The sequence below is a fragment of the Chrysemys picta genome, chromosome 14, assembly GCF_011386835.1.
Source record: "Chrysemys picta bellii isolate R12L10 chromosome 14, ASM1138683v2, whole genome shotgun sequence".
NCBI classification, from domain to species: Eukaryota; Metazoa; Chordata; order Testudines; family Emydidae; genus Chrysemys; species Chrysemys picta.
The window spans coordinates 29,587,118-29,731,296 of NC_088804.1; positions in this window are offsets into that span (position 1 = coordinate 29,587,118).

Below are 144,179 nucleotides of genomic sequence, written 5' to 3' on the forward strand. Positions count from 1 at the left end.
TTCAGAGGTAGCTGTTCACATGATGCTATCTCCTAAATATTTTAAAAATTAATGTGTTTGATCAGGAAGGACTATATGTGTGTGTGTATTCACTGTATACTCATCCTACACATATGCTTATATGTCTGTGTTGAATATCTGCCTTATGTCATTGTGGTTGGCTTTTAATTGGTTCAATAGAAGGTTAACTTTTTCCCCCCATTTAAAATAAGCTTAATTGTTTCCACAGACAAGTCCAAACCAATTTGAACATCCTCAGATTTTATGGCATTTAAATCCAACTACAGACCTAAACATAATTGTGTAGGCCTCTTTTTTAACTATTTTCAGTGACAGATAAAACAACAGGACTGTTGTAAAAACTTGTTTGTAGCGTTAAGATAATAGACAGCTTTTGAGACATAATTCCTCCATTGCTCCAAGAGGTGTAGTAATAATAATTACAACAGCAAATTGTGATATGCCCCCATGACAGCTTAGCTGCACTGGCCAATGAGTACTGGGGGTCTCCTGTATACATTGAGGTGGCATTCTTGAGAAGGACGATGGATACCAAAATGACTTATACCGGGGAATTTTTCCCCATAAGAAATAATGGAATAAGGGGGAGATGCGTTCACAACTTCACCACACTTGCCTATAACAATGCTTTTTTTGCCTAACAGTGTACCTTTTTACAATGACAGGCTATACAGTACACATTTTACACATAAAACATTGAATAACATAATGTAGGACCCTACTAACACCTTTCAAACACATAGAACATTTTAATGCAGTACTATAAAACAGTGTCAATTACGCTTAACTTGGGTAGGTTTTCTTGGGCTGACTTTTCCGTGGCTGGCTTTTTGGTTGCAGAAGTCTTATAAAAGGATTTGATCAATGTCTGCTCTCCTGCATGAAACTTTGAATGATAGATCTCCCTGTAGCAAGCAACTGCATCATTGAGAACCCTGGAGACTTTGGCAGACTGTTCATGAAAAGGATCACCACTCTGTATGATTTCCGTCATCTCATCCAGCAATCCAAAGAAATGGGAGAGATTCTTTGTCATCAGACTCCTGGCTTCCTGCCCTACGTCATCGTCATCATCATCCTTGCTTTCTTCAGATATCCATTGTTGGTCCAGCTCAATCAGTTCCTCATTTGTCAGTTGCTCTGTGTGAGACACCAACAACTCCTGTACATCCTCCTCCTCCACCTCCTTGACGCTGACATCCTTCACCAATTTGACAATCTCTTGCTCAAGAGCAGGAACAGCATCAAATCCCATGAAGCTGTGGACAGCATCTGGCTATGCATGGTGCCAAATGCTGTTCATACATTGCGAAGTGACCTCTTCCCACCATGTGTCAATGTTTTCCACGCCATTCAAGATGTTGTAGGACTTCCAAAACTCCTTTACACTGTGCTCTCCTTCACCTGCCGTCTCCTTACTCAGCATGGAGAACATCCTCCCTAGGTAATAAGCCTGGAACATGGCCGGTGGAAGCAAGTACAGTACTGTACTGTACAATAGGGGAACGTGTTCCAATTCACGTCGTTCCCAATACATGCAAACAACGGATATGCGGATCAGGACCAATGTAAATTGGAACACGTTCCCCTATTGATGAGTAATGTATATCTGAAACAATGGATAAGGGGGCAATGTATACCAGATACCTCCTGTAGATGGAGTAGTGCCAAGGGTCAGCCCTTTCTGCATCTATTCCCCACCACTTCCTTTGCCACTGGCTCTCGAAAGGGAATGAACAGATGCACAGCAGCTGCACTCCTGTATAATAGGACCCCAGGTCTGGATAGCCAGGGTAGGAAGAGAAGAGGTTCTTACTCCCCTGCATATGTCAGTAGTCCAACTCACCATCTAACCCTGAATACTTATAATTTCTGCTTTTCATACACAAGCATTAGAGCTAGATATTATTTTTGTAGTAGAGTAAAGGGTGATAGGGAAGTTTTTCCTTTTATAAGACACTCAAATAATATTTTAATTTAAAATCACTTCCTTTTCTTTAATACTTTCCAACAATTCCCAAAGATCAATTTCAAACAATGCTTAGACACTGCCTAATTAGCAATTACTTTTAGAGTTTAGACCTTGGTCACAATACTGTGAACTTTGTTTCAGTTTATATTCTTCTTCCTTCCAGCTAAGCTTACATTTAAATGTCACCATTTTCCCCAGTCTTTCCCCACTTGGATAAAGCACATTCATCCTATTATTATAGTCCTGATCCACTACTTGCCATATTGGGTTATTGCTATTAAACAGTCTGATCTTTAGAAAAGCAGAACTTTTAATTTCACTTCAGGTGTATCTAGATTACGTTTTAAGAATGTCAAGAGTGTCAAGAATATCCATGTTGAGCAAAAAAGTGTTCTAGTGGGTTAGTAAATGGAAGTTGAGTGACCTGCAATGTCTTTCTTTTTCCTTAGAGCAGTGTTTCCCAAACTTGGGATGCCGCTTGTGTAGGGAAAGCCCTTGGTGGGCCGGGCCAGTTTATTTACCTGCTGTGTCCGCAGGTCTGGCCGATCGTGGCTCCCACTGGCCATGGTTCACCGCTCCAGGCCAATGGGAGCTGCTGGAAGCGGCGGCCAGTAAGTCCCTCGGCCCGCACCGCTTCCAGCAGCTCCCATTGGCCTGGAGAAGTGAACCACGGCCAGTGGGAGCCGCAATCAGCCGGACCTGCAGATGTGGCAGGTAAACAAACTGGCCCGGCCCTCCAGGGGCTTTCCCTACACAAGCGGCATCCCAAGTTTGGGAAACACTGCCTTAGAGGTACACACTGCTTTCTCCAGAGGCTCTTTTAACTATGTAGTATTCATTTCTTTAAGACATATCAATGTCTCTGTGCATCACAAGAATAAAATGTGTGCAACCTAGAAGCATTTCTTTCAACCCTTTGCTTTTCATACATATCCAGCTTTCAAATCTAGGACACTTAAATTAGATATCTGGGGTTCATTGTATTTTCTTTTTTAATATCCACTAGTCTATTCTCTATCATTTTTCTTCTACAGGTACAAAAGGAAATTAGGTAAGTGTATTAATAAAGCTTTACTATATATATCCTCCGCTATGACCTTAAGATAGAAATTGCTATGGGCAGTTTCCTCCATCAGAAATCTACAGCATGTCAGTCTTGCAAGTAAAGGGGATAAGAAAGGAAATAAGAGGAAGATAAGAAATTCAAGTAAAGACTTGCCTGGGAAATTGAATTTAACTTGGAAATAATGACATCACCCCTACACTTTACAAAGAATAATTTGGCATGCCCAGGGATGGGAAATAGAAATCTGACAATCAAGTGAGATGTAAAGATAGAACACAAGATTTAAAAGCCTGTAACTTCTATGCAAAGTTATTTTCCAAAAGCAGGGCCAGGACTGCTAGCTAGTTCAGTACACACAGTACATCCACACAGGTCAGCCTGTGGGATCTCTGTTCTTTCAACAGCTCCTCCCAGAATATAACTCCAAGCTCTCCCGACTGCTGTGACTACACTACACCTTTGGAAAAACAGACTTTGGAAACAAAACATCCACAGTCAACATGATGAGAAGTGCTTCTGTGATATTAGGACTGGATTCTTCTGTGGACCCATCCTGTCAGCAGGCTGCAAAACCCTGCAGAGAAATGTTAATTGAGCCCTGCTGACTCACTGTGTCATCTTGGAGCTTCTTAACTCCATTTTGGATATATGGAAGCATCCCTATAGGGCGAGGAAGCAGGTATTTGCTCAGTTCACTACACATATCATTACACACTTTTGTGGGCACAATCACTTTGGAAAAGTAGGCCACACTGTGCATCAGTGAGAAATGTGGAGCATTCAGTAAATTTGGATTACCACTCTAGTAACGCTGTTAGAAGGTTTCAGAATACAGAACTGCATGGATGAATGCAGGAAGTGAACAAGGGCAATGACATGCTGCATTATCTAGCCATAGACATACAAAGTCACTCTCAGATTTCTACCTTTGGAATCTATATAATGTCCATTCTGGAAATAGTTGTAAGGCCTAATTTTGTGCAGTGCTCAGAGCCATCGACCTCCATTAAAGTCGAGAGAATTGAGAATACTTAAGACGTCCCATGAGATGATCAGCTTTTTGCAAAATTGAGCATGTTTATGTGGGGAAAATTCTGGCATGCATATGTACACTGTGTGTGGTAACATTTAATTAAGGTTGATGTATATATTTTGACTATGTATCCCCTGCCTAGCTCACTTATGCATTCAAAATAAATATTCACCCACAAAACATTTGGAGACTTTAAATAATTCCTTGCTGGCAGAGTGCACTAATGAGACAGATTAAAGAAGATTGACCTTAGTACTAATTGGGCTTCAAAATGAAGCTTTTTACATATTTTCTTTGAAAGCTCACTATGACTAATTCTAGTTCAAAGCTTGCTAAGCAATACATACTAACAATTACCAGCGGCAAAGATTACATTAAATGGATAACTGCTGGTTTAACCATCAGTTATTAAAATCTGGTAGTGTTGCATTTAGAGAAGTGATACTAGCTGGCATGGATTGTTTCAAGAAGCAACTTTATTCTACAAACTCCACATGCAGCAAAGTCCAAAAGAAAGTAAAACTCTGTCGCAGTATTGTTTCTTATTTGCACAAACCAGCCCAGATTCCCATCTCTTCCCAATTAGCTGTGGGTGTCACACAACCCTTGTAGAGCTCCTCTAGCTGGACACTCCCCAAGCTGCTGTGTTTGGGGCCCAATATGCTAGACTCAAATGCTCTTAAGTTAGGCTGCAGCACTGTCTCTTTCCTTGGCCTCTCTGGCACACTTCCTGAGTGCACGCTCTGTCTGTGACTCCTTAATGGAAATGGGACCCCAGAGCACAGCTGCCCTAGGCCTCCACGGCCAGTGCTAACTCCCCAGAATCTTAATCACACCCTTTCCTGGAGTTCCAATCTCCTGGGGACTCTGGATAGCAGTTCACTTCTTCAGGGACACATCATGAAAGCAAACAGAGGCTATGAAAGAGTTTAAAAAAAAATCACACTTTCCTTAGCTAGCACAAGAAATATGTAGATCTAGAGAAAACAATAATGCATCTATCTGCATTTCCCTGTCTCGGTTTCCTCATTACTCCCAGGATTCCTTCGACTGAGGTCATAGACTTCTCCCTCTCACCCCCTGAAGTCAGTGCCCTTCCCTAAGCTCTCTCTAAAAATGGGAAGTGAAAGACCCACTCTCTTATAGTCTCCAGTTCTCTTTGTGGGGTAGCCCCCAATCAGCCTCAAGAGATGAGTAGAGTTTCCCCTCTTAGGTGGGTGCCTGAACCGCTACACTACAGAATCATTCTCACACTGGTCCAGTGACTGGATAAATAGTTAAGTAGTCACTGGGCCAGCATGAGAATGATTCTGTAAGCTAGTGATTAGGGCATCCACCTAGGAAGTGGCTCCATGCCCCTGCTCCAATCACACTTTCATTATTTATCAACATTGAAACAGCTTGAATAGGGGAGAGTTGTAGCCCCCACCACAGAATATCCCACAGCTCAGTGGTTAGGGCACTCTCCTAAGAGGTGGGAGACCTCTGTTCAAATCCTTTCTACCTCTCCTATGGCTCTTTGGTTGGAGGGAGGTACCTTGCTCATTCCCACAAAAAGCGACTTAGAGACCTAAGCCACCTGACTTCAGGCAGTTAGTTCCTGTTCATGGATCACAAGCAGTGATAGATGCTTGCCTGCCAGCTGGCCTTAGGCACCTATTTCCATGAAAGGGGCAGGATTTAGCCCACGCCCCTCTTGTTTGCATCTCTCATTGGCTAGCACAGGTGGTGCCACACTTTCAGGCTGGCTCTTGGGGAATGCATTCTAAGGCTCCTCTCTCTCCTCATTCATTGCATAGGGAGCCTAGGTGCTTTAACTTAGCTTTGTAGATTACAGTGTTCTTCCTGGGACTTTTCTAGGTGCCTAAACTGAGAGTCAGCATTGCAACACCTAAATCCTTTCCTGGATTCTGCCCCTTCTTCCCAGAGTTAGGAAGTGAGGCACACATGCTCCAAATTTAAAATGGAGTTTGCAGTCTGACAGAGACAGAGCCCCCCACTATCTACCAGAATTCATACACTGTGCATACATACATTACCCAAATGATTGCACCCGCCTGTTCCCATTAAGTAGTAGGTGCACCTTAGAGAAGGAGCCATTTAGGAGTTGTCTGTGGCTTCAGGCCTAATTATGGTCTAAACCGGCTAGTTAATTAGATCTCATAAGAGATCATTAGAGTAGAGCTCTAACCATACCCTCTGTAGTGGCACAGGAAGTAATTATGGCATAAAGCCAACTACTCTATCTCTCTTCTCTCACCAACACCTGGGAGAGTGTCCAGCTCACTGATTAACCAGAGCATGGTCTAAGGCTCTAACCTAGTATATTTATGGACTTCACAAATATTCTTTCCTTGTAGCGATATACAAATGTTTGTGTGTTTTGTTTAAGTCATTTGGCTTTTGTTTTAGTTTACATGTGTCCCCACTTGGGTTGTGCAATCAATCCCCAGAGAGTTCAGTTCATATGGATCATATGAACTACAGGGTGATGGGTTTACTCACAGTGACTAGCTGTCAGCCAGCTCCCTCAAATTAGAGTTTCACACAGATGCAAAATTCCCTCTTAACTGTCTCCACCACAGCCCTCCACTCCTGCCCTTACCACGTCACCTTCAGGAGGGAAGTCTATACACCTGGGGCTGAACGTCTTCTCCATTTCTCAGAGGGTTATTGGGTGGCACTGAGTTGATGCTCCCTCTATTAGGATCTTTCCTGGGATGCTCACTCCCCGTTTACAAGTTTTGAGGGGACATATGCCTGCCTTCTCAATAGGCAGCTAAGGGAGGAAAAACTCCAGCCCTACTGCCATATTGTACTAAACTAGTAGAACAAATGCTCCATATTCCCTAACATGGAAGCCAGAGACAGTGTAGGGATCACTCATAAAGGCAAGGAATTATATGAATTCTCTCCACTGTGCAATTACTAAGGAGCCCAGGGTATTTCTTGATACCTATTTACTAGCTTCCCTACATCCACTACCCTCTGTGACAGGCACTACTTGCTCCCACTGACAACCTCTGTAAGATTTTGCAGAGAAGTGCAACCTTAATGGGTGACATGCTCTGCTGGTATTGGGGTTGAACTCCTGGTTAAGGGTGTCAACTTATTTGTAACTAACCTTCAATAATAAGCATGTATTGGAGGGGTCACAAAACAATTTCTGATTTTTACATATAATATACCTGCAGTTACTGGACAAAATGAAGTGCACTGAACCCTTCAAAGCCAAGTGGCAAGTTAGCTGAGAACACTAATTCACTTAATAGGGTACATTGAATTAACTCATCACTGCTCACCTAACAGTTAAATTCAAGTCAGGAAGTAGGTGTCCAAGAGGCAGATCCATCACTACAGTTGATAAGGCACTCCACCTTGTTGCACATATACTTACTGGACCACCTCCTGGGCTTAAATAGGGGATCTAGGTCACAAGGGAAGCTGTCAGCCCTGCCTTCTAAGGTGATACTTCCTGTGGTGTTTATCTCCAGAGGGTCTATGTGATAATGTCCACATCCCTATGATGGTTACCAGATAGCAGGGGTGGGTGGTCTGTATGGGGTATGTCTGAGTTCTAGCCTTTGCAGAGCTACATACATACTAAGTTTTATTAAAACCAAAAGGAGTTGAATTGGCCACTCTTTGTGCTCCCATAGGATGGGTCTCTGGGAGGCCTGCTTTGGATCTTGCTTACACCAGGCAGATAGCTATATCGACTTTTTGCTTGAACTCACCCTGTTGTGAACCAGACCACAGATCAATTTTTAAAACGATATTGTGTAGGAATGTTGTGCACACATGGCATCCCTTTCTGATGTGCTGGCCACTCACAATTCCAGTGACTTCCTGAGGAGCTGAAGATGCTCAGCACCTCCAGAAATCAGGCACATACTGCTCTAAACTCCTAAATGGAGGATATGTCTTACATGACTTTACAGTGCATTTGTTGTGCAACTAAGGAGCAGCAGTGATAGGCTCTGAAGATTGATGGCATCCTCTAGTCCTCCTTAATCTCACACAGGCCCATAAGATTGGGTGGTGTTAAGCTTCCAGGTTCAGATAATCTCTCCCACCACTTGAGAACCTCTTTTAAGGCTAGATCTTGCAACTGGATCGGCCTGGGCACACTCCTACCTTGGTTGAGCCTCTTGGACATTTATGGGGCTCTGAGTGGGCTCAGAGGTCTGCCTGTGAGTTGTAATTTATATGTTCACAGCCTTTGTTGTCAACACAGTTGTGCACTTCTGGTTTTATGCAAAAAGTATGGTGATGTGTGTACAAATTAGCCAGGCAATCATCATTCACATCTGCAGAGTGAATTCCCAGTAAACAAAAAACCAACAACAACAACAACAACAAAAAGGTAGTTTTTCAGTGCTCACTGGTATATTTGGGTGAGTATAAACTAGAACTTTGCATAAATAAATAAATGATAGCTGAAACCAGGCACAACTAATCTGGTTGCCATGCTCCCTGAAGGATAGGGGCTTTTATTGAGCTTTCAGTGAAACTGGGCTGATGCATGGTTTTGCATTGAAGTCATGGAAATTACAGTGCTTTTTAGGCATTTGTTAAACAAGATAAAGTCAGAGCAAAGACAGAGGTGGAATCCTGTAACAAGACAGTGAGGTTTCCACGTACCCCTGCAAACTGAAACTGACCAGTTTAACAGAGGTCTGCATGAATGGGTCTTTGCAATACTATTCTCTAGCTCCTTCAGCTCACAGAATGTACAGCAGGGGTAGGGATGCCAATCCCACTCAAGATGAGAAGGGATGGGGAAAGGTGTTCCTATCTGATGGTGTAGAATCTGCCGAAAGAGTCCTAGACACCATCAGATCCTCCCCTTTCCAGTGTTTAAGTACAGAGATGCAACAGAGTCCTTGTTTCTGTTTGGTGGTTGTTAGAGCTGAAATCACTGATGAGCAGGTCCAGGGGCTAAGCCTACGACCTGGTATGGGGACAATGTTGTAGACAATGAAGAGGTAGTAGCAGAAGTTCCCCACTACCCAGTGAAATGAGAATCATAGAATATCAGGGTTGGAAGGGACCTCAGGAGGTCATCTAGTCCAACACCCTGCTCAAAGCAGGACCAACCCCCAACTAAATCATCCCAGCCAGGGCTTTGTCAAGCCTGACCTTAAAAACCTCTAAGGAAGGAGATTCCACCACCTCCCTAGGTAATCAATTCTGTTGCTTCACCACTCTCCTAGTGAAAAACTTTTTCCTAATATCCAACCTAAACCTCCCACATTGCAACTTGAGACCATTACTCCTTGTTCTGTCATCTGCTACCACTGAGAACAGTCTAGATCCATCCTCTTTGGAACCCCCTTTCAGGTAGTTGAAAGCAGCTATCAAATCCCCCCTCATTCTTCTCTTCTGCAGACTAAACAACCCCAGTTCCCTCAGCCTCTCCTCATACGTCATGTGCTCCAGCCCCCTAATCATTTTGGTTGACCTCTGCTGGACTCTTTCCAATTTTTCCACATCATTCTTGTAGTGTGGGGCCCAAAACTGGACACAGTACTCCAGATGAGGCCTCACCAATGCCAAATAGAGGGGAATGTTCACGTCCCTCAATCTGCTGGCAATGCTCCTACACGTACAGCCCAAAATGCCGTTAGCCTTCTTGGCAACAAGGGCACACTGTTGACTCATATCCAGCTCGTCCACTGTAACACCTAGGTCCTTTTCTGCAGAAGTGCTCCCTAGCCATTTGGTCCCTAGTCTGTAGCAGTGCATGGGATTCTTCCGTCTTAAGTGCAGGACTCTGCACTTGTCCTTGTTGAACCTCATCAGATTTCTTTTGGCCCAACCTCCAATTTATTTAGGTCCCTCTGTATCCTATCCCTACCCTCCAGCCTATATACCACTCCTCCCAGTTTAGTGTCATCTGCAAACTTCCTGAGGGTGCAGTCCACGCCATCCTCCAGATCATTAATGAAGATATTGAACAAAACCGGCCCCAGGACCGACCCTTGGGGCACTCCACTTGATACCGGCTGCCAACTAGACATGGAGACATTGATCACTACCCATTGAGCCCAACGATCTAGCCAACTTTCTATCCACTTTATAGTTCATTCATCTAGCCCAGGGGTCGGCAACGTTTGGCACGCAGCTCGCCAGGGTAAGCACCCTAGCGGGCCGGGCCAGTTTATTTACCTGCTGATGCGGCAGGTTCAGCCGATCGCAGCCCCCACTCACCGCGGTTCGCCATCCCGGGCCAATGGGGGCAGCAGGAAGCGGCGCGGGTGAGGGATGTGCTGGCCGCGGCTTCCCAATGCCCCCATTGGCCCAGGATGGCGAACCGCGGCCAGTGGGGGCAGCGATCGGCCGAACCTGCCCCGTCAGCTGGTAAATAAACTGGCCCGGCCCGCTAGGGTGCTTACCCTGGCGAGCCGCGTGCCAAACGTTGCCGACCCCTGATCTAGCCTCTATTTCTTTAACTTGCTGGCAAGAATACTGTGGGAGACCATATAAAAACTTTGCTAAAGTCAAGAAATAAGATGTCCACTGCTTTCCCCTCATCTACAGACCCAGTTATCTCATCATAGAAGGCAATTAGATTAGTCAGGCATGACTTGCCCTTGGTGAATGCATGTTGACTGTTCCTGATCACTTTCCTCTCCTCTAAGTGCTTCAGAATTGATTCTTGAGGACCTGCTCCATGATTTTTCCAGGGACTGAGGTGAGGCTGACTGGCCTGTAGTTCCCTGGATCCTCCTTCTTCCCTTTTTGAAAGATGGGCACTATATTAGCCTTTTTCCAGTCATCCGGGACCTCCCCCGATCGCCATGAGTTTTCATAATCGCTGAAATTGCTAAGAGCTGGGATAAGCAGCAGAACCTCAGAACATGGCATTGCAGAAGTGGCAGTGATAGCAGCAGATATGAGCAGTGGCAGAGATAACAATGGCAGCAGCCATGAGCTAATTGCAGATGCGGCGGCATTGGTCACCCTCTCCCCCGTTTTTCCTGTGTGGGAGGTGGACTAAGGACAGACAACTGTGAGTGCGCTGCAGTGGAGGGAAAGGGGAGTGGCGGGTTAAAGGGACATTTATTCATCAGACTTTCACACTGCAAAATTCAAAACCGAGGCAAAGCACACTTCCCAATGTACGGTGGGGTGGATGTTTGCTTATCATTACATGCTTTCAGTCATGGTTGTGGTGTTTTCCCAAACTAATGCCTGGTCCCCTCTGCCTTGTAATAAAAGTTTTCTTTTTTATTCACAGATTCAATGCTTGGGAGTGGGGAAGTATTGCTTCTTAGGGGAGCCGCGGGGTGGTGGTTAACTTTCCCAAATTACTAGGGGAGGGCTCCAGCTGGTTCTGCTTTGTATTGTTAAGAGGAACCCCTAGATATTGAACCCAGCCACTGTTGCTGCTGTCTCCACTGGCAGAAGTGTTACACAGGGAAGCTCCTCAGGATTCCACACATATGGGGCCTCCCACTCCATTGCCAGTAACATGGGAAGGGAGATGGGGATGAAGGAAAGTGGTTAGTTAGTTGCGAAGGCTAAATCAGAACCTCAAGGAGTCATTTTTCTTGTTAGTGTTTAAGGCTGGCCCTAGGAAAAGCCTTGATAAAATATGAAAGACTTCTCGAGAATGGAATAAAATGTCTCAGGTTAGCAAATTACCGTCATATATCTGCACAAAGCGGCAGCATACCCATTATCTAACCATAGTTATCCATTTTCTTTTCTTTATGAAAACAAAATTGCATGTCCAAACTTACGCATTTTTTACTCTGTATTGAGCTGGGTCCATCTGTAATGTAATGTGCATCCTATGTAATGTGTTGTATGCATTGCATACAGCCACCTATAAACAATCATGTTTCTTAGGCTTTTTAAAGACGTGGGTAGCGGATCACCTGTACTACCAGCAAGTACATTATGTTTATTATTGTGGATTAGTTGGTAGTTTAAAACCTCAAACTATCAATTTTGTATGCATCATGTGACAAGCCCTAAACATTTGTTATAATTTCTTGTTAAAGTTCCATTTGTTTGGAATGTTGCACTATAATCATTGAATGTTTTCAGACTCTATGATTAATCAATTATCTTCACCCTCAAATTTTACAAGGGCACAGATCTTTGGTTTGCATTGCAGAGTTCTGAGAAATTGTGTTGTGCTTTATTCAGAGGCTTTGCTTTCTTTATAATATAACAGAGTTATCTTAATTTAGGGCTTGATCTGAAGTTTGTGTCTCCCAAATCCCCAGTGAGTGCCCTTGCCACTGGGCTAAAAGTTAAAGAAGGCATCACCAGCTCCTCCTTTCATCCTTTTTCTGGTTTACAAATGCTGCCCATGTCCTGAAAAATTATTTGTAGCCAAAATTATTTGGCAAAATTGTGCGATATTCACAAATATTTTCAAGCCGACCAAAACTGAGGGGGTTTTGTGAATACACTATTCAACTGAAAAAGTTTTCCCTGCTCTACTTACTGCATTCTAATGCAGGGGTTCTCAAACTCGAGGTTGGGACCCCTCAGGAGGTCGTGAGGTTATTACATGGGGGCCGTGAGCTGTCAGCCTCCACGTCAAACCCTGCTTTGCCTCCAGCATTTATAATGGTCTTAAATATATAAAAAAGTGTTTTTAATTGATATGGGGGGGTCGCACTCAGAGGCTTGCTATGTGAAAGGGGTCACCAGTACAAAAGTTTGAGAACCAGTGCTTTAATGCATCTATTTACTGCATTCTAATGCATCTAGTTCAGAGATGGGAAGGCTCTGATATCACTTCAGCTCTCTCTGTTTCTTTCTTTTATGTTGTATTGGTGGCTGTGACTGTGGCAAAAGTTCACTTTGAGGACTGTGAACAGTCAGTCCAAAGCCTTTTAATTGTGAGCTTTGCTGAGGGGCAGATTGAAATTTTGAGCCTAAATGGCTTCGATATGTAAATCCCATTTACTGACAATTAGGCTCCTAAGTGCCTACAGCCCAGGAGCCTCACTTTCATTTTCAAAGGTGATTAAGGTACTTAGTAGTCTAAATCCCATAGACCGTTAATGGGATTTAAGTGCCTAAATCACCTTTGAAAATGAAATTGAGGCTCCTAACATCAGTTAGGCGGTGCAAGGCTGAGGGCTGCAACATCTAAATACCTTTAAAAATTGGAGCCTAAGTAACTTCTAAAAATGGGATTTAGCCATCTAAGTCACTTAGGGTCAGATTTTCAAAATCACTTAAGTGCCTAACTCCCATTGAAAAGTCTGGGGCCCTGCAACTCTCAGTGAGCAACATCTAAATACCTTTAAATATCTAGGCCTGTACCCATGATAAGTTTGATGTATTTAAGTAATTAACTTTTTCAATTATATCAGCATAAAAATAAAAATCTAAGATTTCATTACTTTAAATGCTGTGAATTTTTTAAAATTCAAAAGCACTGCATTTTTAAATGTTGCCCCCAAAGCTATTAAAATGGATACTCACAAAACTATTTCAGAGTATTCATCTTTGGGCAGAGAAACAAACATGATGAAATTGTAGGCCGAGCGTGATTTTGTTGGGAAGAGACGTGCATGAAAATGAAGGCCTGCAATGAATGTGCCTCCTCATTTGTAACTGTAGAGCCACAGCCACAATGCCGCAGTAATGGTTTGCAGTGTTCACTCATATCTTTCCCAGACATGCAAGACAAAAGTAATAGACAATGGCTATAAAGATTGCTGCAGTAATGCAGCATGTGCTATCTGACCTTTGTCAGCAATGCCAGAGGCTTTTTCATATGCTATTGCTAGTTGTCATTATTAACAGTGACCATGAATTTCTTCCTGTCATAGTAATCAGCCCACATGAGAGACGTTTCAGAGGGACTCCTACAGAGAAGGTCACTGGCTCTTGATCTCATCAAGCTGCTTTCTTAGTTATTGGAAAAGGCAGGGAAGATGATGAGTAAATGATACCCTCAAGATTTTTTGGAACATTGGAAACTAGGTATTATTGGGCTTTCAGACCAGGAAATCAAATACAGTATTGATCAGGAGGACAAGGGATCTTGAAAGAAGGTTATTTTGTTCTCCCTTCCCATCATCTGGACAAATTAAATTTTACAATGTCACACCAAATATTTTAAGTATTGATTTTTTTGAATCTTTGTTTGACAGTTGAGGTGACTGAAAAGATTCAGTATGAGGGTCAAATGAGGAGAAGGGTTAGGTAGGTAACATTGGACATAGTCTCTAACCGGCAATGCATTCATCATGTACAGATAGGCTACAAGCAAGATGGATATTAACACGTTTGTTTATTGGTATTTAGTAGTTTGCTTCAAATACGTTGCTTAACAGTTGCAGAGCACATCACAGGCACTGCTTTGTCATTACAAATGCAATGTGGCCTGTCCACTTAAGGTAAAAAAACAACAACACCCTTTTATATATATGTGGCAGGAGCTCCCTCTACTGAAAATGTTTCAGTCTACTGAGTCTTCTGGCTCTGGCAAATGTAATCTTATAGAGACACATTTGAAACTGGTACACATTTAAAATGGGCCCTTCCTGCATTTTCAGAGTAGCATACAAAGAAGTAATAATTAAAAGTGTATTACCTTAATTTATGTAATTTGCTATTAGCGCAATAGTCTAAATTGTAGACTTTTTTTTACCATTAGACCTTTCAGAAAACAAATATGATAGCTCGGAGAAATGGCTTTAAAAGTTATCAGTGTTTTTGTGTTTCAAATATTATTTTCTATTATGGAGGTCAAACTCTTACCTTAAATGCACACAACACAATGGGATCTGGGTAGGTATACAACTGGTCGAAATTCAGCCTTTCAGTAAAAAATACATCAGACACGCTAAGGATCCTTACGAAAGCTTATGCCCAAATAAATTTGTTAATCTCTAAGGTGCCACAAGGACTCCTCCTTGTTTTTGCAGATACAGGCTAACACGGCTACCACTCTGAAACCTGTGGATATTTGTTGTCATGAGTTTACTCACAGATTCCCTCTGCAGGTGGTTTAACATTGTTGCATGTTCTAGAAAAAGGATGCCTAATCTTACTTTGTAGTTATAGACTGTCCTTGTTTAATAATCGTTATTACAACTAGTTTTTGATAGGTTGTGATGTATTGGACATGGTTGCTATATCTAGGTTCACAAACCATGTTTTTAATTAAGGAGCAGCATCCCAACTTCATTTGTGTAGCTGAGGCTGGACTGGATGATGTTTAGACTTTTGTTACCTCAGCTCTCTCCAGTGAGATATTTAGTTCACCCATCATGAACTGAGAAAGGTGGTGTAGCTATGAATTGGACTGTAGGAGGTGATAGATTCCAAACTGTATTTGCTGAGTGTTTTCACCCTGTGTTAGAAATTGATGATGAGGCTACATTGGAGATACAACATCTCTATTGGAGAACAGGCTGCTGTTGTACCTTAGAGCTCCTAAACCACTTTTTAAGTTTTCTGGGTTGAGTTAGGATCCCATGGTGGCCATAAAGAGCACCGAGTTACTGCAAATAAATTATATTTATTTATGGAGGATTTAAGGTGTCTGTAAAGCACCTACATAGCACAATTAAGCAGATAAGATCCCTGCTACAATTAAGCAGATAAGATTAGGGATAGCCATAATCTTCAGAAATGTGACATGGGAACTTTAACATTCATAAACAGATACAGAATCTGAGGGTGAAAATTCTGGTTGCATTGAAGTCAATAGCATAACTCCCATTGACTTCAGTATGGTCAGGATTTTACCATTGGATTTTGAGAGTTTATTAGTTATATGAGAAGCTGATATAAAGATACTTGCTTTTGATTATCATGATCACGATGACGACAATATGTACATTAAAGGATGGGAAAGTGAAAATTACAACTCCCCACACTTTGGGCCTCTTCATTGCATCAGTGCTATCCCATTATCTTCAATGGAGTTGAAAAGGTGTGAAGGTAGAATTTGTCCTTCTATCTGCATACACTTTTCTTAAAGTATAGGTCAGCTAAACCACATGTATATAAATTTTAATGCTGTGTGCCTCTGGGTAGAACTCTGGGCTATAATCTAGGGATTGTGGGGGACGGGAGCCTAGTTAAATAGACTGACACTCCAGTGCTGATGGAGTAAGCTCGGGGCTTCCACACTATTCAAAAGAGGTCATAGTTTTCTTTCAAGAAAGCTGTCTCAAACAATCATATTTAAATATTAATTAAAATCAAGTCTTATTGCCTGTCTGCTCTATGCATTTCTAGATGCTTCATGGTTAAAATATAATATTTTTATTTTAAAATAATATGTAATTGAGGTAAAACTGGTATCAGCATCTTAGGAAACGTTTTACTAAATTGTGGCTATGTATATTGCAAAAGGAATGTCTTCAGGGATGGCTTATTCACAAGGAAATTGGACTAAATTTTTTTTTTAAATGAGATTACATTTTAATATTTACGCTCAAGCCTACTGTACAGCTTAACCACAGATTTCCTGCTCGAAATGCGGGAATTACTGAACTGTACTGTAATTACTGTAAAATATTACAGAGTGCCTAGATTACAGGATCTTAACAATTAATAAGCATTAATTCAGCCTCAAAACATCCCTGAGAGATAGGGTTTGATAAGAAGCATTAGTTCCACTCTTCACAGATAGCTGAAATACGAGACAGGGAAGTTACATTATTGGACCCAGCCCATGGAGCAAGTCACTGGCAAAACCAGGAATAGAATTTGGAATCCTGTGTCCTTACCATTAGACTACACTTTCCTTCATATTTCCCCCTATTGTAGCCAAAGGTATATTCAAGATAGAGAAGTCTGATATAAGGATTGATTAATGCTGTATCGCAAGGCCTGCAGGCCTTAGGCCTGTAAGATCTGTAGCTTAGCCAAACGAAGCCTCAGGCCTAAAGGTAGGCTGACCTGAGTAACTACTGGATGAGTGACCCTCTGTCACAAGAAGAAACAATTAAAGTAATAGATGTGTTAACTGCTGACATATTACTCAAAGGCTGGTTAGAGTATTTTGGGGATTTTTGCAGACATAGGGTGTCAGCAATGTGATAACTGCAAATTGTTATGGTGATTGAGTGATGTACATGTTAATGAATATAAGGGGAACTAACAAGTTAGCCTATGAAAAACGGGGCACCTCAAATTTAGTGACAGGTTTCAGAGTAGCAGCTGTGTTAGTCTTTATCCGCAAAAAGAACAGGAGTACTTGTGGCACCTTAGAGACTAACAAATTTATTTGAGCATAAGTTCAAATTTGTAGCCCATTAAAGCTTATGCTCAAATTTGTTAGTCTCTAAGGTGCCACAAGTACTCCTGTTCAAATGTAGTGGGATGTGGAAGTATAGATAAGGAAATGGGGGTTGAAATGGGCATCAGCACAACACATTATGAAAGCTGTATCCCAGCCTGAATGACTTTGAAGACACCAGGACGACACCTACTGGTGATTATGGTAACAGTGATGATGAGGAGGAAGATAATGACTGACACTCTGAGGTTCCCTAGCCAGAGATGTGAATGATGCCAGCCATAGGGCTAAACACTTTGTGCTATCTCCATATCTGCTGTTATATTTCTGTGTTTGTGGGATTGTTTATTTGCCTAGGAGATTTGTTAATAAAGGGACTTGTGATAAATTGCAGTTGTTTCTTGTGTGCTGCTGGGGTCTCTCATTCTAATGATACTGGCAATAATCTTTGTGATGCTGCAATTGCTCCGGGAATCCATTATCGACCCCACTGTGGTCTAAGAGATTAATCAGTTAATCTATAATCGATACACCGACCCATCAGTTAGGCAATACTATAATGTTGAATTCTGACCTCAGACATACATGCGTATCTTCCCTTGTATTTGACAGGAGTTGTGTGTGCTCATCTAAGAAAAAAAACATAGCCCGCTGTCAATAGTCTGAGACTTTTGTTTCAAAGAGGAAAACTACAGTGTAATGCTAAATCATTAGCCATTCACTTGGGAAACCTATCTTTTTTGAAATGTATCATTTTGTGGTTATTACACAACTGAGTACGTATCACCAGGTTACTATTTTATGTGCAGGGATTAATGGCCTGATTCTTCAACCCTTACTTACATTGGTGAGCAGTTACTCAGAAAAGTAATCCTGCTGAAGTCCCTGGGCCAACTCACAGGAGTAGCTGTTCACCATCTGAGTAAAGGTTGCATAATAAGTCTGTAAAACAGCAGACTACTGCAGAGGTTAACAGTTTTTAAAAGTAATGTGGATTAAAGTCAATTACATTCTTTAGCAATCCTGTTATTTCTGTCCCAAGGGTAAGCAATTACAGTCTCACAATGTATTGCCAATGTGCAATTCACACAAATGCTGGGGTGTACTTTTTCCAGAGCTGAACAGAAGAAATTCAGACAGTAGACTCAGTGCCCATCACAACAGAAAGGTCATACAAAAAGCTGGCTCTACTGGCTCTGGCTACTAGATTTTAACACTTGTGACAGACCCAGACCAGTGGGGTACAGGAGTCTGGTAGAGGGCAAATATACTGGTCACTGGATGAGTAGTTTTCTGTTCCCTGAGTGACCAGAGAAGGGGCTGCACTAGAGTAATCAGGAACCTGCTAGAACCAGTTAAGGCAGGCAGGCTAATTAGGATACCTGGAGCCAATTAAGAAGAAGCTGCTAGAATCAATTAAGGCAGGGTAATCAGGGCACCTGGGTTTTAAAAGGAGCTCACTTGAGTTTGTGGGGTGAGGAACTGGGAGCAAGAGGTGCAAGGAGCTGAGAGTCAGAGGGTGTGCTGCTGGAGGACTGAGGAGCACAAGCGTTATCAGACACCAGGAGGAAGGTCCTGTAGTGAGAATAAGGAAGGTGTCTGGAGGAGGCCATGGGGAAGTAGCCCAGGGAGTTGTAGCTGTCATGCAGCTGTTACAGGAGGCACTATAGACAGCTGCAGTTCACAGGGCCCTGGGTTGGAACCTGGAGTAGAGGGTGGGCCCGGGTTCCCCCCACACCTCCCAATTGACCTGAACTGTGGGTTCTTCCAGAGGGGAAGGTCTCTGGGCTGTTCCCCAACCCACATGGTGAATCTCTGAGGCAAGAAAATCCACCAATAAGCGCAGGACCCACCAAGGTAGAGGAGGAACTTTGTCACACGCTGCACAAAAGTAATAAATGATCAGATATTACTTCAGTGAAAAAGACATCAGTAATATGTACCCAATCACCTTTTGGATCCAGTAATCAAATGTTTCTGATAATTGTTTCAAAGATATGCTTAAAGAAACCATAACAGTGCCACCATTTCTTTCCTTTAGAACAATACTGTAACAGCATTAGTGATTTGTTAGGAGCATCCTTCTCATCTTCTTTCATTTTTCAAGGGTAATTTACCAGCCAAGAACAATGACAAACTTGTATTCCCTTTGCCAAAAGATTCTGAATAATCTTATTTACTCTGATACAGTATCTTCAAAAAATGCTGCAGTTGTTGGGATTTTTTTATAGAGTTTCAGTATGTTTTCTTTTGTCACTTCATCAAATAAGTTTTGTCAATTTATATCTCTAGCTCCCCTGCCTTTCGGTAGAGCTTTCATGTATTTTTGGGGTGATGTCAAGTACTCTGAACAGCAGGTAAGGAGTTCTCTAAACTGCCCAAATAATAAATGAGAGAACTTTATAATAACAGAACAAAACTGATTGAAATAGTGAAACTGATGATAGGCAAGGGGAATAAAAGGCCTGCATTGTGAGACTTCTCTCCTTTTAAAACTTGTCTACCCTAAGAATATTTGTGTTTGTTTTTTAGCCCTAGAACTTCAGCATCCATGCTATCAGTGCTGTAAACTCTAGTGTAGACTAGGCATAGGTGGTTTTTACCACCATTTCACCTGCTATAGTTTACATCTGTGAAAAATGTTAAGTTTTTCCAGTGTAGATGGACCTTTGAAGTGATGTCTCAGTCCATCATAATTGTCTTGAAATGCAGCTGCAGTGATCAATACCTGACAGACATGAAGTTCTTCATTCCGAGGGGAGTAGCATGTCCCCTGGAAACAGATCAGATGAAGAAGAGGAAGAGAAGATAAATTGTCATTAACTCATGCTGGAAGGAGTCTCTGGCTCTCCATATGAAAGTGAAGAGGACTCTATGCAGTAGCAGCTTCTCCGAATATGACTGCAGGCCAGTGCTAAAATGCTTCTTACTCCCGCTCCTTCTTACTCCCTATTTGAGGAGGAGTCCTGCAGCTAGATATATACGTAGACACAGAAGTGAAAAATAAGTGTTCCACCTCTCTCCTGATACTGACCTTCTTCTGGAGAGGTAAGAAGCTGTGAAATGGTCCTTGCAACTGCAGTGATTAAAAGAGAAGTCTTGACACTTCTTTCTGAGGTGAACAGAAGGGAACCACATTTGTCTGCTGCTCCATATTGGGGTAGGGGGGGTGGGCAGCACCAACAGAATGTTTGTTATTGAGCCCTTACCTAACACCTTTCTGAAGTGTCTTATATTGGGGACTGACAGGCTATTATATCCAAAGACCATCAATAAGATATTCCTGGCTCAGGATTGATAGTCATGGGGCAATATCCCTGAGAACTTTGCAAGGTGAAGGATTCTGTAGCAGAGTTTGTTTTTGGAGGATCAGGTCCAGATCCTCCTCTGGTATAATTCATTACATCACATCTCTAAAGTCAATGAAACTAAGCCAATTTACGTCAGATGGTAATCTGAACTTCCATTTTTCTAGACTCCTGTTTATGTAAGGTTTCATCTGATTTTTTTTTAATAAAACAATACCTACTAGGTAACAAATTACTCACATTAGTTATAGAGACTGTACAGCATGTCTAAAATACTAGTAATGCCATCTTTGAACATTAAGCTGTAACTGAAGTGCAACAAAAATTAAATGCTGCCAGATCTAAGCACACTGACATGTGATGTGAAACTGGCAAACTTTGCCAGTTTCAAGATCGGATTAAAAACAATTACTTTCCTCATTTTAGCCATTGAAAATGCTGTTTGCTTACTAAAAGTGAAACAATGGAATATCTCAGTACCTAATTTGTGGGTGCTATAATATGTTCAAGTGACAATTAGGCCCACAATATTATCAGTGCAGAAAAAGAGGTCTACTTAAGGCCAAGTTGAAAATCTGACTCTTAGATTTTAAGGCTATAAGTCGGGGTTCGGCAACATTTGGTGCACAGCTTGCCAGGGTGAGCACCCTGGCGGGCCGGGCCAGTTTATTTACCTGCTGACGCGGCAGGTTCGGCCGATCGTGGCCCCCACTCACCGCGGTTCGCTGTCCCGGGCCAATGGGGGCGGCAAGAAGCGGTGCGGCGAAGGATGTGCTGGCCGTGGCTTCCCACTGCCCCCATTGGCCCGGGACGATGAACCGCGGCCAGTGGGGCCGCGATTGGCTGAACCTGCCACGTCAGCAGGTAAATAAACTGGCCTGGCCCGCCAGGGTGCTCACCCTGGCAAGCTGCGTGCCAAACGTTATAAGTTCTTCAGGGCAGGGATCATATCATCTTCTGCATGTTGTATAATTCTGCCCATACTGTCAATAATTAAACACTAAACTATGATTCTGGCACATTTGCCAGCTTTTTTTTTCAGACGTCTTTGGCAGAGTTAGACTGAACTTTCTTATGAGAGATTTTAGAAATTTCTATACCATCCAATCCGATACCTGGCTCCAAGCACTGTTTCCAATGTTTGTAACTATGAATTTCCCCTTTCAAAATATTACCAAAACTTATAATTATTGTCCTGCATACAACATTCCAAATTGTGCAGCTAAACAATGGAATCCCCTCCAGCTTTGGCATTGGCAAGCATTTTCTCTTAGAAATATTATGTCATGCTATTTATTGGTTCAAGGATCTTTTGCAGAGAATAGTAAAACAAAAATGGTTAAAGTAGTGCAAGAAAATCATCAAAGCTTAGTCAAAAATGTTATCCAAATTCCATTTTCATTTTGTCAAATATCCCTACCTAGAACTGAACACATCTGCTATGCCTAATATATCATTAATGGCTTTTACTTGTCTTATTTTGCCCCTCCAAGGTACATTACGAAGCAAAGAGGGATCCCAGGTATTGGGGAGCAGTTGCCCAGATTCAGTACAAAGCAGCATGATTTGATGTGACTAAGGAAATATTTTTAAGAAATAACCATAGTGTTAGATATCAAAAGGAAGAAAACATTGTTTAGAAGTGACTAGGTCTACAAATAAAATGGCTGTTGAGCCTCTTGAGTACCTGCAATTTCATTTTGGGTTTATTTAATTTTTTTCCCTCACACAAAGTGGTTAATTTTGAGAAGTCCCTTTAGAAAGATCAATTAGGCATCCTTCAGAGTTCCCCTTAGAGAAACAATAAATGGTACAAAGGGAAACTACACTAGAAAGAGGAAAATTTGCATATAAGAGAACCAAGTATTCATGTACTAACCACAAAGTAGAAGGGAGAGATTGCTAGGACGGATCTATTAGTAATAAGCTTTTCAGAAGAAAGAATTAAGTATAGGAAAAATAAATCTAATGGACTTTTCTGTATTATAATGTTAACAACTACCACTAAATTAGTGCAGTATTTCCAGTGTTTTTAAGGATTATAATAATTTGGGAATAGCAATTTGACATGGTTTGAAAAGTGGCATACAGAATAAAGAGTGGTCTGCTTCTAAATTATATATGTTAAGCATGACAAACAAACCCATGAACCCTTTATGCAATTGTCTGTCTTAAAATTGTTATTTTGAAAATCGTCAGTCATTTGAATAATTGATCAAATGTGGAAAATTGCTTAGAAAGTATTCTTTGTGATAAGTACTTGTCCTGTAGAAATAAATAGATGCAAAATACTACCGTGAAGGGTGTGATAAAATGTAGATGCCTATTAATTTTAAGACTCCCATTGATTATCAGTTTGATTTGGATCAGAACCTAAGATTTATTTATATATAGATACACACATATACAGACAGCAAATTATTTTACATGTTGAATTTTGTAAGCAAATTCCTTGTCTAGTTGAATAGTTCTGGTTGCACTTTGGCCTCCTCAGACCCAATCAAAACAAACTAGATATGTGAATCAGAGGCAGGTCTGTTGAAAGAAAGGGGACATTTAAAAATGTCCAACCCCTAGAACTTTCTTATAAACTATTGAAATTCCACTGTCAGCCAGTAATGGATTCAGTATTTCTTGGATGCCACTTTAAACTCTGAAGAGTTGCTCCTCTACCCAATGAATAATGTCTCCTGTCCATCTTGAAATTGTTGTATTGCTGTATTGGATTCTATCAAAAATAAAATAAACTACACATTCTGACATGTTGAATACTGAATACAGATGCACATATACAGTCATTTAAGGTGAGATACCATTTCTTGTGTCCTCTTTCTTTAATTTATGAGGAAAAAAACCATGAAAAAAATGTTATTTTTGAGTGTTGTAGAATTAGCTGTTGAACAAACGTTTCAATCACTCCCTGTGTGTGAAATCAATGAGAAAGTAAATTAAGAGCTAAATCTGGATACATTGAGTTCTGTAAGCTTCTTAGACCATTGGCTTTCAAATTTTTCATTTGTTGAGAGTAAACTGTTCATGTAGTAATTACTGTAGTAGAATTTGAAAGGTATTTTGCACATTTTTGAATGAAATATAGATACTCAATTGACAACTTGAAAACCTACAACCCACGAATAAAAATAAAATAAACTTCATGTCATATTACAGTATTTGCAGTGCTGGATACAGCTATGTCAGATAGCCAGCTATATCTACCTAATTCAGTGGTCCCCAAACTTTTTCATCTGGCGGGTGCTAGATGACGAGCCACGGAGGACCATGGCGGTGGATGAGCATCCGCCGACAAGCGGCAACGTCAGTAGGCGTTGACACCAAAATGCCGCTGAAAATCGGTGGCATTTCAGTGTCGCAGCAGCTGGATGCTGCTGCTTCTCAGCGGCATTTCGGCGGATGCTCATCCACTTAGATGCCCGGGTGCCATGGCGCCCGCAGGCACCGTGTTGGGGACCCCTAACCTAATTGCTCACTACATTGTTATATCAGACCATTTACATGCAAAATGTATGTACTCTTATGTTCATTCTTCTATCTTTTGATTTGGGGTTTTTTGCAAAGAAAAAGATCCGTAGCTTACACATTTACTCACACTGCTTAGTTTTGTAAAGACCGTGCTTCTCTTACAGTTTTTATTTACTAAAGATCTTCACTAAATAGAAGAAATTACTTGAAGTTTAAAGTGTCAGAGTCTTAATCTCATATTGTGCCTTAGATATAATAGCATTTATGCTTCCGTATCTAAATTCAATAGTTTGCATTATAATTCTATGGTGAACTTTTACAAAGAATTGTTTTGATCTTATATATACAATCTATAAATGCGTGACCTGCTGGGACTTGAACTCTATCCTTATCTGTCTTCCCCATGAATTTTCTTTCATGGTAGCGCAGATCTTAGGTTTTGAACAAATGTTTGCTGTGGCATCTACATACCAGAGATGGGCGCCTTTACAAAAGTGTTAAATGGACAAAGTATATAGATGCAGATACAGGGTTGTTCTTACTCAGGTAAATTTCACAGTTACTTCCATTTCGAGGAATTTTGCCTGTGTAAAGAATGGCTCAGTAGTGATCACCTAGCCTTGGATAACAGCAAAAGGATGGTTTTCCATATGCTGCACTACATTAATACTTGAGAATTGGCTCTAATGTTGCTGGTGTCATTATTGGTGCTGCTACGGAAACACCTGCCATTTTCTTAGTTTCTTTTTCAGTTTCATGGGCAGCTTCATGGACACTTTCAGGTGTCAAGTATCAGCTGTGTTAGTATCCACAAAAACAACAAGGAGTCCGGTGGCACCTACTCCTTGTTACTTTCAGGTGTGTCACTTAAGTTATTACATTTATCACTTAATTTTCCAGTGGAAGTGGGAAAGAGGAGAAAGAGGGAAATTATAACTGGGCCTACAGAGCACATTTGTATGAGGTCCAGTTTGTGATTTGCCACGCTGCTTGCATGAGACACATGTATGATTTTAATTCTACAATTAAGGTGTGAGGCAAAGTTTGCCACCAGGTGTTAATTGCTAGGAGACGTATCACTTATTCTGCAGTCCACAGTTAGCAGTTGGCCTCAGTATAGCCTTTGGTTTCAAATTAACTTTGCATGTGTTCAATCATGACATGCATGCAGATATCAGACACATGGCAGCAGATAATTTAAACTTATTAGTTCTGACTTGCAAAATAACCATGTCAGACAGATGATGGATGACAACCAAATTGGCAATAGGCCATCAGTGAATGGAAGTGATGAACAAAAAATTAGCTTTATCAGTCTTGTATTTCCCAACGTTCTGGTGTACAGACAACTGCCATAGTTCCAGTATCTTCTTGAATATATTATATTTCCAAAAATAGCTCAAGCCTCTGCTTGATCTACAGTAAGTTTTTGGCAAGTTGTTTTGCTGTTGCTGCTGCTCAGGGCCTTTTCTGGATCTGCAGTGTTACGGAGTCTTCAAGCCTACCCTTTATGTGCCTGTTCCTGCCCCAGCCTTGATCAAGCCTTGTTCCATCCTGCTTCATCCCTGTCCATTCCCTCCTCCAACTTTGTTCCAGTCTTGTTACTGATGAGTTCCAGCCCTGCACCCATTTCCTGACCCCCCAGATCCTCAAACCTACTCCAGCCTATGGCCTTCATTTGCACTTTGACTATGATCCTGATTTGGCTTGTCTACAGACTCTGCCCTTGGTTCTTATGCACAGCCAGTCCCCAGACTTTGATTTCAGTGCTGCACTCAGCCTGGTCCTGACTCTATGAATGGTTTTGACCATGGGTGCCTGTTTGCGACCACAGATCCAACTACCAGGCCTGACCACCTAGAACCCAGAGCCCAATACATTAGACACATTAAATGAGGCCTTTATGGCAGCCAAGGATGGCTGGGGCACCATGATGCTCCACCCAGACTCCCTTTTCCCCAGCTATGTCTCCTATGGTGCTGTCTGGGATGCTGTAGGAGCCACTTCTTGGCTCTCATGAAATCTTCCACTAGCTAGACAAACATCAGGGCCACTGCTGGAACATACGGGAGAATGTGGACCAAAATTGTGGCATTGACAGAATATGCAGAAAGTATGCCTATAAAATTAATATATTTTATTTATTACATGAGCTATCAGTGCCCACAGAGGTATCTATAATTAAAATACTTTGCAGAAAATATTTACAGAAAACTATATTTACAGACAATATTGGCTCCTTTCAGTCATATCCAAAGGAATAGCTTATGGAAAGCAATAATAAATCAAAGAGGCTCAGATTACTACATAAAACTTCAGAGAGATGACAATCAGTAAAAACGGGTAAACCACCACAAGTTGGAGCGCTACCCAGCAATTTGGGTATGTTTTGTTTATGCTGAGCCATATTTGTATATAATGTTTTCCAGATGAGGACTTAGCCAAACCTTATCTAAACTATTCAATCCTCATGTGCAAAATTGGATTGAAACTTTCATAAAAATTAGGTTGCTTAGAAGTTTTCAGTTTTTTCTTTTTCTGTATGGGACAGAAATATCCTGCTGTAATTTACCATTTAGACATATAGTTAATCAGAAGCAGTAAGTGCAGGACCATGCCAAAAGCTATGGTTTGAGTTTGGAGCAAGGGTTTGGGTTGTGTCTCTATCTGAATAAATTTGCCTAAGCCTACCTGAACATTTAAAATAGATGTCTCTGAAAATCTGTTTGTTAGTATGTTTCAACACACTGTACATAACTTAACCATAAAATTTGGAGTGTATCATGTTTAATTATTAGTGCAGTGAACAAAATTCAGATATCCAGAATTTAACAATAGAAAATAAGAGTCAGGTATAGGTAATTATATTTTACATTGTAAGCACAATCCAAAATTCACTGAATACAGTAAAGCCATCTCCTTACTTACCACACACAATGCCTCCGCAATGACTTGTCTATATGCGTTGTAGATAAAGAACAAAGTGTGTACAGAACATAGATGATTTCTTCATAGCATAAAACACAGAGTATTTCATTAGAAAAGATTGTAGGTGTCAGATGCCTTTCTCTTAGTATTCTGATTGCTTAACATGCTCAAAAAGGGAATAATTCCCTGGTGGTATGGTTATTGGCATGCCCTAAATATCTGGATAGATAGCTAGATATGTTTTTGAATGTATACATAATTGACAGTTTTAGATATACGGGGAAAGTGCTGGGCTCCTTTTTTCCTAATATATTTTTACAGATACTCTTACTGGATCAAAACCTTTGTAGGCCCTATCTGTCAAAATAGCATTTGAGAATTTTAAAAGTATAATAAAATAAAAATCAACACCATAAAATACATTTTAGAAAGTCTAACAACTAATAAATAAAGCCCAAATTCATACTCTCATGCACCATACTAGCTACAGAATAAAAGTTTCCATAATTTTTTTTTCTAAGATTGGTTAGTGATCATGATGGTATTCCTCCAATAACAACCCATTATCCAAGAGATAGGGACTACAAACACATACTGTTAAAGGCTGAAATTCACCTGTGTGGAGGGGCAGAACAAGAACTATGACCCACTGAAGTTCAACTTAAGCTCTATTTAGTGTATCACAGAAAAGAAACTAATTAAGAGGATCTAGCAGTTGAGCGTAGAGTCCCAGTCTTACAAGGAGTTCTATGCATGTGGAACCAACTGGAGTCAATGGGAGCAGAGGTTGGCCCACATGGAACTCCTGGCAGAATCAAGGTCTAAGCCTGTAAAACTCTGAGGCCTGTGGCAGCAGCATTTCTGTTTTCAGAAAATTGTACTTCCTGTTCTTGGTAGCATGCACAAGGTAGGACCCTGGAGTTTTCCCCTGAGGTGCACTGGGAGCTACAGCAAAACACATTGAGATAACACACTGTGCAGAATTTCCCCTAAAGCAGGAGTAGAAGCTGGATTCACTGCAGAATTCAGTTTTTGATGTAAATTCCTCAGGGCTTTCTATATTCTTCTAGAGTTTACTGAATATTTATGGGAACCATGGACTCCTTTCATATCTGCACATGCATTGACCTCCTGTGGAAATACTAAACATTGTGTTTGCCCAAAATCTTTATATGTTTTAAATGCAAATGAAATTCACCCATCCCAGAATCTCATATATCCATAGGCTTTAGAAATCAAATGAACAAAAAGCAAGTGACACAGAACAGCCAAAAAATAAATTAGCTCTGAGCCAGATCCGCAGCGGGTGAAAATCCACATAGTTCCATTGACTTCAGTGAAACTATGCAAGCTTATGCTAGCAGAGGGTCTGGTCTATAAGACCAGTTTGTCCATCGAGGTTCAGACATGTCACCATTACCAAGGTATGCGTGCACCAGAGACTATTGTATCTGAGTCAGACAGATCAAAGTAGGAAGCTTTAGGTACTAAATCCCCTTGTGAAAACAACTTAAAATTGAAAAAAGATTTAAGGACATTAGCTTAGCTTTAATCTTGGTAATAGAATATTCACTTTATAATTGATCTACTTTAGCAAGTAAATTAAAATATCAGAAGCAGCTGTCATTTTTAAAATGTACCGTAAGCACATTACAGGTTCTGCAGTTTTCCTGTATGTACCCTAACAGATAACATTCTTCACCATTCCTCAAAGTAACACTCCGTACAGCCAGTGACTGAATTGTTAAAGCATTGGTCACCAACCAGTAGATCGTGATTGACTGGTCGATCGTGGAGCCTCTGACAGTGGATCTCAGTCTCTGTCACTCGATCACAAGAGGGTTGCCAACCCTCCTTCAGCAAAACTGGGAGGTCAGCCGCAAACAGTCTGGCGGCACAGCAGGGCTAAGAACAGAGCCTGCCTTAGCCCCGCTGTGTTGCCACCCAGGAGCCGCCTGAGGTAAGCGGCGCCCAGCCGGAGCCCGCACCCCGAACCTCTCCCACACCCCAACCCCCGTCCCAGCCCTGCACCCCCTCCTACACCCCAATCCCTGGCCCCAGCCCTGAGCCCCCTCCTGCACCCCAACCCCCTCCCAGAGCCCACACCCCAACCCCAACCCACTGCCTGAGCCCTGAAACCCCTCCTGGAGCCAGCACCCGCATTCCCTCCTGCCCCCCCAACCTCCTGCCCCAGCCCTGAGCCCCCTCCTGCACAGCTCATTATGATTTCTACGTGGTGGATGCTGGCCTACTGCTGCTTCTCCCTTCTCTCCCCCTCAGGATTCCATATATGCAAGGTGGGAGAAGAAAATCAGGCTTTTTATTACTGATGTATTCACTGAGAGTAGAAGTGGGGTATTTTCAATGCCGGACTCCCTGCTATTTAATTTGCTCACTACAGTTGTTCACCACAGGCTGAGTTTGCTGACATTTAGAATGCAGTGCAAGACACTGCTTCTTGGTCAAGCATTTGTTTGATGCTTTAGCTGTACTTAATTATTTATTATTGTTGCTTCAGATGATGCCAAAGCTGGGGATATTTATCCTGCCTGTTGTCATGTAATGGTTGATGCTGTAAATCTTTACTCAGCAGCTCTCCATTGAGGTGATGGCAACATAAAACAAACTCCGAAATAAACAATTATGAAGTGGGACGAACACCATGCTCTCATCAAAACCAAAACAAAGATAAAACCCAGCAACCACCACAACCCTGAATTTTTAGTGGTAGCACGTGGACATGGTTTTATTTGCCATCTGAAAGTCAACATCTTAGCAAGCACTGTGCTGCTAACACTTCGCTGACTTTAGAGAAGTATCCTGTTTACTGAGTCCCCACTACCACTTAGCTGCAGCAACTATCCAAGAAGTGACTTGGCTCAGCTTGCTTAGCCTGAAATTTGACAAGAACAAAGCCTGAGGGAGTGGGACTGTAGTACTCAAGTAGTACTGAAATCAGCCTCTCGTTTCAAATTAATCAACCAGCCCCCACGCACATACACCCCCCCCCCCACACACACATATTTAACACAATACAGAAACAATTGGAAACATACAATCAAAGAAAGAAAACATGAATATAGGACTGTAGAAGTTGCTAAACACTCACCAGGGAGAGCTAGGGATGAGAAAATGTTTGATATTAGAACTAAAACATGCTGACACCAAACTCTCTCATGTTCTTCTACAGTCAGTTTTGAGTACTCTGTACAAAATGTGTCTTTGGACTTGTCTTTCGTGTGCTTTTATTACTAACAATAGAATAATGGCATTGTCTTTGACACTGCCTAATCTGTACAATGATAATTTGAATGCCTTTATTTCCTCCCTATTGTCTTAGGTGACAGGTGACAGCCCCCACTCCTGACATACAGTGTCATATCCAGAGGCATATAATACAGCATTACATATTCATTCATCCTAATAACGATGAATTTTTGAGGGTGATAATTCTGTTCACTTGCTTTTGCATTTGTCAGAGATCCCCACTTTTCTACACTAGATTGCAGATCTTGATTTAGCACCTGCCATATTATTCATTTCAAAACTGGAGAGGACCTGGAAGCATTCAATCTTTAGACATCCTGGTTCAGGACAAGGAATGACAACAAGGGCATAGCCTGCATGCAAATGAGGCCTTCACCACCTAATCAAGCCTGATTTGTGTGTCTCTAAAATTGGTTGTCAACACAGCTGTAGAATTAATTTTTAACAACTCCGATTTAACTGACAGAGAGGCTTGCCTGTGAAGGCGAAGCAAATTCTATATATTGCATTTAAATATTTTTTTAAAAGGTAATCACATAGTTACTCTGCATTTAGCATGTCATCCTTTTATAAGAAGTAAATCTGGTATCTCTTTTGTTTTTTAAGTATTTCTATAAGGCTTTCCTAGATACTCTTTTGATACCGCTATTCAGCTCTGAACATGAATCACTCAATAATTGCCCTGTTCTGTTCATTCCCTCTGAAGCATCTGGCACTGGTCACTGTTGGAAAACAGGATACTGGGCTAGATGGACAATTAGTCTGACTCAATATGGCCATTCTTATGTTTTTCTCCTTTCTGTGCCATAACTATGTTATTAGACACATTGGGCCATATTATACTATTGATGGGAAGTTCTGCGTAAAGATTAATGGTACCACACGACCCTCTGAATTAACAGTTGTCATCACAATAAGGCTGTTGCTAAAGGGAGAGAATTGAACGAAAACAGGAGAATTCTGCGTCTCAAGATGTCATTGCAATGGAAGTTGGAAGGTGCAAACTGTAAATTAGGCTCCCCAGGTAGAACTCGAACCCTTGGAATTTCCGATTAGTGGAATCTTTAGTGAAGTTGTCCATATGAGATATGACAATATCCTGCGGGACTTACCTTACTGAATGAATTGAAACCTTATTGAATTAAATTTAAGTATCTTAGAAGATCATTGTATTAAAATTGAAAATGTATATTAGGGCTGTCAATTAATGGCAGTTAACTCATGTGATTAACTCAAAAAAATAATTGTGATTAATTGCAGCTTTAATCACACTGTTAAACAATAGAATACCAATTGAAATGTATTAAATATTTTGGATTTTTTATACATTTTCATATATATTGTATTCTGTGTTGTAACTGAAATCAAAGTGTATATTATTTTTGATTATAATTTTTACAATGCAAATATTTGTAAACAAAAGAAATAGTATTTTTCAATTCACCTCATACAAGTACTGTAGTGAAATCTCTTTGTTGTGAAAGTGCAACTTACAAATGTTGATTTTTTTTGTTACATAACTGCACTCAAAAACAAAACAATACAAAATTAAATATATGGTATAATGCGGGTCAAACAGAGCAGGGGACAGTTCTCCCCCAAGGAGTTCAGTCAAAAATTTAATTAACGCATTATTTTTTTAACAACGTCATCAGCATGGATGCATGTCCCCTGGAATGGTGGTTGAAGCATGAAGGGACATATGAATCTTTAGTGCATCTGGCACATAAATATTTTGCAATGACGGCTACAACAGTGTCATGTGAACACCTGTTCTCACTTTAAGATGACATTGTAAACAAGAAGCGGGCAGCATTATCTCCTGTAAATGTAAACAAACTTGTTTGTCTGAGCGATTGGCTGAACAAGAAGTAGGACTGAGTGGACTTGCAGGTTCTAAAGTTTTACTTTGTTTTATTTTTAATGCAGTTATTTTGTACATAATTCTACATTTGTAAGTTCAACTTTCATGATGAAGAGATTTCACTACAGTACTTGTATTAGGTGAATTGAAAAATACTATTTCTTTTGTTTTTTTAAAGGGCAAATACTTGTAATAAAAATAAATGTAAAGTGAGCACTGTACACTTTGTATTCTGTGTTGTAATTGAAATCAATATATTTTAAAATGTAGAAATTATCGAAAAATATTTAAATAAATGGTATTCTATTATTGTTTAACAGTGCAATTGATTGTGATTAATTTTTTTAATTGTGCGAGTAATCGTGCTTAATTTTTTAATCGCTTGACAGCCCTAATGTATATGTATTATTCTGGGATTGTATGTAATGTCTCTCAGGGGGAGACATGACTAATGTAAACCCTGGGAAGTGTTATGAGCTTTAAAGGAGTCTTTGAAAAAATATGAACTTTTAAAATTAAGGGGGTTTCCCAGGAAATCTCTAGGGGGAGATTTGCAAGAACTCAAATTATGCAAGAACTCAGCCCATTGGAGCTTAGCCATGAGGAAGGGACTCTTGTCTGCTGATCACCTGTTACATGAGGACAGATCAAAGACCCAAATTGTATAAAAGGAGTTAAATAATTATGGGGATGCTTGCTCCAAACCAGGGCAATTATGAACTTCTAACTACAAAAGAACTTCTTGGTGTGGTTTGAAGAACGGTTCACCTGTCAGAGCCCTTGTGGAGTGGGGGTGATCTCTGCTAAGCTTATTAGCATGTGTGTGGATTCTTCTGTTCTTTTAATATGTTTTTTCTGTAATGCTTTCACTTAAGAATAAATGTGCTTGCTTAGAAAGAGCTGTATGGTAACTTAACTGTGGGCAGGGATACTGTTTGTAGCCTTTGAGGAGAAGGCAAATCAGGCCTGCTTAGGTGAATTCACTTGCTGGGGTATTCATAGTGTAGACAGGGAAGTGTGCAGGCTAGAAATATCCCAGTCAGAAGGAAGAGAGGTGTGTCTCTGCCAAAGAGATTTTATGGCTTGGGAGTTGGAAGCCCAGGAATTAGTGCTCTAGGTGGACCATGAAGGGGAATACAGGTGCCGTTGCCCTAAACTGTGACAGTCAGTTCTATAATTAGCTTTCTTTGTCTAAATAGTACAAGTAAAACATTTTTTCACTCAAGGTTGAATTATATGCTCAAGGGTTTCCAAATGTAAACTCTCTGTTAAAATATTGGGGTGGAGGGAGGATCGGTCAGAATTAGAGCTAAAATTATGGCATCTGCTTTTGTACCATACAGATAATAAAAAGTTGCATGTAGGAAAATCAGCTTTCAGAATAAAAATGAATATATATATTTAGTCAATGAGTGAATAGACAGAAGGAAAGATACAGTAACTAATGGCACAGAGCCACAAACTTAATTAAAATGCAAATGGTGCTGCAGAACGCCAGGGAATATTTGGCTTACTGTAAGAAAACTAACCTTGAGAATTCAATTTCCTTTGTCCAAGAAACACCATCACTAATCTAATAGGGTAGTTCATGTGTAATTAGTGATCAATCAGGCAAATTTCCAAATTAATTAAGTAAAATTAGTGAATGTTTAAAGGGACCATTAAAATTTACAGATATATGCTGTTAATTTAGGCTTTGTACACTGGGACCCTTTCATGTGTGTTATTACTGAAAATGAGCCAATGTATGTCTCTAACTAATTTTGCCTTTAGAGATCTTAACACGTCATGTGAATGGTTTTTATTTATATACATTTATTCTTCCAGTTAGGAATGGGAAAAACCTTAAATTCTAACTACAGAAATAATCTGGAGTTTTAGAAGTATTAATGGTTCACACAAATATTAAAATATGTTCAAAAGAAATTAAAAATAAATCAGTTTACTACCATGGAAATTGATTAGATTACTTTGTATCTTGTGATATGAAAAAACTATACAACATATTGGCTAATCCACCTCCTTCGTTAGGTCAAGTGATCCTTCCAGTGTGATTTTTCTGTCATGGATGTCTCTCCTCAAGACTAGCTCATTTTCTCCTAAATCACTTTTTCTACTTCCAATGTTCCTTTCCTTTCTGCTGTATTGTGAGAACCAGGAACATTGTCACAGTAATGAGATAGCTAGAGATAGTCCTATATGTAGGTGTGACATATATCTTCTCTGATTTTCATCTGTATATAATTCTTCACTCCTTGATCTTTGGGCACTTTGAAGCTGATATTACAAGAGCCTTCCATATCCAAGATAGTAAAACAAAGGGCTAGGACTGTAACTTCAGGCCTAGCCCTGAACAAGGGGTGCTGTATAAGTTGCATCACCCAGGCTAATGCAGACACTCCTTAGAGGCAAAATTCCTACCCTGCTTCCTCTTTGCTGTAGAGTGGGGTGGGGTTGGGTGGTAATTTGCTGCTAATCCTATAAATTGCCTAATCCTTATTTATTACTTTCAGTTCCTGTGAAGCCAGACAGAACAGAAAGAAATAGAAATTATGTGTGTGGGTTGCTATCTACTAATGGGATTTATTTATGTGCACGTCAAGAGGAGAGCACAAAGGATTCACCCTAAGGCCCCCGATCATGTAAACAATGAAGTATGTGCATAACTTTAACCACAACTTGTCTCATTGTCTTCAGCAGGACTATTGATGTGAGTGAAGTTTCAGATGTGCTTAAGTGATACAGAATTGAGGCTTTCGTTATGGAAGTAGATAGCATTTGTATAATACTTATACTCCTATCAACCTGTCATCGAAAACTTAATTATCTTCTACCTGTTCTATTTATTTTCTGTCTTGGTATAGTTGACTCACTCCCAAATTTGTAAGAACAAGTATATTTTATTCTAATTATACTTCATATACATAGCCATCAAATTAAGCCTTCAGAAATATAGGTATACTATGTATAAGCTGTTTTACAACCCTCCCAAATAGTACAAAAAAAAAACCACAAAGAAAGGTAGAAATTGCTTGAGGATGCCAAATGCTCACTGTCTCAGAAGGTGAAATTAGAGGTTACCCAGGGAGTTATTTTGCTATTGAAAATTTTGTTCCACCAGTATTTTTTTTTTTAATCTTCTGGCTTAAAAGTACAAGTTTTAAAATATGTTCGGACTATTCATTAATAAAACCCCAAATTATATTTTTAAAAGAACTATAAGTCTTTTATAAATACAGAGTGCAGTTTGATTGTGTTTAACAATAATAACTTCTATCCACAGTGAAAGCAGTTAAGGAATAACGAAATATTTTGGATGTGTTTTTTTCTTTGTAATTTTAACCCAATGGGAGTTTTATGTAACTGCTCATCTAAGAATGAAGGAGAAGAACAAAGAAAGGTCAGTCAGAACTCTTATCAACAGTAGTATATATTTATTTATATAAAATACTTTCCTAAAAATAAAGGAACACTAACCAAGCAGTAGCTCTATACTATAATTACATATATGGTTTAAAGATAAATATTGACAGTAATAAAAAAATAGTGTCTTATCAATGGACCTGATCCCGCAAGTTTATACATATGCTTAATATTACAGACACCATTAATCCCACTGAATCAAGAGAATTCATTTGCATAAAGTTAAACCCATACCAAAGTGTTTGCAGGACTGAAGGCAATATCTCCAGGCCTGCCATTTCATGCTGTGGTCTTGCTAAATGTTTCAAATTTAACTGAGTGAGGATGGGTTAATATGTATTCAGTATTGCCATTGCCAAGTATACAAAACTCATGAGGCAAGGCATCCCAAAATACCTAGATTAGCTCAGAAATCATGAGATTTTAAATATTACTTAATTTGGGGTTCTTTTTATTTGTCTTTTGGGTTTTAAGCTACAAAGATACACATTTTCAAACTTTTTTATGAAATCATAAGAAATATATTTCTTTTACAATGAAAGCTGAGATTGTCTCATAATCAAATGAATTCAGGAGCTGGAGCTTTAGGAAAATACCCTTTGTATAAGAAAAAATCACTTAGAATCAGGAGTCTTGTGATTCTATCATGAGAGTTGGCCACTCTTATTATTGACTATTTGTATTGCAGTAACTCTTGGGACCTCAATCAAAGAGCAGGGCCTCACTGTACTAGGCATTGTATGGATAAATTAAAAAGACAGTCCGTGTTCCAGAGAGCTGACATGTCAGATGGACTGCAACAGACAAACAGGGTGTGGGTAGTTTGAAAATCAGAGATAACAACCAAGTGAACAGAGTTTAGCAGAAGTCACTTTCTGATTCAATAAGTGATACATTACCAATATCCAGCCCTCATTTTATTTTAAGCATCAAAAGAACGGTTTAAACATTAAGGGATAGACTCTGATTGACCTTTGTGCAGGTGAGAGAAGGCCCAAGGAGTCTTTATCCCTTTTCACATTTCACACAAAAGCCAATGACAATCAAAGTCGCTGAGTTGGAAAGGAGTGCAGGAATTAGATTCTGCAGGTGTGCCTTGGGGTTCAGACCAACCAACCCAAAGACACGATAAACTTGGAGGATGAAATCCTTGACCCCGTAGAAATAAACAGGAAATTTGTCATTGATTTCAATGGAGTGCTGATCATTTGGACAGGGTTGTTTTATTTTTTTTGGCGATAGCTGGGAACCCACCATTAAGCTAAGCAGTCTTCCCTTCTCTCTCTGACCTATGAAATGTATGTATCATATTTGTAATGGGTAACACAATGTAATGACATATATAACCTACAGTACTCAGGAACTGTTGTGAAAAGCAGGTTGACATGTTTAATAATCATAAGTGACAGGGGGTTGCAGTTTCTTTTAGGCATTTCACAACTGAGTGGAGAGATTACACATATCTTGCATTAAATGTGTGCATTTTAGGAAGGCCTTTAGTTTGGGGAGAATTACACCTTTAGATAAGTATATGCAGTGGAACCTGCATAGGGATTGATACAAAGCTCACTGATTTCAACGGGAATCTTTACGTGATTTTAACGAGCTTTAAATCTGGCTTCTAGGGCCTAAAGCAGGGCCACTGAAGTCAACTGAAATATCCCATGGACTTCAAAGGGCATTAGATCAGGCCTCTGGAGAACACTTATTATGAAACTCAGTTTCTAGTGAAATTAAAAAAAAGTCCTAAATTTTTTCAGTGCAATGCAATGTGTAAACTGCAGTTCTTGTCACAGTGGTTTACTTGGTGGGATTAAAAATAGAGAAAACAATTTCACTATTAAAAGTTTTTACTGTGCCTATCTTTTTACTGGAATGATCCTGCTTAACTTCTCAGCTCAGGCATATAGTGGTCTAGTTAATTATACTGTAATTTGTTAATACTTAAGTAGGTTCTATAGTACAAGCGTTGATGCATGATCTTCGTTGTGCTTTGTGATTCTTCATATGGCAGTGGTTGCTGTGAATGTCACACATTTTTTTTTTATACATGTATAATTGTTTGTGGTACTGGTTTAAAAGTGACATTCTAATACTGCTTTTGATACTGGATTCAAATAGAAATCGGACAATCAAATGCATGTGGCCCAAACCTGTATATGATGGAACGTGCTAATTTACAGAAGTGTCATTGCTGACGTAGTGTAAAAATAGATCCTCTACCTCACAGAGCCATGAGTGAGTGGAGTCACAAAGAGCCACCAAAGTGGCAGAGTCACTTCATGGTTGTCCATTGTGATGATTAGGTCATGCCATTACATCTTCAAAAACCACATACCAACATGTGTTGATGCAGTATTATGAAGCAAGCATTGGAGTGTCAAATCCTCAGTCAATAAAGCTATACCAGCTTACAGTGGCTGAGGCTCTTGCACCAAGAAATTATGCTAAGACTATTTTGTGTCTCTCTCTGAGACTCCATTTGACACTATCATCCTCCATTGTTGTGATCTTGAGAGGAAATGTTGGGTTCACCCTTTTTCTGCCCCTCATCAGCTGTCCGGTTGCTTACAGGGAAAGGAGACAGCCTTAAGATGTAAACTCCACTACGATGGTGCCTGGATGCTTTGTAATCGGACACCATACTGGTGGGCACAGAATACATACTTTGAGGAATAAAAAAGATTAGATAGAATGTGGTGCTTCAAAGACACACTGATGGCTGGAGAACTCCGGGCTGAGGATCACTACATTACAGCCTCTGAAAATATTTGTCACTCAGCCGATGCCATGATGTGAAGCTTTCTAGAGATGGTGCAGACAGAAGTGATATAAAAGATTATCAGATGGTTAGACCATACACAGATAACATGGGGGATTGAAAGATTTTATTTATGTATGTATGTTACTATGGCTCATTTTTAGGCCATAGCATGTTCATGCCTCATTCTTTGGAATACGTTTGGATACTATTATATTATTATCCCAAATTCAAGCAAATATTCAGTGTGCTCTTTCCTTTAGAGATTACAACATTTTTCTTCATTACTTTTTTTTCATATCTTTTCACTTCAACTCCTCACACGGAGGAACTTGCAGCATTGAGGCCATAGTTAGTATTCTTAACTCATACCTAATTTGGAGTGTTCCTCTCTCTGCCAGACACAAACTGACCAGCTACAAGAGTAAGGGGCTTCAACTCATTTAAAAGACAGACATCTGCCATCTTACCCCACTGAAAGTACATTTTTTGGAAGAGACTGGAGCCCAGTGTGCGGGAAGAGAAATCCGCTATAAATGAGCAGTTGGTTACGTTACCAGGCAGCTCATTCCTATATTATCCAGCATTTTTGCAGTTGGAAGAGATTTGTTAACAATGCCACTTTGTTTGGCTATTTAATATTTTATTTAGTTTTGCTCTCTCTGTTTTATGGTTAGCTGTATTGTATTTTAATTGCTTGTTCAGCATGCTGAACATCTCAGTGGGAGTGTATGGGGAGCTTTATAACATTTTAAATAATTAATAATAATTAATAGACTACTTTAAATCAAGCTTCTTACAACTTTCTCCATATCTTCTGCTTATGACAAAGCTTTCACAAGCTATTTCATCTTTTATAAGGTTTCAAACCATTTATTTTCTCTGAATATAATGTGGACTACTTGAAAACCTTTTGTTTTGTAACGAGCTGTCCCCTGCACTCCAAAAAAAGGAACAAATACATTGGAGAGGTTTTGTCATGAAACTGATGCAATGAACAAAATGATGTGCTATAATTTGATAGGGCCAAGTTTTCTCACCCTCAAGCTAGCAAAATGCCCATTGACATCAATGGGGGCTATGAAGGCTTAACACCTCTGAAAGTCAGGTCATTTTCATTTTGGTGCCTGAATATGGATGTAGGAGGTTAGCCTTTGGCATGCATGTTTGAAAATATTGGCTATAATTACAACATTACAGAACCTGATCATAAGTCATGGAAGTCAATGGGGATCTTTTGATTAACTTGATGGCCGTTTGATTAGACCTGTAGAGAGAAATCATAGTTTAAGGCACAAGAAGAAGATGACAGCATTAAGGTAGAACTTTAAATATTTTCCTGACTAATGAATGCTTAATTTCTCATCCTTACAGTTTCAAGTCTCTAAAGGTGGCACATAGAGCCATGACCTTGTTTTCAAAATATCACAGTAGAGAAAGACTCAGCAAGATCCTGAAAATGTAGATATACATACACTCCTAGTGGGAGGAAGAGCAGGAGATATATTGGGTCTCCAGTTGACTTTGTACCTGAGCAAGGCAGTTAATTTGCAGTAGTTGAGAACTCATATAAAAAGATTGTATTCATAAAGATTTCTGGCTTATTTTAATTGTTAAATGATATAGCTTTAACATCACAGCAATCATATTACTGTAATTTCTCCCTGAGAGTGAGATACACAAGCATCAGCAGCATCTACTGAAACATGTTCACTTCCAATTAGTTTGATCAGCAGCTATAATTTTCCAGTCATCTGTGTCAATACTGAAAATATCTTTAAAGTATTATTTCTCCCGCCTTGTGACTGAACAGTCAGAGATGCAGTGTTTGCAAGTGAAAGAAAAAAAAACAAAACCCTGCTACAATCATGGTTATCTGAATGGGTTACCAACAGTTGATTGAGAACAGACCCATGAGAAGAAGTAATCACAAATAGACACTCTGTCCATAAATGAATAAAACATTCAGGTGACCAAATCTTTACATCAGCAATAATATTTAACACACCTGCTCCACTACACACCACATTTGTTTGATCTGTGGCCAATCAGTCACAAAGCAGCTGAATAATGAAGAATGGACTCATATATCATCATCCACCTTTGGAGTTACACCTCTACCCCGATATAACGCTGTCCTCGGGAGCCAAAAAATCTTACTGCATTATAGGTGAAACCGCGTTATATCGAACTTGCTTTGATCCGCCAGAGTGTGCAGCCCCGCCCCACCGGAGCGCTGCTTTACCGTGTTATATCTGAATTCATGTTATATCGGGTCGAATTATATCGGGGTAGAGGTGTATTAAGAAACATCCAGGAACATCATTACTAAAACATTTTTGAAATTAAAAGGTGTTGTGAGACATAACAATGACATTGTGAAGTGCTGTTATGTATGGGACATATAAGAGATTCTAAGTAGCCCAGAGTCACAGGCAAAAAATGCAAGTCTAATTGAATGCCTAATTTGTGTATGCAGTTACAATATTTCTGTTCACAAATCAGGTATGGGAGCATGCAAATACCCAATTAGACATCCATCTGGGATGCCCAAATATCCAATTTAGATGTGCAGCTCTGGATACTAATTAGACACATGAGCACACATTTATTTTAGAATGTGAAGGGTGAACATCACAACTTTTGAAAAATCTAGCCCTAAAGATCCGAGGTCATTTTTTGTAAGACTGTGGGTATTAACTCAGGTAATTACATTCTGCTCTTCCTATATACTCTCTGTAATTTTGGCTGGATATGACATTCTTCACTTTCTGACTTAGGTCTTTATACAGCTCTTAACTTAAAACATGTTCAGTTTTAAGGACATGAGAAGTCTGACTGAAGTCAGTGCAATATAAAGTTGTGCATGTACTCCAGAGGTAGCTGCATTTTTTAGTTGAATGAAGTGATCCTTTATCTCACATGCCTGCTTTGTGACTTTATTCATGTTTCTAAAATGTTTTGAGATACTCAGTCGAGACATTGATTATAAGTGTGAATTTGTATTATGTTTTATTTAAGATGGGTGAAAAAAGACTGCGTAGGTTTGTTAAAGAAGCAAGGGGAAGGGAATGATTTTAAATGACAGCTTTCTGCAGGCAGAGAAAACAAAATGAATATGATATTTTGCTAAAAATTATGTTCATAACCACAGTAAATCCTCTGCCTGTCCAACAAGACCTTCAGTTCTTTTAAAACATGTCCATACTAGCTTGAATCTATAAGAAGGCAAATTATTTGCTAGTATCTAAACTTCTACGTGACTTGCAGCTAAGGTACCTTTGCTGCTGCAGATGTTATTTGCTTTTCTGCCACAAAGCTTCTCTTTCATTTCGATTTATTTATAATAATCTACAATGTGTTTCTTTGATGTTTCAACTAGCTAGCAATTTTTTTCCCCCTTTAACAAAAATTACCAGTTGCAGGTCTCCTAATATTTTGTGAAACCTCCATAGTCTTTCTTACTTTTTTACTATTTATTATTCCTCATATTTCTGGAAGCCTGCAGACAAGTATGCTAGAGACCGAAAGACATCATTATTCCATGTGTCAGGGTTTCTCTTTTGTCTTCCTTTTCCTCATCATTCATTAATGACATACAGAGAGTTGTCTTCTGAGTCTTTTATATTTCTTTATTCTTCATATTTTATGATACATAGAGCTGTTTTACAGACCCATCAAAGTCTTCAGTATTCCACACTTACCTGTGTCTGCATTAAAAGATCTTTGTCATTTATTAATATTTAAATAAGCCTTTTTGCATCTTGAAACATTCTTCATTATTCCAGTTACCTCTGTCTCACACCTCACAGATTTTTTTTCTGTTAAAATCCATAGCAAAATACGAAGGATGTAAATCATCATAACTCCATTGAATTCAGAGGTACACACTGTAGACTAAATGGAGTAATGCTGATTTATACCAACTGAGGATGTGGCTTGATTATTCTAAAGTTATCTAGCTCATCAAAATCAAAATTCATAAAGGGATTCCTTTTTATATCTTATGTACCTTGACCTTCATTTACAACCATTTATATGATAGCCTTCTTTCTAGCCCTTTAATAGGTGGTAGGACCCTTATTTCTGGTTCTACCATAAAAGCTGTTGCAACCAAAATCTTCTTATATTCTGAGTGAAACATGCATTCACAGATTCAAAACATTCCTTCTATTTCTATCACTTTTGTGTACTCTCACATATCTAGAATATAACATTTATATTGCACATTAAAATGGAGTGAAAATAGCACAGATATGAGGCTTATGCATTCTACCAGTTAGGAATGCCAGTGACACTGAATACATAAATAAGCCCACTTGCAAAAATAAAAGCCTGGATTGAAGCCATTATGAAAACTCGTCATGAACTACTGTATTTCATTTTCTTATTCCTCTTTGTTTTCGGACACATGAGCAAATCACATTTTGAAATGCTTATCTCTTAGAAGAACTATATCACCCACATCCACTCTCAGTTTTGAAGACCTGTGATTCTTTCCATCATCATTAACTGAACAATGCTTGTCTTCTGTACATTAGTCTAAATAAATAAATACATTTTAAAACTGCAGTATCTATAATCTGGCTGTATTGTCTTTCAAGTTATCTAGTAGTCCTGCTTTCATAATGGTGATTGAGGAAATTGTCTCTCATCCCACCATTTCTACTTGACATTTCTCATTTGACACATCTTCTACACAAGCAAGTATCAGCACTGTCAACATCTATATAGCATTCTAATCAGAGACATTGTTTATGTATTGTAAATGCTACTAAATAAGAGTCAAGATACCCGACATAAACAGTTTGCAATCTACAGACGTGGGACCAAATTCTCTGCTGACCCAAGAGGCCTCATTCACTTCTGTCAGCAGAAACCACAGGTGTGGAAACTTTTTCTTTGGTGGAGCCACAGTGTATAGTGCACCTAGAAATCTTTTCATCGGGTACATTTCTTAAAGTGGGTAAAGAAAACCAGGGAATATAAAGTGAGAGTGAACCCAAGAAATGAACTGATTTTAAGATTGTTGCTCTGTAAAAAGAAGCCCTGAGAGAGTCCCTAGATGGGGGCTCAAGGCCACCAAAAGCTACAACGCAGTTACGTAACAATGGTAGGAGGACTTTATATGGTGAACTTTATGAAGGAAGCCCATTTTCAGAAGTCATTTGAAGGAAAGAGAGCCAACTTGATGAGGTGCACATTAGGTGAAAGGCCGTTAAAGCATATGGGAGTCATGAAATCAGCTGTATATTAGGAAGTGAAAGAAGAAAAGGGAAAATATTGTGCACTTCTGATTAACATCTAGAGATGCAACCAAGAAGAACTGTTTAAACTACCAATCAGGAAGCCTTTATGTATATGTAACTTTTAGCTAGGGACATACTATCCACACCACTACAAAAGTACATTGATGGGTGTTGACATGTTTTTCATATCCCTGAAAATACCATATCTCAAAAAGCATTCCATATCTTTAGGTTTTTAATGGAGGGAATGTGGACTTGTTCCCCCTGTATATTTTACTTATTGTACCATGCTTCCTATTATTCTTGGATACTGATCATCAGCATATGTGCTGGAACTGGGGATGCGGCTACACCCCTTGTTTTGAAGTGGTTTCCATCATATACAGGGTTTACAGTTTGGTTCAATGGCTCTCAGCATCCCCCTATACAAATTGTTCCAGCACCCCCGATCATCAGTAGTGTGGTGGGCTTTTTTTGTGTTTAAGAACAAAGGAGTAGTACTCTACTAGCCTCACGGAAGTCAATGTGAGTTTTGCCATTGACTTCAGTGGGATGAGGGTTTTGCCCAAGGTTTCTATTTTTTGGCAGTGCTGATATAGACTGAATTTTATGAGAGTCTGAATGGGGAGTGGAGTGTCTGTTTTAAACTACACCTCTGCCCCGATATAACGCTGTCCTTGGGAGCCGCGTTATAGGAGAAACCGCGTTATATCGAACTTGCTTTGATCCGCCGGACTGCGCAGTCCCCCCCTCCCTCCGAGCACTGCTTTACTGCGTTATATCCAAATTCGTCTTATATCGGGTCGCGTTATATCGGGGTAGAGGTGTATTATAATTTTAATGGTTTTATTGGAAATGGGGTAATCCATATAAATTATGAGCTCTTTTACTGCTATCAAACCTTTGGAAGTTGTGCTTGTGGTTACGGAAGTAGTTCATAGCAGCTATCAGAGAAACTAATACCTATCACCCAGTTTAAATTGATCAAGTAAAACAACACAGAGAAAACTGAGACTCATGATAGCTTCCTGCATTTCTGGTTGCCGTTCAATATAACTGGAAAAAGAGAAAAAAAACTGGCATCTGAAGTTATGGAAAGAGTGAATTAACTGTTTGAACACTGACACCTTCAGTTAGACAGTCAGCTGGAGGCTTAGGAAGATAGATATTTAGACTGCAGTCTCCGAAAGATTAGAAAGATAAACAATGCAGAAAGGCAGGAGAATAAGTCTACATTTTCGATGGCGAGACATATTTGGTGTTGTGCTTTACAGGATCTGGTCCAGATCCAAATTTATCAAATGGAAGCCTGTCCATTAACTTCAGCATGCTTTGGATCAGGCCCATAACTCTGCAAAAGCTTAAAAAAAAATACAACAAATGTGTAAGTTTACAATGTTATTATTATCAGGACTTAAGATGGGTATATCTATGGTTCTGATCACATATACTCTGTGTCTCTTACAAAAAGAGAAACTATTGTTTATATAAGTAATTAAGTTGATAGATCTAGTAACTACAGCAGACTGCGAAGCACTAGAAATTGTAAGTTATCCAACTAGAGAAGGAAGCAAAGTGGTAAAGGAAAAGGGGGAAAGAATAAAAAGGGTAAGCATGGTACCAGTGAGAGGTGAGTTGTATTAATACATACTTGGGAAAGAAAGATAAAAGCAAACATCTACAAAATGTTGGTGAATATCCAAGTGAGTAAAGAATTGGATTCACTTCACTTTATGCATTTTTTGTTCACTTTTTTCATAAATATTCTAGAGAACAAGCTTACTGCACCTGTTTATATCACAGTAGCACCCACATTGTTCAAACAAGGAGTGCCCCCACCTTGTGCTGATTAGCACCTTGCTCCATAAGTAGTCCTATTGGGACTTTTTGCAGAGTGGTGCTACTCCACGAGTAAGGCTAGCAGACCTCTGGACTATAGTAAGAGGTAGTTTCATAGCCCAAAGAGCTTCCAATCTAGGGGCTAAGATTCTGATACCCTTACTGACACCGAATAGTACCTTATTCCATGGGTAGTCCAAATGAAGTCAGAGAACAGAGATGTGATAGAACCAATGTAGCGCATGACAGAGATCCTGTGATAGAGCAAGGAATTGAATACGTATCATCTAAAACTCAGTCCATTACCTTAAGCATAAGACCATCCTTCCTGGCAGAAATGTTCATAGAAATAGTGAATTTGATAAACTATTTGCAGAAAAGAACATTTTGAACTGAAACGTGAGTACTCAGGTTGAAATCTATAGTCTAAGGATTATGCTCAGGAATCAGTCAGGAAACAGAAGTATGCCCGATGTCCTATTTGTTCAAATCACATCCAACTAAAACAAATCAAATTTGCTACTAAATTGTTCCCTAACAATCTATGGACCAAGAGTCACTCATCAATATTATTTATCGAATAATTTCAACTAACAGATATATTTGAGAAAACTATAAAATGCTTGCGGACAGCTGACCAACATAAAAGACTAATTTTGTTGACTAACTTATTCACCATGGACAAGACTGTGTCTTTAAGCAAAAGCCCTGAACGAAGCGTGGTGTGGAAGGTGCTTCACCACTGGGGGAATTGTGACTCTTTCACTTCTTCCTTGTTCTGGGGGAGTAATTTGCCTCCAGCCTATACCAGCCAGTGTCAGGATGCAAAAGAGACTCCTTCCCCCTTTCATGGGTGCATAGCCCACTTGTTTGTTCAGTTATGCTGTCAAAAAGAGGAAAAAAACAATAATTATATACTTGTGAGATTTTTCTCAGACTACACTATTAAAGTATTGTCATTTTTATTAGTTTATAATTCTAAATTTAGCTGCTGCTCTTACATAGATCCTTTCACTTGGTGTTACTAACATGCAAAGAGAGTAAGAGCCAGCTATCTAATCACAATGCAAAAACCTAGAAAAAAGTCAAAGTTCTGGAGCAAGCCCTCGTAATTCATACAAAACAAAAGGCATTATAATTCCAATACTTCATTCCTTTGACAAACATTATACCAAGGACAGAAAATGCCCAGAAATTAATCCATCATTCTGACACAGTTTTTAATGAGAGGGAAATGCCAAAAAAAAAAAAAAAAGATCCATTATCATTGCTATTCAAAAACTGTAATATCATGGACCAGCTTAAACTGCTAGCTAAATAATGTCTTAGATATAGCTTTCATACCTGTAAGATTGCCACTCATTAAACTTTTTAAAAACATATATTAAAATTTATTTTGTCCAGATTATTTATAAATGAGATAGGCATGGATTTATTTTATTTTATTTTTTGTATTTTAAAGCATGAACAAGACAAAGATACTTCTCTTTAACTGTTTTTGAAATGGTCTTCATTTGACTAAAATACAAGGTAACAGTGTCCCCCAGTGGACAAAGGGATTTATAGGAGATACATTCACTTTATAGAAGTCAGCTTCTATAACAGTCAATAAATTGGGAGCTATAGATTCAGGGTATTGCATAAACCCTCAACTTCATTCCCACCTGAAGCTATTCCATAAACAAACAAGTTCCAAGCACAGAGGCTTGCAAACTACAGCATGGACATAACCTCAGACAAAAGTTGTATTTAGGCAAAATGGCCTAGTGTCCAGCACACTGGACTGGAATTCAGGATGCGTCTGTTCTAATCCTGCCTTTACCATTGGCTTCCTGAGTCACCTATGGCAAGTCACTTTACCTATGTGTCTTGGTTTCCCTATCTGTATAATGGGGATATTGATATCTACTTTGAGATTTACTGGTAAGAGCTAGATATAATTATTATTTAAAACCAGGTAGTGAGAACAAGAGCCCTTGCCATCCATATATCAGCTTCTTGTTACAGCATTCACTGCTACTGGAGGATAGGTCCATCAAAGGCTTTAAGCCAAGATATTCAGGGATGCAACCTCATGCTCTGGGTGTCCCTAAACCTCTGACTCCCAGACAGTGGGACTGGATGATTATTGCCCTGTTCTGTTCACTGGCCATTGTCAGAAGACAGGCAGGGGTGGCAGGTTTGTAGTAATTTTGGTGGTGCCCAGAACCTGCCCCCCAAACTCTGCCCCCCCCAACTCTGTCCCCCACCTGCCTAAGCCTCTGGGAGGGAGTTTGGGTGGTGGGAGGAGGTTTGGGGTGCAGGCCCTGGGCTGGGACAGGGGATTGAGGTGCAGAATGGGTAAGAGGTTGGGCTCTGGGAGGGAGTCTGGGTGGGGGAGGGGATCTGGGGTGCAGCCTCTGGGATGGAGTTTGGATGCAGGCTGGGGGTGGGGGTGCAGGCTCTGGGAGGGGGTGGAAGGCTGCAGCACTTACCTGGGGCTCCTAAGCAGGGCAGGCCGGGAGTCTCCATGTGCTGCTACCCCCAGGCACTGCCCCTGCAGCTTCCCATGCAGGGGCACTTGGGGCGGGACACAGACCCACCCCACCCAGGGGCTGCAGGGGGTGGGGCCGGCAGCCACGTGGAGCGAGCAGGGAGGAAGCCACTCAGCTCCGCTGCGCTGCCAGTGGTGAGTGGGGACACCAGGCTGTTTTAAATCGCCTGGGGAATGCTGGGAGGAGGGGCGGGAGGAAGCAGGACCAAGGGAGAGACCCGGCCCCAAACATTGCTGGAGACAGGAATATTCCTGGTGCACCTCAGGCCCATAGGACTCGCCACCCATGAAGACAGGATACTGGGCTAGAGGGCCCATGGCTCTGGACCAGTATGACCATTCTTATGTTCTTTCTTTCCTTTTTTGTTAGATTGGAAATTAACATTTTGAAGTGATCAGCATGAGTGCATTAAGCAGTCATCTCAGCCAGTACTTAAATGCAAATCATTTGAAATGTTGAGATGATTCAAGAGCAAAATATCTTTAAACGTTTGGCATAAATTTAGTGCTTGTGAATTTGAGGAGCTAAAGGCACAGACTTGAGCCAGGTACAGTGTAAGTAGGCACGGTGACAACCTTCCATGCATCTCTTTCTGGCTTACATAATTAAGGCACATTAGCAATTATTCTTCTGAGTGGAGATTGTCAGTAATGTGGAGGTTTTCCTACTTCTGAAAAATGGATATTAAAATCACAGTTCCCACATGCAACCTAAGAGCCTGAAAAATAGTGTACTCAACTTGTATGCTACTTAATAGCACAAGCCATTGGGGATATACTATTACTATGAGTGAGCTGCATTCCTTTTTGGAGCTTCTTAAAGAACTGAATGTCACATCTGTAACTACTAAATTTTCTGAGCTGGGTTTGGTTTTTTTTGGAAGCCCACCTTTTATGAGGGTTTCCTTGAGAATTTAAAACCAAATATGTCATAAACCTGATATCCCATGGGGTCTTTCTCCATTGACTTTGGTTAACGACTATCCTCTGCAAAATAATTGTAGTATGGACCTTAATGATTTTCTGGCTGAGGAAAAACAAAGTTTACACAATTATGGCACCACTGATTATGACGATATATTTGGATTTCAACAGGAAACACTAGCTATAACTATTAAGGCCTTTTCAAGTTCCTTGGATTCTCAGGCAGAAAGAGATGGCCTTCTGATCAAGGTGTTGGGCTCAGCAAAACTTGCCAGGTTTGTCACAGACTGCCTGTGTGCCCTTAGGCAAGTCACTTAGGTTATTTCTACATAGCCTGTGGTGAACAAACTTGGGTTCGCGGGGCTTGTGCTAGCGCAATCTGTATTGACATTGCTTTGAAGTTGTCGCTTGGGCTAGAGCTTGGGGCTGTGAAGCCGAGGAAGCCCGAGCTACAACTTCAAAGAATGCTATTTTTAGAGTGCTAGTGTAAGCCCCTGTAGGCTGGGAGGCTCACCGCTCCATGCTGTGTAGACATACACTATGTGCCAGATTTTTAAAGGGGTCTAGTGGAATTTTCAAAAGGCCCACACTCAGGTGCTTTTGAAAAACCCCTTAGGCACCTAAATGCCTTTAAAAATCTGTCCCTTAATCATTCTGTGCCTCAATTCCCATCTGCAAAATGGGGATAATACTTCCTTGTCTGCCTTATTTATTTAGATTGCCAATTTCTTGAGGAAGGGCCTTTCTCCCTGTGTGCATGTACAGCATCTAATACAATGGAACCTGAAGGTGTGGCAAATAATAAATTATAAACATTTTGTTATGCTTGCTTTATTACTTTGATTCCACCACTGCCATCCATTATAAAAATATATATAAAAGGTTTCACTGGGGCTGTAGGATAGGTGTTTTTGTTTGTTTGTTTGTTTGTTTGGTAAATCACAAACATCTATGAATTGTATCCTCTGTTTTGCAATGCAACCAATTTAAAATGTATAAATGATGTATTGCATTGCTTTTGCATCTTACAACACTACAGTCAAAATAAACTATTTATAAAATAGGTTTTAGTGATTAAAAACTGAATTCTGTTAAACAATATAAAGCTAATATAGCAAAGAAAATAATAATTTTATTAAAAAGATAATTGAAGTGCGTGAAGCCAAGATTGGAACTATGGTTTTGTATTTAAGTATATGTCTGCACTACATAAATTTTGTTCTTTAGAGAGAAAATCTATTTTTGATTGTAAAATATCATTACATAGGAGGACACAGGTCTCAGCAGTGAACAGAGAAGAAACGTACTGTTGTCTCTCTTTGTCCCAAGCAGCTAGTCAAAGTTGGAGTTGTTCCAGTTGGAAGTAGAACTTGATGGAGTCTGGTATTTTCTTGGATACAATTTTGTTTATTTAAAAGAAATATACAAAATCCCGCTTCTCCAAATTCAAGAGGAACCAAGAGCAAAAGGAGCAGTTTCTTAGCGTACAACCCCAAGCCTCTAGTCAGACCCAAAAGCTCTCTCTCTAGCTTTTTCCAGGTGTGTTCATCTCCTTGCTTGGCTTTATTGCCTCTTTCTTTCTCTCTGTCCTATCTGTTCTGAGTGTCTGTGTGTTCCACATTACACACACACACACAAATCCAAAATACAAACAATACTCAGCAAAACCCCTCTATCCACTCAGTCTAAACTCCTGGGTAGCTTTACAATCCCCTTTTGTTTTAGGTCTGAGACTTCTAATTAACTCACCTTGATACCTAGATGAAGGGTGCATTCACACTCAATCTAAAAGAGATTTGTGACCAGTGAGGTCACCAGTACCTATAAGCATAACAGTATGAGTAACTGGTCTTTCTGTTGCTAGTAAATTGCCTTACAAGCAACTGGAGTTCATGTTTAGAGATTGGCCATGTCAGTGAAATACCTGCTGGGTGGCAATAACCCTGCAATAAGTTACACCCAGCCTGAACTTATTCTTGACACAGAAAACCTTCACAACCCCCTTCATTAAGGAAGCCCAGCCAGCCGTTCTGTGTCGCAGAAAGACTCTTGATCGGTCTGACCAAAGACACCCAGCTCAGCATAACCCCAAATCTTTCACAAGTAGCTAGCTAGCTCAGGAAGGATCAAAGTACAAATATGAATGAGTGTCTCTGCACAGCATGACATGTATCCTGTATCTCTAGCACAAAGCATGGTACAGTTACATTATAATGCAACAGCATGAATCTCTTTTCTAAGGGCTGCACATGTTGCTGCAGATGCTAATGCTGCACCAGACCTGGCCCCTTTGTGAACATTAGAGAGCCCTGTTAATTGCAGTATTGTCATTAGCTGCATTCTGCATCTTTAAAGTAATTCTTTTCATATTTGCATATCTGAAAAATTGCCTCCTCCAAGGACGTGTAAGTGGGGTATGTAAACGTATCAGGGTGGAGAGGGGAAGAGTAAAGTACTGAGGGAAGTAACCTGACTTCAGAGGAAAACTATCCCAGTGCTGCAGCAGCAACAGCATAAGGGTTTGTTTTAGTTATTATTAGAAATCTATTCTGGCCCTTTAATATGTATGAGCAACAGCTGCTACATAACAGCAAGTGTCTGGTCTTGATTCTAGACTATTCCCCAAATCAGTGCTTCTATGACATTGTCAAATACGTTAACATTCCCTCTTCTCCCTCCCCTCCCCCACCAACCATGACAAGCTCAGCAGCTTCTTTAAACAGGAAACCACAATTTTTAAATGTTTTAAGATTCCTACATTTGTTAGGATCTCAAGACTGAAGGTATCCCTAGTACAATTTAGTATTTCCCCCTGATTTCTAAGAAACAATGAAGAGTCCGGTGGCACATTAAAGACTAACAGATTTATTTGGGCATAAACCCACGAAAGCTTATGCCCAAAACAATCTGGGAGCCTTTAAGGTGCCACTGGACTCCTCGTTGTTTTTGTGGTAACACAGCTACCCCTCTGATACCTGATTTTTAAGGATATCCTACCTTATATTTTGTTCTTATTTCCCATAGGAGACCTAGTTTTTAATGACTATTTAGTAAAATAATTAGTATTACCTATTTCAAAGCACTTCACAATCATTAATGACAACCCTTTGTGCAGCAGTTTTTCTACAGCAGAGGCAGAACTATGGCTGTGCTCTCAGTTACAACTTTGTGCTGTGACATTGGCCATTCCCCTTTATAACTTGTTCTTCTACCTCTTTCAGAAAGTTAGTATTTTGTTTATACACGTAACATGCTAAATAGAAAGAAGATTCGGAATCATGTTTTTTACACCAAACTGATTTTCCTTAAGCGTAATGAACAGTCAAAAAAAAAATCTCTTTCTAAAAGGTTTGTTGGAGAGAAAAGAGGAAAAAATCATTATTTTCCAGCAAAAATATTCAATATTTTACAGCTTTTGTCCATCTCTATCATTAGTTGAAAAATATTTTATGATATTTTATGGTATTTTAGGAGAATTGTTGTGATTTCCCTGTTGTTCTTTAATTTCAAATTTTTGTCAATTTCAACATTTGAAAGATGTTGACCAGCTTTACTATCTGGGAGGATTTGCAATCCAAATAGGAAAGTTACACATTTTTTTTTTTGGAAGGGGTGGGAGCAATACTGGTGTCTACATTCAAGGAAGCTGCTCTTTGGGCCTGTCCTCACTACCGCACTACATCGGCACCACTGCATCAATGTAGCACGTCTGGTGAAGATGCGCTATGTTGACATGGGAGCGCTCTCCTGTTGATGTAATTACTCTACCTCAATAAGAGGCGGAAGCTATGTTAGCAGGAGAGCACCCCCCACTGACATAGCACGATGTAAATACCACTCTAAGTTGATGTTACTTACATCGTTCACAGGGGTGTTTTTTTCACATTCCTGAGAGACATAAATTACATTGACTTAAATGGTAGTGTGGACACCAGTATCCACTGAAAGAAAGATTTTCATTTACCTCAGTTGGCACCGGACCAAGAGCTTAATGCCTTTGTCATTCTTATTCCCCTGCTTTCCCGAGGTGGGTAGGGCCTATTCATGAAATATCTGCTAAATTTGATCCTGGAATTTTCCCCCAATTCCTCAGTGTATTCTATGAGTCAGTCAACCTTCATTTGTCACTCTTACTGCAGGATAAATCCTGGCCCTGCTAAAATCAGTGCAAAACACCCGTTGACTTCAATGGGGCCAGAATTTTACCCATTCTCTTTCATAGTACTTAAATCTCATTTTTTGTCTCCCTTATCTCTGCTCCCTTCTTTCATCTGGTGCAGTTTCACTTTGAATGACATTTCCTGAGGCGAATAATCAACCTAGGTAACATAGGACAGATCTCTAATGTCTCCATCCTTTGCTGCTTCTCATTGTTGAGCATTGTTGACCAGCAAAGTCACTTAATGCATTCTGCATGGGAAATTACTTATCATGGCAGGGGGACATAGTTGTTCCCCAAAAAGCTCTCCAGAGTACAGAGGTTGTTAAATGAGCCAGATAAACATGGCTACGCCCTCTTTAGTACACCTAGACACAATTACTGGGTGTCAGTGACAGTGGAGGAGAGAGAAAATTACAGATCAGTACATGAAACTCACTGTACGTTACTTTATATGGGGTGAAATAATATTTGTTCCATCAGGGACACAGAGCTTGAAAAAACCCTCCCCGCATCTTGAAATAGAAGCAACTGGAGAAATAAGGCAAGGATCTGTCTGCACCCTTTGTTTGTAGGACTTCTCAGGACTTAAAGGAAAAAATTCACAGAATTCCCTATTCCTGTTTCGCTCTCTTTTCTAAACAGCTTGTACACTAATGCAAAGCTTCACGTCCTCTTCTCAGTATCACTTTAATGCTCTAATTAATTATGCATATAATATTGCTGAATAATTTTACATTTGAGTAAATCACGATCTGCTCATGGATAAGAAATAGTTAAATGTCAGATAATTTTTCTGCAATTAATTATTTGCTAGCCCTTCCAGCAAATACGAAACTAAAATGGATTTTCTTTCTTGGATATTTAAGTGCTAAGGAACATACCCTCTCTACTACTCAACACAGAAAGGTAGTGCCTCTGGCCTGAAAAATTCATGCTGTTTAACTTAGCTTATCCATTATTTATGACAAAGAGTTTGGTCTCTGGCCTGGTAAATAAAAATGTACAATGTTTGTAGCAGCGTGTGACTTAGGAGTGCATCTTTACACTGACTTTTTACACATCAGACCAGCTGTATCTCTGTAAAATGGTTAATAAAGCAATACAATGATAGAGTTTCAAGCCACTTTCTCTGAGCATGCTCTCCACAGTCACATCTGAATTAAATAACCATTTAGGACCTGATCCTGCACACACTTAGGCACACACCTACCTTTTTTGTGATTTTTTTTTATTGCTAAAGAAACAGACAATGAAGAGTACAAAAAGATAAATGACGTATGGCTTGTAAATGTTTCTAACTACTGCATGTGTCTCTGCTCCAATAGAATTATGCAGTTCTGCAATCTTACAACTTGTCAAATGTGCAAGACCAGACGATACAAAATCAGACAATACTACATAGAGAAAACTGGGAGTAACAGTAATGAAACAGAAGACCAGAGAAGGAGGGGATGGGAGAGGAGAGGGAAAAAGAGGAGGAGTTAAGTGGAATGGAGGTCTGCATTATTTGAGCCATCTCAACATTTTTTATCCGTATGTATCTTTATCCATTGTATCTAGAAATGATTAACAGACTCTGTCAAGAGAAGTTTGACGAGAAAAGCGCTGCAACTCCAAGACCTACAAACCTGTCCCATAGACTGGAAGGAATGGCAAAGAATTTGGGCATCTCCAACCAAGGCCGGCTCCAGGGTTTTGGCCACCCCAAGCAGCCAAACCAAAAAAACCCCAACAAAGCGCCGCGATCGCAATCTGCGGCGGCAATTCGGCGGGAGGTCCTTCACTCCGAGGTGGACCGTGCGCCCAATTGCCGCCGAACAGCTGGACCTGCCGCCTCTCTCCAGAGTGGCCGCCCCAAGCACCTGCTTGATAAGCTGGTGCCTGGAGCTGGCCCTGTCTCCAATCCCATGTAAATGGGAAAAGGAATCAAGAAGTGAAGAGTATCTAGAAACAGCTGCCAAATTTCTGCAAATTAAATAATTGCTTTCAACAGCAATAAGCTATTTTATCTTTGCCTTCTATCTCAGACAGGTTTAAATAGCACTGCTCTATGCTGGGCATACTCCTACTACTGCACACCCTACATACTACTGCAGGGGTCGGCAACGTTTGGCACGTGGCTCACCAGGGTAAGCACCCTAGTGGGCCAGGCCAGTTTATTTACCTGTTCATGCGGCAGATTCAGCCGATCGCGGCCCACACTGGCTGCGGTTTGCCGTCCCGGGCCAATGGGAGCGGCGGGAAGCCGCGGCCAGCACATCCCTCGCCTGCGCCGCTTCCCGCCACCCCCATTGGCCCTGGACGGCGAACCACGGCCAGTGGGGTCCGCGATCGGCCAAACCTGCCGCATGAACAGGTAAATAAACTGGCCTGGCCCGCTAGGGTGCTTACCCTGGTGAGCTGCGTTCCAATTGTTGCCGACCCCTGCACTACTGCAATAACATTTGTACAACATATGACTTGTGAGTTATCATATGAAAGCTAATAACACATAGGGTCATTAATAGAATTGTAAAATGCATGTGTTAACCTTACATGTGAAGTCCCTCTATATAATGTTACTGGAACATGTTTAAGACAAAGACAGCCTATCCCAGGTAAAGGTGATTAACAAGTTTTCTCCAGACAAAGGAAAGAGCCTGACACCTCAAATCATGGATGGCCCAAATTCAATGGCCTATTCATTTTTATAAGAGGTTGCAGCAGGAAGAGATCATTTGCATAGTAGCAACTATCAGTAGGGCAGGAAACAGCAGGGAGCCTTATCTTCCAGACTTCAAGACTCCTTTACTCAGCACGAACTAATGAACTTTATCTGGGGTACCTTTCAGAAGAATCCATTTCAGAGAGTCACTGGACAAAAGAGAAACAAAGAACCCCACTTTATCTTTCACCGAAGGAGACAAAGGAACCAAGCCCTTTGGATTTTGTGGGAGATCCTGTCCAAGGAGGTGGTCAGCGCCTTAAGAAGGAGTTGTGATAAGAATCTCACCTTGAACCAAGACTGTAATTTTGTCAAGTCTTGGACACCAGAAAACTTTTTTCACTTTTATTTGTTTGTAACTATTTCTGATTTTATCCCTTACACTTGAACTCACTTAAAACTTGTTTTACTTTCATTCTAAATCAACCCCGTAGTGTGTTTAACTTGAAGTGACTATTAACTCTAGTTAAAGGAGCAAGCCGCAGTGCTTTTGTCTCTTTAAAGGAACAACAAACCTTATTAGTTCTCTAAATGTTCCAGGAAAGGGCTGGACATTTCAGGGCAGATGGTTTTGGGGAAATTCAAGACCGGGGGTGTGTTGGGGGCCACTTGGCTAGTAGTAACCAGTGCTGGTGGAGACCAGAGTCTGGCTGCTGAAGTCAGAGTTTCTGAACCAGGGCTGCTTAAGACACAGAAATACAGTGCATGCTTGTATGCTGGCTGAGAGCATCCAGACAGGGAGCTACAGTAGCAGAGCATCTTAAGGCACTCAGGATTATAGGACAACTGTTGATAACCTCTCACTGGTCTCGGTTAAAGTCCAAAACATGACAGTTTTGCAAAATCATGTCTTGGGTGATCATTGCAGCCCTCAAGAACCAGCGTCCCAGCAGGCTTATGGTATCAACAGGCTTAATAATATCCAGGCTCGACCAGTTTAAATTTTCTGGCAGCTTGGTGGCTCAGTGGCATCTGGTGGGATTTTTTTTATATAAATTTGTTCTTCATTGTGAGCCTCAGGATGTTTGCAAGGTTTTTGTAAGTGTGCTTGAAGGGCTTGCTCACCAGAGCTTGAATTACCAGTAGGTTCCCAAAATCAGTTTTCATCTTTGGAAGGGAAAAGAATCCAACAGCATCAAATATAAATCTCTTGTACTTAGTGCTTTCAGGAGCATGCTGTAAGTCTTGCAGTACAGTATTGTTAGCATTTCCATTTGAATTCTGGAGTAGTGCATCATGTGTGTCTAAGGTTTTTTTTTTTTCCCTTTGCTGGAGCAAATGAAGCACAATTGCAAATACATCTTCCGTGAGTATGCACCTTAGCAAGTATAAAGATTAGTAATCACACAGAGCAGCCATTTCATGAAGAGTGACAGAGCCAGTGTTTGACCTTCATTTATAACAGGAAGGACATCACGTTTAGAGTTTTATGCAAGACCCACAATATTCACACTCTGTAATCCTAGCAAACTTATTGCTTTTTGCTTATTTCACCAACACAATTACACCACTTCTAGTAATATTAAAGCAGGCTTTGCAGCATTGAGTAACATTTTATAGAGAGGCTGAGTTATTTAATTTTCCAGTATATTTACTACTAGAATATTGGGGAAACCTATAAAGATGACACACAAAAACTACATTAAAAGAATATTATTAAGGTTGTAATCTCAACCTATTAAAAATTAGGAAGTGCCAGACTAAAGGCTACCCATGCAACCGTAATTTGTCCCTCTGGTGCATATGCATTTATGATACAGCCTTTAATTATACTCACATACTATTTTATATAATCACATACTATTTTTCCACAAGATTCTTGCCTCATTCAGTGCACAAGATGGGCAATGCTCACTTAATGAGTAGCTATTCAATAGTTTGTTTTCTCATTGTTTGACCCTAGGCCTTATTTACTGCTCACTATTCAAATCCATCTCTGAAGAGGGAATGATTAATTTCCCCATGGGATTTTCCATGGTGCTCATCACTGTCATATCTGAGTGCTTCACAAACAGTAATTTATCTTCACAAAACCCCTGTGAGTTGAGGGGTGCTCTTATCCTACTTTTATAGATGTGGAGCTGATGCACTGAGAGGTTAAGATCAGAAGTGAGAGGTTAAGATATTGGGTGCCACTGAGAGGTTAAGATATTGGGTGCCCAATCGGAAATGCCTATGACCTGATTTTTCAGAGTACTTAGCATTATATAGCATTTTATATATGCAAGCACAGATTTTACTGAGTTCTGTTGCAGCTGTGAGTGCTCAACAATTCTGCATATCAGGCTCCAGAGTCTCAAGTTGGGCAACCAAAAGTTGAGGAACAGACAATTAGTGACCACATGTGCAAAGTTTGGTATTATTCATTTGCTAGGAACACTGTGGCAAAGTCTAATAGGGTGCATAAACACCACACTGGAGAGATAGGGGGGCAAGAACAACTGTGGGCCCAGGAAGCCCGATCCCAGCAGGTCTCTGGGCATCCTCCAGACAGAGGAAGACCTTAAAAGGGAGTCTCTTCAGCACAGCAGGTTGGTGGGCAGACAGAGACGGACTTGTGCTCTCTGCTACAGAGGGGTTATGCCAGGTGAATGTCCCTAGTAGGAGGACTACTGAATGAAACTGGGACTCCCCAGTCTACAGAGGCCCATGGGCCATATTTCAAGGGACAACTGCTAGCCACGATGTGACCTGAGGAGGATAAAGAGATATCAAGAGACCCAGGGCGGGTGTTAGCTGGACTGCTGGTAGTGGATCCTTTCCTTATGGCATCCAAGAGGGCCCCTGTGTTGGAACCCAGTGGAGTGGGAGGGCTTGGGATTCCTTATCCCTTACCACTAGGCAGGGCTTCTGCCACAGACTCTTATTGCTAGATGGGGGGGAGGCTGTCCCCACTCACACAGATTCAGAGATAGAATCCAGTTCTCTAGGGCAGCATTCTACTGCCTTAACCACGTGACTCTCCTTTCTTTTTCCACAGTCCCCTGCCTCATTCACTATGCGACTTCTGCAACAGAAGCCTGGGTTCAATGGCTCCTCCCCCCTCGGTTGAGGGGGTGGGTCTTTATCTTTAGGTGGGCTGGGCCTGTCATCACCCAGTAATGACAATCCGTATACAACTGCTGCAACACACGAAGCAGGGGTCCAACTGACAACAGACTCCTTTACTACACAATCCTGATTAACCCCCAGAGCACTGTCCATCCTATACAGAAGGGGTCAGCAATCTTTCAGAAGTTGTGTGCCGAGTCTTCATTTATTCACTCTAATTTAAGGTTTTGTGTGCCAGTACTACATTTTAATGTTTTTAGAAGGTCTCTTTCTATAAGACTATAATATATAACTAAACTATTGTTGTATGTAAAGTAAATAAGATTTTTAAAATGTTTAAGAAGCTTCATTTAAAATTAAATTAAAATGCAGAGCTCCCCAGCCCGGTGGCCAGGACCCAGGCAATGTGAGTGCCACTGAAAATCAGCTTGCGTGCCGCCTTCGGCACGCGTGCCATAGGTTGCCTATCCCCTGCTATACAGTGAATGTGGCAAGGGTCTTGTGGCAAAAACAGTAGGTGATCATGAGCTAATGAAGTAACCAATTGCAATAGTAGGTTGTCATCCTCTATGTGGACCAATGCTATAGGGGGATGAGAGACATACTTTGCTAGTGGGTTTCACAGATATTTGCTGACAGCAGAAGAATGGTGAGACTGGAATCTTGCAACGGGTGGCAGAGATAAGATTAAATCCCAGCTTTTCCATTCTGTAGTCCCTAAAACAAAGGTGGGCAAACTACGGTCTGCAGGCAACATCCGGCCCATGGGACCGTCCTGCCTGGCCCCTGAGCTCCTGGCCTGGGAGGCTAGCCCACAGCCCCTCCTCTGCTGTTCCCCCTCCCCGGCAGCCTCAGCTCACTTGTTCTGCTGCCAGTGCAATGCTGTGGGCAGTGGGGCTGTGAGCTCCTGGGGCAGACCCGGGGGTCTGTGCTGCACGGTGGTGGTGCCGCCGCCGGCGTGGCCTAGCTCCAGCTAAGTGGTGCGGCTGTAGTGCCATCAGTCTCCGGTGCTCCAGGCAGCGCGGTAAGTGGGGGTTGGATAGAGGGCAGGGGAGTTCAGGGTGGTGGTCAGGGGGCAGGAGTGTGGATAGGGGTTGGGGCAGTGGGGGCGGAATAGGGGATTGAATGGGGGCAGAGGTCCCGGGGGGGCAGTCAGAAAGGAGGGGGGAGTTGGATGGGGCAGCAGGGGACAGTCGGGGCAGGGGTTTCAGGGGCAGTCAGGGGACAGGGAGAAGGGGTGGTTGGATGGGCATGGGTCCCGGGGGGCCATCAGGAACAGAGGGTGTTGGATAGGAGGTGGGGGGCCACCCCCCGCCCCAACTGGCCCTCCATACAATTTCCGAAACCCGATACGGCCCTCAGGCCAAAAAATTTGCCCGCCCCTGCCCTAGAAGGTCAGATTTGAAGCCAGTGTGTGTCAAATTGCTTACAAATTTTGCCTGCAAGCTACTTTAGGCACACACAACCCAAATTTGGTCATACAAAAGGATATTTGCATAAACAGATGAGAAAATTACCTGATTTACATAGGCAAACATCTGTTGGTAGGAACAAAGATAAGTTGTGCACGAGCAAAGACATTTGAGCATATTTGCAAGTGGGAAATCTGTGCCAATGGCTAATATTTTGGCCTATACCATACACTTTTCATAGCTACACATTGCATACTGCATTGCTGTAGTTTTCTTTTCAAAGTACAATGATGTTGTACATAAGAGACACATATACCATATGTGTCAAAGGTAAAATAAGTAGAGAAGCACACAAACAGAATAACAAATAGGGTCACATTTCATTTTATGCTTCTGTATTATAGAATTATATTTTCAATCCTAACATAGGTCACAGTAGTCACAATGGCCATTTTTAACTTGCTTTCTAGGCACGTAGTACAGTTAGGAAAGATTTTCACATAATCAAAGTTGGATATTTCTAGAGAGATCAAAAGAGTCTGTGAAGTGGAGAGCAGGTGCTACAGACATCTTAGAGGATCTGAGAATGCAATTAACCAGCAAATGAGCCTTGGAAAATCTAGTCTTCCTGAACAGATGAGCACAATAAAAGCCACTGAGAGATGAGATGGCCGAAGCACGCTAATAACAGCAGTGAACATATAGACATCTGCCCTGTATCTTAACCTTTAGGAAAAGAGAGAGGATCAGATACAGGGAGGCGAGTAGGTACAATTATGTAAATGTGTAGGCCTCTTGGAGGAGATGAAAGTTTATTGATTGCTTTTACAGAAGCTCAGTTAAGCAGAACACCACTGGCCTCTCTTTTTTAGCTCCAAGTGAATTGGTATTTGGGATGGATAGTGCTGGATGAAAACAGTAATGTGGCTTGTGGTAAATTAGAGAAAACAAGTGATCAAACTTCTTATCACTTATATTCTAACTTGTTCTATGATTATTGCTAGCATCGAATTCCAACAGTGGGGGTGTCTAGCAAGCTCCTTACATTGTATGAATGTTTACCCATTGATGGTATTTTGCATTAAGTAAGTGAAAATAATCTATTCTGAACAACTTCTATTATACCAAAAATTATACATGGCTTATATAAAACAGTGGAAAAGTAAACTCCCAAAGTTTTAAAAGGGGACAGCATGAAAACTCTTCTATAACTCTGCTCCTATTTTTGTTTCGTGAGTTCTGTGATATACACTTCAGTAGCTTATGTATGTACAAGGTACTAATCACAAAATCTATCCCATGTTACGCCTGGTAGCGATATTATAGGCATTCGGTTTAAAAGATGGATTTTCTGCTCTGACTCAAGGGATCAGTGTATATCAGGGCCATAAAATTTGCTCTTATAAGAAGAGACAGAAAATTCAACAGCGGGGGGAAAGGAATGGGGTTGTTCATCTTGAGACAAGCAAATGTAGTTCAGGTAACTTTACTAGTCCAGAGATATTTTGCCAAAAGAACACTATCACTAGAAAACGCTCTCTCTCACACACAGTCCCCAAAGTCCTCTGGACTTTCCAAGGGTTTTGTGTTCATCATTTGAACTTACTATGACCTACAGAAACTTGGTACAAGGCTGGCTTGACTTTCATTCCATCTAGCATGCCACTTTTGATAGCTTAACTTTTATTTTTTTTAAAGGCTTCATCATATGACCATGGCAATGACATGCCATTTATTGTTAAGTCCTTATGATTTGTTTCTCTGATCACTTCTAGTTACTTTGCTAAGATTGAGTACCTTGCCCTTAGGTTGACTTTGGACAATTTTATATTTTATAACTGATGTTTATCATCCACCAGCCCACAGTCAGGCAGACCACTTGTTACATAATTTGCCGATTTGACATTTTAAATTGTCTTTCAGCAACGGACTGACTCACATGGAGTAGTCCCACTGAAATCATGTACTTCAGGTGTTGATGAGTCAAAGTGTACGTTTCTAACAATTTGTTTCTTCTCACTATTATTATTAGATTCTAACCAGATTTTACTTAATTGTCTAATCTTTGTGTTAGAATTCAGAGCCAGACTCCAAAACCCCTTACTGACACTGAGTAGTACCTTATTCCCCAAGATAGCCTACTCATTTAATAGAGCTACTCATGGAATAAGGTTTTACTCAGTGTGAGAGATGGTGTCAGAATCTGTATTTGATAATTTTGCTTGTATATTCCACCTCCCAGCCTCCATCACCTTTTCTTTGCCTCCTTTCTCCCCACTTTGTGACATGCAGTTACACAAGACAAGTACAAGCTATTTCCAGTCCTGATGCTTCTTGTTCACTCGATAACTTCATTTTAATAAGTTATCAGTTTGGCAAGGGAAACATCACAGATCTTTAATGATTTGACTCCAACAATAGGATGGTTAAGAATAATGATATGCCCCTGTCATTTACCCAGGATTAAGAAAGTTAAAAACTTCCAGTCATGGAATTGCTATTTAGAAGTCATCAGACTCTGTGATTTAGAAACACATTTAGAAATGTATTATGAATCATGCTTAGAGAAAATCTTACATTTAATTTTAATTACTGCAGAAGGACCAGAAAAATTCTCTTCTCTTCGACTTTGTTCATTTTACTTTCAGCTGTGGATAAAGACATTAATTTTTCTCTCATAAGGTATGTGTCACAGGCTGCCAGTGTTTGCCTGAAGCATGCCATTCTATTAGTTCATGTAGCTCTTGCTGGGGAATCTTAAGTAGTTTTTTGCTGACTCACTGAGACAGGTGGCTCTTTATCCCACCCAGATATAAGGGAGGTGAGAGTAACTCCTTAGAAAAAGACACGGAGGATGGGTGGATATATAGCCAGAGGGAGGGAGTGTTTGAACTGAAGTTCTGATAGGAATCCTTAGAGCTGCCAAATCTTGTGAGATGGCTTGAGCTGAACTTTAATTCCTTCAGGCCATGTCTGACACTTTTACTCACTCAATGAGTAATCTCACTCAAGTCAATAGAAATACTTATGTAGTAAGGTACTATATAAAAGTATGGCAGAATCCATCCCAATATTAATAGAGCCAGACCCAGAAAGGGGTGATTCTTAGCTCTAGTCTTTACACAAACTTGATTTTACTTATTTACTTAGAATCTCCTGTGCCTGGTGACACTTCCACATTGGTTACACTATCTCTCCAATTAATTCCTAAGGTACTTGCTCAACAATGTTGGTGAAATGCATTCATCTTCCATGATCTGCCTTGTTTCTGAGATATACAGTAGTGTTGGGGGGACAACAGCCTTATACAATATCATTTTAGTGTGTAGCTGTATTTCCTTAATGTTCCAGATGTTTCAAAGAGGGGAAAATAATCGACTGGCTTTATCAATTCTTATCTTCATTGGCCAGTAACACATATTGTACTTATAAGATAGGTGAAGTTGTCATCAGCTCTTTCATACGCCTTTCCATCAATCACACAGGTACCAATGTTGAAAGCATTCTCTCCTATCTCCATAGTCTTGATCTTCAGCTTTTATGCTCATAAAGAGTCATTTCATTCCATCCAAGTTGATATTTAGTATCATTTGCAAAATCTGCATCTCACAGCTTATGTCTCACCCAAACTCGACCAGTGTCCTTGGCAGCTGCTGTTGTGCTTCTCATTCTCATGACAATGCAGAAGGGAAGTATGAATAGCACACAACCTTGTCTTACACCAGAAACAATCTCAAACCATTCCACGTCTCCTCTCTGAATTATGACACAGCATGAAGACTCATCATACAAAGTTTTTTACAAAATTAACAGTCTTTTTTCTAGAATTCCACAGTGTCTCAGGATATTCCAGAGGGCTTCTCTGTGGACTCTATCAAACACTTTCGTAAAATCAAGGAAATTAAAACCATCTTTGGTTGATATTCTAAGGCTAGGTCTATACTACCCGCCTGAATCGGCGGGTAGAAATCGACCTCTCGGGGATCGATTTATCGCGTCCCGTCGGGACGCGACAATCGATCCCCGAATCGGCGCTCTTACTCCACCAGCGGAGGTGGTAGTAAGCGCCGCCGACAGAAAGCCGCAGAAGTCGATTTTGCCGCCGTCCTCACAACGGGGTAAGTCGGCTGCGATACGCCGAATTCAGCTACGCTATTCACGTAGCTGAATTTGCGTATCTTAAATCGACTCCCCCCTGTAGTGTAGATGTACCCTAAGCCTTTATCAATAAATTTTCTCAAGGTGAAAATCTTGTCTGAACATGTCTTCCAGAGCAAAATCAACCTGTTTTCACTGACTGCTTTATCAACAGTGGTTTTCACCCTATTCAAAATGATAGTACAAAATGCTTTTTCAGATACCGACAGAAGTGTCACCTCTCTCCAGTTATCACAAATAAGCTGCTTCCCTCATTTTAGGAATTGTAAAGATAACGCAACTTCTCCAGTGTTTAGGACATATTTCCTTTGCCAGATCATTATGTATAATCTGCACATGTAACTCACCATCACTTCCTCTCCAATTTTTAAAATTTCAGCATCTATCTTATTGTAGCCTGATGCTTTACCACTCGTCATTTGGTTTATGTCCTTGGTTACTTCCTTAATGGCAATTACTTCTAGTGATATAGACATGATGAGATTTCTTCACATCTTTCATTGTGTGCTAGTGCATATTCTTGTTGCAGAATAGCTCTTTTACTGCTGTTTTGTTCTTGTTGAAATCTCTTCTTTATTTCTCTCCTGTCATCAACAAGCCTCTATGTATTTGGTTGGAGCCATTTTTCTTTCTTGGATCTTCTCACCCCCACTGTAGTTCCAGCTGCATCCACACTTGCTTAATTGTAAAACAGCCATTGTTCCTCAAGGTCATCCATCAGTGTCTAACTCTTCACATCTATTGCTAAGTTGCAGTTTGAAATGTACCTTCACTGCTGGATCTACTAATTTTCTAGTATCATGCATACCTTCTGCCTTGCCTGATATTATCTTCTTTAGTTAAGTTGGTGAGAGTAGAACTCCTGGTAGGCCCATCCAAGGCAGACAAGTCAAAGGGTAGGAACCAAACTAAAGACAATCAACCGGTATTCCTGGTAGGGTGTTGTAAGTGAGACTAATAGTTTGTCCACACAAAAATGCCTTTTGTTATGGAAAAGTTTTGGTGAACCCTGCATCCTATGCAGTCTTTGCACTGGGGATACGCTATTTCCACACAAGGAAAAACAAACTGAGATGGACACCATATGATGGCTTCACCCACAAATAGCTTGCTCATATTGCTATTAGTAGGTTCTGGAGAAGATCACTGCTGGATGCCACGGTGTTAATGTTAGAAGTGACTATGGGCTTATTATTGGGACAAACAAAATTAATTTTAGAGAAGGCTGGGAAAGGCACCTGTTGTCAGCAGCCCTAATCCAAATTAATTTTAGAGAAGGCTGGGAAAGGCACCTGTTGTCAGCAGCCCTAATCCAAACCTTTCCATTGGAGTCTTTCGACTGATGTCAACGGACTGTGGAACAGGCCCAGTATGTTGTGGGGTTTTTTTTCTGAATCTGCCACTGATTTCCACATTAGGATAAATTCAACTGTTTACATTGTCTTAGGAGTTAAGCTTTGTTCTATTAACTTTGCTTTAAAAACACCCTAGGTGAATGTCGATGTGTGAATATTTATAAAATGTTTGTTGGAGAAAAAGAATAATCCTTGTACCTGTAGAACAACACAAGTTATACAGACAATAGATCCTAGGCTATCTCTGGGCTATACAATATACTGAAATTGCATGTTAACTGGTCTTAAGGATCTGACCCTACATTTCTCCTTGAGATCTAATGTCCCTGAGAGACCCGTAGCAGACTAGCTACTATATTTTTCAACTGTTATCCCAGTTCATGTTAAGAATGAACCCAAAGAGTCTACAATGGTGGCGTGCTACTGGTCAGCTGGAAAAACATCCATAAGTGGCTGAGTGAAAATATCCCTCCATAAAACACTACTCAAAGAAAGAAAACTTATGGGATTTAACAATATAGGACATGCAAGGAGTGGCCCATGATAGACAGGGGATGGCAGAGTCTTGTTCGTGTCCTAAGCAATGTCTGACAATGAGGGAAGATTGACATGCAGAATCCAATTGTTTCCTGTCTTTTCAATATGTATATAAGCCAAAATTCTTCCCTCTTATCCACACTGTATATCTATCTTACACATTCTGCAGTCATTTCATGCACAACTTCCATTGATATTGATGGGAATTGTGCTAGTTAAATACATGCTTATAGGCAGTTGAGACCTGCAGTGCATGTTGGAGAAGTTAATTTTGCCCTCATGATGCAGTAGACCACTGAAGCCATGATTTTAAGGAATGTAGGTTGTAGAGAGAGAACTAATGATGGTTTATGTTCAGTTTTAATCCAACTTGATTCATCAGCTGCTTATGACATCTTGTGTCCTCCCATTCTGTTTGATCATCTAAAGCAGATATTGGGTTTTTAGGGGGGGTTTTTTTTGGCCATATAATGGTTTGGGCAGTCACCAACAAATCATTACTTAGATCAGTGGCTCTCAAACATTTTTACTGGTGACCCCTTTCACATAGCAAGCCTCTGAGTGCGACACATTTTTATATATTTAACACCATTATAAATGCTGGAGGCAAAGCAGGGTTTGGGATGGGGGCTGACAGCTCGTGACCCCCCATGTAATCACCTCATGACCTCCTGAGTGGTCCTGACCCCCAGTTTGAGAACCCCTGACTTAGATGGAACCATTTAAGTCACTAGGAATACACACATAGTTAAAGGTTGGAGATAACCAAGTGTGTGAGTGTCTTGCTGAAATAAGGTCTTATTTACCAGGGAGTTTTAGAGTTTTATAGCTATTCCATAATTTATCTGTAGTTTTTTCCTTCTGCTAATTTACTTACCTTGTACCCATAGACTTTGGGTGCCACAGTTCAGCATTCCTATGCCTAGACTCAAATGACAATTCCTCACTGTCATCACCATCTGTTCTCTCCATGATACAAAAATCTAGGTGGCAGGCTAGCAACTTGCTTTTTAAGCTACGCATTGTTATTGTTAAATTCTTTAAGTTTGTGTGATAAGGAACTTTTTAAGTGTTCAATGAGATATACTGATCTGACTACATTTGCAGTATTGATTACTTGTATAGTAACTGTGACATTCCTCATGTTTTGCCCCTCTGTACTCTTCAGGCTTTTCTTATGCTTTCAACTACAACCAGATTGCCCACAAGAGCACTTTGTGGAATGGGAATCATTCCTCCCCTTCGCCATTGACCATGGTTTTGCCTGAGAACTCAAGCTGAAGACACTCCCCATATCTACCTCTCTCCTGACCAACAAGCAGTGCTTTAGCAATTTGCCTCTTTTCCCCAGCAGGCCTTCTTCTGGGCTATAATACCTGTCCTTTAAAAGGACAGAACTTGGATCAGGAATGGTCTGGACCTAGCCTTGCCCTCAAAGAGACAGCCCACCCTATGACAATCAGCCAAGGGACAGTTAAAAAGGAGTACATTACAGTCTACAAACATATGAAGGATATGAATGAAGAGGAAAAATAACTATTTAGTGTGACACCTGGGAGCATAACTGGGACCAGCATTTCAATTACATTTAGAAAAAAAATGAAATCACAATGAGCAAGACACATTCTCAATCGTTTTTGTTTGTTTTTTCTCAAACATTTATTTTTCTTCCCAAACTTTCATAAAATATTAAGAAAGATAATAAAAAAAAATGTTGAATGGTTCTAAACCAGAATTACACAAAATTAGGTAAATAAAGTATATGGCCTCAGAAGAACATACATACATTACACATGTTTCAACTTTAAGAATTTGTCAGTAACTTGACTAATTCGCCACAGGCTGTCAATTTCTGCATATTTTAACAGAGCCTTTGGCTCCTGCTTTTTTGAGTTATTTATATATTCTGGCATTTTTGTGGATGCACGTCGCTAATGAGAGCTTTTAGGTTTGTAATGAATAGCATACCTAAAATGGGGATCATTACAGAGCTTGTGAGTTTCAAGAATTTTCTTTTTGCTATTTGATACTCTGTGTGGGAATTCATTGCTCACCTCTTAACACATTCCTACAGAGCTACACTATTTACACTAACAATCATCTGAAAATAATTACCTTCGCTCCCTTCCATGGGTAATATTATTTAGGTGTGTGGGATACGTCTTGTAACTATTACACTGGTACAGTAAAATGGACGTCAACCACTGTGTATTCTTTTGTAGGAGTATTTATAACTATTGACATTAACTTTTCTTAATACAACAAATTGCTGAATAAAATGTTTTTCTTTATTTCACTAATATTGCCTGCAGGATAAAAACTGCACAGTCAGTCACTTGAACTTTTTTCATGTAAGATGATTAATTCTGTAACCTGCTGTGTACAAAATAGTAGCATGTTAAAGTACAGGTGGGAAGCACAGAGTTTTATATGGTTTTGAAAGATATGGCAAAATGACTATCAGAATTTACATATATATATCAAGCTGATGGGTTATGTTTAAGAACTTTTCATTTTGTGCCAGGTTAATAGCGAGCCCTGCATGTGCTACAAACAGGTTATTGCTAAGTAGTCATAAAGAATCCCTCTCTTGGTAATGACTAATTGACATTTCCAAATATGCCTTAGGACTGGCCCTTAGGGTATGTATGTGGGAAGGGCAGGCCCACAAAACTTCTTATTCCCATTTCAGTTTTGATCAGTCGCTGTGCATGAGATGAACATAAATGGAATTACTTTGCTCTCCTTTTCTGCTCTATCTTTAATCTGTCTTCATTTCTTTTTCTCCCCCGGACATATGATTCCTGTATGCCTACAATATGAATTTCACAAGGAGTGAATATCTTTCTTTCCTAGTCCCCCTTGAAAAGCCAGCCTCTGCAATGCAAACCTAACATCCTCCTCTCAATGTTAACAGATTTCCTTCCTTATAAAAACACTCTGAATCACTAGACATCTAGGCCTCTTATTAATCATGTTTTCTAATTAATTATTAGGACAAGGGATCTGTGCACCTGGCAACATTTACATTTGCAAGTAGGGGATTTGATTCTCTATGGCAGAAGTCAGGTTTTATTATTTGTCTTAGCCTTGTAAAAGTCAGCTGGCTTAGCTAGAAAGAAATTTGTATTAATACAAGGAATAATGAAATCCTGAAAAAATAACCCACCTTTCCTCAGTGGTGTACATTGGGCCAAACGTGGCATCAGCTAAACACACAAAGTCTCATTGACTTCATAGTATTTGGTCTGTTTAAAATTCAGTAAATACCTATAAAGATTGTACATGAAGGGATATCTATGTCCATATGCTATGGCTTTTAATACAGCAACGGTCAGTCTGTTATGTAAAACATCAATGCTAGCCTCACATGGCTATTGTAAATATTTAAGAAACGCTAAGAATTATTTCAAATCTAGGAGACAGATCCCACATATGTATACATAAAACTTTTCTGATAATATGTTATGGATATGTATTAATGATAATCAATAACTTATGTAAATGCTTATAGATCTGTTCATCACTGGCTCTCAAAGCTGCTGCCGCCGGCACCTATTCCTCGATATAGGAGGAAACAAGTCATTGATGAGACTTAAGATGGCTGAGGAGTCCAATCCATGCTCTTCAGGTTTTTCCACATATGTGACAGGTAGTTGCTTGGGGAGAGCACAACTGCTGGCCGGGATGCTGTACACTTTCCTTCCTCCTCTGTCATTTCTCAGCCTCTTGAGCAAGGTGTTTCTCTTCAAAATGGACTGAGGCTTGATGTATGATGTGACACCATTGCAGTCTATTGCCCACCAACTCTTCCCAATTCGTATGGTCAATGCCTCCCATCTTAAGATATACTTCCAGAGTTTCCTTGTAGCATTTCCTCTGTCTCCTGCAAGTCCTCTTACCATGACTAAGTTGGGAAAAGAGGACTTGCTTTGGAAGACAGATCTCAAAGCACTTCACAGTCTAATGTATTTAAGAATACAATAACTTTTTAAGAAAGGAGGAAATTAAGAGTAATTTAATTTTTCAGAAAGTCAACCAATTTCAATATGTATTTTCCTGAGTTTAAAGCATGCCACTCATATACTCAATAATTCTGACCGTTGTCAAAAACCTAATCTCTCGTTAATCTAAAATTGGCAGCCATAAATTGAAAGACAAAATAAGACCTTATTTGTCTTTTAATTTGACAGTGATCATACATGCTGAACACAGCTGTATGAACCATATGATTATTTTTAGGGTAGCATTGTTCAATCATCATTTCTGTATGTACTTCTGTTTCTATTTTTTTTCTGATTTCAAGACAACATGCAGGATTATGATCTCGTAATTCAGGCAATCATGGTACAATTGACTGAGTTTATTTGCATTCCATAGCCCCCATGATTAAAGTCTTAAGTTATTTGAGAGGTTTCTTCACACTTAATAAACATATTTTGTTTTTCTATCATAGCCATGACCCATAACATTCTTTAGTGAAACAGTAATTAATATTTCATGGCAAACTAGGAGTTTTGGAGAATTGACTAAAATTGAGATAATGGTACTTGATCTTTTAAAATTGTCATCCATATATATCTTTCCCCCTTCTGTTTCTTCTCTTTTTTTCCCCTGTGAATGACTTTGATTGCTGAATACTAATGATTCTGTCATTAGTCTAACTTTGACCAGTTCATTTTTGAGTTATTATTTTGATTTCCAAAACAGCTGATCTGACTTCCTAAACTCTTGACAGGATAAGTTTGAGGTCTAGAAACCTATGAGACATTGGTAGTATATAATTTTGGCCCTCTGGGAGAGGAGGAGGTTTGTGTCAGTCCATGTACATTGCATTCTTGTCCCATATGTCTCTTCACATTTTCCTATTTGAAGCAACAGTAATCCCTCTTCTCAGCAAAAACTTTGTTTATGCTCCTGTTCCTTAGACAGGGCCTCTCATATCCCTGGCACTTGTGTCAAAAACTGCAGAGAAAGTGAACATCTGGCAACTCACCAAGCCAGAGTGATGGGGAAAAGCTGAAAATTCCTCAGAGAGTGAGCGACATCTGCTTGATAGGCAGTGAAAAGTAATAAACTCATTTTAACAGGGAGGGGAAAAAAGGTTTTTGGAAACGCTGATTATTCATTTTATGCAATCAGATTGCTGTTAATGTATTTGACAGTCATGGAAAAGCAATCATGAAATAATTCTGTGCTAAAAGAAACAGATCTAGGGACCCAGTTTTGAACGTAATAGATTCACAGATTTCAAGGCCAGAAGGAACCACTGTGATCATCTAGTCTGACCTTCCCTGACCAGGGAACTTTCCCAACATAAAGAGCATATCTTTCAGAAAAAAAACATCCCATCTTGATTTAAAAATTGTCAGTGATGGAGAATTTAACACAACCGTTGGTCAATCATTCCAGTGGTTAATTATACTCAATTTTAAAAAACATACACCTTGCCTCCACTCTGACTTTGACTAGCTTCAACTTCCAGCCAGTGGATTGTGTTGTACCTTTTTCTGCTAGATTGAAGAGCTCATTATTAAATATTTGTTCCCCATGTAGGTACCAACAGATTGTAATCAAGTCATCCCTTCACCTTCTCTTTGTTAGACTCAAGGAGCTCAGTCTATATAGCTTATCACCATAAGGCACATTTTCTAATCCTTTAATCATTTCCATGGCTTTTCTCTGAACCCTAGCCAATTTATCTACATCCTTCTTGAATTGTAACCAGACAGTATTCTAGCAGCAGTCACACCAGTGCTAAATAGAGAAGTAACATAACCTTTCTAATCCTATTCAAGATTCCCCTCTTTCAAGAATTTATAGTTCAAGAAAATTAGCCTTTTAACCCATTTGGGAGATTTTCTTAGGCAAGGAGCATTGAACTGGCCATATATCTTTCTATCCCTACCAGGTTTCAAGGTGTTGCAGAGGCTACATTTTGGTGAAGTATCAGAGTGAAAAGTCTGTGGTGATACTCATTGTTTTGGGAAATGTGAACTTTAAACAAAATGAAAATGTTGTCCAATTTTGTCAAATGATCATAATCTGATAAACCATCACAAAGTGAATAATGTGACTAAAACTTTGTTATCAGTGGTGGATTAGCCACTGGGCCAATGAGGCCCATACCCAGGGGCCCCAGGCAACCAGGAAAAAAATCTGCCTTTGGGTGGCGGAAGCCTGGAGCCCCGACCACCAGACAGGCGAGGCGGAGGAAGCCCCCGTGCTCTGACCCCGCTCCCTGGCACAGCGCCGGGTGGGTGGGGCAGGAGAAGCCCCTCAACGCAACCCTAGCTCCCCGGCAGCAGTGATGGGAGGAAGCCATGGGACAGGGGAAGCCCCCACAGCAGCCACCCACCCCATTCCTGGCAGAAGCCCCCAGGTGGGGAAAGCCTCAATGCCCCCTTCTCATTCATGGCAGAAGCTGCAGGGTGGCACGGGAAGCCCCTGCACCCAACCCCACTCTCTGACAGAAGTGCCGGGTGGGTGGGGAGGGAGAAGTCCTAGCAACCCGACCCCTGCTATGGCCCTAGGACTGGAGGAGCTCTTGCTCCCCGCTGTGTCCAGGGGCCGTGGCATGGAGACAGAGCTTCTCCGGTCTTGGGGCCACAAGAGGGTGGGGGGCGAAGAAAGGAGTAAAAGGGGTTGTGGGTCTGCGGAATGGGGGTGACCCTGGGTGGAACTTGCTCTGACCCAGAACCCCAGGAAACCTTAATCCACCTCTGCTTATATATAAAACAGCCTCCACATCTCACCCTTGTTCTACACGAGTTTATCGATGTATTGGGTGACATTCCAACCTGTCTTCTGCTCTGTCTACTGAGACCTCTGAGACCAGAGAAGTTTGTTTACAAATCCGTATATCATTTTATTTAGTTTCAGTTTCTCCCCAGTTCTCTGCCAAGGAGAGAAGAGGAGATCTCTCTGTCTACTACCTAAAGATCCTTTCTGACTCTGGCTATGCTAGCCTGCCTCTCTCTTCCTATACTTCCTTCCTCTGCCTTCTTATACTTTTTGTGTTAAAAGGAAAACCTGCTCATTAGTTCTCCCCCAGCCAATTTTAATCCACTAATTAAGCCCTGTCAGGTCTATCCTGGGAGGAATTCATTGGTGTTTAAATGACCAGAGTGTCGGCTCAGCTGTTGATTCCCAGCACTCTGTGCGCACAATGTCAGTGAGAGTTTTGCATACTTGTCAGTGAGAGGATATGGCCCAATGAAATACACCAGTATCTGTAAATAAGCTGTGAAATGTCAAAGTTCAGAACTTTCTAGCTGTGCGGCTGCAATGGGAGAACATACTATAATGAAGTGGGTAGTATTTCCTCCAAACATCATATCCTGCAATTGTAGTGGATGGAATCAGAACTTCTCACCTGACCATCATAGGTGCAATACTGCTTACACCTAGGAGATTATTCTTTAGATCAACAGATAAGGGCCTGTACCTTTGGAACAGAGTAACTTCATGTATCACTGGCTTGAAGTTCCAAGTAACTATAATGTACTGCAAAATTATTCTGAGGACTGATGTCCTCAATGGCCATGGATTTGCAGGAGGGAAAAAAGGGACACTACTTATTATTACACTAGTACTCTTTATTATTCATAGCAAAACTACTATATTAGTACCCTGAAATCTGATCAGAACCTCATTGTGTGAGGCGAAGTACAAACACACTCACTTGTCCAAGAGCCTACAATCGAAATGAAGACAAAACCGAGACTAAATGTGAGGCAGGAGATGAAAATGTGTCTAGATTGATCCCACAAAAATGGGACTTCCTATCTCGCACAGGCTTGAAGCAAACAATGTTTATTACTCTTTCTTATCCCTTATGAAAGGAGCCCCACACTGACAACATTTACTGAAGTGAGTGAGTTTGAGATAACACCAATGTCATCACCTGAGGCAGTGTTACAGAGGCAAACTGACAGTGACAAGAACACTACAACAATACAACCTTGAAGAAACACTCACATGGTTCTGCCTTACGCTTGCCTTCATTCACCTAAAAGGCATTATTAGATCATGCTAGCTGCACCCAGCCGGAATACAATAATTTACTTCTACACATGACAAGACTATACCTATGAGATAGATAAGTTTTAATAATATGTGCCTGTACTCTCCCCTTTGCCCCATGCAATCAATGCATCTCAATCACAGTGAAACTTCACAAACTTTATTTATCATTCACAAACATGAAAATATACAACAGAAGCTAAACTTTTCCATTATCTTATTTTTATTAAAAGAAATCCCAAGATGTGTTTGAAAGTGGAATATCATACATTTTCTGTTAAAGCTGGGTTGGTTTTGAGGTTTTTTTTGCAAGGAATAAGGCAAATTATGACTATGGAACAAATTCATGTTATTGTCCACATGCATGATGTAGATGTGGTTTTGGCGTGAAAAGGTGTTTGCAGTGTGAAGGCTTTTTCTTTCTTTCTTTTAAGCCGTACAGAATGAATGAACACTTATAAAAACATCTGTCTTTGCAGAGCAAAAATTGGTGATTTCCCCACAGCTTGGACACCCTGGATTTATGTTTTCAAATGCTATCCACTTCTTGTGTTATATTACAAGTCCTCTTTTCAGGACACTAGGGGGATCACATTACCACAGAAACTTTCCAGTCATTCCACTTGATCTGATAAATGCCTTTTCTTTAAGTGAAGAAACTCTCTGCTTGATTTGAACAAATAAAAAAAAATAATGCTTTCCTCTTATAAAACAAAGGATCCTCAGATTCTAAAGCACTAGTTCACCTTAATGTACCTGGCTACTACAGAGCAAAGAGCTCCTTTTAAATAAAATGTTCTGTATTTGGGGTCAATCTCCAGCCTGGAGAAGTACAGTAATACTTTTGAAGGATTTTGTTTACCTAATTGTGCTCAAGACATGTTTGCTGCAGTATTAGGGAAGTCTTGATTGCTTTTGCTACTGTTGCAAAGCACAAATCAAGCTTCTGTTGTTACAAAGATGTCTGTTTTCATTTAGGTCCCTTTGTAGCATGACCTTTCATTACAGTGGAGACACTTTTTTTTCATACTGGAGTATAAGATATCATAGAAATGTACAATTGGAAGGGACCTTAAGAATCATTTCTAGACCATAACCTGCACTGAGTCAGGATTAACTATATCTAGACCATCCCTGATAGATGATGGCCCAACTTGTTCTTAAAAACATCCATTCCACAACCTCCCTAGATAACTTGTTCCATCATATATATATCCTTATAGTTAGAAAGTTTTTCTTAATATCCAACCTAAATCTCTCTTGCTGCAAACTAAGCCAATTACTCATAGTCCATCTCTTTGTGAAAAAACCCACCCCCGGAGTGACATAAGTTACATTGACTTAAAGTGGTCTCTACACCGTGCTATGTCGGTGGGAAATACTCTCCCGCCAACGTAGCTTCCACCTCTCATTAGGATGGAGTAATATTGTTGACAGGAGTAATTATGTTGACTGGTGAAGACGTGCTACAGCGGCACTGCTGCATCAATGCAGCGGTGCTAATGTAGCGCAGTAATGAAGACAAGCCCTAAGAGTTTCAGTCAGCCGGTAAGACTACTCGCATCGCATGCTTAAACTTAGGCAACATGCTTAAGTGCCTTGGTTAGAGCCAGACGCAAGGCTCCTTGAAGTCAGTAGAAAACTCACATTGCCTTCAATGAGTTTTGGATCAGGCACCCAGTGAAGGCCCAAGTTAAAGACTTCATTAAGCGATAACCAATTACAAAAATTAAATAAATATATAATTGTATTCAAAATTCACAAGCCACGTTAATTTGTAAACTTTTATTTAGCTTCCGATGGAGTCTTTTACAATGATCCCTCAACATGTGCAATCATAAAAGAAGAAGCAAAGGTTTGGAGTATTAAAAAAAACCCCAAACCTCTATTTGGAGACAGGACAGCAAGATAGCCAACTTCATCTCTGAATATTATAAGAAACATTTTAGGTGTATTGACACTGTCTGTACTGGGCTATCTTGATTATCACTTCAAAAGTTTTTTTTTCCACTTACTTAATTGGCCTCTCAGAGTTGGTAAGACAACTCCCACCTGTTCATGCTCTCTGTATGTGTGTATATATATCTCCTCAATATATGTTCCATTCTATATGCATCCAAAGAAGTGGGCCGTAGCCCACGAAAGCTTATGCTCTAATAAATTTGTTAGTTTCGAAGGTGCCACAAGTACTCCTGTTCTTTTTGCGGATACAGACTAACACGGCTGCTACTCTGAAACCTTCAAATATCTTGGAAAGTCTGACTGAAAGTGCCATGCAGACACACGTTGCTTTAAAACAACAACTAATTAAATTAAACTTTTAGAAAATTGTTCTGATTAGAGGTCTTTCATATAGATTCCATTTAAAGCTTTTTCAGTGGCACAGATTTTTCACTTGCCATTGTGCTTTAATTTTTCTGTCTCTTCACCCACGAGACCTAAGGTTATTTTTACTGCTGCTTGTCATTGTTCTCCTTTAAGAACGTGGGAGAAGTCAGTCAGCAAGAGAGACTGAGATTTCAGTTTGTTATCCTCTGGAGTAAGAAACCATTTAACTTTACCGGATGAAAATGCCACCAAAGATAAAGACACTAACCACATGTGACATTGCCCTTGAAACGACAAGTAATTACTACCACAAGTGCCACTCACACACTAATAGGTTAGAGACAGTTACTGATAATGTAATAATAGGCCACCAAGAGGAGATGATACAGAAATTCCCCATTACAGTGGTGGAGATTAGATGCACAATTACCTTCAAAGAAAGGGATGCATCATCTTCACTCATGTCTCTTATACACAGCATCCCTGGTTCTGATCTCACTCACAGCAGCTTTATGCAGCTCCTGATTTACACCATTGTATGTGGAAAAAGAATCATGTCCAGGGTAGGCTTATACAACCCTTTATGGAAACATCCACTATACTTTCGGGATAAATCTATAGAAATATAAGTTTCTGTAGCAGTTACTCTTAAAAAACAACAACTGTATAATATTACAGGGTTTTTTTTAGGGTTTTTTGTAGCCTCCTATAGCAGAGATATCATTTTCAACTATATAGGAGTCTCGAAATAAACATATTGTAAAGTTATCAGAGGGGTAGCTGTGTTAGTCTGAATCAGTAAAAAGCAACAGAGGGTCCTGTGGCACCTTTAAGGCTAACAGAAGTATTGGAGCATAAGCTTTCGTGGGTGAATGCCCACTTCATCAGACACAATCTCTTGCATCTGATGAAGTGGGCATTCACCCACGAAAGCTTATGCTCCAATACTTCTGTTAGTCTTAAAGGTGCCACAGGACCCTCTGTTCCATATTATAAAGTTAACATTCTCTTAAATTCTCTACAGCTTTCCAGTTCATTCTCCAGAGCTGTAAATTCAGCCCCTTCACAAGCACTAATTAAACAAAAATAAAAGTTTAGCAGATCAGAATGTCTCTCCTAGAATGTTTATGTCAGCAATGATCAGAAGTCTTAGTTTTAGGGAAGTCTCAAAATTTATCCCCTCTTTTTATCAAGTAGCTTTGAAAATAATGTGATGCTGTCTTTAGTCTCCAGGTGTGTTGGTTCAGGAAATGAGGTGTGGTGCAAGTATTTCTTCTATCATTTTCAAATATTTGATGCCCAAGCAACCAGTACTGGGCCAGATCATCAAATGGTGTACATTGCTATAACTCTATTGAGGTCAAAGGAACTATGCTGGGTTACACCAGCTGAGAACCTAGCCAATTAAATTAACCTCATATGAGAGTTGTTGCACATTATGTCATATACATATAACCAAAACTGGCAAACAAACACCTCTGAGTTTTACTTTGGCCATTAAAATGAATATTATTGTTATTACTATAAATAGAAAGTTGAGCTGGACATTTTAAATTTTACTTTCAAATTTGATCAATTTCCCCTCCACTAATTTATTTTTTGTGAATCTTTTTCCTGTTCCATTTTTCTTCCATCTCTAACAGAAAGTTTACTTCTGAGATATTTCAGCTTTCAGTATATATGTCTTTTCTTGTGATTCAGGGCATCAGAATCAGTGTCTATTACCACATACTTCTGTTCAATGTTCATATTTTCATATTTGCCAAGACACAGGATTCTGCTCTGGCTGCCTGTCCACACTGTGGCAGCAGTGTGAGATTGTGTTAACAATCACATGCAGGTACCAGCAATGAAATTAATTGGAGGTCCTGCACTCACATGGAGCAAGGCTAGCACTGTCCTTTGAGTTTCAGTGCAGCTGTCCCTTTGCAGGTTGTATGATTTGCAATAGCAGACTTCCTATGCTATATCTAAGAAGGCAGTCTTCAACAGCAGATTTTGATGCATTTAGAAAGATTCAGGTAACACCACCAAAACCTGTTGCTTTTGGATTAGCTTTTATCATCCCTGAGAAGATTGTAGCATGAATGAATAATGTCTTGGTTTGATAACTGTGGGAAAAGTATATCCTGCTGCTGTATTAAGTTCAAAATTTTATCTTAAGGGCATTTTACAACATTTCATCTTTAAGAATCCGCATTTGTTTCTACCACATTTAAAATAAAAAAAAAGGTGCTGGACATATATATTCAGTCACATTTCTCACAGACTGATCATAACTGTGAAAGATATGATTCTGGATATGTCAGCCCAACAAACATTGTATATCCTCTAACTCTGCCAGTCTGTTTCTCATCTTTTTACAGCTGTATAATTCTGTTGGGCCAGTTCCTGGATTCTAGGTTTGACCCCTCCTCTCTACTCCGATGACTCAAAGAGAATTTAAAGTATCCTTAATTCTGAAGCTGATTTACATGCCTTCCTATTCCTTTTGGTGTAGAGGGCATTCTGGGACAGGGAGGGACATGGAAGGGGTCTGACACACTCCAGACATTCTAAATTGATGGGTGGAACAATCCTGAGGGGGACAGTGCAGCCAGGCTAGCTATTCTAATTTGTTCTGGCTAGGATGTGTCCAGGATCAAAAAAGGAGTAAAAATAGATTCCGATCACCTTTAACCTAGCCCGAAGCTGTGCCAAGCATTAGCTTGGTGTAGTTGAGAGTCTAACTCTATGTTATAGACCAGGATGTAGGCAGTATGGCCTAGAGTCAGAGCAGGAGTCAGGTCTAGTGGGCACAGCAGGCATCCAGGTTGGGGAATGAAGCCAAAAGTCAGCACCCAGAGTCAAGGATCAAGCCGGAGTCAGAACCAGGAATCAAAGCTGGGGGTCAAGAGCCAAGGTCAGATACTAAATGCCAGAGCCAAGAGTCAAGCAAGGGTCAGGGATTGAAGCCACAGCTGGTAATTGGTGTTTGGAAGTAAAGCATAAGACCAGGAGCTGGAGGAGAGGCACTGATCAAGCACAGAGCAGGGGCACGGTAGGAAAAGGAGCAAAGACAGGGGTGAGGCAGAAACCAGGAATAAGAAACAGAGCTAGGTGTGGGCACAACAGCATCCAACACAGTCACAACAGGAAATCACAAACAAACTTCCTGTGCCTCCTTCTGGCTTAAGTAGTGTAGTTGGACCAATCAGTGGAGCTGCGTGATCTTCCAATCAGGGCTCCTGTGGTTGCTGCCTTGGCTGAGGCTATAGCCCTATTAGTTTCTTAGCCCAAGCAGGCTTCAGTAGACATTGGGTGGAATCTGGGGCCTTTCCAGACCAGGGTTCAAGACCCAGGACATCATATCCGCTACCTTTACTTTGGATTTTCCTTGACTTACATTAGTGTAAATTACATAAGAATCAGCCCTCAGCTATTTAAGTAACACTTTGCTGGTGACGTAAACTAATAAACAGCAAAACTGTGAAACTCTCCCTCTAACATAGTGATAATTTGGTGCAGATTCTGCTCAGAGTAATGCAAGTGTAAATCTGCAGAAACTCCATTAGCTTCACAAGTGTCACTGAAACCAGAATCTGGACCCGTCTCTCCAAAGTGTCCTGTGATGCTGCATGCAGGAGATTTTATATTTATAAAAACTGGGCCCCATTCCCCAGATTGGTAGGTGCATTTGCATAAATAAAAATAATAATATAAAAATGTAATATACTATTTACATTATAAACAGTGTCAAACAGTCTAAAACTTTATTGCCAAATAGGTTAATACCACAACAAAAACCCTAATCTCAAGAAACAGCTCTATACCTAACCTAGCCTATAGCTAGCCTGACATTTAAACAAGACAAACCCACATATGCCCACCCACCATGATCCAAAACCTAAGCAAACAAATTGGTCTTCAACCATGTGGGGAAGGTTAGCAAATTCTCTGCAGCTTGACATCCACCAAGACCAACCTGTTCCCTTTCCCCCAGTATTGAGACCTGAGCACTGATATCAGTAAATACCAGGAGGGATTCTCAGTGGGCCTGATCCAAAGCCCTTTAGAGACTCCCTTTGACTTCAGTGAGCTTTGAACCAAGCCCTAAGTCAGCCAAAATTCAAAGCCCAGACCTGACTATCAGGAAATGTGGAGCCACAGTCTCTGGTTAAAGGAGTTATCTGTATGCTGTGGCAGGAGAAGGGGGTCAGATCCTCTATTCCTCACTCTGTCTTATACTGATAGAGTGAGGTCACTCAGGGTCCAATTTTCTAAAATGCAAGTGTTATTGGCCTCCTAGTTTGTGAATGCACTTATCATAACTGTGTGAACGAGCCAGGTAACAGTGCACACAAATAGCCATTTACACTTTTTACTGGCCAGCAGCATATACACAAAGCAAATTTGTGCACACAAGATTGCATGTCTAGAACCTGCAAATTAGGCACAGAATTCTATGCACAAATTTTGCACATGTATTTTTTTCATTTGCACAAATCAGAAACCCAGGACCTTAGTGTCTCTGTGCTTTAGTTTCCTCATCTGTAAAATGGTGTAAATTAATACCTTCCTTACATGGCATATTTTGAAGCTTAAGTGCAAAGTGCTTAAATATCTTTGGATGGAAGGTATTATAGACTCATAGACTTTAAGGTCAGAAGGGACCATTATGATCATCTGGTCTGACCTCCCGCATGATGCAGGCCACAAAGCCGTCCCTACCCTTTCCCTTGACTCTGCTGTTGAAGTCCCCAAATCCTGTGGTTTAGAGACTTCAATTAGCAGAGAATCCTCCAGCTAGCGATCCCTGCCCCATGCTGCGGAGGAAGGCAAAAAACCTCCAGGGCCTCTGCCAATCTACCCTGGAGGAAAATTCCTTCCCAACCCCAAATATGGCGATCAGTAAAACCCCGAGCACGTAGGCAAGATTCTCCAGCCTGACCCTCATTAGCCATTATACTATTTACCTGCCATGGCACGCTGTTCCTTTGACTAAAATCATGTTATCCCATTAAACCATTCCCTCCATAAACTTATCTAGCTTAATCTTAAAACCAGACAGGTCCTTCGCCCCCACCGTTTCCCTCGGAAAGCTGTTCCAATATTTCACCCCTCTGACGGTCAGAAACCTTTGTCTAATTTCAAGCCTAAACTTCCCCACTGCCAATTTATATCCATTCGTTCTCGTGTCCACATTAGTACTGAGCTGGAACAATTCCTCTCCCTCCCTGGTATTTATCCCTCTGATATATTTAAAGAGAGCAATCATATCCCTCCTCAGCCTTCGTTTGGTCAGGCTAAACAACCCGAGCTCCTCGAGTCTCCTTTCATACGACAGGTTTTCCATTCCTCTGATCATCCTAGTGGCCCTTCTCTGTACCCGTTCCAGTTTGAGTTCATCTTTTTTAAACATGGGAGACCAGAACTGCACACAGTACTCCAAATGAGGTCTCACCAGTGCCTTGTACAACGGAAGCAGCACCTCCTTATCCCTACTAGATATACCTTGCCTAATGCATCCCAAGACCGCATTGGCTTTTTTCACCGCCACATCACATTGTCGACTCATAGTCATCCTGTGGTCTACAAGGACCCTGAGGTCTTTCTCCTCCTCAGTTACTTCTAACCGATGCGTCCCCAGCTTGTAACTAAAATTGTTGTTAGTTATCCCTAAATGCATCACCTTACACTTTTCACTATTAAATTTCATCCTATTTCTGATACTCCAATTCACAAGGTCATTCAAGTCTCCCTGCAGAATATCCCGATCCTCCTCCGAATTGGCAATACCTCCCAGCTTTGTGTCATCCGCAAACTTTATCAGCCCACTCCTACAATCAGTTCCGAGGTCAGTAATAAATAGATTAAATAAAATGGGTCCCAAAACCGAACCTTGAGGAACTCCACTGGTGACCTCCCTCCAACCTGACAGTTCACCCTTCAATATGACCTGCTGCAGTCTCCCCATTAACCAGTTCCTTATCCACCTCTGGATTTTCATATCGATCCCCATCTTTTCCAGTTTAACCAATAATTCCTCGTGTGGTACAGTATCAAACGCTTTACTGAAATCAAGGTATATTAGGTCCACTGCATTTCCCTTATCTAATAAGTCCGTTACTTTCTCAAAGAAGGAGATCAGATTGGTTTGGCATGATCTGCCTTTGGTAAAACCATGTTGTAATTTGTCGCAATTGCCATTGACCTCAAGGTCCTCAACTACTTTCTCCTTCAGAATTTTCTCCAGGACCTTGCACACTACAGATGTTAAACTGACAGGCCTGTAGTTACCTGGGTCACTTTTTTTCCCTCTCTTGAAAATAGGAACCACATTAGCTATTCTCCAGTCCATGTATATGGGAAAAGTATAAAATATTAATCGTTGCTGTTAATTTAAAATCAATAACTTGAATTTCACTTAAAACCAACCTGGAAGCCAGCATAGAATACAGAGCATGGGTGGGATGACATATTGTGAAGTAGCTGAAATTTCAAGGTGGTCTTCAGGGATAGACCCAAAGAGAACATTAGCGAAGCCCAGACCTAAAAGTGACAATACCATGTATAAATATGGTGAGGTACACATTCTGAAGAAAAGTCATAATTTCCTGGTTATACACTCATGAAAAAACACTCTTGGCCATATCTGCTGAAAAATCTTAGTGGAGACAAAAGTCCAGTAGAATCTCGAGGCTGCAAACTTCTTTGACAAAGGCAAAGGACTGAATGGATATGAAGTTTGAAGCCAATCCTGGAAATGGTCACTCCAAGTCAACACATAATAGATAGCAGTGTGGGGAAGTTAATACTGCTGCTGTGTGTGCTGGGTGTACCTGCTCTATAGATAAAGAGAGAAGTTTAGTCTTCAGTGCTATCAATCAGGTACCTTTTATGATCTCTCTTACTCACACACAGCATTTTAAAGAGGATTAAAAAAAAAGGACTTAATGGCAGTGAGTTAAAAACATGTTCAATTCTTCCCTTTGATATTTCTTGCTTCTGTCAGTTCAGTAATAATCTTAATGTTTCTCAAACAGAATGGTTTGCAGTTAATTTCCTTTTTTCTATTTAATTTACTCTTAGCTCCTTGAAAAGTGCACTATTGGTAGACTTCCAGTGGTAAAAGATTTTTCCCTAATCACGTCTCAGGATCATAACTGTAATAGGTATAATTATGATTTTCCAAAGTAAATAACAATATTTAGTTACACTCCAGCTGCCTCATGAGAATCACATATAATTACCAAAATCTGATATTTTAATTTAATATCTTTGCTGCAATGACACGTTGTGTTCCAGCATTACAAAAATTAATGAGGTTTGGTTTGAAAATTAACTTGAACTGTAAATAATTAAGCATCTCTATATTTACATGTCCACAGGCATTTGTTATGCCACAGCAGGAAAATCGAGTCTCAGCTTTATTCCTGAAGCTGTCAGAACAATGTTCCTCAACTGACTATGGTTGATTCATCTTCAGTGGATGTCTAAAATACAGGTGGGAGGGAGGGAAACAGGCCCTATTTGGTGCCGGAGAGAGGAAACGTCTGTATTATTTAATCTGAACCAATGGTTTAGTAAGAGAAAAAGACCCATTTACATGTAAAGTCTTCTCCTTTCACAACTGTGTATGTGTGTATACACACACACACACACACACACACACACACACACACACACACTTTAAATTTCATAGGATTTTATACTAAGTAGTTCCAAATGTTATGTAAAATTGTAGTTTCTTCAAGCCCAGGCTGGATAACTGGCCACTTGTTCTCGAGGCCAATTCCACATACTGTCTAGAAGACTGATGCATTCCTAGTCCCAAGTGCCTCTAGCCACTGTTTTTGGTAGGACTGTTTGCCAGTTTTCCTTCAAAACTGTTTCAGTGGAAAACTGGCTTTTCAACTAAATGCTATTTTTCACAAAAAGTGTCTGCTTTCCATTAAACATTTTGATTTTATTGGAAAACCGAACACATCAACCCCCAAATGTTTTCATTTTATGGCAGAAAACTGGAAAATGTTGGCCAAAACCTGAAATTTTCTATTCAGATATGCTTCCGTGGTGACTCATGGGATTTGTAGTTCAGTCATCTCATCTCCCCATTCTCCTGGGCTCCCTAGCTGGGAGAAATTCATCTCCCATGATTCACCGCTTCTCCTCACGAAGACCATATTGAATGATGGGAGATATAGTCCAACCAGTGGTCCCAGCCTGTAGAGGAAAATGGGAAAATGAGGCATACAAATGACAACTCCAATGAAGCACCAAGAAGGCCTTTTCTGAATCAAACTATTTCAGCTTTTGGTGAAAATATTTTGGATTTTGCCAAAAAGGCAAGCTTCTGCAGAAAAAAAAAATCCCATTTTCTGCTCTAGTTTTTAGTCTGTGCCTGACAAAGTGCTGCTAAACTGCACCTCCCTGAGCCCTTTGCTACATAATACAGTAGCTCCAGCCAGTCCTAAGATGCCAACACCTATTTCTGGTTGCTTGCCAGAAGTCCCTGTGCCACACAGCAGGAGAAACATGAAGGCACTGACTAACGGGGCAGAATAGAACCTCAGTGAGGAACTGGAAGTCTGCCCAGTGTATGAGCCTTTCCCAGGTTAGGTAAGTGGAATTATGGGGTTGAGAAGTTGGGGTCCCAAGTTCAGAGGAGAATAGAATAGTGGAATTCAAGATTAAATTGATGTTGATATCAGCTGGGGGGTGGGCGGGGCGGGAGGAGAAGAGGTTTGTTTGTTGCTTTTTATTGATTTTATTTTATTTTTTATGAGGAGAGAAAACTGGATTTTGGCAAAGCGAGAGGGGAATAGGCAAACCTGGAATACAAATTTATTCTGAGGAGCATTCTGTTGTGCTCTGCCTTTGGAAAATGCAACACAATCTCGCAAATAGCTGATAGTTGCACACCAATTTGCTAGGACTGATCCCTTCCCTCTGCTTACATCTTGGGCCCCTTCACAACAGTTTTACTTCCTTTACTCCCACTTCACACATTGCTTCTTATGAGACTGGTTCTGTGAAGTGCTGAGGATGCTCCCTCAAGTCTCACTGGGTCAGATCCTTGGGTAGTGTGACCCAGGGTTACTCCATTGATGTCAATGGAGCTGTGTCATTTTCCACCAGCTGATAATCTGTCCCAATGACTTCAAATGGGTTGTAAGTACCTTGCAGGTACTGCGAATGTAAGGGGGCTGTTTTCCCCTTACTAAAATTCAGTGTGGGTTTTTTTTGGTTGGCTAGCTCTCAGTACTAAAAGTAAGGGGAAGGGTCAATGGGAAATCAGGACCCTGAGATTGACAGTCTCCAGGGGCAATGGGGAGAGGCCAAAGCTCCAGGTCAGCCTGATTGACAGGGCAGGCAGGCTAATCAGGGAGTCAGGAGGCCAGGGTGGGCCCCGTCCTCTATGTGAGCTGAAATTGCCTGGATCAGACAGAGTGGGGCCAAGCTAAAGAAAGAGCAGGGACCCACGCTGAGCTGGAGAGCAGAGCTGTGCCAGCCAGAGGGGCCAGGAAAGCAGCCGAGGAAGCAGGTCAGTGCTGGGAGCAGAGTCACAGAAGCAGCCCCCAGAGCAGACCTGTGCTGGGAGCAGAGCTGCAGCAACCAGAGCCAGAAGGGCCAGAGAAGCAGCCCAAGGAGCTAAAGGCAGAGCAGCAGCAGCAGTGCTGAGGCAGAGTGGAGCTGGAGTTGAGGCAGAGTGGTGGAGCTGGAGCTGGAGCTGGAGCAGTCTGGAGCCAGGTGAGGTGAGCAGCTGAGGAGAGTGAGGGGGACCCTAGGCAGTGGGCCCAATGCAGGGCGATGCCCCCACCCAAGAGGCCCTGCAGGCCAGACTTGGAGAGGGATCGTAACCCCGATGAGGCGGGGGCAACACTGGGAAGAAGGGTCCTGTCACCTAAAGCCTTAGGGCGTGTGGCCACTGCCAGAACAAGTGACCGACTCGCAGCATCCCTGCAGCACAGCCAGGGCCTGAGAAGGAGGCCTGGGACTTGTGAGGAACAGACTGTGAACTTCTCTGACATTCCAGAGATGCTGGTGGTGATGTCCTCGTGCCACAGAGCAGAGTGACGTGTTTTCCTTTAACCTTTCCCATTTTTTCCTTTTTAAAAAATTGAATGCTGTTTAATAAACTGTATTTGCTTTGAACTGTATGTAATGATGTGTGGGTCAGGGAAGCATCCAGCGCAGAGAGAGCACCCTGGAGTGGGGACACCCTCACCCCTGCCCTAAGTGACCATGGCAAAGTTGGGGGTTGAGTCCCCCAGGAATCCTGGACCCAGCCTTGTTGGGGTTACGAGGATTCTGCCACACAGAAGACTAGAAGGGGAGCCCTCAAGATCAGGCAGGCCTCTGGGTACAGGAAGTGGGAGCGAGGACTCGGATCCTTTTGCCAGCCCATTCCACCGGGGTAGTGTATAAGCCAGGAAAGTTCCCCACAATAGCGGGACCATTCCCCGGCTTACACTTGTCTTCCAGGATCAGTCTCTATTGGGTCAAAATATATTGCCTGGAGCACTTTGAATCTGCAAGTTCAGCCAGGAGTATTTTGGACTGTATTGTTATAAAAATACAGCAGTGCTCCACAGTAAGTGTTACTTCACAATATGGGGGCCATCATAAGGAAAGTGAAAGGAAAAGAAAAGCAGGGTCAGACATCAACTTCAGAGAGCTGCTTTGAAAGAGATGAAAATGCAGTAGGATTTAGATTGTATTTAATTATTTATTTAAATGTTATCTACTACTCTATATAAAATTGCTTTAGGGTAAGACAACCATGAGTGGGTATTGCATTGCACTGTTATACAGTAAATTTTGTGATACTGAAATGTGCTTTATTTGGCAAGCTTCTAAAAACTCCCTGGTTAAAGAAAACGAATTGGCTTAACAAAGTTACCAGAAGGACTAGAACACAAATAACACGTTCAAACTATAAACTATAACATATTAACAGTTAAAGGATATGAAAATATCTAATGATGGAAGAATAGCATTTTCCCTGTTCTATACCTTGTATTATTTTGATTGATTTTACCAGCTGTAGTATAATCACAATATAACTCACTAACAGCAGATGAAACAACACCATCTATTTATCATATTTTCCACTAAAGTATCTTTTCCATTTTGTTGTCAATTTTCTTTCTGTCAGTTCTTGTTTGCTAGGAGTGCCTTTCCCTGCTAGAAAACATAAAAGAGACTTGATAGCATGGTTGTATGTTGCCCTTTCTTATAATCCTGACTTTGTTTTGTATTATAAAATATTTGTAGAAAAAGTCTCCTCCATTCAGTAAATCTATGTCTCATGACATGAGTAGAATTATTTTTACTATGTTTAAAATTGCATTAATTACTTGGTTATATTGCATTAAGCCGCAAATGTATGTTCTTCAAAAAATAAAAATGTTACTGTCATTGATCTTATACTCTTTTTAATAATCAGGCCTGGAATCTGGGACATAGGGCTGAGAGCATGATGAAGGCAAGATCCATCAGGGACTCCACCACTAAAGCTGCGACATTATTCTCTCTGCCAATAAAGACATGTTCAACTCAATGAGTAACAGTGACTAAATGGTTCTCTCCTCACCTGAAACCATGTGATCAACCCCCCAATTTGCTACAGAGGGGCACTCCCTCCTGAACCTTAAGGTGGTGATCAGTGTAACCTAATAAAGATCAGCCCAATGCTGCTGGAAAGGCCAAAATGGGCCTCCATGCTTAATAACCATTTCAGTCCTCAGCACATTTAATGCTATTAAAAAGGCATGGACCCCACAGAGAATCAAAATGGAGAGGGGAGACAGTATGAAGCTCCTTTGCTCTCTATGCAGAAAACATGACTATGTTGCCATAGACAGCTTTCCCCGTAACCCCTCACATAAAATGGATGAGACTGTGGGGTAGCCTGGATTCAAATCTGCTGTTCTCTGTAGGGCTACTTAGAGTGTAGGATAGCCACAGGGCTACTTACAGTGTAGGATATCCACAGGGCTGGGTTCTCCCTCATACAGAGTCACCCAAGTGAGTGGATCTAGTAAACATACCAATCCCATGAGTAAGGGATGCAGCATTTTGGTTTGAACAATGCTACTTTTTTATAACCCAGTGTTCTCCACTATCATTGACAGGATTGAGCCCTCAGAGAAACTAGTTGTTTTTCATGCTTTTAAGCCCCATTTGATCTCTTTGTTACATTCCCACTAAGTGAATAATCCCAATATCAAAAGCAGAGAATTGGCTGCATTTCAGCATTGGTATTTTTTCATTACAGGTGAAAAACACTTGAGAGAGTTGAAGACAAAAAAGAAAGTTCACAAATAGAAGCCAACAAGTGATGCAGAGTCTTCACTGTATTGTGTCAGCAACACAAGAAGCATAGAAAACGACTAGCTATTAACATAGCAGTTTAGCTAAGCACAACACTGCATGATTGTTATCTTGTCTGAATATAATTGGCTCATTAACCAAAACCATATCAACTTGTTCTTGACTTTGATAGTGTGAACAAGTGCAAATATGAACTTTGAAGAATATTTTATACAAACAGGATTGATTCACCGTCTCTTCCTGCTGTTACATGCATTTACTTTAAAGTTATCTTTTTTATGCCTAGGAGTAAGGCATAAGATTTATCAAAATGACTGGCACTCCCCGCCTCTCCTTACCGTCTCTGATAGCTGTTCTACCTCACTAACTCAATCTGTGCTTTGGTTTGTCATCTGGCTTTCACAGAACTGTCTGCTACCACACTGGTCTCACCCACTGAGTTTTCTGTGAACGTCAGTTTATTACTTGGCATGTCTATCCGAGAATCAAGTAATGAAGTAATATTTGGAACAAAGTCTGTGGTGGGGCAAAAATATACTTCTCTAGGTGAGTGCTGTATAATTTCAGGGGTTAAGAAAGGGAGAGATGTTCTCATATTCAACACTGACATTTGAATCTGTTTGCCATCTGGGCATCAGCAGGGGAATTTGATTTCATATTCAGTGATCTATACTTTGTATTTGCTAGGTAATAGGTCACTTAAGAGTGATGCAGCAATCTGTCTCTCCCATATGCACACACTAACAGGTGTTATGTAAAACACAATGCTTGGATCTGGTATATTACCAGAGATTACAATAAAGTAGATGCCCAAACCAGATATCAATGGATGCTTAAGTAGTCAATATTTAATTTATTCCCTAAAATACTGGGAATCTTCTCTTTTACAAAAAGAAGAACAGGAGGACTTGTGGCACCTTAGAGACTAACAAATTTATTAGAGCATAAGCTTTCGTGGACTACAGCCCACTTCTTCGGATGCATATAGAATGGAACATATATTGAGGAGATATATATACACACACAGACAGAGAGCATAAACAGGTGGGAGTTATCTTACCACCTCTGAGAGGCCAATTAATTAAGAGAAAACAAACTTTTGAAGTGATAATCAAGCTAGCTCAGTACAGTTAGATAACAAGTGTGAGAATACTTACAAGGCGAGATAGATTCAATGTTTGTAATGGCTCAGCCATTCCCAGTCTTTATTCAAACCGGAGTTGATTGTGTCTAGTTTGCATATCAATTCTAGCTCAGCAGTTTCTCGTTGGAGTCTGTTTTTGAAGTTTTTCTGTTGTAATATAGCCACCCGCAGGTCTGTCACTGAATGACCAGACAGGTTAAAGTGTTCTCCCACTGGTTTTTGAGTATTTTGATTCCTGATGTCAGATTTGTGTCCATTAATTCTTTTGCATAGAGACTGTCCGGTTTGGCCAATGTACATGGCAGAGGGGCATTGCTGGCACATGATGGCATATATCACATTGGTAGATGTGCAGGTGAATGAGCCCCTGATGGTATGGCTGATGTGATTAGGTCCTCACTTCAAAAGTTTGTTTTCTCTTAATTAATTGGCCTCTCAGAGGTGGTAAGATAACTCCCACCTGTTTATGCTCTCTGTCTGTGTGTGTATATATATCTCCTCAATATATGTTCCATTCTATATGCATCCGAAGAAGTGGGCTGTAGTCCACGAAAGCTTATGCTCTAATAAATTTGTTAGTCTCTAAGGTGCCACAAGTCCTCCTGTTCTTCTTTTTGCGGATACAGACTAACACGGCTGCTACTCTGAAACTTCTCTTTTACAGAGTTTTCAAATCTACAAACTTCTTTTTTCATAATGTTTCACTTTTCAATGACATTGCCTTAAGATATGTACAATATTTAGCTATGTCAACATATTTATATGTTCAGGAATGGGATGAGGAAGGATCAATAGTTCCATAGATCTGGATTCTTCTGTCATGGAGACACAAAGTTTAGAATCAAGAATCCATGGGACAAAGATCCACTTCCAGAGAATGCTGCCATCAACCGCGTGGACTAGAAAGTAGCAGAGAGCTAGACATGTCATGAACACTTCAATTTCTTGTTGGGGCATGAGGGGTTCTTTGATTTAATTGGATCTAGTCTCATTTAATCTTAATTTCATAGACTGTGTTTCACCCAGATGGTGAGTTTAGACTTTAACTGTCTCATGCCTCTAATTTTGAGGGCTGGTAGAAGGTTCATTTGCGGAGAATTTAACTGAGGTTACAATTTTTGATTGTCAACCTTTACCATGTCCCTTTAAATACTGGCAGTGACTAGATGAGCAAATGGAGCAGCTGTTTAAATGGTTATTTTAATATCCCCTCCAATGTTCAGAATGTGCCACCAGGTCATTAATTTCCACCTGGTCAGGCAGCACGGTGGACAGAATGGGCTTCATTTCAGACGGTACGGAACTCTGAACATGTAAAGTATTATGTATGTTCTAAGTGCTATTATTTCAATAGAACTATTGCTATTAATTGCATGGGCATAATCCTCCAGCCACTATAGTTATGATATATGGATAGGTGAGAGGAGAATAGAAGAGATGAACCAACAGTTAGATATGGACATAGAGTATTTCTTATGCACATTGGGTGAAACACAACCCTAGGCAGAAATCTGGCCTATGCACCACTTAAGCATATTTTGAGGCCTTGCAATGACCCTCTGTATAGGGGTGAATTTTGCTCCCCAAACTCCAGTCTGTTAATAGTGGGCTGGCTTGTTGCTCCAGTCAAAACAAATCTCACTCACAAGTCTGGTCTGACCCTGCCACAATCAGTAGGTATATGCTCCTCTCAACTTGTCCATTGTGAGACATCTGCTGATATCAGCTCCAACTGGGTTGCCAGTGCACATCCTTACCTGCTTTAGCCCAGTGCCATTAGCCCCAATCTAGCCTATTGCTGTCACTTGACCAGATCAGCTCTGGTCCAATGCTACCAGCTGTGGCCCAATCCAATCCTTCTGTTACTGCTTCCCAGCCAGGTCTGCTCCCCTCTGACAAAATCAGTTGCAGCCCTGTCCACCATGGCTCCTATGAAACATGGGAATAAACTCCTAAAGTTCTAGGGGAGCTTTTCTCTTCAAGTGGGAACCTAGACCAACGTAAGGCAACCAGGTAAAATCTCCAGTCTCTCCCTGCTTAAATGGGACTGCATTATCCAATCTTTGTCCACTGACTATCAGAACAGGGTGGCCCAACTTCCCCATGGAATAACGGCCATAATTTAATACGCTCAAATACCCTTCTTTATAAATGCAGCTGCATAACACATTGAAGACAATTCCTAAGAAAAGATCCTCAAATATAATGCAACTGTAACCATTTACAATGAAAGCTGGTCTTTTGCTTTAATGCATTGGGAGTGAGAAAATTTGAATTCTCTTCCCAGTTCTGCCATGTACTTCCTGTTTGACATTGGACATATCACGCAAACTAAAAAAATTAAAAGTGGTCACTGATTTTGGGTGCCCAGATTGACAAACTGTGGGCCTGACTTTCCGAAGTGTTGAAAATCCAGCTGAAGCCAGTAGCAGGTGTGAGTGCTCAGAACCTCTGAAAAATCAGGCTCAAAAAGATTAAAGTTGGACACTCAGAATCAGAGACCAGTATTAAATTTTGTCCTTAACCACTACATGCCTCTATTTACCTAAATGTAAAACTATAATACTTATCTCCTTCATATGGATGTTGTGAGACTTAATCCATGAGTCTTTGTAAAGTAATTTGAAATCACAGCATGGCTTTCTCTCTCTCCCTAAGAAGTGTAAGTTATTATTAGTGAATTAATTTAATATTTTGTTATTATTTGACAAATGCAGAAAGTTAAGGCCTGATAGAACGCCAAGCAGTTTGTCATTTGCCTTTCCATTTTGGGATTTTAAATGCTCTTGTGTATACTATTGTTATGCTATAAAAATCCTCTTCCTCTGGTGTTCCCAAGATTTTAATCCTGTTGCTGAATTGTTTGTAGATTTCTTATATACCACATGAAAAATACGAATGTACAACAGATTGTTACAAGAACAAACAAGAAGTATATTCACAAGGCCAAATTAAATATTTAGTAATCACTAATAGAAATATAATTAGTATCAAATTAGACTTTATTTGAGAGATTTGATTAATAGTTAATTGTCTTTACCCATCTGTGAATCCATTTTTTTCTATATTCTAAACCAAGATTGTAATCTGGGGGGGGGGGGGGGGGGAAATGTTCAGTGCACTGTAATCATGTGTAACTTTTCCTGTCATTCAACTGAGGTAACACATATTTATGTATACTTATCTCATGATTTAGTTATAAATGAAAAATGCACAAATAAATAAATTATATGCAATACTGAAAATGTGGATTTTGTTTTAAGGACCCAATCCTCTGAAGACATAACTCACATTACTGCTTCTACAATGAACAGAACCAGCAGGATCAGGCTCTATGTCTGTAACCCATTCATTTTGACTTATTGCAACAGTTTACTGGAGAATACAAGCTAACATGAGTTTGAAATGACACATTATATAAATAATGGTACTTTTTATTAAAAAAAATCAAAGTAGATTAATTGCCCTTACAAAAATTCATGTAATATCCAGTCACATACAGTAATATTATTACGTCCTTAAAAGGTCCATCTTTACTGACATCCTCTAGCTTGAATTAAGCTCTTGCCTGCATTAAAGTCTGGCCTTAGCTGACTGCCTGACTTAGGTGCTGAATACTAATGTACTGTCACTTCTTCCTTTTGGTTTCAGCCAATGACAATCAGCCCCTTCCATCACCGTAGTTTTGTGGCCAATCATGTAAGACAGAAAATAAGAGAACAAAAACACAACAGCTGACTAAAAGTTTACAATATTACTGTTAATTTCAGTGAGGAGATGTCATGTTGTATTGCTGCCGCCATGCGGTGCTGAGACTAATTCAGCACCACTCCATATTCCACGCACATGATCTTAGATGATGTTCATCAACAAGTACCGCTGTCTTGTTCTGGATCCAGAATGATAAAAATGCTCCTTAAAGGTTATACCTGGTCTCCTTTGTAGTACAAGCAGACGAGAAACGAAGAAATCAGCACTGTATTGCTCATCCTGCAGTTGATTTCTCCTTTTCTGTACCCCTAGGGGCTTCAGCGAAGGTTTCAGTAAAGGGTTTTAATAGAAGTAGGATAGCCTTCTGGGTTAACGCATTAATAGCTCTCCTCCTTGGGATCTCAGCTGCAGTGGAGGATTGCTCCCTCACACAAATAAAAATTGATAATACAGAATATATAGGATAATTCCGTGGGTATTTTTAAAAATATCTAAATCTTGAGCTAAGATTTGTCATGCCTTGCTATTTTGCCTATTTGAAAGTTTATTAATAAACCACTGCTGCTTCTGATGCAAGGCTCAGGCCAGTCTCTTACATATTTCTAGCTCTTTCTTTCTATTGAGCAATCTCTTATTATTATTGGGGATTCCAATTTATGTGTGTCATAGCCCTAGTTGAACACCTCCTTCTAGACACTCAACAGGCTTCTCTGTTTGGTCTCAAGACACAGGATCTGTGTGCTTTCAGCATCCTGAGTCTGAGCACAGGCCAGGCACTGTCTCTGGCCCTGGGCTTCTAAGCACACATGTGGAGTACCAGATTCTCTTTCTAGGACCCAGTCCTGACTGCTGAGATCTCACAGTCCATCTGCCTGGGTCCTGAGACTAGAGCTGGCTCCCCCAGACTCTGCAGCTGCATAAGCACGCTCCTTCCCAGTGGTCCAACCTTGGCACACCATGGTTTACAATTTACCTCTTCAGGAACACATGATAGTGTAAGCAAATATACATAGGTTTTACAAAGGTTTCTAACACAATTATGCTTTACTTTAGACAGCACAAGAGATATGTAGCTATAGGTAAAGAACAATAAAACACCTGTATCATTCCTTGCATCAGTTTTCTCACCATTTGAGTGCTCTTTGAGATTTGGGTCAGTGTCCCCTCCTTCACATGTCTTCTCCTCTAGACCAGTTCCCTTCTTTCCTGGCTAGTCCCTCAGGCAAAAAAAGATCCCCTCTGTTACAAAAGCATTTTCCTTAGTTCCTCTCATCTGCCCCTTTTTTAAAAAAAAATCCTAGCACTTATACCTGGTTTCTGTGTCCTGTTTCTGGCAAAATTCCATTCCTTCAAACCGCAGTGCAACTCTCCTGCCAAAGAGAAGTTGGAGAAAAATGTTTTTTTCTAGCATACAGTTCTGCCGAGATCTATTCAGGTGCTGATAGTTTTTAACAACCAATATTCATAGACAGACACACAGGTGCTAAACCCTGTCTCTTTAGTACAAAGAGCAGGAGGCAGAACACAGTACAGAAATCACAAGGACTTAAGCATATGGAGAGTTCATAATCTTGAACAAAATGCCTAAATTGTACATAGAGTTCCCAAATCGTCACATCATGCAAAGAGTATTTTGTCAAAAACAAAATCGTGGCTCAATAAATTTCCTGACTCAAGGTTCTGTGGGTGAATGGAGGACTTTCAGTGTTCCCTGTTGAAAAATGACTTGGTTTGTCATAATTTTGAGCATCATTCAAAGAGTAATGTCAAATAGTGTTGGAACTAGAAAGAGCAAAGCAATTAATTTTTTGCAGTGTGCTGATGCTAGTATATCTGTTTGTCCTCATCATATGACTGCTTCCCCAAAATGATGTATACAGTGATGATATATTTATGTGAATAACAAGATGTTTAATCCTGGGCATAAACACTATTCAGTACTGACTTCCATCAAGGATAAATTCAGGAAGTGCTTTGCACTGTATAAAAAGGATATATTTTGCCCTTGATGTTTGTACTTAACACCAATGTTTAGAGTTAATGACAGCGGTGCATACATCAAGGAGAGACAAGATGTTGGTTAATTATGAGGTGTTGATTGGAACGAGAGATCATGTTGCATATAACCTATATTGGAACAAATGACAGAACAGTTTTAGTTACCAAAGATAATAGCATTTATACTGTAGTCACCATTCCAATCTTTACAAAAGCCCCTGAAATGGGAGTTAGAGCAAAATATTAATCTCATTGTGAATTTTTGCACTGAACCTCATCAGATTGTGTGAGCTGCCCATCACAAGCTAGCTTCTGTTTTCTGTCTTGGTCTATAATCTACAATGAACCAGTTACTGAGATTGTTAAGAAACAAGGAAATATTGAACCGTACAGCTGAAGGAAAGTTTTCCAGGTATGTAAGAAAGTGGATCTACTGATATATCATCAATATGGTTCAAAGGTGCTAGGCCAATATCAACCCAGAGATACTATGGCAGGATAGGGTTTTTGCTGACCATTTAAAAATAAACCTGTACTTCTGTTTCAGAAAGAGGCCAGAAAGTTCATGTATCTAGATCCAAATTTTCTCAGAGTGTGGAGACATTCCGATCTAGGCTTCCAGTCTGCAGGATCTACAAACCCCATGGAAGGAGGAGGAGTTCTTCTGTTGAACAATCCTGTGTATGCAGACTTTATCCAGAGCTGGGTGGGAACACCACCTGTTTACATTTATTATAGAGAAAGACGCTGACTACAGAGTTACAATCAAGCATTTCAGGGAAGGCCTACACTTAACATGCTGCATCGGTGCAGCTGTAGCGCTTAAGTGAAGATGCTCTAAGTGAAGAGAGTTCTCCCATCAGCTTAGTTACTCCACCTGCCTGAGAAGAGGTAGTTATGTTGGCAGGAGAAGCTCTCCTGTCAACCTAGCGCTATTTACACGCGAGGTTAAGGTTAGTATAATTACATAACTCAGGGGTATGAATTTTTCACACCCCAGAGCAACACAGTTATACTGACATAGGTCTGTAGTGTAGACAAGAGCTTATAGTTTGGGCCATTCTCTAATATACCAAGTAGAAATTGTCTATTCCTATTCTATTTTTCACCTCATTCTCTGAGGAGTTGAGCGTAGATTGAGAGTGTTCAGTACCTTGCAGGATTGGACTCGGAGTCAGCTTTTCAAAGGTGTTTAGGCACCAATCTGCAACTTAAGGCATCTACATACCTTTGAAAATCTGGCCTTCAATCTTTATTTGTGCAACCCCCTACTGTACTCTACTTCCATTCACGTCAATGGGAACTGTTTAGAAGCTCTGAAAATTAGGCCACTGTCAGGTTCCTAACTTTAAGCAAACAAATTTGGAAACTTGTGCATGGCCCACTGATAGGTGCAAGTGCTCAGCATCTTGTAGGGCTTGGTATTTTCATAAAAAAAGTAAGTGGATAGCAGGAGAAAACAGCTGTGGGAGCTCCCAAAGAGAAAATAAAATAAGTGTTATTTATTTATAAAATATAATGTTAATCCTATAAATTCTGCCACATTAATGAAAGCTAAAGAATTAAAAATTAAAGTTTGAAATATAGCCATTAGGCTTGTGGGTGAAGTTATGTTTCCTTCCTATCAATGGGAAAATGGTAAAACACTGTTCTTGTTTTCCTTCTTTTTCTTGCAATCTCCTCATCCTCTCTCAGACCCAAATTCCATTACCAAATAACCCCATCAAAAACAAAGAAGAAAGGTTCTGACCTGTTTTCCCTTTTTCAAAATTATCCCACTATTGCCATCTTGTGGATGACATGTAGCACAAAGTTGCTCATCTACCATTGCTCTTTGCTACTGCACTAGCTGGGAAAGACAGAAAACACCCACTAATACCTAAATTTCCCAATCTGATCTCCTTCGTATAATGTTCCAAAGAACAACCACCTTTTTTTGTAGAACTGGGTTTTTCTATTTTAAGTTAATTCTGCCTTCTTTTTTTTTAAATGAATTGGTTAAAGAAAAATAAAGTTATTTCAATAGTTAATTTGCTACTTTTTGCATGTAAGATGATTGGACATGTTACTAGAAAGTAGCTTAATGAAAACCCGTAGCATCAGCATGGAAATAAATCTATGTTATAAAGATTGCTTTAAATTATATTTGGATATTTTACGTATTATTTTGTCATTAGAAATCTTAGTCTGATAGAAGAAGATGGTCTAGTGGTTAAGATCCTAGTCTAGAATTTGAGAGTGGGGTTCAATTCCCTATTCTAATACAGACTTCTGGTGTAACATTGAAAAAATGTCATTTAGCCTTTCTGTGCTTCCCCCATCCCCATCTGTAAAATGGGAATAACAGCACTTTCATACCTCACTGGGGTGTTGTGAGAATGAATGTATCATTGTGAGGTGCTCAAATGGTATGATAATTGGGGCTATATTAGCACCTGAGATAGAAAGCTGTCAGGAGAAAAATGGGTTGTTATAAAAACAGTTTTGTTAGAAAAAGTAAGAGATTTTGTTGGTAACCCTGGGATGAGGGAACAAGGAGAATGTGGATGAGTCATAAATATTAACTTGTCAGAGCTTCTGGAATCCCAAGAAAAATTTCAGGCAAATAGCCATCAGAGGCCCACAGTCTGGAGAGGGCTTTCAGGTGTTTGTGTGGCCCCTGTGTTAAAAGCCAGATTTTGTGCCCACCAAGGCAAATTTCTGCTTTCAACTTTTGTGTAGCATCCATGGAATTGAAAGTATAAACTGACCTGAATCGATCCTTAAAATGGATCAATCAGCTCCCCTACTGTGGTGGGAGAAGAACCCCATAAAAGTCCCAGCTACACTTACATCCTTTTCATGTGAAATGCATCAAAGAAGCTTGGCTTAGTCAAAAGAATCCTCCCTCTAAAGTTCTTCGTAATCCTCAGGCCAGTCCTGGGCATTGTGGTATGATCGTGGTAGATAGGGATCCATTATGTTTTGGAAACTTGGGGGAAGAAGTCAGAATGAAGATGCCTCCCTCCCATCATGCCCCCCTAAAAAAGTGAAGGAAGGCTCTGTGCCCTGAAAAGTTTCAGACCTTTCTGAGGCTGGGACTGAGCTGGCCACCGCTGATTCAGGAAGCTGACATCCTACCGGTAATCCTGCTATTGCTGCAGTGGCAGCTGCAAGGGAACACCTCTGTCTCCCACCAAGGGGTGCATAGGCAGGGCTGGATTAACTCTCCTGTGGGCCCAGGGCTATTAGATTTTGTGGGGGCCCTGTATATAGGTCTTTTTCCCAATTTAAAACAAAATGATCACAATTATGGCATCGAGGCTATTAACACTATACTAAACTTGCCTTTTAATTTACATAAAGTTGTTCTGTGGTTACATTTCAGTCTTAAAACATGTAGAATATAATTAAGTTAATTCAAAATAGACTACTTCTTACCTTAGAACAGCTGTTATAGGAGTTTCTTTCTGGGAGGGAGTTTGGGTGCAGGAGGGGGCTCCAGGCTGGGGCAGAGTGTTGGGGTGCAGGAGAGGGTGAGGGGCACGGGCTCTGGGAGGCAGTTTGGTGCAGGAGGGGATTTTGACCTGGGCCAGGGGGTTGGGGTGCAGGATGGGGCGCGAGGTGCAGGCTCTGGCCAAGAGGTGCTTACCACAGGTGGCTCCCGACCGGTGGCGCAGAAGGGCTCAGGCAGGCTTCCTGCCTACATGCTGTGACCCCGTGCCGCTCCCGGAAGCAGCTGGCTGCTGGCACGTCTCTGCAAGCCCCTTGGGGGAGGGGAATAGCATGTCTCGGTGCACTGCCCGCGCCCTGGTTCCTGGCCAATGGGAGCTGCCAGGACAGTGCTAGGGGTGGGGGCAGCGCACGGAGCCGCCTCCCTCCAGGGGCTGCAGAGACATGCCAGCAGCTGGCTGCTTCTGGGAGCAGCATGGTGCCATGGCATGCAGGCAGCTTGCCTGAGCCCTGCTGCGCCAATGGACTTTTAGTGGCCCGGAGATTGTGATCGACTGGTAGAAGCTCCAGGATCGACCAGTTGATTGTGATTGATGGGTTGGTGACCACTGAATTGTATATAATTATGGATTTATTTTTGCGGGGCACCCAGTTCCAACAGCCCCTGCATTAATCCAGCCCTGTGCATAGGAGATGCTTTATGTGGTCCCTGGCTGAAGAATCAACTCCTGTTGTCCAGCTCCAGTTAAGCTTGCTATGTACTTCCTTAGAAAAATTCCCTCTCTTTAAAAAAAAAAAATCTATATATTTAAAGAAGTTTAATCTGGCTTACAAAATCCTAGCCACATAAATATGACAGACAAAACAATAATCATTACAACAGTGAGCTTTTGTTAAGAAAAAATCCTATTCAGTAATATAATCATTAGATCTCTCTATTTAACAGGATGTTACCATGACAGGCCATTTCTAGTCATTTTATTAAATTGAGTGAATTCTCTGGTTATACATGTTTAACCAAATGCCCTCCAATTTCTGTTCATCCAGAGAGGATTTTTAATGTGGCAGGAGATGTTCTAGCATTATGTCTCCATATTGCTTCCTGAGAAGCTGGAGACTTTCCTGCATCTTAAAGTTAATTTTCAATATGGCCTTGATGCAAATTCCCCCAGGGATGCTCGTAGAAAGGTTTGCAAGCTGTTTCAAGCTGTGTTCAAAAAGAGTTTGCAAATGTATGTGACAGGCAATTCTCAGGCCCTGAAACAGGACAAGGGTTCACATTCCAATGAAGACATTTTCCCCCCATGGTCAAATCTCAATATGAATCCATAGGCAAGTTCTTGCTTACATGACTTTGTGTCCTTTTGAACTGCATTACTGGGACTCAAAGTGGAACTGGGCCTTGGTTTTAGTACAACAGCAGAGTTTTGACTTCAGGGAAACAAATTTCCCTTCTAATATTGGACTAGAATTGTGTGGCACTTCCCTTTAATGTACTCAAACCACTATGTGGTGGAGTTAAACCAGCACTGGGACTCAGAGGGACAAAAGTTCTGACATTTCCATTTAGATTTTAGAGAGAAACTCAAAACACTCCTTTTACAAACTCAATTGATTTTTTGTTTTGTTTTGTTGTTTGTTTGTTTGAGCTGGCCTGAATAAACTCAGCCAATCAGGAACAAAGAAGAAATATCAGGCAAGTGCTAGCATATGATTTTCCCCATGCAATCCATCCAACTCTGAACTTTAAAAAAACACCTAGATCAGAAGCCTGATAAAGTGTGTGAATATCTAGATAAAACAAAAAGTTTGCAAAACACTTTAAGGAAAGTGTGGCTGACCAAAGCCCACTGGAATTGAGGAAAAGATTCCCATTGACATCTCACATTTGAGCAAATCACTGCTGTTAATAGATGTAGTTTGAAATTGTACCAAGGCTGAATTAGAGTGCTTACTTGAAAAGTACACCAAGCTTAATTGCTGGCATCAATTTTGAGTTCTTGGATCTTAAGTGCTATAAAGCTCTCATAGGTGTGCCTCTTATATTTGGGAAGTTCGGGTTTGTAGTAGGGTGGGAATTTGTAATGTAAGTGGTATAAATCACCTTCTTTGTAATTGTGTTACACAATTCTGTAATTATTGATGTTGGTTAAAAAGATGCTTCCTACTTCTTCCATGTAATCTACACTTTTACTCTCTGCTAATGTATCTGAAGGATTCTTGTGAGAGAGAACCAGGAAAAAAAACCCTCTAGACCTCACACTCCAATCACTAAGAAAAATATCACCCTAATATTCAGGGGCAGAGGGGGAAATGTCCATTTATTAAGTCCTACTCATAGAGAAAATGCAGTTGCAAAATTCAGATCTTTCACAGTCTCCACACTTCTAAACCCCTGCAGCTCAGGGTTTAGGAATGCTCTTGTAAATTAGGAGGTGAAGAAATGTGCAATATTCAAAGGCCAATTTAATGTGGTCATTTACAGGCTCATCACATTTTCATACCCAGTAATATATTACATTATCTGTTGAAGTTTGGAACTTTTTGTAGTCTGTTGACATAGTAATTCATATTTAGTTAGCAGAGTTAATGGTCAAATGAAGCTATTATATTTCATTTACTTTTGAAGTAGGGTAGAAACAATATGCCCAGACCTGAGTCACTGAAAATAAAGTAACTTTGTATTAAAAAGTAAAATGTAAATGTGCTGTTGGTTATCATACATTTAAGTTGAACATTGTTTCTAAACACTTTTGTAAAATGTAATTTAATGTTTCCAAAAACACATAATACTTCAATCGATAACAAAACCAAAATTATGGTGGATACTTAAAACAGATTAGATCCAACAGTTTAAAGATACAATGAGTTTATTTTGTTTATTTTAAGAAAAAAGTATTCTTATAATATTTCTTAAAAAATGCTTATATAATAGAGGGATTTAGTAGTGACCCCTTCATCAAGTTTGCCTAATACTTTCTGTTATAAAAATGTCTTATGACTTGCTACTTAAGAAACTCTAACACATCCATCATTTGCAGCAGGTCTTTGAAACCTGGTAGGGTGATAGTTCTCTTTCTAGAGATCTGCTTTTTTTTTTTTTTTTTGTCCCATGACATTTCACTCTGGTTTAGCCGAATTATAAAGTCTTAAAATTGGTCAATTTCTTCCGTTTGCATTCTCAGCAAATTTTTGGCAACATGCTAAAGTAACTGCACAGGAACATTCTAAAGAACCAGGCCAAGCAATAGTAATAGTAGCACACACATTGAACTGGGGATGCCTGGTGTCATAATTACTGGGCAAACTGCCCTTCTGACCCTCTTGGTCTCTCTGAGTACAGCCCCTCACAGGTCCCAGGTCTCTAGCCATCACCTATGCCTCGGGGTAGTTCCATGTGATTCTCATGTTCTCAGACTGGGTCCTACATTGCAGTTCCCTGGTACTAACCATGATTACCTCAGGCTCAGACCCTGCAATTCTGTTCCCTCCAGCACAATAAAAGTAGTAATCAATGGCTGGACAGCCTCCTTAAATCCTCTAAGAGAAAACATCTGTACACTATGCCTGCTTTCCTTAAGGATTTCCATTCCGTGGATTTGGGAAGGCACAGATTCTTTGAAGTTCTGGGTCTACCAACCCAACCATAGTCAGCATATGTCCCTTGAGTCCCATCCCCAACTTCTGAGAGAACCACTTGAGGTATCATCCTTCCCTCTAGGGGAGAAGGAAAGAGCCAGAGCTAGGATGGGTTGGGATCCTCCTGACCAGCCCTTGGATCCAACATGTCTTATTCATTGCACAGGCTGTACACAGAAGAGAGTTAAGGTTTTACAGACAACCACACATCTGTGCCATTTCTTCTTTTCTGAATGTTTGACTTTGCAACATAAATAACTTTCTTTTAACATAGGGTTTGTTTGTTGTTGTTAGTTTTATATTTAGAATGGATTACTGCGTCCAATGGATTTTAAGCCACTAAATAAAGAAATATGAAATGAGTCAAGCATATCACAAAAAGCCCTCGTTTACACCTAAAAATTAGCTTGACCTACATCATTTAAGGAAGCAAAATTTCTACTTCCCTTCCCCAAGCACAGTAGTAAACACGTAACCCACAGTGTAGAGGTGGCTAGGTAGATGGAAGAATTATTTCATCTACTATTTCAACTACCTAACTGCCACCCGTCAGGGAGATGGATTACCTACATCAATGGAAAAAAACCCTCTTCTATCAAAGTAGCAAACTATGGTGGTACACTAGCATATCTGAAGTGTTGCAACTTTGCCACTGTAGCACCTATAGTGTACACATGGCCTAAATTGTTTAAAATGTTTATTAAATATTCAAAGAACAATATGTCATGGCTTTAAAACAGAAAGGATGAGATCAGTAAGTTAGTTAGGCCTACTAAGACATGAGTGGACTAGTTTAGGAAATGAAAAGGTCAGTCTTTTCTAATGAAAGTATGATAAGAGGGAGGGAGAGCAGTCAGAGAAAGTGGAGGTGTCCATGAGTAAGGGGCGGGGAGGGAGGGGGGAAGAATTTCCAAAATGCAAGAAACATTGTGTTCACCCCTTTTACAAGACTATGATAAATTTCATACAAAGTATGCCTTGTGAGGTATTATTTGAAAACTCATAATTTACTGATCATTATTGTCCTGGAAAAATGTGTGTCACAACACTGTATATAAAGTTATAGGTTTCTACTGAATGATATTACTAAAGGCAAGTTCTGAGTCCGGGGGAGAGTCATAAATCAGTTCCCAAGAGACAAAAGGTTACCCAACGTCTCAGCCAGGTGTCAAAAAAATCAAATGGATTATCACCTGTTTAAGTGGCCATTCTTTGGCAGGAAAAAGGATGTGGAGGGCAAAAGTCTACATCTTGACAAAGAAACAGCTTGGAGTTCCCGTCCACACAGATTTTATGTCTCCTGAACCTCAGCTGGAGATGATTCTCAAAGAAAAGAAAGGATTATACAAGGAGAGAGAAGACACCCCAAAATATTCCTCCTTTCTTTCTACCCCTGGCAACCACAACATGTGAAGACCAAAGGAAACAGCTTTGGACTGGGGGAGGGATCCTGAGTGAAAGATTTAACTAGTAAGACTGCTGAAACATATGGTGAGAGACACCTTTGCCTTGAATTTAGTCTAGCTTGCTAAGTTAGGCATTAGTTGTGATTTACTTTTATTTTCTTGTAACCAATTTGGACTTTTATGCATCATTAATGCAATAACTTAAAATCTGTCTTTCTGTAGTTAAGAAGTGTTTTATTATTTTATCTAGACCAGTGTTTTTGGATTGAAGTGTTTGGGAAACTTCATTTTGGATAAAGTATTTTTGCATATTATTTTCTATTAATAAAATGGCAGACTTTATATTAACTTGTATTGTCCAGGACAGTGCTTGGTAGTACAAGACACACATTTCTTGGGGAAAGTCTGGAACTGGGAATTTGTTGGTGTTACTCTGCAGTGTAATTTAAGGGTGGCTGATTGTAACACTGTATAACTGGGAGTGATTTATGTGCTGGAGGCTGTGTGTGAGCCAGCAGTAAGAGCTCTCACAGAAACCAGTATAAAAGGTATAGAGGTTGGAAATCTTGAGGGAACATAGCTGTTTATCACTCCAGATTGTACCCTGGATAAAGTCACACCTGGGAACCACAACTTTAAACACACTTATTAAATACATACCCTTGATCTCCCTAGTTCATTTTTCCCCAGAAAAGAAAGTCAAACAGAAATGCAGCAAGTGCCACTTCTGTTGGAAGGGTGTGTATTTTTCTATCTTCTTATACTTAGAGATAAAATTCCCATACTTTTGTCCCTTTTGGAAGCACCATGTACGAATAAAATGCCTTAGAAAGACCATGCTAAATCCTGATTTGTATATTTTGCAAAGAGTGAAATGAATGTCTGTGTAAATATTCATTCAGATTAAATCAGAAGCAATAATTCTGATTTCACTTTGATCGCAAATATTTCACATTTCTTTTCTGTGAACACTCAAATGGTCAAACTATTCTGGCACAAATACTTTTGATTAACTCAAGTCCATGAACAGTCTGAGGTTTTGGCTGTGATGTTCAACATTGATGCTGTTGGTTGGTTATATAAAAGTTGAAGGAAGGAACAACAGCTATGTCATGTGACTTATGTCAGTAAACAACCCAGTGTGATTTTCAAACCTGGAATTTCAAATATTTGTCAGAAAGTGTGAGCTATTTTATAGGGCAAAATAATAATGTCAAGGTATATCAATGATTTCTGAAGAATGAAGAAGTTCAGAAATTTCATAATCTGCTCTTGAACATTTTGCAAAGAGGGTCAGGTACATTTGAACAGCAAAAAAAAGTATTATTCTAGGTCCTGGTCTAAATAGGAGAAATTGACTAGTATAGTTATTAATTATTCCAGTCTATTTTAGCTCTTCTGGAATAATACCCCTATGCAGACATTCTCTATTCTGGAATGAAACTTTTGTGAGTGGAGTAGTTGTTCCAAAATAAAGTCACTTTTTCTGGAATAGAATGTCCAGATATCGAGTTATTCTGGAATAGTTATTGCAGAAAGGGCTGCTCTTGCAATATTTTTCTAGCCATGCTGAAACTAGGAAATATTGGAAATACTCCAAAGAAAGTACCATCTGGATTTTCAGGGTAAACTAATGGATACCTGTTTCTGTACTTTGAGATTTTCCCATTTCCGGAGGGCATAATTGCAGAATGATACCACAGCAGAACTGCAGGAACTTAATCCGAGTCCTGTTGAAGTCAATGGAAAGACTCCTGCTGATTTCAATGGATCAGGGCCCTGAAGTGCTGAATAAGATATGTGTGAGTAACTTCAAACAGGCACCTCGTCAGCTCTCCTAACCATGTAAACAGAAGTTATCCTGCGTTTTTTTTTCCTGAAAATACTGACCTTCATTATGTATTATTGAAATAATTGAATAGCCCTAGACTGCTGAAGTAATTGATTTGTTATACTCACAGGAAGAACATTTGTGTACAGTTTGTTACTGGGCACCTCACATAGAGATTATGTTCTACATATGGTGGGAGTTCTGTCAGCATAGACAATTTAGATTAATTGTAATAAATTGTCACTAAAGCACTCATCTAATATTGTGTGAATAAATTTCATTTTCTAACATTATGAAACATCCAAAAGTATAATAAATTACCTACCTAACCCTTTGAGAATTGTTGCATAATTTACCAAAACAAATTGATTTTAGCAGAAAAGCTACTAATTTACATGGGTAGGAAGTGGTTTTCTTTAGTGTGATAAATTTAATTTCAATTTCCCTGTTTGCATGAATTCACTCTAGCAATTCATCACTGCTAGAATTAAACTACAACTGTGTTTTAATTTAGTAGGCATATAATATATATTATATGTGAATGACAATAACTGCCTTTAAAGATGAGGTGTGAAATTTGTAGATATGTGCAGAAAATCATAGGAAAGTTCCCTTTACATATCAAAAACATGTAATTACAGTATTAAAATTGATGTTTTGGGAATGATTTATTGCCTTGAGATCAGGAAAAGCTCTGAAGATTTCATCCACAGGTTGATTGTCAACTTAATATTTTCACCTTTAGTTTTTGATTATAGTGTATTTACGTACTATGAGCCATAATATGAGGACTTTGTCACTCTTGTGCATTATGACTCTGAGGATACGTGTGTATATACAAATATATTTGTAAACTATGTATGTCACTCGATACCCAATTCAGTAGGAGCTATGCATTTTAATCCATATCTATATCGTATAAGTTTAATATAAAAATTAAAATGCATTCTTGGTTCATTTTTATAATCCACTTTTTCTATCAATTGCAAGTTAGTCTGATTTTAACTATAAAGAGAATTGGGTACTGGCAATCCAAATATCAAAGGGTCCAATTTGCCTTATTCATTCAGCTTTGGGCATCTAACTACAGTGAAGGTGACTTGTGGGAGTACCAAAAGCAAATAAATTCAAGCTCTGGCTGCCAATGGGAGAACTTGTTTGTGCTAAATGCTCTCATTACCTGTTAATCTTATTGACTGGATTTCTCATCTCTCCTTGTTATTTTGGAATTATGTTTCAGCCTCATTTGAGGCAGCTCTTGTCAGTATTGCTTGGTAATATTGTCCTTCCAATAGTGGAAGTTAGGTCAGGCCACCCTACTTTGGGAGGCCCCGTTTGTTTGGGGGTTTTGAAGTTGACAGCAAGGGAAAGTGATAGTGTAAATTGTTATATTTAAACTATACTTCTCAACCCTCAAACCTACCAATTTGTGACTCATGCCATGGAAATGTGTGATAAATGACTAATGTGGAACACCTGTACTTTGTTGTGTCACACCATAATTGACTGATGATGGTTCTTAAATATAAAGCCTGTTTTAATCATGTATTCACACTGTATGGATTAGTGCAACTGGGCATGCTGCTGGGCAGAGCCAATACCATTTTTGCAAGAGGACAGGGAGCAGGAGCCAATAGAAAGAACTCAGTAGCTGAAGGCCAGCTCTGTTCCATCCTTCCCTTTGCTGTGCTGTCAAAATGGTATCCGCTTCACTCCTCTCCTTCCATACACACACACACCTTCCAGACTGGAGATCTCCTCTCAGCTCCTGTCAGTTCTTCTCACTCCTTGCAGGCCTCTTTCTGTTGGGAGTCTGGGGGGTCCAAAGTTGTGAACCAGTTGCCCCTGTCCTGAGGAGCAGCACATGGCCATATGTTGCATGGGTCTAGGGCTGAACCAGTTGCAGTGCAGAACATACTACATAGGCCTTGGCTACACTGGCGCTGTACAGCACTGCAACTTGCTGCACTCAGGGGTGTGACCCCCCCCCCCAAGTGCAGCGAGTGCAGCGCTGTAAAGCACCAGTGTAATCAGCGCCTGCAGCGCTGCACGCTCACTCGCAGCACTGCAAGCTACTCCCCTCGGAGAGGTGGAGTACTTACAGCGCTGCGAGAGAGTTCTGGTTTACACCATGTCCTTAAACAAATGGGAGATTTGCTACCATTGTTCATTTGAAGGTCATAACTTGGAAGTTCTGCTTTTAACATCCTGGTTTTAGTTAACTGTCTGGTATATGCATCAATGTTCAAATTTTAACTATGGAGCTGACCGTGACATTGTCAAGTACAACCCTTGGTTCTACTGCAAAATTCGTTTTCCTGTTTGGGAGCATTGCTGCCTGTTTGAGAATATTTGTTGAAATGCAACACACCTAAGTCCACAAGAAATCTAGAGATAAGAAGAGACATTCTTCCTTCTCTGCCTTGGAAAGAGGACAAAGGAGGTTACTATATTTTAAGTAATACTAGCTCTTGGGTTTGATAATTTTCTCAAATCTTTTCTATCAACAAACAAAGAACATAAGGAAGCAAAACTTTCTGGCAAGCAAAACAGAGAATGAAATTGGAAAATAAAGTAAAAGCCTCACTCCTAGTCTCTACAGAACCCTGGCCACAGTCACTGCTGCCTCTTGCTGCTGCTCATCTCTGCTACAGTTCACTGCTGCCATAGCCACCTTTGCTACTTTTTGCTGCCACCTCTACCTCAAGTTATGTTGCCATTTTCTGAGGTTCCACCATTTAGGCCACTTCTTAGTGGTTGCAGCTCTTAGCAATTTCACTTGCTGGTGGGAAACTTCACTACTGCTCCATCCTCTTTCACGGCAGCACTATCCCCACACCAGGTGAATGGTTTAGTACCGGAGGCTAAATCTCAGTTTTAGGGATCACTGAGCAGAAGCAAGAACTCTACATTGAATGTGATCCGCTCTCTCTTTAATCGCTGAAGATGGAGTGGCAATTGCTATTTAGGACTCTTTAAACAAAATCCATACCTTCTGCAGGAAGAAGCACCCATTCCCAACACCTCTGACTTTTGCTTGGATTTGGCATTGCTACCCACTTTTTGGTGAGTGAGGTCCAAGTTTGGTAATCCCCTTCTCTCAGTACATGTTAAGCACAGTTCTGCTGCCCTTTATTCATACAATAATGATAACCACGTTTCATTACCCCTGTATTCAAGACTAAAGTGAATTTTAACCCAAAACAGCAAAAATTGATCACTTTGACAAAACAAGTCTGTCTGCTGATCACCTAGGCCAAACCGGTGTGTCTATGACAGGGATCGTCAGCCTTTGGCACGCAGCTCGCCAGGGTAAGCACCCTGGTGGGCCGGGCTGGTTTGTTTACCTGCCGCGTCCGCAGGTTCAGCCCATCGCGGCTCCCAATGGCCGCGGTTCGCCACTCCAGGCCAATGGGGGCGGCGGGAAGCGGAGACCAGCACCATCCCTCGGCCCGTGCCGCTTCCCACCGCCCCTTTTGGCCTGGAGTGGTGAACCGCGGCCTTTGGGAGCCGCGATGGGCTGAACCTGCGGACGCGGCAGGTAAACAAACCAGCCCAGCCCGCCAGGGTGCTTACCCTGGTGAGCCGCGTGCCTAAGGTTGCCGATCCCTGGTCTATGAAAATATAGTCTGCTCCTGAGGCCTCTTTCTCCAGTTCATCAATAGATGGCAGGGGAGAGCTCATTCAGACCCTTGCTTACATATACATACAGATAAAATCACAATGATAAAAATAAATACATACATAATTATAAGACAGATGAAAAAAATGTTTCTGTGCCCTATACACTATGCTTTGATACTTGGGAGTAAAATTACCATATTTAGTGTACAGTATATACAGTATGAAAACAAAGTAATTCTGCAGGAAGCATCCTGTGTCTAATGACTGTTCTCTATTGAGTATCTCTAGGTAGGGAAAGAGGAAATCTATAGTATTTATGGCTTAATCCATTAGACCCTTGCAGAAGAATCTAATTATGATGATACTGTAACAGTTCTATATTTATTTAGTATTGGACTTAAAGAAATCTGTCATTTGCATACTTTTCTCAGCTAAGCATTAGACTAACACACTGAATTAAAACTACAAAGGGCATTGACAATCTTTGATTCCTTTAATGAAAAAGGAAACATTTGGTACAGATTGTGCCTATACTTAATTTTCTTGTCTTTTATATGCCTCAAATTGAGCTCCTTCTATGTAATCAATTAGAATGAGAAGAAGGGAAATTGAAACCTCTCTTGAAAATGCACTTATGTTTGTTTGTGGATTCTACGTGCAGTCAACATTTTCTGATTTACATCTGTATAATTATTCAAACAAAAAGTGAATGCTAAAGAGGCCAGAGTAAATTTTATCTCAGAGCATACCTATCTGATCCTTAGAGGATTCATCTCTAATGTAGTGCATGCATTGTTTGAACTCTGCTGCTTATTACCTTATGCATATGTATTAGCTGTAATGCTGTTGATAGCAGACTTGACATTTTCATTGCTCCTTTGAGTTCAAGGGTGACTCACGGCCATTTACTTAGATTGTAAGCTCTGGGGACCAGGGATCCTCTTTCTGTTCTGTGTTTTTACAGTGCCTAGCACCATGGAATCCTAGTCTAGGACAGTGGATGCTAGGTGCTACTGCAAAACAAATAATACATAATAATTCTAAATCTCAAACAGACTAGTAGCTGACTATATACTATTTATGCCCTTCAACCCCTCTGCCAATATAGTTATAACTTCCTTCCTTCTTTCTACCCTCACTTCTCACAGTCATCTAAAATGGTCCTTTCTATCTTCTCTTAATACTAGCTCTTACTTCCCTTCCTCACCCTAATTTTCCCATTATCATCTTATGATGCGGCATTCACCCCACATTACCCCTGGAGGGGTTAATATAGGCAAAAGAGGCCAATTAACCATAGGCTGCACCTGGGAGGGAGCTGGGACACCTTGAGGCTTAATTGGGGATGGAGCTCACCTGGGCAGAAACAGACGGGGCTTCCATAAAGCCAAGGAGCTACTCATAAAGAAGGGAAAGGTCTGTACTGAGGAATTCTGTAGCTACACTCCCTGAAACAAAGGATGATAAGAGAGAGAGTGCATGTATGCATGCACAAGCATGAGGTTGTAATAGGTAGTGTAGGAAGCAGCTTAGGGAAGGAGCAGAAAGGGCTGGAAGAATACAGCCCTAAGCTGCAGGGTTGTGAGTCCTAGTATCTTAGTGTAGTGGGTGGGCCTGGATTTCCCTACAAACCACTTCAGGAGTGGCATTCTAGGGGCAGCCCATTTAGGGACTGCCTGGACAGTTTGGAAGGAGACTTCGATACTATCCTGGAAAGGGGGGGACTCCAATATGACTTGGCTGAAAGGCTAAGCTATGAAGAGGAAAGTGCTACAGCTTCAGGACCCTGAGAAGGGCTGTGAACAGAGTACATGGGATGATAAGCTAAGCAACTGTGGGAAGGGGCTTTGGACCATGTAGTGAGCTAATTCCCAGATGGGTCATTAGGAGACACCAGAGCGGTAAGGTACCCTGTTACATACCTCTATAGGAACAAACTGCATTCCCTATATTTTAGAATATATTGCAACCTACATCTGTCTCTGCAGTACCTAGGTTTCCCTAGTTTCACTATGTGATCTGATGGACTCTGGGACCTGATATGCCCATGCTATACTGAAGAAAGAAGTAAGAACATTATTATTCAAAATAGGTGGCTCATTTCTGAAATTCTTCTTGCATTATGCCAAAATGTTGCCAGGCATTTCTGCCAAAATATAAATGACAGAAATGTTAGGAAAGCTTGGAGAAAATGTGGTTTTGTTACAGAAATCATGTCAAGCTGAACACTATGGTGCCTCAAGGGCATAATCCTTCCCTGAGCCACCTGATATGGACTTTTCTGCTTAGATCATGCATAATTATTAGATGTTGATAGTAGATGTACCTTTTTCATTGCTCCTATGACTTCAAGTGTGACTCCCACAGAACTTACAACTTAAGTAAATATCCATGAGTCAGGAAGAGAGCAGTCTGCTCTCCCCTGTTGAATGGTGCAATCTATTTCCCCACAATGTGAGTTGCTATTACACAGAACTAGGGCTCAGATACAACCAGTAAGCATCTATGTACTGCACTATGTATTTAGGAGGCTGGAGATGCTTACTCTTGCAAAGTAGTACAGATATTGAATTACAAGCCAGGTGCTTCCAATAGATCCCCTGCTTATCTTTGTTTGCATTCAGTAGCAGAGGGATGGAAATATACAGACAAATATTAACCCTCCTCAGAGAACTGATAGATAGTTCTTGCCACCGCTCATTGAAGAAAAGTATTTCAGGAGTTGTTTACCTCTTTTGGAATTCTGGGAACCTCCCTCTGTCCCCTGATCACCATCTTGCATTTATACATGTCTCCTGAGTCTTCAGTGAACATCTCTTCTTCCACGCTCCCTACTTACATAACTTCTGGGGGAGGGAGGGCATTTACCTTTAAACTATGTTCTTCAAACACAGTTGCCCACTCTGATATATTTACCAATTCCTCATTACTGTCAACCAAAAGAGCCAGATCATCAGCATACATTAGTTTTCTTTCTCCACAGGCTTGGTTCTCTTACTAATTAATTCCATGACTAGGATGAAAAGAGAAGTGGACTCAGCACACTGCCTTTCTCAATCCCATGATTACTTCCAAACTCTCTGAAATTCCATGTTTACTACCTCCTTAGCTCTTGATTCTTGATACAACTACTCTATCATCTCTACTTTTTGAAGACCCCCTCCCATCTCAACACTCCAAACACCAGGTTCCACAAAACTAACTCATATGCTTTCTCAAGATCAATAAATGCCACATAGCAGCTATGCCCTCCATTTGTCATTCTTTAAAACTTCTGTCTCACTGCAAATATTGTATCTATAAAACTTCGCTTCCTAAAACTTTTGTTGATCCTCTACCTTGCCTCCAAAACTCTCTCAAAGATTTTGAGAAGATGGATTAACAAGCAGATACCCCAAGGGGTGTTTGGATCATTTGTATCACCATCTTACATTAAGCAGCAAGAAAACTTTTTGGTCATATGACTCCTTTCTTCTGTTCCCTTGTTTACCTTTTGAATAGACCAGATTTCCATACCAGTGATTTCAATCCTCACTTCCTAACTTTAAAACTCTTTCCCTGACTGATTCAGGAAACTCAGAGATAAGCTCACATCATCCCCCAGGGATCTCTCATGAACCTGATGTCATATACAGTTACTGAGCTTTTACACTGCCTGCCTCTCTGTACAAAGAAAGAGGCAACAATGGAGAGATTGTAGAATATAGCCACTCTTCAACACTCTAACAGTTCTGCAAAACCATTCAAAAGCCCTTACAGTAAAATCTAAAACTTTTTATAACAATTAGACTAAAGTAAGAAGTAGGACTATGCATGGGGCCAGATTTTTATATAGTATCAGACTATGGAATGGTACAGTATAAGTGGCCTGCTCTGTGGGTGGATACCTCACCATTCCCTTTGGGACAATATGCATCCCATGAGAGCAGTCCCCAAGAACAGGGACTATAATTGTCTGATTCTTGTGCAGGGCAGGGATGGGAAAGAGAAATTTCCTAGTGCCCATAGCTCCTTCCCACCACATGCTGCACAAGATCTAAAGGCAAATCTGACCCCAAATAAACAAGGATCTGTGTGGAAAATATATTTGGAATAGCAGATCTAGACAGCACATCAATGTGTTTAGCCCAAGTATTCTACAGAGCATGAAGCATAACAGAAGATGTTAGAGCTTTGCAATTTCAAACCTCTATCTTAAGAGTCATAGAGGGCAGAAACAGGATATCACCTGCACTAGATTAAAAGATCAGATAGGCAATGGGGAGGAAAATAGGGTTAACTCTCTAATTTGAGATTTCTTTTTATTATTGATGGTAAATAAATTAGCAGAGTTGGGAAAGCAAAGTGGTAACATGTTAATACAGAAGATTGCTTTCTGTAGAATTTTGTATTACATATTTCTTTTAATTTGTGAAATTTGAGAGTTCAGTTCATAGAGAACATCAATAGCTATATCTTGAGGTAAGAAATAGAGGGCTCAGTAGAGCAATGTCATGGCAAGATAAGGGATGATTTTAAACAGCCTTCAGTAATGCATTGGAGATGGGTAACAAAAAACGGTTAGATAATCCGATCATTAGAACGGAGGGAATGCTCTTGACAAGCAAGCTGAGCTTTTTAAAAGCCTGCCAAACTCAGAAGCTGAAGAATAAGAATAAGAAATGAGTAGCAACAAATGAGGAGAAAGTTTGTTCTTTCTGAAATCTGCTGAAGAATTTGAAGAAAATAGTTTAAATTACCGATTTAGTGGTGAGGGGAGAGGAAGAAAAATATTGTCCAATGGGATTAGCAATAAGGCTGTTGGGGGTATGGGAAGTCACCATTTGCTTTCTTTAACCACAGGGCAAATACTTGCAGAATGGGTCTGTGATCATTACTAGCAGAAATGAATCGAATAGTCTCACAAATGTCGATTTCTTTTGCCCTACTGTTTTTACACAACTATTGAAAAATAGCAGATGTGAAATCCTAACCCCATTGAAGTTATTGGAAACTTTGCCATAGACTTCAGTGGACCCAGGATTTCACCCATGGTGGGAATAGTCAGCAATGAGCGTCTAGTATTATCAACATGGGCACCAACTGACATATCAGGTTTTGGCAATTCAGCAGACGTTATCTGATGTTTCTCTTTGAATATATATATAGCAGGTAGGTGAATCCTGAGGACTTAGCATCCCATAAACCTCCAGGAAAAACCCTCATCTCTCCCTCCCACTCCCCTCGATTTCATTTACCTGTGCCCTGCTGTTATTGAACTAACATTCCCACTCTTCAGCAGCTCAGATATCCTTAAACTCCCTCTTTTCTCCCTTAGACTTCTTTATTCTTCCTCTTTACTTCCTTTATTTTCTATTCCCCTCTTGGTTAGATCAGGAATATAATGACCTGGTCATAATATAGGAGAGAGTGATATCACTTTTTACAGAAACCCTTTTAGGAAAGAAAAGACTCCGCATTAGAATCTGTTGATCCTGCTCTGAAATCAAGGATATTTACTATAATTCAGCTGGGAACAACAATTTTAATTGCTTTACAATAACTTATTGGTTTTTACTACCTTTGGGAAGCCTACTAGTTTATCAGCCTCAAACAACTTGTCCATCTCATGCAATTATCAAGATCCTTAAGATATTAATGACTTAACTGTTAATTTTCTGCTTCTGTCATTTTTATTTTGCTACTTACAACTCATCTTATCTGACCTTATTAAGACTTAACTGATTTGAGACTTTTTATTTTTATTTGAAATTAGTCAAATCTAAATTCAGTTTAGTCAGCTTGGATGACTAAATATCTAATTTTCCTGGCTATAACTTCAAAAGTGTCCATAATGGATACAGTCCTTTCCATTTCTGAAACCCCTTGCTGACCACCTGGATGCAGAAGATGGCACTGAGTCAGACTAAAATCCTGATGAAGCAAAATGTGTTGGAGACTAACTCTTCATTTCTCTTTTGTTACATCACTCTGTTTGCATATATCATTCCAGGTTCATCCCTGATATAACTCAATTGAAGATGGCATAGTGCACCTGCAGTGAATTTAACAATTACTTTAAGGTTTTTGCTCTGTAGACAACATAAATACGTACAGCAGATGTGTTTAATTGTAGGTCGCTGTGTAGGACTTGAATTGCCCAACTTACCATCAGTCAATCAACTATGGTCCCCTTCCGTAGCTGAACTTCAACACTCAGCTATGGGAAACAGATGATGATTTGATACTCCTATTTTCTCTGTATATCTGTATCTATGTGACTAGATTTTATTTTCGTTATAGTATGAATGTTGGAAAAGCAAACGGAGCAATTAAAAAAACCCAAAAAACCTAAAACCTGGAAGTTATTTCTATTCCGGCTATGTGAACAGGACAAAATCTGTATGAGATCATGTTGGATGAGAATGTGGCTGACTAGTGTACAGGAAAGGGGACAAAGGTGCAAGAAGCCTTCTCTCTATAGTAATCTTCAGACAGGATTTGTGGAGCTTGCCACAACAGCAGATACAGCACCCTTCTGTACTCAGGCCGTGCTCTGTTGGGAAAGAGAGCCCTCCAAATGGGGTGGGAAGTAGCCAGGATAATGGTTCTTCTCCTCTGTTTCATGCACAGACAAGTATGCTTAAGCCCCTAAGGTGTAATGCTTTCTGGTGCATTCAGCACTGTCCCCTTCCAAAGGCTGTACCTATCCAGGCATAAGCAAGTTAATATATAGCAATTGTATACTAAACCCTATTCCATTTTAGGAATTGATGAGACTGGGTACACAATACAGACACTATGCTGAGGGCCAGATCCCTTTACTGACCTTGAGCAGTACCTTACTCTTGGGCAGTTCTGTTGACGTTAATGAGAGTATCCAAGGAGTCTGGCTGTATGAATGTTTATCTATTTTTTTCTTACTCTATTGTTATTTTAGGGCTTAAAAACTAAACCAAACTTGTCTATTGGCTTTACTGTGTAGTCCATATTGTATTTATAAATTTATACATTAAATTGAACACAAATCAATAAATAATTAACAGTTGTCAATTCCATTTTTGCCCATTAAAGTGATTCCTGGCTTCCAGTTCATTTTCTTTGTCAATGACATGTAGCAAGATCAGCTTTTTTTTTTTTTTTTTAATTAACTGTCATTTATCAAGGAGATATTTATGCAACAGCTCTTGGCAGGGTAATGTTAATAGTTTATGCCTGTATATAAATCCTAACAGAAGTCTATGAATTTAGATTTTAGCCTATGATTGTTTTATATTTGCATCCATCTTGCTAGCTATTGTGTTTTTAGGGACTTACCGTACATTATTTTGTAAAGGAAACTGATTTGCATTTTAATAAGAAAAGTAAGTGAACTAGTTTTGGAAACTGACTGTAGGATGACTGCAAGGTCAAAACTCCTGCAGACAGCTTTGTAGAAGGCTAAGGTATGTGGTAAATAAAAACATCCACCTTTAGTCATGGGCCATATTTGAATAGTTCTATAGTGACAAATTCTTTGAGGAGGTATATGAATTGAGTTGATAGACTCAACCGAGTTCCTAATAGCCAAATCATCAACTGGACTAACAATTTACTCTATTTGCAGTCTCCTCAAAGACTAGTAACTTAATGGTCATGGACAGTAAACTACTCTCTCAAACATAGGCGGTGCCACCGTTCCTCACATTTGATCCATGTTGATGGATGAGTGTGTAGACTGCTTGAACTGCTACTGCTCATGCTGGAAAGAAATCACCATTACCTGTTGCCCTAGCATCCAGCCCTTTCATTGTAAATTAGAACAGGAAGAGTTCCATCATGGCAAGAGACCTCTGTTTCCACAGAAGAAAGAGATGGACTTGCTCCATAACTCAACCCAGTTCCTAATAGTCAAATCACCAACTGGACTATCAATTTACTCTATTTGCAGTCTCCTCAAAGAGACTAGTAACATTTTTGTTGCTAAAAATCTAGGCAATGTTCAAATTGGTGGCCTAATTAAATAAAACCTTCCCTAATCTTACTGCCTTCCTTGAGTTTTCCAGACTCCTATCTTGGTGTCAGAGGAAGTTTGATCCATAGTGCTTTAAGTCATTTTGTTTTGAAATCACACTTAAGCTAAATATGTATTGAATGTTCAAATTCTTTTCTAAAACCTAGAGTGCTTAGTAAGCACATAGGCATGCTACTGTTAATATTTGCCAGCAATTAATTAGCATTTAAAAATGTTACACCTTTTAGAAACATTTGCCCTTCTCCATACAAAAAGCTTGTGAACTGAAGTTTCACTAACTACGTCAGTCAATCTAATGTATTTGACTAATAAATAGAAACAAAACAAAATAAAACTGCTTGCTGATCTATTACAAGGTGAGCTCGACCTTTATGGCGGGATTAGGTCCCGCCCACACTTTTGCTTAGGTGTCCTCCTAAATCATGTGACTGACAGGAAACATGTGATAACAAAACTATATAGGCTTCCTTTTAAGCCTGGTATGGGAGACTCTACATGTTGGTCTGTGGAGGAGATTGCAGAAAGAGCTCTTAAAGGATTTGGAGCTAAAATCTTGGAGAAGGCTAGCAGCTGAGTTGATGAATCTCCCATTATAAGTGCTAATTCTTCTAGACCAGTGTTTCTCAAAGCCAGTCCACCGCTCCAGGCGAATGGGGGCTGCGGGAAGCCACAGCCAGCACATCCCTCGGCCCACGCCACTTCCCGCAGCCCCCATTGGCTTGGAGCGGTAAACCACGGCCAGTGTTAGCCGTGATCGGCCAAACCCACGGATGCGGCAGGTAAACCGGCCCGGATCGCCAGGGGCTTTCCTTGAACAAGCGGTGAACCAGCTTTGAGAAGCACCGATCTAGAAGCAACTGTATTAACAGCAGAGTAAATAAAAAGGATCGGAGTTGGCAACCTTGCCTGTTTCCTCTAAATAGATAAAACAACTTTGATTTACTAGGCAAAGGATGCAAACCTGAATATACCTTCTGAAGTCTTCCAGCTGGGAAAGAGTTGTCTCTTACATGTTGTGGAGCAAGTCCATTTCTTTCTTCTGTGGAAACAGAGTTCTTTTGCCATGATGGAACTCTTCCTGTTCTAATTTGCAATGAAAGGGCTGGATGCTAGGGCAACAGAGGTGGCTCATATTCCTTGTGTGTGGTACAACCCAGATCCATGGGAGCTCTTTTCCATACTGCTGTGGAAGGTATGTTTGGGGCAGGAGGCAGGTGGGGTTAGTGGACCTGTAACTATATGAATTCATTGCTCATTTCTACTGTGGAAAGAGGGAGCCATGGAGGAGTTCTACATGGCTGTAGATTCATACAGGACCAGTGTGTGCTGCCATCCCTAGTGCATAGTCTACTTGTTCAGCTTGTGCTATGTAGACAGGTTTTACCCTACTGTGACTTATTCAGAAATGGATTTTTTTAAAAGGAAAAACTGGAGTATTAACTTTTGAACAGATTAATAAAACACAACTCCCAAGTTTTTCATTATTCACAATGTTTACATATCAAAGAATACACTGCCCAAGGCAAAAAAAAAAAAAGAGAACTTACACAGAGGTCTTTCGATAGCAGAAAAATGTATTGCTTCAGATAAGAGGCTAACAGGAAGTCTACCTGTATTAGCTTATAAAAATGGTATTTGGTACAGAACAACTGCCTTCATTAAGAAATGGGAAAACACTATAAGGATAAACATTCTTGCGGTGGAATGGAATTGTTAGGGAGAACAGAGAACCATCTCTAATATGTCTTGTTAAAGAAGAAGAATAATTCTCCATTAGTGATTTCTGATAGCTTACACCAATCACAATTAAAATGTTGACAAGGGCAGGGCTGCATGTGGGGAAGAATGCTAAGTACAACCTAGATGATTGAGCCCTTATGTCTGTCTTAATTTTCTTTTCCATGGTATTTTCAATTATCTGTATTGTTATGGAAAAGTCACTTGTCTAACTCAGTAGACTAATGCATAGTGAGCCAAATGATTCTGCTGGCCAGTGGAGTGCTGGGGCTGGCAGGAAACTTGCATACTATCTGTAGCAACCAAGCAGTCAGTCAGATGATTCCTGGGTTTTACAAAATGTTTCTATTGGAGTTGCTCTTTCTCTATAGTGTAACTGACGCCTGGATCATTCCTATGCAGATGTTGGAGTGATATGAGCAGCAGCTCTTGCTATATCTTTAAAAAGGTGTAGAATGCACTTCTGCCATTTGAATGTCAGTGTAAAGAGGGGTCGGACCATTGCCACAATTTGGAATACTCCATTAGGAATGCAACTCTGGATGTTAACTCTCCCCTCAGAGCTATACAGATACACAGAGAAGGAAGGGGACACCACTTACCCCAACTCAATCTAGTGCACCTGCAAATGGCCAGGCACTGGAAGCACCATTTTTTTTTTTGAATGGCTGGGTGTGACACATGGCTAGAAAGGGTTAAACATCCTGCAAAATAAATAACCCTCAAAAGACTTGGGGAGATGTTTGTGTTTTTGCGTATTTACATATGTATGAGTAGGGTCCACAGTGCAGGGCCGGCTCCAGGGTTTTTGCCACCCCAAGCGGCGTAAAAAAAAAAAATAAATAAAAAAAAAAAAAGCCGCGATCACAATCGCAATCTGTGGCGGCAATTTGGTGGGAGGTCCTTCACTCCGAGCGGGAGTGAGGGACCATCCGTCAAATTGCCACCGAATAGCTGGACATGCCGCCCCCCTCCGGAGTGGCCGCCCCAAGCACCTGCTTGGCAAGCTGGTGCCTGGAGCCAGTCCTGCACAATTTAATCAACAGTCCCTGTCTATGCTGTATTCTGATAATTCAGAGATCAAAAGAACATCCTAGCACTTAAAAGAATTGTAAATATGGGATATCTCTGTATTCATCTCTTTGAAATGTAATGCAAATAATCTGTGAATGGTGGAGGAACAAGCAAATTGCCTTATGTTAATTCTATAGCTAAGTACCAGTGATGGACCTCCTTCAAAGTCATCCTAATTATCTTTTGTTCCCAGAGAAACTCCCAACTTGTCAAAAAGGACATGAAATTGTACAAAAGATTCGTGGGTCCTTATTCTGTCATCTCCGATCTGCTTAGGCTTCATCAGGGGAAGTTTGAGTCTCAAGACTGAGGTCCCAGTTATGCTGGTTTGCCCTGAATATAATATTTGGACATTGGACTATAATCTCTGAACTATTTCTAAAAAGTTTTTGCAACTACAAAACTCACCGTCTCTGCTATGAATCTGAATCTTAAGAATTGAACTCATGTCTGTATGTATATTGATCTTTTAACCATACACTCTTCTGTTTCTTTAATAAATTTGAGTTTAGTTTAAAAAGATTGGCTGTAGCATGTATTTGGGTAAAATCTGGAATATTCAATAACCTGGGAGGTAATGTGTCTGATCCTTTGGGATTGGAAGAACCTTTTCTTAGTTTCTGAAAATCTTTTTTCATTATATAATCATATTTAACTTAGGTACTTGGATGGAGGCCTGAGGCTGAATCACTTTAGGGGAACTGTTTTGGCTTCTGAGTAAACAGTAAGATAATAATGAAGCTATTTTATGTTTGCTTGGTAAATAAAAGTATTGGAATATCCACCAGCTTTTGGTGGATTGTCTGCACCATTCTTTGCAAGTATCAGAGGGGTAGCCGTGTTAGTCTGGGTCTGTAAAAAGCAACGGAGTCCTGTGGCACCTTTAAGACTAACAGATGTGTTGGAGCATAAGCTTTCATGGGTGAATGCCCACTTCGTCGGATGCATCACAGCTGGCTCCCCACTAGGACCCAGGTCACACTGGGATTAGGATGTCATGTAATGGCTGATATTTCTGGGCTAGAAAGAAGTGAGAGAAGTGATCATTTACTGAGATGACTCAGAAAGGTCTACATAACAGGCCTGTAAGTTAATTCATCACTGTTTGTACAGTGTACTGAAAAAGAAAAGCACTTTAATTATAAATAAATATTTAGCACCTGTAAATTATGTAGGCAATCTGTAATGTAACTGGACCATCAAATATGAAAGGAAACTCTCAAATCCAGAAAGATCTAAATGGGATGATTGCTGGACAAGTGATAAAATTGAAAAATAACCTCTGAAACAAAGTCTTGTGTACCGGCTGGTAAAAGCTGGACCGAAGTAAAGATGGTTAAAGGGACACAATTTGAATTTAAGATGGAAAGCAGGGTAGTGTAGTAGCCCTTTAAATAATCTTAAATGCCAGCCTAGGAAATGACATACAAAAAGCAGCATCACAATAAAGAAACATAATGAAAAAGGTTAATTAGGCGAAGTGTAGTTATGCAAATGGTAGAGAATTTGTTGAGCGGTATGCCAAAAAGTGTGGCAGAAGGTAAAAGCAGATCTTCCATATTAAAGAAGTAGACAGAAAACTGGCCTGAAAGGATGTTAGATTTATTCTTCATCTAACGCTTATCAACCTCAGCTTATCAGACATATAAAATCTTTTTTTCCTTTTCATCCATTAAAGATCTAGTGTCCAGGCAAATATGTATGAGTTTATAGTTTGGATATAAGTATATTTCATCTGCCAGAAGTCCCTTCATTTATGGTCAAAGAAACAAAATCACTTGATGAAAAGGAACTAAAATAAATAGAAACTGTATCCTAAAGAACTGAAGCGGTTTTGAATTTGCATATTGACTGTGCAGTTGTATTAAGACTGCTTTATGCCAATAAGTAGGTGGAAATTAGCTGTATAGAGAACATTAAGAACTTTGATGCTTAAGTAGGGAGAAAAAATGTAATGCTGAAAATGCAATTAAAGATAGAAATCGTTTTTTTAAATAAATGCAGATGAGTGTAGTGAAAACTGAGAAAGAATTATGCATCATGTATTAAATGTCAGAGATAATAAACTTTATAAAGTTTTCTTCTTGAAGTACAAATACTAGGGTGACTTCAGATTCCCTGCTGAATACAAAGCTGATATGAAGTCACTGTTAGAATAATATTAAGTATCTGACTGAAGTGGACCAGAATAATGAGATTCACAGTTGAGGCTATTAGCCCCTTAGGCTATGTCTACACTGCAATTAGACAACATGGCTGGCCCAGGCCACCTGACTCAGGCAATGGGGCTGTCTAATTGCAGTGTAGATGCCTGGGGCTTGGTTTGCCTGGGATCTAGGATCCTGTAAAATGGGAGGGTGCCAGAGTTTGGACTGTTGCCTGAGCCAGAACATCTACACCACAAAAGAGACCCTGGTGGCTGTGATCGGTTGCAGCACCAGCAGGGCAGGCAGGCTCCATGCCCGGCTTTGCGCTGCTCCCAGGAAGCAGCCGGCATGTCCCTCTAGCTCCTAGGCAGAGAGATGTCCAGGGGGACTCCACACGCTGCCCCCCACTCCCAGGCACTTCCCCAAGCACCAGCTCCCATTGGCTAGGAACCACAGGCAATGGGAGCTGCAGGAGAGATGCCTGCAAGTGGGCAAGGGCAGCACATGGAGCACCCCTCACTGCCCCTCCACCTAGGAGCCAGAGCAGGGATCGGCAACGTTTGGCACGTGGCTTGCCAGGGTAAGCACCCTAGAAGGCCGGGCCAGTTTATTTACCTGCTGACGCGGCAGGTTCGGCTGATCGTGGCCCCCACTGGCCGCGATTCGCCATCCCGGGCCAATGGGGGCAGCGGGAAACTGCGGCCAGCACATCCCTCAGCCTGCGCCGTTTCCCGCCGCCCTCATTGGCCCGGGACAGCGAACCACGGCGAGTGGGGGCCGCGATCGGCCAAACCTGCCGCGTCAGCAGGTAATTGGCCCGCCAGGGTGCTTACCCTGGCGAGCCGCGAGCCAAACTTTGCCGACCCCTGTTCTATTCCATAGTCTTGAAAATGTTCTGTAGTTAATAAATGTCCGGAGCCCCTTCCTGTACCCCAAGCCTCCCATTTCTGCACCCCCTGGACCAGAGCCTGCACCCCAAACCCTTGCCCCAGCCTGGTGAAAGTGAGTGAGGGTGGAGGAGAGCGAATGATCGAGGGAAGGGACATGGAGTGAGCAGGGGACAGGGCCTCAAAGAAGGGGTGGGGCAAGAGTGTTCAGTTTTCTGCAATTAGCAAGTTGGCAACCCTAGGTATTGCAGTTGCTATCTGTGTCTGTGTTTGCACTTGTTGGGCCAAGTTCTCAAATCAGGGCATGTTCTGTTAGTTCATTTTTGAATGAGAATAGACTGATTCAAAGTTAATGTTCAGCTTTTTGTTTTGTTACTGTAATGTAATGTGCTCCCCACATTAGCCCTGCAAGAGTTGAATTAGACAAGGTGGGCCCAATCAGCTAATTAGGTTGTGAACAGGGGCGCTTTAGGCTGGAGGCAGCTAATTAGAGAGAAGCTCACCTGCAAGGGACAGGTCAGGGTTCTACAAAAGCCAGAAAGGGCTGCTGGGAAAGGCTGAAGTCACTCCTTGGGAAACAGGAGGAGGGAGTTGGAGCTGGTATACCCTGAGACTGGGCAGGGGTAGGGAGGGCGGAACCAGAAGAACAGGAAGCAGTCCAGGGAAGGAGGGCTGGGGGAGTAAAATGCGGAACTGGAACCCAGAGTAGTGGTCAGGCCCAGATTCCCAACTGGCCACTGGGGAAATGGCAACATCAGGGCACTGCTGGAGGAAATTGCCTGATCCCATTTGCCAAGAGGGACTTTGATACCCTGGAAGGGGAGAACATGTATGGGGACCTGGCCAGAGGGCTGAGTCATGAAGGAGGCTGCAATTCCTGGAGACAGAAGGGCCACAGCACAAGACAGGATGCGTGAAGGAAGACACTGCTAGAAGAGGGTGTAATGCCTGTCAGAGATCATGGCCAGGAGGAGGCATCAGCAGCAGTGAGTGGACCCATCACATTTAAGAACGAAGTAAATGCTAAAGCATGAAAGTATATGGTTAACTTGAGCATCTCTATATAAAAATAGTGACGTGCAAAAAAGATATAATCGGTCTAAAAGATGCTGACACTTTTGTTTCATGATCAGATCAGTGTATTTCTTGTATGAGCAGAACTTCAACATTCTTGTGGAACAGGCACTTATTTTTGTCATGGAAGAAGATATATTGCTACTGAGACACCAGTATAACTTGTCCATTTTAAGAACCTTTGAGTACTCTGAAATTTATGGATTAAGAGGAAAGTATTGCTGTAGAGAGAAACATTTTATTTGGATGATGCTAAACCACAGTCAGTTCTACTATTCTATAAGAATTCTTGGTGTGAAAATATTTTATTTGAATTAGGAAACTGTTACCCTATCCGTAAGCTTTGGAATGGGTTCTCCTTCAATATAGTCAGTCCCATAGGAAATACTCTTTTATTTTATTTTATTTTATTTTATTTAAAAAAAACCTCTAAACAGAAGATGAGGCCAAATTTGTCCCAAATAAAAAGCCTATAACCTGTCCAAACAGATTTTAAGAACTCTTGTACTGATGATCATATTTATTATAACTCCAGATGTATGTGATATACTTAGAAATAAACCTGTAAAACAAGGAGGGGGAAGACTATTTACATGCAAATCCGCTTAGTCAAGGGATTCTTATTCTAAATAGTAAACAGATCTTTATGGTGTCTCATGTGGTTAGCAATTGAAGATAATTCTAAATGAACCTCTTGCCCCTCCTAGTCTCTTTGATTGCACTCCGTCATATCTTGAGAGGTCACCTCTGACAGGGTGGGATGATGTGATTATTCCACTTTGACCAGACCTTGTGCTTAAGTCCTCTGGTACTAAGTTATTACCTCAGCAAGCCTGAGTTCGGATTGGTACCTGCATTTCTGCTTCTCTGGGAGCTATGACCAGCAGTACCAATGGCCAGACAGCCTTCCTAGTGCCAAGTATTGTTTAGAACAAAACACTTCAGAGAAAAAGATCTTATTTTTTTCCACATTCCTATCATCCCCTGGAAGCTTGTGAAGGCCCACAATTGCTTCAGACATTCCCACAGGGCCAGTCTGTGTCAGTGTTGGCCTGTTCCCCAGCATACAGCTCACTGAAAATTCCCACCCTTCCTTCTCCAGAAAGTCATTTCAACAGTTTAGTGTCTATTTGATCTCAGCTCCCAGCTTTGGCAAAACAGCAATGTAAAAAATGTGGGGTGTAGAGGAACAGTGGTGTGGGGGTGCTGGCGAGCAAATATGTCAGCCCCATCTGAGGGGGGAGAGGCAGAGCTGGAGTGAGCAGCAATGGAGTGAGCAGCAATGCCAGCCTCATGCGGGGGAGGAGGGGGAAGGGAGCAAGCAGGGCTCAGGTAACCACCCTTCCAGGTGGGGGTGGGATGGGAGGAGGGCTTGGGCAAGTGTCTCAGCCCAGCCCTGCATGAGAGTGGGAGGGTAGGGCTCCGTCCAGCCCTGCACAATGTCCTGTTTTTCTTTTGGGAAATATGGCCATCCTGTGTAGACTAGGACTTAATCTTCATCCAATTCGCTTTTAGCATATCCTGCCTTTGGATTTTAGGTAACCCTTAGAAGTTTGTGACTGTTCAGATGGTGATACATGGCAACATTTTATGGCTAAGATGAGAGATTCTTTAAGACTAAATCCAGAATACTTATTAAAAACATGAAAATACTCATGGATAATTACTGTTTTGAATAAATTTTGGCCGGGCTTGCTCTGTAATCCACAGATGTACTGGTTGCCTGAGAGATAGCAGAACTATTTTGTCTTTTTACTAGGATGAAATTATTTTTTTAATATATTTTTTCTCTGTCAGTAAACTTACAACCTGTTTTGCCAACTGCCAGTAAGAGGTCAGGTATTTTCCTTTTAGGACCTTACAAGAGCACAACACATGCTGCAATTCTGACATGATACCTTATTTAAAAGCAAACTCTAAACACCCAGTTCCAAGAAATAGTATGGTTCCATTGAAAGATGGAGGAAATAAGTCAAGAAAAGTCTACTCCTGAAGCCTTTACTCTCCAGAATGTTACCGTGCTTTAAAAAGACCTCCTATTCAATGCATGTCTGTAACTAAAAATAATTAGTTAGGGGAAAAAACCCTAACTACCTGAGAATGTAGTTAGCACATTCATTTGGCTAGAGTTTAGTAAAGTAATCATATGCTTAACTCTAAGCATGTGCTAAAAGTTAAATGAGGCTCCCCATGAATGAAAGGGTCAGATCAGAGATGCGATTGTAAGAACAATGTATTGCTTTGACACTGCTTTGGTTTCTCTTGTGTTTACTTTCTATTAACTCCTGCCAGTGAAATGGGGCTAATTGCGAATGTTAATGGAGAAAGTTGCCTGTGCACTGGGGAACAAAAACAATGACTTATCTGACCAATTAGCTTGGATATTTGCAGAGAACTGTTTTGATTTTTTTTCCCCACCAAAATCCCAGGGCATCTAGAAAAATATTGCACACTCTTAAAATAAAACATTGCAAGTAGGCTCAGTTGTATAGCTCTTATTTGTAACTGTCTGGGTCTTAAACTAAAGTGCTATCACAAATTAAAGGGAAGGAGACAAGGGAGCAAGAAATCCTCATAGACTGGGCATGTCAGAAAAATGCAGATAGGAGGCATATCATGTTTGACCTCAGTAACCTTTGATCAAAATGTAAATTGTCTTCTGTAGAAACCATTATATTGTAATTATTTTCTCAATGTTCATGATTATTAAAATAGTATAGGATTATCTCTAAATGATATGCCTAGAATAAAAATATTTACCCCAGAACATAAGTATCTTGTTAAAAACAGAAATGCAATTACAAAGTTTATACAAGGACTGGAAGATTTCTTTTTAAAGTGTACACCTGTTGAAAGCTATCTATCTTGACCATCCAGGAAAATTAAGCTACATAGATTGCTACTTCTAAGAATTTTAATGAAGACCATAAGTCTTTCTAATTAGTCCTCTTCATTTTGGTTTGATTAAAAACACCTTGATGATGCTTGTTTGCACTCTCATATGACTTTAATTAGGTCCCAGAGAGCACAAATTTGGCAAATCTTGTCACTCAGCTTGTTAGAAAACCAGATAAATGAGCCTAAGGCAGAATACATTAGGAAACTGTTCCTTGCAGCTAAAAGCTATTAGTCCTGTTTGTCTCACCAAATAACTAACATTTTTGAAGAGACAGCTTAGAAGGTAAAAATACTCCATGTCTGACTCTAAGCCTGTTAATGTATTGCCAATAGCTTGGTGACATGGGTTATTGGGCTGGGTCTATTTTCTTAACACTGTAGTCTATCTCAGAAATCCGGGAGTGTAGAACAAATAGAATAGAAAAATGGTTGCTACCACAAAGATGCCATACACAACATTGATACAGCCTATTTGTATTTCAGTTATTGTATTTTTGTAGTAGCACATAGTCTCAGCTTTAACCAAGTAATTTAGATACTGTTTCTGCAAACACTCAGGCATGTGAGTCACTTCAACCACACAAGTATTCTGCCTGAATTCAATGGGACGAGGTGCATGTATAAAGTTTCTTCACAGGGAGGCGTTTGCAGGAACAAGGCTTAAAAGAACAGATTGTTTTACTCTGCACATTCACTGGAAGATTTCCTGGAAAGTATAATTTTCAGCAAAAATCACTGTAGGGGAAAAATACAGGTAGGTTTCATTCCTGTAAAAATCTGTCAGACTGCTGCTTGCTTTTCCCCTTGGCATGCAACTCCGCTTCCTACTAATGCAATTGACTAGAATCAGCCTCTTAACATAGCACTCACTCAGGTTCACTGTGCCCATTTCTTGTTCCTACCTTACTGGATCTCCAGTTGTTGCCATCCTTCCCAACTTGCCATTCATTGCTATGGCCCAGTAAACCTGGTCCCCACCATTCTCCAGCATAGCTAACCCTACCAACTTTGCTGCTTCTTTTAGGAAATTGGACTTTTTTACTAGACTATGCTATGTATTAGTAACAGAACTACCACTCTTCTCCCTAAAAGCTAGTCTGCCTGAAAAAGATGCCCTAAATGCAGTGTTTGTTTGCACTGTACTGTACACATACTATATATAGAGACAAGTACCTTATATTGGGCCAAACTTTCAAAAAGCACTCACTAATTTTAGGGGCTCACCTCTCAGGAAAATCAGATGAACCCCTAAAATTAGGTGCTCAGCATCTTTGAAAAAGTGGTGATATCTACATTTTGAAACCCCAAATCAGTAGGTTATCTGAAAATTTGGGGCATTACACGTATGGGATCAGACCCTCAACTGCTGCAAATCAAGGTAGCTCCACTGAAATCTCCACTTGATATAATTTTTTGAGACTACAAGATTGGCTGATAAAGATAATAACATGAATGTAATGGTCTCAGACTTCTGGCATTAGATTTGGTACTGCATGACACTTTGGTTTAAAAACAACTAGAACAATACAAAATTAACATGTCACATATTAAATCAAAACCTTGCTAACTGATAGGACTCAATTTAATTGTAAACAGGAAATCATCACCACTGGGTGTTTCTAGTCAGGTCCTGCAGGGCTTAGTTGCTATTTAACATTCTTTATGTATGAGCTTGAAAACCTAAAATCATCACTGATAAAGTTTGCAGTTGACCCAGATTGGGAAAGTGGCTTAAAAAAAAAAAAAAGAGAGGTCCCTGATGTAGAGCTATCTGAATCACTTGTAAGCTGGACACAAGGAAACAATTAGCCATATTAAGATGCTTAATGTGTACATCTAGGAATAAAAAACATGTACTTACTTAGAGGATGAGGGATTCTGTCCTGGAAAGCAGTGATTCTGAAAGATTTGGAGATCATGGTGGATAATCAGCTGAACATGAGCTCCCAGTGCAATGTTGTGGCCAAAAGGGCCAATTTTGATCCTTGGATACACAAACAGCGAAATCTCAAGTAGGAATAGTGGTTTATTTAACTCTTTATTTAGCACTTGTGGAATACTATGTGAAGTTTGGTGTACACCGTTCAAGAAGGATGCTGATGAATTGGAGATGGTTCAGAGAAGAGCCACGAGAATGACTAAAGGATTAGAAAACATGCCTTATAGTGATAACCTTTTTTTTTAAGCTAAATAGATTGAGCTCCTGAGTTTAAGAGGTTTGTCAATATGTACCTACATGGGGAACTAATAATGGGGTCCTCAATTTAGCAGAGAAAGTTATAATACAATCCACAGGCTGGAAGTTGAAGCTAGCCAAATTTAGACTGGAAATAAAATGTAAATTTTTAACAGTGCAAGTAATTAACCATTGGAACAAATTACCAAGTGCCATGGTAGTCCATCACTGACAATTTTTTTAATGGATCGGCTATTTTTCTAAAAAGATATGCTCTAGGAATTATTTTGGGGGAAATCTATATCCTATGTTATTCAGGAGGTCAGACTAGGTGATCATGATGGTTCCTTCTGGCCTTGGAATCTATGAACCTATGAGATCTTTTAAGGTTCCAGTCACGTTATTTTCATCACTGCCTCCACTCCATCTTGCCCTTACTTCTCATTGGATTGTCTCTGGTCCCCTTCACCCACTTTTAGTCTCTCATTTTTCCAGTCCCAAGTGTAACACAAACCTAATTATCTGAGTTTGAGTCAAACTCTTAAATGATACCTTTTTGAATGGGCTGGAAATTGGGAGAGTTGGTTTATCCATCCCTAGGTTCATTGTTACTGTTTTTGATGGACGTGGTAGAAAGACTGAATTTTGCTGAGATATTTTGCATACTGCTTGATATCTGTGGAAATCTAAAATGTCATGAAGTAACTTCTAACTGTGTTAGGGAAAGGGAAGGAGATAAACATCTGTATCATTGACAAATCTATACAAGAGTTTCCAAAGTGTAAGAAAAAGACCCGAGGGGGTTTGACAGGGTTACACAACCCAGAGCATCAAACAATGTGTTTTGGTGTCTGATCCCCTGTGTCATTTTGTTAGAGTCAATATCTGACTCTTGAATACACCCTACTGCACACAAAAGACCTTTCTCTGCATTCCCCTTTCAGTAGATATATAAATGTTCTATTCCAGGGGTCGGCAATGTTTGGCACGTGGCTCACCAGGGTAAGCAGGCCCCCACTCGCCGCGGTTTGCCGTCCCGAACCTGCCGCGTCAGCAGGTAAATAAACTGGCCCAGCCCGCCAGGGTGCTTACCCTGGCGAGCCGCGAGCCAAACGTTGCCGACCCCTGTTCTATTCCATGGTCTTGAAAATGTTCTGTAGTTAATAAATGTCAATTAAAGTGCATATATGTTGATATGCAGAAGGCTGTAGAACAGCACATTTATCTTTATACTTGCTATTCTGCAGCAGATGCATCATGATGTCCACATACCAAGAGCTAGCACTCCAGCTAGCATTTAATCATTTAGGAGCATTACCTTTATGTCCTTCTGAATTTATCATTGTAATGATATGATTTACTCACTCTGTAAGCACTGGATGCATCACAGTAAGTGTTACTTTATTCTCAAACTTATGAACAGGCTGGATTTTTTTTTCCAGTGAACTCTTTACCTCATCTCTTCAAGGTTCCTCTAAGCCGCTGTTAAGATTGCAACATCTGGAAGGAAGATAAGGGAGCTCCATTTGGAACAATGCAGTCGGCAACTTTTTTCCAGGAAACTGAATTTGTCACTTCTGCAAAACATCTGTCTTCTGCTAGCTGTTGAGTTCATATCCCCTGGCTGTGCTCAAAATCAGGGCTCCCAGCGTATAACTTGCTGTCATGCCACAGACTAGCTTATTTAAGGAGGAATGCTGTGAAGACAGGAACTAGAAAGATCCTGATTAACAGAAGTTAATTTACTCAAAAGCAAGCAATATTTATGCATGTGCACATGCAGTATAATGGTACACATAGTACATGCTTGTTTAAAGTTGTGAAATATTCCTGTACTATACTACTTGAGCTGAAGTGGTGGAGTCTTATCTCTTTAATGCTCAAGGTCTGAAGTTCAAACCTTGATGAAAGACCAAGTGGGAGAGGGGTTCTCTCTAACCACACAATATTTTCTAGATTATGGAATAGTTGTGCAGAAAGGGGCCTGAAACTAATCCCTAGATCTAAGCACCATTGATCTTTGGGAACATTCACATGTGGCTCTGCACTCTGAGGTTCAGGAGCTCTTCCGGTGCTACATACTGGCACAGTTTTGATACAACTTCTATCATCAAAATGGTGAAAGCAAAATGATATAAATACCTCAGATCTTTGCATTTTCATAAATTTAAAAATTCAATCACGCTATTCCCACTTGGAAGGAAAAGCTGTATGTTCTCATTAGGATTTACAGTATCATGGCCCACTTTGGCAGAATCCTTAGGATAATATCTGCAAATCAGAGCTTCAGGCTCCTACTTGCCCAAGCAAATACTAGTCACATGCTCAGATAAAACTAGTATGAACATAAAAGTTGCTCATTGTTAGAATTATTCCTCTGGCACAAACATTCCTCTGGCTGAAACACTACAGGCTAACTACTGTCAGAACTCCATGCGTATTTAACTCCCATTAACTCATAGACTCATAGACTTTAAGGTCAGAAGGGACCATTATGATCATCTGGTCTGACCCCCTGCATGCTGCAGGCCACAAAACCGTCCCTACCCTTCCCTTGACTCTGCTGTTGAAGTCCCCAAATCCTGTGTTTTAGTGACTTCAATTGGCAGAGAACCCTCCTGCTAGTGATCCCTGCCCCATGCTGCGGAGGAAGGTGAAAAACCTCCAGAGGCTCAGCCAATCTACCCTGGAGGAAAATTGAGGAGGGAAGAACACTTCCTGGCACAAGCCTACCTCTAGAAATTGGACAGTTAGAAGGAAACTTTCCTTGGTGGCAAGTTATCCCATAATCACCTACTGCAGGGTTTCTTGTACCTTCCTCTAAAGCTGGACTAGAAGTACCACAAATCTGGTCTAATTGGTTACTCCTGTGACTGCTACTTACTGAATTGGCATTGCCACTGCCATCCCTGTAACTCCCTGGCTTTTGCCATGGAAAACCCAGGAGGCATTGCACTTTGCTTGGATGTTAAACAGTTTTATGAACATGCAGACAGACATGCATGGGGATAAGGGGAGGGGGGTGAATTTGGCTAAAACTTTGTTCCGCTTTAACTGAGCAACTAAATAGTATTCTTTTTTAAGAATATCACTGCATGTAAGAGGATGCAGAGATGTGGGGTGGGTGTTTCTGAAACCTAATTTCAGGCCTTTTTAGGATTATGCTTTATTAATATTTTATTCCACATGTTAGAATTTTCAGTGAACATTTTAGGCCTCTTATAATTTTTCTCAATACTATGGTCCTAGACTGAAATAAAATTGTTAACGTATTGGGTTCATTGACAAACATATTGAAAACTAATAAGTCCTATAGCCAGGGCTAATGTGGCTGGGAACTTGTCAGAGCTAACAAAGTAAGGTGAACGAGTACTTAGTACTGAGATAAGAGACCTCTAAGAAATATGTATAGTTGCATTCTTCCCTCCTAATCATCACTAAGCTAATGCCTCTGCAAGATGCTGGGGAAATAGTGAGCCTTTGGAGATGTCATCTTTTGGACTAGATTTGAGAAGAAGTTCTGGCAATTTGGACATAAAGTTCCAATGGGACTTTGAGGTAAAGGTAATGATCCTGGTGCCATGGTTAACTTCACGGTGCTTATTGTATCTTAATAAAAATACTTAGCACTTCTTTCCATAGATCTCAAAGCACTTTACCTACATGGGTAATCATTATCCTTGCTCTTACAGATGGGGAAACTGAGGCACGGGAGGATAAATGACTTGCCTTGTGTGAACTCCTGACTTCCTATCTGCTACCCTATTCATTGGAATATGCTGCCTTCCTCACACTGAGGTTGGTTTTATATGGTACTCTTAACTTCCTGTCCTAAACCATTCTGTAGTGTTGCTGTACACTGTTCAAACAATGCAATTTTTACTTCAGGGGTGGCTGCATTTCAGTCATAAGTGAAGTGACATTTCTAGGATAGTGTGAAAATATCGTGAACTTGGGGTGCAAGTGGCTATACAATTATAAGGCCCTTCTATCACCTCTGGCCCTGACTTAGATTTTGGGATGCATTTTACAACATTTCCTTTTCTTCAAGCCCAAAAGTAGCACCAGTACAACTGTGGTGAGGAGGGGGGACAGGGGGTTGGAAATGGGGGCCAATTACGGCAACTAAAAACTCTATTGTCATTACTTGTCTGTTTTTTCCTCACCTCATTCCACTAAAGGGAGTGCAAGGCATCCATTGGGGTCTACTGCAGCCCTTAGGATGTAGTAGCTGCAGAAAAGCTCTATGGTGCTGTTGCCTTTGATGAAAGATAGGAGACTGACCCCCCATGGAACTCCCCAGCATGTAGCCCATCACTCAGGCTGTGTGCAGGAATGAGGATTTAGGCTAAAGAAATTAACAAAATACAGAGGATGGGCTATTTATTTATTTATTCATTTTTTTATCACTAGTTCTTGCCTGTCTTGATTCTATGTTCTTTCTTTACATCCCGGGGTACTATTAATGTCAATGGCACTTTCTTGGGTCCTGGCCATACATATCTACCTGGCTTGGGCTACATGATAAAGCTGCATATTTATACAAGTTCATAGTGCTGGATGCTGAGTGGTTTGAAGATGGGCATATGGGAGATGTTGGCGTGTGATGTAAGCATCCTTTTGACCCCTGTTTTACATTGTGGATACTATGGACGTGAATGCCCTTTTCTTTTTGAGATAATACATTAGTCTTATTCTCACATTATGCTTTCATAAATCTGCAGAATAGCTTTTCTGAAGATGAATGGTTGTGCAGCCTCAGCTGGGAAATTAATAGGAGGTTTGCAAACCTCAGCCAATGGAAACATCATCAGCCCACATATCAGCTCAGCAACGTTTTTACTAAAAGCCTCTGCAGCTGCGTGATTGTAGTGCAATTTATTTTCAAAGGCCATCATTTCAGGCACTTTCAGTTGGCTTTTAGCAGACATTAGTGGCACTGCCCTGTATTAATCGTAGTTCTTTCATGTACAGCTTTTATATCTGTAGTGCTGTGCATGGGTGGGAATGCAACTATCAGGTGGTGTCAACTCCCCTGTACTATTAACCGTTGCTACCACCAATACACAGGATGGGGAGGGCGGGGGAAGAATTAACCTGACATTTGATGCTCGTTTTTCATAGATTCCAAGGCCAAAGGGGACCATTGTGATCATGTAGTCTGACCTTCTGTGTAACACAGGCCATAGAACTTCCCCCAAATAATTCCTAGAGCAGATCTCTTAGACCCGGTCTGGGGGGGGAGAGGGGAGTGTCGATCTAAGTTACGCAACTTCAGCTACATGAATAATGTAGCTGAAGTGGACGTACTTAGATCGACTTACCGTGGTATCTTCACCTTGGTGAGTCGACGGCTGCTGCTCTCCCATCAACTCTGCTTGCGCCTCTCGCAGCGCTTGAGTACAGGAGTAGACAGGAGAGCGCTCAGGGGTTGATTTATCGCATCTAGACTAGACGCGATAAATCAATTCCTGCTGGATCGATCTCTACCCGCCGATCTGGCAGGTAGTGTAGACATATCTTTAGAAAAAAACATCCAACCTTGATTTAAAAATTCTCAATGATGGAGAACACACCATGACCCTTGGTAAATTGTTCCAATGGTTAATTTCTTTCACTGTTCAAAATGTACACCTTATTTCCAGTCTGAATTTGAGTAGCTTCAACTTTCACTGTAATACCATTATCTGCTAGTTTGAAAAGCCCATTATCAAATATTTGTTCCTCAGATAGGTACTTACAGACTTTAATTTTGCTTTGTTAGACTCAATCTATTTAGTTTATCATTATAAGGCATGTTTTCTAATGCTTTAGTCATTCTCACGGCTCTTCTCTGAACCCTCTTGAACTATCAACAACCTTCTTGAATTATGGACATGACAACTGGACACAGTATTCCATCAGCAGGCTTAACAGTGCTAAGTAGAGAGGTACATTAACCCCTCTACTCCTTCTCAAGATTCCCTATTTATGCATCTAAGGATCAAATTAACCCTTTCGGCCACAGCATTGCACTGGGATTTTATCCATCATGATCTACCAATCTTCAGAGTCACTGCTTCCCATAAGAGAGTCCCCTATCCTTTAAATATGGCTTACATTTTTTGTTCCAAAATGTATATATTTGCAGTTAGCTGCATTAAAATGCACACAGTTTGCTTGCACCTAGTTTATCAAGTATCCTGATTGCTTTATATTAGTGTAGACCTTTATCAACCAAACTTGTAATAACAATGTAAAAAATCAAGTTAGCTTGACAGGATATATTTTCTATAAATGTGTGTTGATTGACATTAATTATTGTTCTTCATTTAATGCTTTATGAATAGAGTCCTGTGTCAGCTCCATTATCTTGCTTGGATGGATGTCAAACTGGCAGGTCCATAATTACCCAGGTCATTCCATTTACCTGTTGCAATATTGGTACAACATTAGCTTTCTTCCAGTCTTCTGGAAATTCCCCAGTTTTCCAAGACTTATTGAAAATCAGCATTAACAGTCCAGTGGGATCTTCAATTTTTTCTTTTAATACTCCTGGATGCAAGTTATCTGGACCTGCTGATTTCAAATTGTCTAACTTCAGTAGCTGTTGTTTAACGTCCTCCTGAGATACGTGAGTAATGGAAAGCATTATCATATAATGAGACTGTATATATTCCCCCCACCCCCAAGTACAGAACAGACATTAATTGAACATATCTGCTTCTTCTGCAGTATTCATAATTAAACCATTTCCTTCTAGTAATGGACCAGTACCATTATCAGGATTCTTTTTGTTCTGAATATACTTTAATTTTTATTGTCCTTATCTCTGCTGACCATCAATTTTTCCGTTGTGTCCCTTGGCTTCCCTTATCATTTATCCTAGCTTCTGATTTTATAGCTATTGCTATCAACTTCCCATTTTTTCCATTTGTCATTATTATATTATAGCTGTCTTCACTTCCCCTCTGAACCAGGTAATTATTTTTAACGAATGTGGCCTTCTTCCCCTCGCTGTGGGACTGAGGCTTTTGGGGTACCTAGTAAAGTGTTCTTAAACAATTCCCAATTAGCATTCACATTTTTCTGATTAAACTTTCCTCTCAGCTGATTGTCTCATTAGTGGTTTTCAGCTTTGTGGCCCTTTTTGAGCCACTGTATGTGTAGTAGTAGTTTGGACTTTATTCTCTTTGCCTAAGCTACCATTTTTCTTTTATTTTTTTTTTAGTTCTGTTATGAGTTCCTCTTTATCTGTCAAGACTGTCACATATAGAATTCCCCTGTGTTTGCAATATTTTTTGTATTAAGAAATATTGATATTTAGAAATTTTGAGGATGTTTTAGTACAAGCAACATCAGATCTCCAGCATATGTCACTCAAATCGAAGTCCCTCAGGATCACAGAGTTATTATAGATAGGTACATAAGGAGCCAGTTGTCCTGTTCTGTAGTGTGACTTAATGGTCTGTGGCAGGCACCAACTAATATCCCATTTATGCTATATCTGTTAGGGCATTGATCCATTAGCATTCAAGATAATTTTTTCCAAGTTATCAGTGACTCAAACAGGTAATGCCATTTTTGCTACTCTCTCTCCCCTTTTTCCCACTTGAGCCTTCCTAGATATGTTATAATCTTTCATTTTAACATTCCAGTTGTGCAAATTGTCCCACTAGGCTTTAGTAATACAAACTAGTTAGAATTTCTACTCATAAATGAGCAATTCCAAGCCCTGTTTGTTACCCAGGCTCCTAGCATTGGTGTAGAGGAAACTAAAGAATTTCTTATGTCATTTGGTTCTTTGCTTAATTTTCTTCTCAACTATTTGATTCTGTGCTAAATGTACGCATATTTCCCCTCCTTTTTGTTTTTTTGTTTTTTGTTTTTTTTGTTTAACAGCCTCCTGACTACTCTAGCCAGTGTGTCCCACAGAAGATGGGTTTCCCTTTGACTGAGTTGAAGACCATCCAAACTATCTAGACCCATCTCCCCATAGAAAGTGGACCAATGTTCTAGAAACCCCAAACCTTACATCTGCTACCTAGCCAGTGATTCACTTCTAGAATTTTCTGCCTTCTGTCTTCCTTCCTTCACATGACAGGCAGGATCTCCCAGAAGATCACTTGAACATTCTTCAGGAAAGTCATCTGCATTGTGGGATAACTCGTAGATGATGATGTCATTAGTGCCAATATGAACAATCACCTTGCCTGTTGACTTTAGAAGCTTATCTGGTCTTACAGTGATGTCCCATGTCTTGGCTCCAGGAAGATAGCCCACTGACCTGTTGTCTTGTCTTGTCCCTTGCAGAATGTTCTTATGAGTATTGAATCCCCAACAAGGATCTTCTGCCTTCCTTAGACAGTAGGACAATTCTTTGGGGGTGAACTTGCTTTTCTTACAGGTTGGGACAAGCTGCTATCTACACGTGTGTAATATACATCTCTCCAGGCCCTTGGACCAGCTGGATCTTGATATTTATCTTTCACAGTTTCCATGTTGAAGGATCTGATATCAGTTGGAAACTTCTAGCTATGTGGAACTGGAACTCCTTCTGGTCCTCATCTCTCTGGTGGCTGCAGCCTGCCCATCTTCATCCGTCTCCAGCTGTGAAGAATGCCAACATGATCTTTTCAGACTCTGCCTAATACTGCTATTTTCCACTTTTTGAACACTTTTATATTGTGGCTGCATATAGGCCTGAAACAGGTTGGGGGCCGCATTGTATTAGAATTGAATCACAATTCCTCCCTTACTCTGGGGTGGAATAAATTTAGTTCATCTCTTTCTGTGGAGCAGATTCATCCCGGCATGTGCTGAGCCAGCTACTCTAGCAAGTGTGTAGTGGAGGGCAGGGCCAAAACTCCTTCCCCTCTGACCCCATTTTCTTTCAGTCAGGGGAAGTAGGCAAATAGCTCCTACTTTCCTTCCCACTGCAAAGCCACAAACCGAGCAGGTAAGTAAGGGATGGCCTTACACCCCTTATTTCCCTCACAGGTAGGGCTGTGACAATTCAGTCAGTGAATAGCATTTTGTTATTTAAATCTAGAATGTTGCTAGTCAGTCTAGTCCAGAGGGAGCTAAATTCATCAAAGAGAAAGAGGGCTGTTGATACCACAAAATAAAAAATTAGCCTGAGTTTGCAAAATAGTTATGTATGTGAGAACAACTAGTTGAACATCCTGGCTAAAAGAACATAAAATACACTTGTGTTCTGGAATTCCTATTAAACTGCATCAAAAAGATGTAGTAAAAGAATACTGTTTTACGAACAGACTTTTGGCCTAAGCAAATTTGCCCATAGTTATAAACAATTTAAATATTACTTTCTAACCTCTCAGGGCCTGTCTGAATTATTGCTGAGCACATAATGGTTGACTGCACTAAAAGTGTCTGACTCATCTCTTGCAAAGCATTTAGGGATACATTGAGTGTATAAAACCATATGCTAGTCAACCTGCTTCCCTAATGGTAGTTCAATATGATGCCAGATAAGGGGGGGTTAAGTTTATAAAACGTATAGTGCTATAAGGCTGAATGTATTCATCCTTGGGGCTGTAACCTGAGGGACATGAGATTTTGTCCTCTCCCTGCCTTCTCTTACCTGGATGTTGAATGGTATGATCCCCTGTGCTTGCAAGGCCCAGCTTCTCAAAATGTCTTAGGTGTCTCCTCTGTCAGACATCCACTCAGAAGGGAGTGACTTACTGGTTTCAGACCCATTTTTCATTTTCATTCTCTGCTCCTGCCTTACCTCCGTATACCTGTTGGCATGACGCAAGGGATCAGATCAGTAATAGGTGAGAGCATAGCAAGGCACTAGGGCAGATAGGGTGTGAGAGGGATTTTCATTCTGGGGGGAAGGATAAAGATGGGTTCGGGAACAGATTCCTCTTAAGAATGCTAACCTTGCAGCACTAACCCTGAGCCACAAATCCTCCTGCCACAAGCTCTGGTTAGACTCTATAGGCTAAAACTCCTCAGCCACCATGTTCTAAGAATTACAATGAAATAAAGGTTCCCCTTCCCCCCCCCCCAATTCCTAATTAAAGACCAAGCCACTGGCTTGTTCACTTCATCCTGCATCACTTGATATAGATGCAAAGAGAATTTTGTAGTAGGATTTCTTAATTAATGTTTGTGTATTCATAAATCAGTCTCTGGATCGAACTGAAAGTCTGCATGAGTTAGAGCTTTTAGATATACTACACTGAAATCCATGGAAGGTTTCTGTTGTATTAGGGCAAGAGTGTAGATTGCAGTCTCTGGTTTTCCCCACGGGCAGTACAACTGCCCAGCACCCCTTAACTGGGGCAGTTTTTTTTAACAAACCCAAGCTGTCTCAGGGCTACATTGTGTGTAGGGAACTCACATTGGAGAGCAGTTAAAGTAGTACTCCTGACATCAAATGGCAACTGGACCTCTATGTGAGTAAGGAGAGTCACAATTTGGCCTCAAATTGTTCCTCCAAACAAGGGGTGTCATTTCAGAAAAAAATGGGTGGCAGTTATGTCAGAATATAGAAAATATGTGATTACATTCTATCCTGCAAAGTCAGGGGGTAGGGGCAGTGGAAGACATAATGGAGTATGTAGACCTGTGAAAAGGCTTTGCGGGGGAGGGGACAACTTCCCCCTTGCCACATAGCAAATAATACCCCTACTCCTAACTACTACACAGCAAATTCTGCCACCCTTACTCATGTTGAGTAGTACCTTACTTTTGCAATTACTTCCACTGAAATAAAAGGAATAGGCATGTAGGGAAGTCACTACATTTGGAAATTATGCTGGAAAAACTGTCAGTGCCTACCTCTATGGAGCAGAACACAGCCAAGCAAATTGCATGTGGGAGTGTAATGACTGTTGGATGCTTTAAAAATTGGTTCCTTAAAGGCTGTGCCCTTGAGGATTGACAAGTAAATGTTCACTAGCACACTATGTGGATACAGGGCTTTTTGACAGACTTATTTCCCTAATCTGTCTGATAAATGTGTGTACTCCCATTCATAATTCAGCTTTCTCATACTCTTAGCATCCTTTGGTTACCATGGTAAGACTCAGGGTCAGCAGTACCTATCCCCTAACTAGGCTGTATTTTGCATAAAGGATGTTACTTCCTAACTCCACTACTTGACTTGTGTCCTGAACAAGGAGGCTTATAGTCAATTTCCCTTTCCTAAGAAAAATAGGAAGGTGTCCAAGATCTGGGATTAAATACTCCCAAACTGCAGCACCCAACATTTGGAACAGACTGGATTCAGTGTTCCGATTCAGTTCAATATAGAAAGGTTTGATCAGTGAATTGGGGCCCAACCACAGATCTGAATCCAGGCCTTAGCTCTTGAGCTTTGATTTGGACTCATCCCTATTCAAAATGTTCTGCAATTTGGGTTCAGTTAAGGATAATTGATTTGGAAATTTTCAACTTTAGTAGATAAAGGGAGTAATGGAAATCGGGGGAGCCTGTCTCCATTTGGCCACCATCCTGAAATAACCCCTCCCTCACACCCAAGTTCTAAAAACTAGGCTAGAAATGTCATGAGCACATGCTCTATTATAAAATCTATAATCTCCTGTTCCCATAGAGATGGATCTACCTCAAAAGCATTTCTCAGTATTGGCAACTCCCCTGAACATTTAAAAAAAATGGTTTGTGTTCCGTTCAAGGATTTGGACTGGTTGTCACTTTATCCCAAGCAGTTTGCTTATGTCTATGTAAAAATCTAAAAGCTAAAGCATAAAACAATAACACAGTCCCCCAATTTGTATTTGTATTTTTCAGTCTGGTAAATGTGCATTGAATACTTAGATTTTGTATTTTGATTGCATTCAAACATAGCTTTTTGAGGATCAAATGTTCAAACATAAACTCCTAAATACTGCTTGCAAATACATGTGTACACATTTATCTGCTATCATGTGCATTTGTTTAGGCAAACCCTCTCATGTGTTTACCCATTTGTGTGACCTCAATTTAGGAACCTAAATTAGGAAACTTGTCCTGAAGTGTAGAATTGCTTTTCCTTGAGATTCCCAAAGATGTTTTAAGATTCTATTCATTCAACCACATTTATAATAAATATAGCACTGAAAGTTGCCTGTTGGTCTTTACTCATCTCAATGTGCCTGATAACCCCTATTGACACTAATGGGAATGTGCATGTATCAAGGTGAAACAGACTAGAGAAGTGAGTCACTTTGCCAAACCTTGCAGGTAGCCTCTGGCAAACATGAATCTAAGGAGCCTGGTGTATTTCTAGTATCTACTGAGACTTCTAGAAGATAATTGAAACATCTTTTACTGTTTAAAAAAATCTGGGTGTTAGGTCCTGAACTTAAGAGTTAGTTAAATTTCAGGAACTGCCATTGTGATAAACATTTTAAAATGTATTTATCAATGGGGATCTTGATACATGGTCACAGGTCTACTAAAATTACACTGGTCTACAATTTTTGAGAAGTCGTCTGCTTCAGAGATAAAATGTGCTATTTATTATGTATTTTGATGTGCTGAATTCAAATATGATAATTAAAGCAACTGATTGGCTACTGTTTCTAAGATATTTAAGTTTTTACATTTTATGTCTATGTATATTGTGTAGATAGTAGAGTTTTAATCATAAATTGTAAACCTAGGTCTTTTCATGTGGCACCTTAAAAACTATGTATGTATAATTGGGGTTATTTTTTCCAATGTGGATTACTTTACATATATCCACATTAAATTTCATTTGCCATTTTGTTGCCCAATCACTTAGTTTTGTGAGATCTTTTTGAAGTTCTTCACAGTCTGCTTTGGACTTAACTGTCTTTAGCAGTTTAGTTACATCTGCAAACTTTTTCACCTCACTGTTTATCCCTTTCTCCAGATCATTTATGAATAAGCTGAATAGGATCGGTCCGAGGACTGACCCTTGGGGAACACCACTAGTTACCACTCTCCATTTTGAGAATTTACCATTAATTCCTACCCTTTGTTCCCTGTCTTTTAACCAGTTCTCAGTCCATGAAAGGACCTTCCCTTTTATCCCATGGCAGCTTAATTTACATAAGAGCCTTTGATGAGGGACCTTGTCAAAGGCTTTCTGGAAATCTAAGTACACTTGAAAACTAGAGCCAATCAACAATTTTAAGCATCATTTTTGTTCTCAGTGACACAGAATTTGAAAATTTGACTACATTTATTTCAGAAGTATTTTGGCTGTAGAGCAGTGTTATCAGCAACATTCTGGAGTCCAGGGAGAGGCTTTAAACTAATTCTTCTGCAAATAGTGCCAAGTCTGTGTGTTACCAGGAAGGGTTAAGACTTAAGTTTTCTAAGTCATTGGCATTCCTAGCAAAATTAGTTCATATCTATGGAGGCGGCATTTCTAGGGAATATAGGCATTTTTCTGTTTTCCATATCCTCACAAAACTAACTGGCAAGAGTATAAAGTAAGCATTTCCTTCCCATGATTAAAAATGTATATTCAAAATAATAAAATATTTTAGTTTTGCATTTGGGAAGTTTGCGCATCTCATTTGCATTAAACTGCGGTTTTCATGACTCTAAAAAGTAAACAAGTCTACATATTTCCCATATACACTTCCTCTTGTAAAAAGATTTGAATATCTAGGTGGGTATCATTTATATCTGTTGTCACATTGGATTTGAGTGTAATTTATCAGGCTTTACAAAAATATCTCTGAAATATCTTGATTAAACAAACATTACATTGCTAGATTACTCAGACCTGCTTATAATCTCTCCATAGAATATTTATTTATGTGCAAATTAGAGATGTTGCTAGCACAATTCCTTTATATAACGTAGGGTATGAGAGACCTAAAATCCCCATAATACTCGGCTGCTTTCTCTACTACTTGGACTCTATTGGAACTGCTACTGGCTAGTTTGGAGTGCACATTAAAGGAGATATGTAGATTAATTCAGAACGTTTGGCACGCGGCTCGCCAGGGTAAGCACCCTAGCGGGCTGGGCCAGTTTATTTACCTGCTGACGTGGCAGGTTCGGCCGATCGCGGCCCCCACTCACTGTGGTTCGCCGTCCCGGGGCGGTGGGAAGCGGCGCGGCGACGGATGTGCTGGCCGCGGCTTCCCGCTGCCCCCATCGGCCCGGGACAGTGAACCGCGGCCAGTGGGGGCCGCGATCGGCCAAACCTGCTGCGTCAGCAGGTAAATAAACTGGCCCGGCCCGCTAGGGTGCTTACCCTGGCGAGCCGCGTTCCAAATGTTGCTAAACCCTGGTCTACACACTAATATAGCATTCTCACAAAATGAATATAAGGGAGTTTTGCAGGGCTGCCCAGAGGATTCAGGGGGCCTGGGATCTTCAGCGGTGGGGGGGTTCCCGCTGCTGAATTGCCGCTGAAGACCCGGCGCTTCGGCGGCGGGTCCCGGGGTGGAAGGACCCCTGCCGCGGGTCTTCAAGGCATTTTGGCTGCAGGTTCCAGAGCCGAAGGACCCCCCGCC